Source organism: Lagopus leucura, unplaced genomic scaffold, assembly GCF_019238085.1.
Source record: "Lagopus leucura isolate 7727_CA_CO unplaced genomic scaffold, USGS_WTPT01 Super-Scaffold_702, whole genome shotgun sequence".
In the NCBI taxonomy this organism is placed as follows: domain Eukaryota; kingdom Metazoa; phylum Chordata; class Aves; order Galliformes; family Phasianidae; genus Lagopus; species Lagopus leucura.
This window is the reverse complement of record NW_024962254.1, coordinates 883,663-1,000,331: the sequence shown is the minus strand read 5'-3', so window position 1 is coordinate 1,000,331 and position 116,669 is coordinate 883,663. Positions and strand designations below refer to the sequence as shown.

At 44.1% G+C, this 116,669-nt stretch overlaps 2 protein-coding genes across 2 annotated transcripts; one reads left to right on the top strand and one right to left on the bottom strand.

Annotated features, from left to right (window-relative positions):
* The first annotated feature begins 5,352 nt into the window (after positions 1–5,352).
* LOC122175162 (glycerophosphodiester phosphodiesterase domain-containing protein 5-like) lies at positions 5,353–26,397 on the top strand. Its single transcript, XM_042862600.1, has 15 exons — positions 5,353–5,535; positions 6,847–6,950; positions 7,710–7,803; positions 13,023–13,082; positions 15,267–15,365; positions 16,865–16,958; positions 18,444–18,589; positions 18,954–19,036; positions 19,932–20,082; positions 20,725–20,949; positions 21,589–21,746; positions 23,100–23,247; positions 24,277–24,359; positions 25,635–25,717; positions 26,313–26,397. Exons 1-15 carry the CDS (start codon positions 5,353–5,355, stop codon positions 26,342–26,344), a joined length of 1,743 nt encoding a protein of 580 aa, XP_042718534.1. The 3' UTR covers positions 26,345–26,397.
* A 2,197-nt stretch (positions 26,398–28,594) lies between these two features.
* Positions 28,595–108,585, bottom strand: MYO7A (myosin VIIA). Its single transcript, XM_042862570.1, has 48 exons — positions 108,527–108,585; positions 88,316–88,429; positions 87,095–87,247; positions 80,185–80,369; positions 79,163–79,284; positions 76,471–76,613; positions 76,265–76,378; positions 75,142–75,295; positions 74,300–74,382; positions 73,345–73,458; positions 72,453–72,595; positions 71,798–72,008; positions 71,175–71,310; positions 70,449–70,555; positions 63,391–63,528; positions 60,532–60,690; positions 60,101–60,193; positions 58,740–58,834; positions 57,539–57,623; positions 56,351–56,569; positions 56,111–56,218; positions 55,404–55,613; positions 54,689–54,892; positions 53,406–53,582; positions 51,563–51,652; positions 50,197–50,324; positions 48,851–48,977; positions 45,757–45,876; positions 44,857–45,030; positions 44,239–44,466; positions 43,271–43,441; positions 42,192–42,309; positions 41,790–41,916; positions 41,514–41,683; positions 41,214–41,404; positions 40,543–40,667; positions 39,703–39,860; positions 38,789–38,942; positions 38,498–38,653; positions 38,192–38,297; positions 36,610–36,723; positions 35,493–35,580; positions 35,185–35,291; positions 34,296–34,481; positions 33,428–33,544; positions 32,493–32,576; positions 31,904–32,023; positions 28,595–30,931 (listed from the first exon to the last, which is right to left on the bottom strand). Exons 1-48 carry the CDS (start codon positions 108,542–108,544, stop codon positions 30,842–30,844), a joined length of 6,534 nt encoding a protein of 2,177 aa, XP_042718504.1. The 5' UTR covers positions 108,545–108,585; the 3' UTR covers positions 28,595–30,841.
* Between the last annotated feature and the right edge of the window lie 8,084 nt (positions 108,586–116,669).

Sequence of the window (116,669 nt, the reverse complement as noted above, 5' to 3'; positions counted from 1 at the left end):
TCTTTCCCTTTCTCTTTCCCTTTCTCTTTCCCTTTCTCTTTCCCTTTCTCTTTCCCTTTCTCTTTCCCTTTCTCTTTCCCTTTCTCTTTCCCTTTCTTTCCCTTTCCCTTTCTTTCCCTTTCCTTCCATTACTTTCTTCTTTATTCAACATTATTCCTCTTTCTTCTTCCTCTTCAATTCTTTTTAAGCTACTATTCCCTGGCTTTATCCTCGTTTTGCTCCTAGCAGGCAAGGGAAAATCTACTGTAACACCGTGTGACCCTTTTGCAGACATGATGATTTCCCCTTGCTTGTTTCCACACAAAACTGAAAGCATTTGTACAAAATCCATTGCAAATGCTCTGAGGTTTGGCCAATAATTTCCTGGGCATGCATTTGTTAACACAGCCTGTAAAGTGCTTTGAAGATGAAGCAAAACAGCTGTAATTTCTAATGGTGGTGATTATGATTAAATGAGGTTTCTGCAACTGATTGTGAACAATGAGTCATCCCCAGGGAGTGAATACTGGGGGCACACGTGCTCCAAACACAAGAACGTGTTGAGAGAGGTTCCCTGCAGGAATATGGAGACTGAACAATTTTGGAAGAAGTGCTTTGTGCAAAAACATGATTCAGCTTTGGACTGTTATTTCCTGTGATGGTCCCTCCAGAATAGAGTCCAAAAAATCCTCTGCAACCCCAAGAGATGCAAAGGTTCATCTGTATTTGCAAGTTAATTTGTTTGAAGCAGGCTTGGTTTTTTGTGTCTATTTAATTTGTGGTGATGTATTACGAATTGCAGGGCATTAACCTAGGTGGAAACCTTCACACAGCTTTGAAAACCACAGTGGAAGTGTACAACAACACATTAAATGAATGAAAAAAATGAAAAAGATATTGTTCTGGAGGCCAGAGGAACAATTATTCCTCATTAGCCCCTACTACTTCTGATTCACATGTTACTTCCCCTGGTAAGCCCAATCGTTTCAAAAAGATGAGAGGTAATGGCATTTAAATAGCACCAGGGGAAACTCAGGTTGGATATTAGGGGACATTTCTTCTCAGAAAGAGTGGCGAGGCATTGAATGGGTTGCACAAGGAGGTGGTGAAGTCACTGTCCCTGGAGGTGCTCAAGAAGAGTGGATGTCATATTGAGTGACATGGGTTAGAGGTGTTGTGCTGATGGGTTGAAGGTTGGATTAGGTGATCTTAGTGATCTTTCCAACCTTAATGATTCTATGATTCTATGTTTTCTTTGCACTAAGGACTGTGATCTTCTGCTTTGATCCAGCTGCTATTCAACCCATGAGAAATTCATTTTGAGCTGCACATACTGGGATCCCACACAGAAGGAAGGTATAATTAGGGCTTATGTAGAAACTGTTGAAAGTCTTAGTGATAAATTATAATTATTACCTGCCAGAGAAAGGAAAGGATAGAGAGTATATCCCATATCACAGGGAGATTATGACTAGTCATGTTTTATACAAAATTTCTTCTTTTCCTATGTAAAACCTCCTAAATTATCTGAAAAGAAACTGGAAGAAGATGGCAGTAAAAGCAGAGGTGATCTAGGGCTGTGATCCAGATCCTTAGGGTGGAAATGGAGATTCAGTTACGCTCTTTGCTGAGATCTTCTGGCTGTGTGCAGCTTGTGGTGATGGTGACCGGCCAGCAGCATCCTGCAGGCTGTTTTTTCTCCTTCCATTCTGTTGGTGTGATGTATTTGGAGACTCCCAGGTGGAAGGGCAGGATGTGATGCCCTTGGAGAGAGTGGTGGGGTGGCACTGGGGGGTCTTTGCTGTCATCTGCACCTTCATGCAAAGGACTGTGGGTGTTGGGAAGGCTCAGCTCAGGCTTGGGGCATGTCCCTGCCTTGGCATGAGGTTCATTTTCTCTTCAAATCACTTACAGATGGCAGTAAGATCAAGAAAAGACGAAGAAAGATAAAGAAAGATGGGGAAAGAAAGGAACAGAAAGGAAAAAGGGAAGGAGAGGAGAGGAGAGGAGAGGGGAGGGGAGGAGAGGGGAGGAGAGGGGAGGAGGGGAAAAGATATATATGAAATAAAGACAAAGACCCTCTCCTTGCTCGTACTCTTGACTCCCAAGCAACTCTTCTTGCAGTGCCTTTGCATTTGGGTCATGCAGAATGTTCCATTTTTTTCCTCCATCTCCTCCCTCCACCACTCCTGGATGATTTCTCATACTTTTCCTCACCCTCTGTCAAGCAGTGGGAACGGGGCAGCCCTGATCCACTGCCTGCAGTTGTGGGGACCCTTATCAGTGAGCAAGCAATGTCTGTTTGCTAGAGAAAGACCTGAGGTCTCCTGGGCACGTAGAGCTGTAAAACATGTGTTACAGCTTTCACAGCTCACTTACTAAGCCCTAAACTTTGCTCTCCTACTGATGTATGTTTTCCTGCTTGCTCTTTACTCCTTTGTCTTTCCCAGTGAATGGGTTTAGGGTTTGCAGTCACCCCTTTCCAGTCATGTACCTTTGCCTGGTGGGGATGAGCACAGTTGCAGACAGCCTCTGAGTTTTAGGAGCACTGCTTCAAATCTCTATGCAAGTGCTGTGAAGCCTCTTGTTATGTGCTAGTAATGACTGAGCTGCTCCAGTTTCTATCGAGGACTTCTGGACTCTGCCATATGTTGCAATGTTGTTTGCCCTTTAGCTGGTTGATCGATCCAGAAGAAGGGATATTATCTTTATTAGGATCAGAGGCTTGTGCATTTTGTGTTTGATGTGATCTGAGGCACTGCAGATTCAGACAGAACTTCAAAGAGATGTTCCCATGGCTTCTGAATGCCATACTACAACTGGAAGACTGTAGGCAAGGATGGAGGGTCATGGGAGGATGTCAACCGTATCTCCTAGATGGTCCTTGTTGGAGAGAAAGAATGCTCCTTATAAACAGCTCCAAAGGTTCATATTCCATGGTGTAGACTCATAAGGTTAAGCTTCCTAAGTGTTGTTCCCTGAAGGCTGGCAAGAGATGGGTGCCACCAGGACATTATTTGGGGACGCAGCCCTGTGACAAGATGAACCCTTTGAACACCGAGGGCTCTGAGGTCTGAATGTGGAATCCCCAAGCTGGCATCCTCACATCATCTCATGCTAAAAGGAGGTGTCTGGTCAAGATCACAGAATCACAGAATATCCCAAGTTGGAAGGGACCCATAAGGATGACTGAGTCCAATTCCTAGAGATGATACCAAGATGACAGCTTGGTTGGTTTGTTTGTGGTAAAGACTGGAGCTCTGTGAAAGGCTCCTTGCTGAATGTTTCCCATTACATGGGATTTTGTGCTCACTCTTTCCAAGAACTCCATAGAGACAGCAGTCATCCAGACAGTTGTGAAATACATAACAGAGGAAAAATTTAAACTGCTCTCCGTATCTCACACGAATAGGTCATGAGTTAGTAGGATTAAGCTGTAAGACAGGAGGCTAGACATTGAAAAAACCTTTGAAATGTAAAACTGGTTCAGCTGGGATTAGCATGTCTAGGGAGCTAATGGTACCTTCATCCCGTGGCAACTTTTATGAGAAAGATGGACTACCATGAAAATTTAACATCCAGCCAACCGAATGGAGAGAACAGTGTGTCAAGGTCCCTGCAATTTGTTTTCCTGCCAAATCCTATGCACTCATAGGCAAATATTGATGTGTGAACCTCATGCATGCATCAGGAATGCAATAGCAAACCTCAAGGTCTTCTGACAGAACAATAGATGATTTTGATTGAGTATCTTCATCCCTGTTGCTGAAGAAGGATGAAGGCTTGAATCAAGGGCTGGGAAAGAACAGGTCCTGTGGATGGGGAAAACTGTGGTCTAAGGATCCTCAAAGAAAGATGCTAGTGAACTTTTAGGAGTGGCTTGACCCCATCATATCCAGCAGTATGGGGTTCTCCCTGACTGTCCTGAATGGCCTCTGCCTCAGGAAGACATTCAGAGCATGACACACCTGGGCACACTTCAGTTAGCAGTGGCCCAAACTGTCAACTCTTGTGTCTCATTTCATCACAGGGTCATTAAGGTTGGAAAAGACCTCTAAGATCTCCAAGCTCAACCCATCCCACCATTCTCACTGACCATGTCCCTACATGCCACATCTCCAAGGGTTGCTAAACACCTCCAGGGACACCTCCCAGGGCACCCTGCTCTTTTGGAGAAGCAACTTTTCCAAATATCCAGTATCTATTCCTTCTCATTTGCGCCCAAGCTGATGATAGATGTTTGGAAAATCCAACAGGGATGCAACATTTCAATGTTAAGTTGCATCTTGTCTTTCCATATTATTTATGGCTTCTGCAAACTGATTGTAGGTTTTCTGGGGGCAACAAAACACTCTTTAGTGTAGCAGAAGAGCACCTCAGGGCATTTTCATACTCCAAAGAAGTGATGGATGATGGTGCTTGTTTGTAAGACAACACACAAGTATATTTTTCTAAATCTTTCTTCATGTTCCTGATAGTGTCCTGCTGGTCAAATTGCTCTTTTCTGGCACAAACCCCTTTGTTATTTGCTCTCCTGGTGACTACATCACTCACAATTTACCACCAAAATCTTTGTTTAAAATCCTGACACTGAACAGATCTCCCAGGTGTGCAAATTTACAGCTATTCTTCCTAGCCATGAAACACTCTGCCAGGAAAGCTATTTCAGCCAGGAAATAATTTTTCCATAAGGGATCAGTCTGTACAGAGCTGCAGTTTTTCCAGGATAAGAGAGCTGTGAACTGGGAGGGCTTTAGTCCCTTTCCTGCTTGAGCTAGTTAAACTGGTAGGGGGTTGCAGACAGGTCATGGTGCTTTTGAGCTGGTTCCCATGGCTAAGTTGAGGCTCAGGTTCATCTGACATGATTTGGGAAGCTGCATGGAGAGCTTAAGTTAACAATTTCCTTTCCCAGAGCACCCTGCATAGTCTAAAGGAGGCAGAGGTTCCCTTAGAGGTGATGCAGAGTGCTGGAGTTATAACCAGCAGCATCCACTGCTTGCCACTGACCGCTGCGGGGGCTTGCAACAACCATGCTTTAATTTTAAGCATCTCTATTAAGGATATATCATTAGGTGGGATGTCCATAGCATACTTTCATGGCGGTCTTGGCATCCTCTTGGGAAAAAAACTGATATGGAAAGCTAACCCCATAAGAAAGCCAGGCTGGATGGGGCCTTGTGCAGCCTGATCTGGGGCCTGATGTGGTTGGCAACCCTGCCTGCAGCAGGGGTTGGAACTAGATGATCTTCAAGGTCCCTTCCAATCCAAGCCATTCTATGATTCTACAACTTTAAGGAAAGGAGAGGGCAACCACAGTCGTGCCATAAGTCTTGGGATCTCATTTCAGGAAGAAGATGAGATAAGGCTATTCAGATGGAGGCCAGTTCCACCAGCCTCAAGAAGATCAAATTTGGGAAGCTGAAGGTGGTGCGTCGGCACTTGCTGCAGAGATATGAGCACCAGCCCTTCATCTCCTGCCTGGCCGGGTTCTACAGCTGCCGATGGAAGCGGTACCAGCGCAGAAGGACCGAGCCTGGGAAATGCTGCTGCAAGACGGTAAATTTGCCCAAAATCAGCACAGACATTGACTTCCATACTGGGACAGGTCAGCCCAAGCTGACAAGCGACTGATGTCACATGTCAAAGGTTGCCCAGTCCAAATGAGGTCTATCAGTGCTCTGGATTTTGGCTTTGAGATCTTGATGTGTTGCTCAGTTTGTCTGTGCCACCGTGAAACGAGCAAACATTGCAGCAGGGAATGGCCTGACACCAAATGAGGAGCCAATCAATGGGGGCCATAAGAAAGATAGTGACAGACACTTTAGCTGAGTCTGTTGTGAAAAGACAAGGGGAAATAATTTCAAACTAAAAGAGAGGAGATTTAGATTGGATGTAAGAAAAAAGTGTTTTTATGGTATGGTTTTTATGGGTAGTGAAGCACTGGCACAGGTTGCCCAGAGAAGTGGTGGGTGCCCTATCCATGGAGACACTCAAGGTCAGGCTGTCTGGAGCTCTGAGCACCTGATGGAGCTGTAGATCATAGAATCATAGAAAATGCCAATTTAGAAGGGACCCATAAGGGTAACTGAGTCCAAATCCTGGCTGCACATGGGATCACCCGAAAAACAGGCCATATATCTGAGAATTTTGTCCAGATGCTTCTTGAACATCCCCTTGGTGGTCTGAGCCCTCTGAGCATGGAGAGCATTTGACTTTCAAATCAGACATGCCCTAATGATCTTTACAACTTAGACATTGGCTTAACCCAATATCTAAACCCAGTGTCTGAGAGTGGCTTCCAACATTCCCTGAGCTCTGGCAGCTCGGGGCTATGCCCACTGCCTCTCCTTTGAGGAGATCCTCCTGCTCCCAGGGAGCAAGATAAGAAATCCCCTCCATGTCAGTATTACAGAATCATGGAATGGCTGAGATTGAAGTCACCTCTGGGTCCATTTGGGGTAGGGCTGGCTGCAGTGACAGTGCTCCCACATCATGCCTTTGGAGACCCTCCGTTCAGGTGCTTACACAGATTGACCAGATCCCTCTGAGCCTCGTGTCTTCACAGGCTGAGCAGCCTCAGCAATCTTGGAGAGGGTCCAGAGGAGGCCTTGGATATGCTCAGATGGCTGGAGCATCTCTCCTGTGAAGAAAGGCTGAGGGAGCTGGGCTTGTTCAGCCTGGAAAAAAGAAGGCTCTGTCTGGAGTGATCTCCTTGTGGCCTTCCAGTACTTAAAGGGAGTTTATATGTGAGGGAGGTTCCAGCATTAAGCCACATGTTTAAGGACAGCCTAAAAGTAACTGCTGTTTTCTCTGATTGTTTTGGAGTAAACAGGGCTCTGACTAAATGTCCTTCTTTTGCCTTTCTAGCAGGAATGTGTGTTTTTCCCACTGCTTGTTGGAGCTTTCTGCTTTTCTCTGGTCTTCCTGTACATGTGGGGTGAAGCAAAAAATGACTACAATAACTTTGACTGGTAAGTATTGTGTTTTCCTTCTTTTCCACTTCAGTCACGAGCCAAAGATTTGACTCCTTGAAGTCCCCTTGAAGACTCCTTGAAGTTCAGCATTCAAATTGATAGGGGAAATGGTTTCAAAATAAAAGTGAGGAGATTCAGATTGAGTATGAGGAAAAAAAATTTATGACAATGGTAATGAGTCACTGGCACAGAGAATGTGGTGATGCTTCATCCCTAGAGGCACCCAAGGTCAGGCTGGATGGGTTCTGAGCACAGATGGGGCTGTGGGTGTCCCTGCTCACTGCAGGGGAGTTGACCAGATGGCCTTTAGAGGTCCCTTCCAACTCAACTGATCCTGTGATTCTGTGAAATTGAACAGCACTGCCAGGAGTAAAGAGATGTAGTGGCTAGCAGCAGAAGCATTGTACCAGCTATCTCAGAGCAAACAGAATTGCATGCCCCCATCTTGAAACAGAGGAATAGTCAGCGAGTCTTTATGGAAATCCTTTCTTTCTGAACCGTGTAGGCAACAGTTACATAAACACCTAAAATTAGATGCTGTCCAGATAGCTCTAATATCAGAGGGAGGAAAGGTGTAATTATGTCATTGACTCTTATTGAGCCTTTGGGTAGGAAGTGAAACTTCCCTCTCTCTTCTTGGGAAACGCCTCTGCAGCTCCTCCAGTGTTCTGACACCTTCTCCTCCAACTATTGTTTCCCTGCAGCCCCTGTGCTAATGTAACACAAATGCTGTTATGAGATTTTATTCCTTTTTAGGTATAACTATGGGAACCTAGGCTTCTGGTTCCTCTGGTCTCTGGTTCTCCTGATAGTGGCTGCAATCCTGTTCATGTACATCACGCTGCTTTTGGTGAGTAAAGCTCCTTGCAGGAGTGAGTTACGGGCCTACAAAGTAAATATAAGGTTGGCTTTGATGTGTCAGACCAAAGTTCACCCATCACTGGGAGTGGATACGTGGGGAGGACTGGGAACACAGAGAGCATTTCTGGTACTTTCTCCTCATTTCCGACCATGGAAGAGCATTTTCAGTGAAGAGGTCTTTGAGATAGTTGTAGGTTTGATGCATTCTTTCAATGATTCCCCTTTGGTGAATGCGTTTCATCTCTCCTTAGTGGGAGCTGAAGTTTGTTGCTTTGACAGCAGGGAAGTATTGAGATCCGAGTTACACTGTGATGGTAATGTAAGAACAGGGTTATTCCTCTAACCCTGAACAGAAGCTCTCATTAGAAGAAGAGAAATATCATCACTGGAGTTGCCATGATTCCCTCTGCTTTGCTGGAGAGTTTGTCTCCAGGCAGAGACTACAGACATGGTGAGAAAGCACTCCTGAACTGTGTGCCCAGAGAGGTAATGTCCCTGAGTCCTTCATTTTTCCAAATCTCATTAGATTTTTTCTGGACTTCTGATCTGCTGCTTCCTTTGGTTTCTGGAAACTTAACAAGGGCAAGCATTTCCAGTGCTACCTGCCCAAACTTTTTCCCTGTTGTTTGCCTCAAAGAAAATCCAAAATAAGCATAGATCAATCTCTGTGTTCCAATCTTCTGCATGCAGAGCTCCAGGCAAAGAAATCACTTCAATTCCAAGAACTGGAGTCCATGCTCAATCTCACCTCTGCTTTCATTTTGGGATGTCATGAATCCAGGCTGGGTTGATGGCTTTGACTCACTGCTGTGATCAAAACCACTGACTTTTATCACCATTTCCAGTGGATCTGGCTGGATCAGCTCCAAACTCATGTTTGTACTTTGTCAGCATCCAAACACCAGCGAGTGCCCAGACTGTTTTAGAGGAGTTTCATGTCCTTGGCAGCATGGAGGTGATGACTGCAAGCTATCAGGGAAGGCAATGGATGAAGTAAAGCCAGAAATGTAGTTGTAAACATGAGAGAAATTGGTGTCCTATGGGGTTTGATTCTGTCTTGGTCCCACTGTGTAAATAGATCCTCCCAGAATCTTGGTTCTGTCTGATGAGACTAACAGGGTCTGCCTTCCTCAAGAGGGTGAAGCTTGGAGTTTGGGGGCTATCACCAAACAAGTTCTACAAGAGAAACATTTCAGAGGTGCCTCTGCTCTTGAGACAGCCCCTGCAGTCAGATTCCATTCCCTCTTCCTCACCATGAAGACACTCACCCAAAAGCACTAGGTATTTCTAAAGGCACTTGCCCTGCTTGCTTGTATCATTATGTCAATCATGTAATTTGACATGCAGCACTCAACTATGATGAGCAGTGGGTGTTGGGAGACACAAGGTCCCGTGCCCTCAGGGCTGTGATCTAAATTGGACTAGATTCTGAAAAAAGAGGAGCACAAATAGTGCTCAACACTGCCATCCATGTTGCTGCGATCTCAAAATGTGCAAAATTTTAGCTTAGATATGAGGAAGAAATTCTTCATTCACAGGGTGGTGAGGCACAGACCTGGTAAGGCTCAAGGCCAGGTTAGATGGAGCCCTGGGCAGCCTGACATAAGGGATGTATTTGCAAATATCAGTGGTTGGAACTGAGTGGGCTTTAGGATTGCTTCCAATCCAAACTGTTCTGTCATACTGTGATTCTATGACAAGGAATAGGGATGTGGAGGAGAATGGCAACAGTCTGACTCACCAATGCTTGTTCTAATGGGACTTCTTTCAGAGAATGCCTCAGTCTGGAAACACACCTTCATCACCATATGATCCTCCCTGTCACAGCATTTAGCCTTCCAGTGTAGCCTGTGATGAACCCTCCAGCCCCCAAAACTCATAAATACCATGAAGCCCTTCTACACCTAAATACTATTACTGTTGTGGGTGCTGCTCTCATGTTCTGGCTGTGCAGTTCTGGATAGAGACCATCTCCATACCTGTTGGGCTTGAGGTCTTCACCCAAACAGTGTTTCCTTGTAATCATAGATTCATCTTTTGATTTGGAAGGAATCTTTATAACAATCTAGTCCAACTCCTCTGCAAGGCACAAGGACACAGCTCCATCAGGTGCTCAGAGCCCCATCCAGCCTGACCTACATGAGGCATCCACTGCCTCTCTGGGCAGCCTGTGCCAATTCTTCATTACCCTAACTGTAAAGAACTTTTTTCCTTATATCCTTACATTCCTTATACTGATGCTTCACATCAGATCAAAAAACTGAGCACACTGCTGGCCTTGTTGGAGTTGAGAGAATTTCCAGCAACCAGTAATGGCTTGTTTTTTTTTTTTTAACCTGTGGGCACTGTATCCTTTTCCTTAACAATGGCATCCAACCAGAACCTGCAGGCCTGCTTCCATGTCCTCATTGGGAACCACCGAAGCAAACATTCTTCAGCCCACCAGCTGCTGAACAAAGCACTGCACAATAAAGCAGTGACTGCAAAAACGCTTTCTGCCTGCATACATCAGTGTAATTTTCTCCAGACGATCAGTTTCAATTAATGTAATTGTTACTGCTCCCCCAGACAATTTTCTCATTCCTATTAAAGCTAAAATGTTAAGCTGAGGGGTCTAGCTGCAGGACAATCCAGGTTCAGTGGAGAAGAAAAATCTTTTGTTGTTCAATCTTTTGAACACCAACAGATAATATTTTCCTTTCTGTAGTTCAACCGTGTTCATTCCAAGGGTTTGGGAAAGTCATTTGTGACTGTATTAAGTAAAGTGCTTCAGAAATGCTGTAGCCTCTGCATTTGTAGGCTAAAAAAGAAGACTCAAAACTGTCCATTGGCGCTGAAGTTCAGAGAGGTGGGATGAGGAGACTACTGTCCATCATTTTTCATCATAACTTTGTGGGCAGTTCTCCAGTCAGAAAAAAGGAAGACAGAGATGTGAGCCCCATTGCAGTGAATCCAACTCTCTTGCATTAGGGAAGCATGCCTAAGTTACCAATTGGCTGGTAGATAATAGAATCACAAAATACCTTGAGTTAGAAGGGATGTAGCTGTAACCCTCCTGCCATGGGCAAGGGATGCTGACCTTAGTGGAAAGAGACATTTCCACACTTCTTACTGAAGACAGGAAGATTGGAAGTATTGGATGTAAGACTGAGAGAGCTGACGGGGCTGGCAAGAGGAACCTGGGCTTTAACCTTCATAGTAATAATCAGACATATATCAGTCACCAACACTAGCATGTCCAGGAACTTATATTAGACAATCCCAGGATATGCATGGGAACAGTTTGAAGGTGGGATACCTGCTTGTGTTGGTTGTCCTTTTGCCCAAGGAAGTTCTACTTCTGCAGCAAATGCGTGAAACATTGTTAGAGGCAGCTGGTCCCTTTGGAACAACACATTGGATGGGTCCTGAGATAGCTTTTGGGGATGAAGCTTGAGATGTTAAGCTTCAGGGGTGCATGGAGAGCAAAGAAAGCTCAAGCTGATTGTGCCAGCACACACAGAAGATGGATCTTGTCCACATCACATCTGCTCACCAACCAATTAAGATGTGTTCTCCTACAGTACCCAGTGGTGCAACTACAGGAGTTCCTTCTTCACCCTCTGATTGGTAATTATTCTTCTTGAAAATTGATAACGAACTATTGATTCCATTCATAAAAACGAGCTCTTCCTCCAATGGCATCCCTGGATGTGCTGCATCATTAGTAGGAAGGTTATACTGCAACAACAGGGGAGAGTCTGGTTGAGCACACCCTGTGAAATAAGTGGATGCACATTTGCCTTGGATCAAGTCTTTACAACACTGCTTGCAGAAAAGACAAGAGTTTGAAAGTGTCTTTTTTCTTCATTTTTCTGAAGTGGATTATTTAAATGGGGCTGGCTTAAGATCTTCAACAGTAATTCAATTCCCTCCAAACTGTTCCCACGGTTACCCATCTTGTACTGGGTGTAGGATTAAATTAAAGGAGTCTAACATGTCAAGAAGTACTTAAAAGCTGATCTGTATTCTCTGCTGTGCTTATCTCACTTCAAATCAGCATCATCCTGGAAAAAGAGTGTATTTGTAGGTGGGTGAGGAAGAGATTACATTCTTTTGTAGTTGGGTTTCAGAACAGACCCAGGGAACTACCAACCTTTCAGCCTTGCCTAAGTGCTGGGGAAGATCATAGAGCAGATCTTCCTGGAAGCTGTGCTAAGGCACATGGAAGAGAAGGAGGTGATATGGGATAACCAACATGGCTTCAAGAAGGGCAGGTCCTGCCTGGCCAACCTTTCTTCTTTTTATGTTGGCATAACTGCTTCAGTGGACAAGGGAAGAACCACTGATGTCATCTCTTTGGATTTAGTAAGGTCAGTGACACAGGGATGGTACTGGGAATGGTGCTCTTCAACATCTCCATCACTGACATCAACATCTGGTGATGCTGCTCCCCAAACTGTCCCTTACAATTGCTGGGGAGAGTGCTACAGCCACTCAGCTATCTGAGCACAGAAGAAAGTTTCCAGCAAAGCCATTTGCTGGTTTTTCTCACCCTTTACTCAGTGCACCAGGCCTTGTGTGTTGTCCCCTGTCCTGACTGGGGTTTGCACTGTGCCACAAGTGAACCTTTTTACCAGGAAAAGGAACATGCCAGCCATAGGGCTGCAGCTGATGACTAGAAATTAACCCAATACGAAGTAGAGGTTTTGAATCTCCAGTGGTAGATGTCCATGTTGTGAGATGTGCCTGTTTGCATTTCTTGTAATTGCTATCAATATGTATTCTACTTTGCACTCTGCTCTGTATTTTTATTCATTTGTTTATTTATTTTGATACATTAATTATTCCTTGAGCTGTATCCCCCATGGGTGATGTGTCCCTAAATGACAACACATACATAAAAAGCACGCAAGGTTCATGTCATGGATGCTGGCTCTGGCTATATCCTCTCTGTCAGAGTTTCTATTCACAAAGCGTGTGCACCAAAGAGCTCAGTGAAGATGTTGATCCTACAGGGCAGCTTTGTCATGTGCTTGGTCATTTCAGGAGCATATTTACTGTGGCAATAAACATTTCTCAGCACACAGCTGTCCTGCTAACGTCCTCACCGTTGTGCAACAGGGCATAAAATGACTTTCTAAAGCAAAAATCATTCCAGGACTGCCTCACTAAACACACTTTATCATCCTATGCCAGGATGCCAACTATACCTTCTTGATTTTCCAGGTCCTAGCAATGTGTTTGCTCGCAGAAGGGCAGCAGCTATACTTGCACTGGAGTCACAAGGTGAGTAAAGTCAGGGCTTTCTGGTAACCCTTATCCATGTTTTAAACATCAAACCTGTGGTGTACTCTTCATGCAAAACTACTTAGATTATGGGAGAGACGGAAGGGAGGGAAGAGGTTAATTTCAAGAGGCTTTAGATATCCATGAGAATGATGTTTCCACCTGAGCTGATCACCCCAGGTTCCCTTTGGATGAGGGAAACGAACTGTCTGAAGACGCAAATCATCCAGCTGGTCACAGGTATCTAAATTAAGATGAGATGAATCACACCTAAACCACCTTTTTTTCCTTGCTGACTATAAAAGGAGCCTGCAGTGACTCATTCAGGTGAGGATGTCTATATTTGACGTGCTCACATGTGGTAGCATAAAGACAAAGGAGGAGTTTGCTGAGGATCATGGTATAAGCCTCTGCAGGCAGTAGCTGCTTTCTCTGTAGAGCAGAAATGTGTCTTTTCCCAGGCATCCTTTTTGTCTTTGAGAAGTTCTGGAAATGTCACCTGGAGTTCTGAAGGTACAGAAGTAAACCCTCAGGAATCTGTTGCTACAAAGTTGTACATAACCACAGAATCATAGAATTGTTAAGGTTGGAAAGACCATTAAGATAATCTAGTCCAACCATTAACCCATCACCACCATGTCCACAATGTCATTCAATGTGACATCTGCCTTTTTTTTAAAACCTCCAGGGATGGTTATTCCACCACCTCCCTAATCAGGGATAAAAGTCACCTTTCTTAAGAAATTCTTGAAAGTTAAGCGAGACATTTCAAAAAGGAGCCCCTAGCCATGCAATTTAGGGAAGAATGTTACATGATGACAAATTATGCAGTGGAAATAAATATTTGAATGGGAAGATACTTCACAGAATCACAGAATCACAGAATTGTAGGGGTTGGAAGGGACCTCCAGAGATCATCGAGTCCAACCCCCCGACAAAGCAGGTTCCCTACAGCAGGTCGCACAGGTCGGCATCCAGGCAGGTCTTGAACATCTCCAGAGAAGGAGACTCCACCACCTCCCTGGGCAGCCTGTTCCAGTGCTCCGTCACCTCACTGTAAAGAATTTCTTGCGCACATTTGTGCAGAACTTCCTATGCTGCAGTTACCAGCCGTTTCCCCTTGTCCTGTCTCCACTCACCACTGAAAACAGTCCATCCTCGCCATTAAGCCCCCCACACCTTAGATATTTATAGACCTGGATCAGGTCCCCTCTCAGTCTTCTTTTCTCAAGGCTGAACAGACCCAGTTCACTCAGCCTTTCTCCATAGCAGAGATGCTCCAGGCCCTTCACCATCTTCGTGGCCCTCCGCTGGACTCTTTCCAAGAGATCCCTGTCTTTTTTGTACTGGGGAGCCCAGGATCCTTGATCCTGAGCTTGATCCTGCTTCTTTGTTTTAGTAATGGAAATAAGCATTTTGCTGTTGAAAATGGGCTTTCTGAAGAACTAGAGAGAGCAATCTGTGGAAAATATTGGGATGGTATCCTTGAGTGGAAGAGATTGGGGACGGATCGTTAAGATGTTGACGTGTAGGATCTTCCTGAAGTGTGGTTTGGGTCTTGGTCCAACTATCATGTAGTGCCCAGCAGATAGATGATGTGCGAAGAAGAGCAAACAATCATAACTGCTTTGGTACCAAACTGGGCAAGTAGTCAAAGAACAGAATTCTTAACTGAACTCCTTTCAGTTAAGAAATGAATACTCATCTCTGAAGCATTTGCAGTTGCAGAAGCCCACTGCAAAGCAACTCAGCATAAAAAAAAATGTGACAGTGTGTCAATTCATCACTTGTGAGTTCAGCCAGCTACAGGTAAAGGATTTAATGTTGGATCATATAGCACCCATATACGCCAGCTCACAAAGAGATGTCTGTCATTATAAAGCTAGTGGAAAGAGACCACTTCTGGAAATTCCCCTCTTTCTCTATTCATTTTAGAGGGAATCTTGAGGGCTGACTCAGGTTGGGTACCAAACTCTTAAAATCAATCTTGTCATAGAGAAAATCCAATTTATAGCACAATTAGTTTGGTTTTAGTCCCACCAGATATTTCCCAACTGATGTACTCAAGCTCATACATCCCAAAATTACTGAGTCTGAACTGCTTAAATAGGTCTGACAGGAAAATTAATTGTATGTCCTATGCAGAAATACTCAAGCGTCTCCATGTTCTCTTTGTCTCCCTAGATTGGGACTTTTCTTGTCCTGGGTTTCTCTATCACAGCCATCTTCATATTGTCTGTACTCTGGGGAGATCAGTGGAAAACAGTCCGCCTGTCATTCCAGGTAAGAGGGACATGGAGACTGTTTAAGACAAAACAAAACAAAACAAAACAAAACAAAACAAAACAACTAATTTCAGTAAGTATTTTTTGGTAATCAATAGAAAATTCCATATGGTGAATGTTTTTCACGGGGGTTTTCCTGGCAGCCTATTCAGGTTTGCACAAACCTTTATTATGACTTAATAAGTTGATATATCCTACTGGAAGAAAGGAAGCTAAGACCTGAGGTTTGGTTTTGAGCTATCTGTTTTATATAACATGTTTTGGGAAGTCATAGTGAATCAGAAGAGCTTCATCTGCTGAGGACAAAGCACTGAGGTTCTTAGGGAGTAGGTGGGGAATGCTTGTGCAAGGTGGGACAACCTGTGGGATGCAGGAGGTCAGAGTGCATGGTCACAGCTCTCAGCAAATCTGAAGGTGGAGGCTCCACTGCTGCTTGGTGTTGTAGCATCTGGGTCCCCCCATGTCCCAGGAGGGAGGAAGTTATAGCATTTGACTACAGGGCTGCCTTAAAGATATTACTCGGATGTATCACCACTCTACCACTTTACTTATTGTCTGTGAACATTAGGACAGCAATGCAAAGGGACTGCAAGAGGAAGCAGCTGGTAGCCCCACATTTATTTCAGTTTCTCATAGTCCTTGTGGAACTCTACAATTTGGTAAGCCTATGCTAAGGTGGTAGCAAAGGTGATTAGAAAACGTTAGCTTCTCCTCTGCACAGACTCCAGGGGAGGAGGAGAAGGGGACAGGAGAGCCATGGGGTTCCCCGCAGGTGTTGTTTATTTTAGGTGCTCAGACCCTTTGAGATGCTTCATTTGGCCTCCTGCTGCTGTTCCCAAGGGACACGCATCTCTTCTAGATCCTATGTCATGTCCTTTAGCCCTGTGTTACTATCTCAGATATCCTGGAAGTCTCAGATGACGCCTTTGTTTTCACAACTGAATCCTGCTTCTCATTGAAGGAAGTATCAAGTGTCCAAAGCAGACAGCATCACACACAAAAAATCTCTCAATGACTTCTACTTCCTTCAGCCTTTCATTCTTAGAGAATCAGGCATAGGCAGAGCAATAGGAAAGGCTTAGGAAATTCAGATTTGTTGCCATTATTTCAAAGACTTAGTTGCATTGGAGATGGCTGTTACCTGAGTAGTATTGGGTTGAATTAGACTGGATTAAAATGGCTGCACTCTGGAAGATGTTAATGAATTATGGCATGATGGTGAAGGTGACTGCCTGCCAAGCCTCATGGATGAGGACAGTGCTGTAACTTTCAGCTGAACAGAAAAAAAAAGAGCTGCACAGTAAAGTGAGGAGCACTCTGGGCACCAGCCTGGATGGGGGCATACCTTTCTTCCCTGAATTTTGGGGTGATTTGTGGATTCAACCCAGGTGTGGGAGAGAAGAGGAATCACGTGGGAAGGTACAGTCATGTTGGGGCTTTTTTCCACCTATATCTCTGCTTGGCCCTTTATATAGAATCCTTTTCTCTTCTTGCCAGATCACAGCCCCCTATCTCCACATAGGAGCAATAACCATCATGGTCCTCCTCTCCTGGCCCATGGCTCTGCATGCCATCAGAGCAGATAAGAAAGGTATAGTAACTCTGCTTCCTGCTCCCTGTATGACAGAAGATGCACGTCAGTGAGGGAAAACAAATGTGAAGGAGCCTTTACTCCCATATCCACAATCCAGGTGGAGTTGACTTTTAGTTTTTGAGTATTTCAGGGAAATTTGTAGGGCTTGAACTTGGGTAATGCACTGTCCTGTCTGTCTGTCCAGATACATTACTGAGAAAAGGGTAGATGTGACACTTAGGGACACGGTTTAGTGATCATGGTGGTGATGGGCTGACAATTGGAATTGGTGATCTTAGTGGTCTCTTCCAACCTTCATGATTCTATGATTCCACGATTTACATACTGACTTGCAGAGTTTTGGTCTCTATCTAGGAAGCTACCAGTCTTGAGGATAAAGAGCTAAGCAGAAATCCCCTTGTTCTGAGGCATGCATGGAAATTTGGTCAATCACCTGCAGGAGAAAGCAAGCAATGCCTGACCTTTGCTTGCTGTGCTCAGCTTCATGTCTCAGAAAGTTGATCCAGACTAGAGAATCTTAGGAGAAGCCAGTGAAATAGGGGAAAGAACTTCCTGATTGATTGGTAAGGAAATTTGTTTTCCTTACCTGATGTTTTTCAAAAGAGAGCTCCAGTCCAACTCTGAGAAGTGTGATTAAGGACAGGGCCAGGAGACAGGAACAACTGCAGAAGAGCCTGGCTCTGGCACTGGGCACTCTTATCTGACCCTGTTTCTTCATATATCTAATTTGTAACAAAACCCACTGACCTCAGACAAAATGTGCTGGTGGGAACAGCCATTGGACTGTGCAGAGAGATGGTGGTACCCAACCAGATAAATAATGGTCATAGGTGTTCACTTCCCAGAGGAACAGTTTCTATCTTTGAGAGAAGGGTCACTCTTAAGTAACCTGTCAACAGACACCAGAGAAGACAGTAGGTGATGAGTTAGCAGGTTTCTGAGAACCAATGCCCATGCAACCAGAGTCTGTAGGAGTCTGTGTCACACGGAAGAAGCCACTGACAACAAGGTGAATGAACTCTGAATGCATTCAACTTAAGGGAATGGAGAAAGGTTCCTCCTCATTTTTTTAACTGGCAATTAAACTTTAAAATGTTACTTGTTCTTATCTGAGTAAGAAAAAAATAGCATCCTTCTGTTGAGGACCATTTCTTTCTAGCTGGGGGAAGCAGCATTGCACCACATCTAAAGAAAAAGAGTTTAAGGCTGTTTCTTGCCTGAAGGCATAGTGTGATGTAATTGCAGCACAAAACCTCAGTCCTAACCTAAACAGCCCAAAACCTTCTTTGACCAGTTTGTTCTCCTGGATTTTATTGTTTGGAGAGGCAGTGAAAATGTGGGGAAAGAAGAGATATTAGAAAGTGTTGAGATAAAGCCCAACAATTTTACTTAGCTGGAGGGCTGTATGAAGTCAAGCTGCAAGGTGAACCCATATGTTACCAAATGGATTAACTCTAGCCTTCCTCCTTCGAATTCTTTCAGTTGTTCAGGTGATAATTGTTGGTCCATACCTGGCTATCCTTCTCTTTCTTTTCTTGATACCTCTGGGGATGTACTCTCCTTGCATCAGAGAGGTGGGGACACTTGGACCAAAGCCAGCCCTCATCGGACACCGCGGAGCACCAATGGTAGGTGTGGAGGAGTAGTTATACATCTCTTCATCTTCTGTATTGCTACCTTTGTCATTTTCTGCTTCCTTTTTTTTTTTCTTTTTTTTTTTCTTTTTTTTTTTTTCCCTGAAGAAATCAGTGGAGGGTGGGAGGGGAGGTATTTCAGTTTGGAATTGCATGCCAAAGGGATCACTCTGTAGTTCTGCTAACAGCACTGCTCTTGAGGGACAAAGTTTGGTACCCAAGGAAACAGGAGACTTTATCAAGAAAATGGTGATCCCTTAATAGAATACAGAAGAGTTACAAGGAGACAGAATGTGTTTGAAGAGTTCTGCAGAGTGTATCTAAAACCATTTTGCTTATGGGCCCTTTCTTTCCTCAGCTGGCCCCAGAAAACACTGAGATGTCATTTCAGAAGACAATTGAACATGGTGCAGATGGTCTTGAAACAGATGTCACCATTAGGTAAGCGGACAACATTACAGCCCACAAAGCTCATGCTTCTTCTAAGAGCATTTAGAGCTGTGTAGTTCCAGGCAACGTGGTTTTACTGGTAGGGTCCCTGACATATGATGATAAAAACTGTGGGGCATGGTTACTCTTTGGCAAGTCAGTAAGTTGTAGCTACTGATTAAAAAACAGAATTATAGAATCATTAAGGTTGGAAAAGACCACTAAGATCATCTAGACCAAAAATCAACACATTGCCATCATGGCCGTGGTCAACATATTATCTCATCACTATTACAGGCTGCTCAGAGAGGCTGTGGATGTCCCGTGCATCCCTGTAGCTGCTCAAGGCCAGGTTGAATAGGGCCCTGGGCAGCCTGGCCTAGTATTAAATGTGGATGTTGCTGGCCCTGCCTGCGGCTGGGGGGTTGGAGATTCGTGATGCTTGAGGTCCCTTCCTACCCAATTCATTCTATGATTCCATGATTCCATGATTCTATGATCATCTCCATACTCTACTTTAAACATTTTGCAGCATATAAAGGCAGTTTCTACCCTAGTCTGGCTTACAGACTTCTGTGAGGGTTTTATCTGTCCTAGAAAATACCAGAACACTCTGGCAACTGCAAAATGTGCCTTTCACCTCATATCGTATCCACCTTTTTAGGGGCTGGCAGTCATAAATGCACCATCTCTACTCTGTCCCTGATGAAACCAAGTCCCCAGGGTCAGCCAGCAATATTGGTTGGTGTTTTGAGTGTCATACTTCTTTTCTATCTTACTCTCTGTACTGAGGGAGGTCACACAGCTATGTTTGTGGTGGCCCACGTACTTCTTCTCACCTAGCATGACACTGCTTGTGCCCTAAGTGAACTGCACTCAAGTGACCTGAATTCTTGCTCTCCAACAGCTACGATGGTGTTCCTTTTCTCATGCATGACAGCACCTTGAGCAGGACAACCAACATCAAAGAGGTCTATCCCAATGCCACTGCTCAAAATGCAGCCTTGTTCTCCTGGGATGCCCTGAAGGAGTTGAATGCTGGAGCATGGTTCCTAAAGGTAAGCACTGTAAAGGACAATCATCAATTTGTTGTAGAAGATAAACCAGCTGGCTACTACTTATTAGGATGAATATTAGAAGGAAAATTTCTGGTTGAGCCAGAACAGAGTCAGTACAGATAACTTAAGCTATAGGGTCTTCTTGTTTTGTACAGTTGGCTTTTAGGCTTTGGAGACTTGTTATATTTGGCTAGTGGATTTTTTTTTTTTTTTTTTTTTTTGTGGCTTTTTATCATGGCAGCAGCAGAACTGACATGCTGGAGAAAGAAGATATCAGCTACTTAGAATCATAGAATCATAGACAATTTAGGTTGGAGAAGAACATCAGGTCATCGATTCTAACCATTGACCTAACACAATTGTGCAAGGTGTTGTGTGTGATGTAGCTAACGTGGTGGGGCAGAGAAGCACAGTAGGGCTACATGAGAACTAGACAGTTCAGGTCCCAGGAGCAGTGCCATTACAGCCTAGATTAGTTTTCCTTGTTCCCCAGGTAGAAGGGCTAAATAAAATCGAATATCCTGCTCTGTTGAGGACTGATGACAAACTTTTTCCTCCACAGAGCTATGACCTGTTTGCATGCAGCAGACTCCCAGATGCAACGGGCTGATTGATTTCCTTTTTGTATCTGCTTGTTTCTAGGACAAACCTTTTTCATGCATGGGCTCCCTGTCAAGGGCAGATCAAAACCAGGCAATGAATCAGTCAATTTACAAGCTAAGTAATTTCTTACGCCTCGCAGACAGTCAGAATAAACTTGTGATATTTGATCTCTACCGTCCTCCAGAGAAACATCCTTACAGGAATTCATGGATCAACAGAACCCTGGAAGTCATCCTCAACGAGTCGGGGATCAGACCCCACCTGGTAGGGTGGCCAATCTTCATATCCCATTCCATTGCTCACTGAACTGGGACACTGGGGTCAACACTGAGCTCTTTCATCATTGTGATAATTGACAGTCGACTCTCTGCCACCCATACTTATATTATATATTACATAGAAGCTCCTGGTTTAAGTTAAAGCAGCTGGAAGCATTCATTGCCTTCCTCCTTCCCCAGGCAACACTTTGCTTAGGATACATGCCGAATCCATGTGGACCAGGTTATGTATCCACTGATTTCCAGAGAGTTAAGCTGATCCATGTCTGCTCCCATGCTGGAAAAAAGGGATAAGAGAATACATTCCGTTGCCTTTCCCATTTAACAAAGCTGCTTTTTCATTCATTTCAAACACTGCAACTTTTGTTAGGGCAATGGGAAATGTTCAGTGATTTCCAGTTGATAAGAAGGAACACTGAAGACCGATTTCTTGATGAAAATGACTTTTGTCAAGAAGCAAGTTTAAACCCAGCAAATGAATGTTCTTTGATCATTGCAAGAAATATGTAATTTGACAGGCTGGGTTAAGCCCCTCAAGCCCTTATCTTCACCAGATTTGAGCAAAGAGCATGGCAATTACTAGTTAGTTCACTGTGAATTCACAAGGTCCTCTCGTTGTTTGCAGGTCCTGTGGCTGGAGAATGACATGAGGTCCTTTGTTCAGTCTGTTGCTCCTGGCTTCCAGCAGACCATGGGCAATAAGGCCCCGGTTGAAGACCTGTTGATGGACAATATTGTCAAACTCAACCTGGCCTACACCGAAATGTCCAGTGAAGATATTCGGTAAGTTGAAGTTTCAGCTCCAAGAGCAGTCTGCGTGCTGACTAGAGAACGTTTGCTTCGTGTGTGTCGCAATGTCTCCCTCCAGTGACCAACTCTGGGATCGATAGCATTTTAGAAAGTACTCCCTATTGCATTTTGGAAGTTAAGGGCTTTAATTCACTGCCACTGCCGACCCTGACTGCAGCCAAGAGGTGGCATAACTGAACCCCAGACCCCTCCCTACCTAAGTCCAAGTCCGTATTTAATCAATCAAAGTCATAAAATCATAGGATCATTAAGATTGGAAAAGACCTCTAAGATTATCTAGTCCAGCTGTACCCCATCACCAATATTGCCCACTGAAGCATGTCCCTAAATACTCACCTACATGTTTCTTGAACACCTCCAAGGATCTGGGGAATCTTCTGGGTAGAACAAAGTATCTTCTGATTTGCTGTCCTTTTACACATGCCATCCCCAGCATCTCTAACACTGAACCATGAAGAACAAACAACTATTAAACCTCATATGGCCTCCACAAACACCTGAGTGAATCACAGAATCACAGAATCACCAAGGTTGGAAAAGACCTTCAAGGCATGATGCTGTGGTCAGAAACCATCACCCTTTCACAGATGGTGTTTTGGAGTCTTAATTTCTTGTCACCATAGCTACAGTGCTCTGCTGCTTGTGATACACTAGGAGTGTAATTTGTGCAAAGGAAGGCTGCATATTTATTGCAGAAGTCTCCATTCTCTTCTATTCCATTAAAACCAAGCCTTAAAAGCCCACACTAAATATCTGACTTGTCCAACTCTCCTTTTGTAAATAGGACTTTTTGTCCTACTTATGAAAATACTGACATCTAATTAAAAGTAATTAAAAGAAAAAATTGAACCCTTTCGATATTAATAATATTCATGCTTTCTTTTCACAGAATTTAAAAACCTAGGAAACAGCAGAATTTAAAATCCCCATCCCTGGAAGTGTTCAAGACCAGGTTGGATGGGGCTTTGGTCAACCCAGGCTGTGGGATGTGTCCCTGTCCATGGCAGGGGGTTGGAACTGAATGGGCTTTAAGGTCCCTTCCAACCCAAGTCATTCTATATCAGTTATGACTGATTCATATGCCAGAGGGATAAATAAAGTTCTACTCTTTCAGACATGAGTTACATTTGCTTGCAGCAGACCAGATACTCTGTATTAGTTAATTGTTTTCAAATTGGCTGGTTGGGCTTCCTGTTTATTCCTTATTTAGGTCCTAAAGCAAATATTTCCTATACAGATTTGCCATTTCTCCTTGATTCAGCCCAAAAGAAGTACTAACCTCCTTGCTTTTCTTAATGAAGGCAATTGCCTCTTGGTCTTTTAAAGGAAATACGCTGAGGCAAACATCACCACCAATTTCTATGTGATCAATGAGCCCTGGCTCTTCTCCCTGGCCTGGTGCTCCGGGGCACATTCTGTGACCACGAATGCTGTCCACATGCTGAAGAACCTCAGCCAGCCACTCTTCCTCATGGTAAGCAGTAGTCCTCCCTTGTTCCTGAGGTACAAAATAGGGGTAGGATGCTCATGATTACCTTTAGAGATCAAGGGCCAATTCATTCATGGACATAAGTCCGGTTCCTTTGAGCCACTGCAGCTACCATCATTCTCAACTCCTGTTTTTTCATGGCCCTTAGAAAAGCACTCTGGTTGGTAGGACTTAGTGTCTGTGAAGGAAAGAAAGTCCTAGTGAGACTTACATAAAGACAAAGGAAGAGGGCTTTGAGGGCACATGTGGTTATTGCCTGACAATTTCAATTTCTGAGATTCTAAGGAATCTTACTGCACTCAGGAGTTCCTAATGTCCAGGAACTCCTGCATTCCTTTTCAAACTTGGTCAGATGTCACAAGCCAAAGGGAAAAAAGCATAAAGCCCACCCCTCCTGGCTGGGATGAGCTTTTCATGTTGCTTTTCCATCCTCTACTCTGCCTCTGACGATCTGAAGGGCTGAGGAGTGCCATGTTCTCACCACAGAGTCCCTGCATCATACCACTTGGAATAACTAGTTTCACACTCTTGAAGTGGGTTTTAAAACACTACCATCTCTCATCCAGAAAACTAAATCATTTTCACCCCTTCTGAGGGCAGGTGAGGTTCAGTCTGTCCTCATGAGGGCAAATCCTAGGCTTAAAGAAGGAGCCACCCCCAGCCCCTCAGTGGTATTCACTCAAGGACAGTTTTGTGGGGGAGGAACAGATGCCATCAATTGATATTAATGTTGTAGGGACAAACAAGGAATCCCTGCTGTATTCACTGCAATGCAATCCAGTCCCCTTGGACACCCAGTGGATCAATTTTTACAGAGGATGATGGCTTGGCACCTGCACCCAATGGCAGGTGACCACTTTCAAATGCTTCCAAATGCTTTAAACACCTGAAGGATATCACTTCACATGCACACCAGGGATTGACAAGGCCAAGCACTAATAAGGAGCTTGAGTAGCTTTTTTGCATGCTTCAGTATCCATGGTGTTCAATATATCCTCTGTCGTTCTCTTCCAGACACCACGGCAGTACAACATCATGTGGATCCTGACAGACCTGATCTCAGTGCTTCTCATCTCGCTCATCTTTGCTCTGCACTGGTAACTACTGAGTTCACAGAATCACAGAATATCCCGAGTTGGAAGGGACCCATGAGGATCACTGTGTCCAACTCCTGGCTCCACCGCCTTCTAACCTGATTTGTTACCTTTGGCAGAGGAATGGAGGGATGCTTATGGTGTCCTGAAGGGTTAAAACTGCTCTTCTTCAAGAATTATTAAAAAACAAACAAACAAAAAAGTGCCCTGAAAATCTCCAAAAACCTCTCCTGCTTGCTTTCCTGTTTTTCTTTCCTTTTGGCAACCCAAGCTTCGTCTACCTGAAGGATTCAATATAGACGTGGTGGGCTTAGAGTAGAAACAGAAATAAGTTATCAAAGCTGATGGACTGGAAAAGGAATTGATTCTTCTATTCTTACTATTTAGATTAGGATTTTAGATATTAGGACTTCAGACATGAGGTGGAAAGCTCTCAGTGTTAATATTTGTGCCCCCCAAAGTAGTAGTTCTCTGTCTACATGTGTCAAAGTCAATGAGGAAATCCATCCTCCCAGCTGAGAACACCTGAGTGTGCCCAGCACTGTGTTTTCTTTGCTTTTGTGCTGCCCATGACATTATCTATCATTACTGGGGAAACTTGGATCAGGGTGCTGGATGCATCATGGTTGGATCAGAAACCACTCACCCTGCTCTGCTTTCTGCAGTCCTGACCCAAGTCTTGCTATAGCATCTTTCACTTTGCTTCCAAGGCTGCAGGTTGCAGCAGATGGCTTGAAATGACCACACCCATGCAATACATTATTGCCATCTCTAGATCTTCCCATCCCCATCTCCTCCAGGCTCCCTTCCATGTGCTTCTCCATGTTGTCTTTGTATTTCCCAGGACTTTGCAGATGGTTCTGATCCATCCAAGAAGGCCCTGCTGGGCTGCCATTGCAACAAGGGTTTTCCCAGTGCTTCTGGGAGCACAGGGCCATCAGCTGTGCCTGGGGGACCTGTGTGATCCAGTTTATCAGGTTCATGAGTCCACCGAACTCACAAATTTAAAATTCTTTGTCTGCTTAGGAACCAGTGGCTGCAAAATAAGGACTGTAATCCCTTAAATCTTTCCTAGAAAACAGGACTTAGTCACAAAGTTGACCTCAAAATGCTATTGCTCTTGAAGTGTGGATACTTAAGCATCACAAGGTCACAAGGTTCCCTTCTCACTAAAGGCCTGAGCAAATCCCCAAATAACTGAGCAATTCCAGCCCTAACAAAAGAGAATAAGGTGACCAGGGCTACAGGGAGCTGACCCAGGCACTTTGTCCTTTGCAGGTGGCGAGAGCGGAGCTTCTCCTGCTGTGCCCATGAAGGTGACCCGATGCTGGAGAGTGGCACCTACAACAAATTCAGGACAGGTGAGTGGGTGAGGAGGGGCAAGAGTTGGATTCTGCTTGGGGAGGTTTCCGTGGAGTGTAACCAATGGGTTGGTGATGGTGCTCGGACAGGACGGAGCCCAGTGGGGCCACCAACCTAGTCAGGGACGGAGCTTGAGGTATTTAAGAGATGAATTTATACAACGAGAAAGGAGTTCAAGATGCATCTTATCACTGTCTGCAAACACCTACTATACATTAGATGCTATATTCTATAATATGCATTAATAATATGTTTTGGAGATCATGGAATCCTCAGAGTTGGAAGGGACCTTTAAAGGTCATTTAGTCCAACTTCCCTGCAATGAACAGGGACGTGCACAGCTAGATCAGTTTGCCCAGAGCCCGATCCAGCCTCACCTTGAAAGCCTCCAGGGGCAGGGCATCCACCACATCCCTGAGCACTCTGAGATGCTTCCATGCTCCAGATTTCTGAACCAAAGAAGCAGACAGAATCACAGAATCACAGAATGGCCAGGGTTGGAGGGGACCTGAAGCATCATGAATCTCCAACCCCTAGAAAAACGACCCAAGCATTTAGGACCAAGCTGTCAGTATTGTGTGTCCTCTTTTCCAGAGCTTAGCAACATGCCAACCGTCATAGCCTGATGTGGGCAGGGAGGATGCAGAGCTGCCATCTCGCTAAGATCCAGAGATCAGAGCATCACTTGCTGACTCTTCCTGCAGTGCAAATCCAGCCTGCCAAGAGGGGCCAATGAGCTTCTATGAAGAAGGAGCCATTTGTCATCATGGTCCTGATAGAGATGAGCACTGAGTTCTCTCCCTGCTTTCCTCATCATTTCATGCCTGGCAGGGATCCCAAGGGTGAAGGGGAGCACACATGAGGTTGCAGCTGTGAGCTGTGCACCACAGTGGTTAAACCTCTCTAGCAGTACCCGTGTAGTAGCCACCATTTCCCATTAAGACCTTTGACATGTCAGAGGGTAATCAATCTGAGCACCCTCTGGTCCTCCTTATCTTTGGCTGCCCATGTTTCCCCAGTCCCCATAGCCCCTTTCTCCTCATGAGTCTTCTCCAGCCCAAGATCACACCAGCCCCACCATGATGGTCAAGTGCTGGTGGATGGTTCAGCAGGGTCTGTAACATTCCTTAATACAGGCAGGTTTTTCTTTTCCTTCCTCTAATCCTTCTGTTAGTCCAAATGGGACAGCCTCCTCACCCTGACTTTCAGTGAGGGAGTATTCCCCAAGAATGCAAAAGCAGTTTTGGTGCCTTGGCCAAGTAATTACCAGGACTACGACCAAGATTACAACACTTTTCTTCATTTGTTGCATGTGAACTGGTTCCACCAAATGTCCTGTCTTCTTTTCCCTTGTGGAAGATCTTTATTCCTGCTCTGTATCCTGGGATTTATTTCAGTTTTCATTTCTCCCAGTGGCTTCTGGCGCATGGGGAAGGAAAACTATACTCTGCTCTGCAAAGGAGAGCTGAGCATCTCCCAAGTTTAAGCCATAAATTTGTACTTGAACAGTTAATAAGAACACTTTTTAACAATTATTATTATTTTGTAAATTGCAAGTGCAGCTTTAAATAAATTTTGGCTCTCCTAACCTCTTTTGTTCTTATTCCAGCAGTCAAGGAAAGGGGAAGAACATAGTAATCTTCATCAAAATCAGACCACAGGCATCTTTTCATATATAAGCCTCCTTATTCAGCAGAATGTTTTTGCTAAATAAATCTATATCACAAGTGGAAGTGCGAGGTTTCAAACTTAATACTGCTGAGAAGTGCTGAACCTTTCCAAGTTTGAAATTCTCGAGTATTTTGGAGGCTAGAAATGCAAAAAGACACTAGCTTCCTCTGAAGAGAGCGGAAGGATTGCTATAGAACAGCTCCAGATCTATAGAGCATGCAGAAGATGCTAATGATGGCGTTAAATCCCCTCCTCGTACTCTGCACCCATACTGGTTCACAGCTTTTGTAGGTACCACCCAGGTGCAGATGCACGAGCAGAAAAATGAGAGCTGAAAGTGTTTGGACTGGGTGATGGTGTGCTCCACGGGGTGCTCCAGGTGAAGGATGTGGTGGGGACAGGCTGTGGTCCCTCGACTGTTGTCGTTTCCTCAGCGTGTCCCAGGCTGACCCATAACAGTCATCCTGAGCTGTGTTGTGTCTCAGCTACACAGCTATTTTTGTTGTTTCCCAGCTAGCACGTCCTGGTAACACCATTAAGCATGTGGCTGGTGGTCTGAATTCCACACAGAAACTTTTTATACAGTCATAGAATCATTATGGTTGGAAAAGACCTCTAAGATCACCAAGTCCAACCCCAACCCACGCCCATCATGCCCACTATCTATGTCCCTCAGTTTCACATCTCCGTAGTTTTTAACATCTCCAAGGATGGTGACTCTACCACCACTCTGGGCAGCCTGTGCCAGTGCATTATCGCTCTGATATTTTTCCTTATACCAACTTGAAGTTCTCCTGGTGCAACTTAAGGTCATTACCTCTTGTTCTCTTGACCCAGCACTTCCTATATCCAGAGATTCAGCTCAAAAGTTGCTTTTGTCTTAGAGGATGAACAGTGGAAAATCCCAAGGCTCCAGGGGGTTTTGCCCAAAGAGATTTCACTTATCATAGAATCATACAATCAGAAAGGTTGGAAAAGACCTTCAAGATGATCATGTCCAATTGTCAGCCCATCACTACCATTAAGTGATGTCCTTAAATGCCAAGGCACACTGACGACATGCTCCCCACCACTGGATACTCTCACCAGGAGTCCCACTACACAAAGAGAAGTCCTTTCCCTAATGAAGGAGAGCCCTGATCCCACTCTTCCACCCCTGGAGGTACCACAACCACACAGTGCAGAACAGCCTCCCACAAGCCACTTTATGCCTTTTAATTAGAGTATTTCACTTGGACATATGTTTTTGCATGTTACATTGTTCGATGTAAATACAAAGAGGCCAGCAGATGCTAATACATATGACACACAGGCACACACACACACAGAGTCCCAGCACCCCCAAAATGGTAGGATGTATGGGAGGCCAACGGAGCTGTGAATGAGGGGACAAGGGAGTTCAGAGGGGGAGAGCTCCCCAGGACAGCTCTGAAAAACATTTCTACGATTTGTACTGAGCTTGTGGGGAGAGGCAAAGATGGCAGGAAACTCAAGAAAGTTGTGGTAGTGGTGGTAAGGATGATGAAAGCTTGTCTAGGAGTGAGTGGGATCCCAGGGCCAGACAAATCATGGCAGCTAGGGAGGGAGGAGGAGCATTGGAGATGGTTGTTGGGGAGACAGGGCTCCCAGTGCAGCCTTAGCTGGTGTTACCACGATCCCATCAACAAAGTGCCACAGGCAAGGAGAGGGTGAAGGAAGGCGATCTCATGGCAGCTCTGTCCAGTGGTGAATGTCTCTATGCAGCACTGTGTTTGCTTTGGGGGAGAAACCAAGGTCCAGTGTCGCTGCTGTATCCCAGCCACATGCTTTTGTCCTTGTGGTTTAACAAGCAGTGCCATGGTGTTGAGGAACTGAGCCCAGCTGAGCTCCAACAACACAGGGTACCATACAGTATTGACTCCTATGCGTGCAGCTGAGCTCAGCCCAATGCACAGGACCAAGAGAGTTCTCCCACATTTACTGGTAGCCACTCAGCATTAGTGACAACAGCATCAGATCCTGGTGGACACTTCTCCTATCTCCCAATACCATGTGCCCAGGCACCTGATCCTTTAAAGCCTGGACTTTGGAAAGGCACTCCATGCTCCTTCCCCTCTGTTCTCACACACACAGTGTGGGTTAGCCTCCTCTCTGCTGGCAGGTCCCATCTCTGGTCCAGCTGCTCCACACTGCATGCTGCTGGGTGGAAGATGAGACAAGCACCCAGCAGATGAGTATGGTCAACCAAAGACAGAGAAAAGCCCACTGAGACCAAGGGCCTGCCCTGCCTCTGAGTGGTTCAGGCTCCAGCTGGGGTTGGTAGAGAACCATTTTATACAGTGACACACACAAAAGCACAACAAAATCATTAGCTAATCATTAGCTGTTTCCAATGTTGATGTCCAAGTCCCTGTAAAGGTCAGAATCCTTTCTGCACATGGGCTTGGCCATAGTCTTCCAAGAGTGGGAACTCTAAAACCCCCACATCCATATTGAAGCTTGTGGAAAAGATCCTCACAGGGTTAATTTGTCTGAACATGAGGCAAAAGGAGGTAACTCATCTTCCACGCTTCACTTCCAGCTAGGCTCTTAATTGGGACAGATGTGCCTTAGATGCTGGCAGTCATGTTTCCAGGGGAATCCTTGGTGAGGGATTGTCCTTCAGGTCGCCCTCAGCCCCAAGGCATTGTCCACATATCGGCACAAAATGCAAGATTTCTTTCTTTTTAATATTTTAAAAAATAAATAGAAGAAGAAACAAAACTTTAAAATTTGTTTGTTAAATATTTCCAGCATTGCACAGACAGCACTTCAATGTTCTAACATGTTCAATCAGTGGTTTGTTTATTCTGGTTCCTAGTTAAAATGTGCTCCTCCCAGCCTGCTTTCTCTTTCTGTCCTTGAGAACACAGTGTATACTTTTTTAACACCAAAAAACAAGCCCTGATGTGTTCATTGGACACTTCTCCAGGATGGATTGGGTCTTTGCTACTTGTCTTCAAACCTAAAGTGTCCATAAGCTCACCAAAAGGCATTAGAATCCCAACTGTTGTCTTGTCACTTAAAAAAAAAAAACATAACACAAACCAAACCAAGCCACACACACACACACACACACACACAAATCCTCTTCCCAGAGCCTTTGTGATGCCAGCCATTGGGTTCAGGCAAACATCCTGCCAGAGTCTTTTTGCTCAAGTCATTGTTTGAGAGCAGTGTTGTCCTCTGGAATTCTTTGAGGTCCAGGTGTAGTCGGGGTGGAGAGGAAGGATGGGAGGTCAGAGATAGTCATCTTCGCTGGAAGGGGTGGTGGGATTGGAGCCCTCAAGGTCCGAGTCCAGTGAGCTCCCTGATGGTGTTCGGCTCATCTTCCACATCTGGGAGGCAAAGGTTCTCCCCCAGCTGCATGGGTATCCCACAGCCCTCAGCTGCTGAATTAGCCCCATGGCCACGTGCCAGCGGCTTCTTGCAGTTCACTTGCTACCCTTTGCACTCCTCTGTTTGCTCATGGCTGTTAGCATCTGGCTGATGTATGAGGTCAGAAGATCATCCATCTTGTAGCCCTGGTGAAGAGAGAGAAGTTCTTACATGTCCTTGTAGCAAAACTTAATCTCTGGCTTATTCCTCAACAACACACTTGCTATATGTTATATTTACATGAATCCGGGTGTACTTCCCCCTCTTTTTTTTCCTCTTTTCCACCATTTTCTGACACAAGGATAAAAGGCCAAACTATTTGCAGTGTTAAACTCTCTCAGGATGCTACTGATGTTCAGAGCTTTGGAAAGGGAGTAGATTTTCAAATGGGCAATGATAAACAGGATGTCCAAAATTAATAACAATAAACCTGGCAGAAATTTTTATCCTGCATTAAGATTTGCTAGGCAGTTGTTTTTTTGTTGTTGTTGTTGTGACTGTTAGTAGGGACAAGATTGACAAGAGACCTTTGTGAAAATACACCCCTTGAACCCACATCTGCCTTCATAGAATCATAAAAGTTGGAAAAGACCACTAAGATCATCTTGTCCAACCCCAACCCATCCCCACCATGCTCACTAACCATGTCCCTCAGAGCCACTTCTTCATGGTTCTTGAACACCTCCAGGGATGGTGACTCCACCACCTCCCTGGGCAGCCTCCTACTGTAAGATGTTACGCTTTTCACTCTAATGGCATGGAGAAGAATCCCATGCTCATGCAATGGTAATGCCCGAGCAACTGAGGCTTGCCTGTAGCTTGAACCCAAAGAAAGCCCTGGTAAAACCTTGCATGGATGCACAGGCAGAGGTGAGACCTTACATACCTGACACATCCCAACACTTGATGTCTAACCCATATTTAAAAAAAGGTGTTATGGAGACAGTAACCTTACGGTGTTGAAATTCAGAAGAAACAAACAACTATGGGGGCTCGTTTACGAGACCACCTGCAACTCAGAGAATCTCTGAGACACAGCTTACTGCAAGCATTTAATTTTGGCCTGCCAATGTTGGAATTTGCTCTAAGTCTGTGCCATAATCTTAAATCCTCCTTACCAGGGATGTCTCGCAGAGCAGCTTGCTTCCCCTCACCAGGTTGCCGATCGTTATATGGAAGTACGTGTTGCCACTGCTCCAGTTGGAGATCTTGGTGAAGGGGTGAGTGATGAGAATATCCTGGTGGGAACACAAGGTTGACAGTTAACACACAAGAGTCTCAACTTTTATGAAGTTCATGGGGACCTTCCATGTCCCTGTTCCCTTTCCTTCAAAGCACACTAAGGATGTCTGTTGAAATATGGCTGTACCATGGCCTCATAGGAACACTAGTGAGGTGCAAAACTGTGGAACCTCCAGTGCTTGTGGAGGATGGCTGTTATGGAAAAGCCACATGGCTGGTGGAAGTACCTAGTAGGACATCATGTACTTCAGCTCTAGTCCTAACGTCTGTGAAAAGATTAATGAAGGAGGATATATATTCTCCATTTACAGAGCTCAAAGAGTTGCTGCTCACTGTTCTTCTTCTCCAGGATCTTTTCTGGCTATTCAGCTGTTCAAACTAGGCCAATGAGATCTCCTGTATCTCTAAATAACACAGCCTTTGGGCTGTTGGCTCAAGGGCATTTGGTGAAGACCTCAGTCTTACCTTGGTTTTGGGATCGATGAGGCTGACTCCATGTTTATTGATGGCAATTAGAAGGATTTCTGGATAATTTGGCTCTGTAGTTTGCTGTTGGAAATGAGATGAGCTGATCAAAGGAAGTGTCAAGCAAAATCATTTCTTTTTTCCTCTCTATCTTCTCCTGCCAGCATCTGCTGGCTCATTAACTGCTATCCAGTTAATGATTTAAAGATAAACATAGAAACCTTTAGGGTATTAGTCGTAATTACCAAGGGCTGTCATATTACAGATCTCCTATGTACCTGATAATTGTGTGAGCTACAGAGAGTATGAAGTTCCTTGTTCCTCTTCAACATCTCCAAAAGTCAAGCTATCCCACTATTAGAAAGGAAGAGCTGGGGCAGGATGGCAAAGCCCCAGACTTACTATCTTCTATGCAGTCCCTTTGTCTGGGACTCTGCTCCTGCTCTTGACTGCTGCTGTGGACCCTTTGGCCAATACTAAGCTGTTCTGTCCTTTTCTGATCTTTACTTTCAGTTTAATTAGTGCTGGTAAACACTTCTTCCAGCCCTGTGCCAGCATGGGATGTACTCCTGGATTTGGTCCATGCTGTTTGCAGACACATCATGTGGAAAACTGCATGCTCTCTTTTCCCCTCACAAAACAGAACGGCTCTTGCCTCTTCAGCTGTACAGCTGTGAGGACAGACCCAAAGATGACTGAGATACAGTGGTGCTCTACAGTGTCTCAGTATTGTAAAGAGATAAGGCAGCCACAAATTACTGTATCAACCCTTTACTGATGGAGAATCTCACATTCTTTCCCTGTTTCATCGGAGTAGTCCCAGTCCAGTTCAGCCCAGATACTGGGACAACCCTGCATGCCTGGAACCTCCCCATGATAGGGAACCTCTGAACTTGGCCCAAAGCTGTCAGGGAAACTCCAAGAAGGACAAGTACCTTCACTTCAAAAAATGCTGATCCAAATGTAGGCCACTTGAAGATAATCTTTAGGAAGGCAAGCTTGGCTTCTTCTCTTGTTTTGCCTGCATGCTTGTTGTAGTATGCCACAATGGACTGCAACAGAGAAGACAGTAGAACTGGAGAGTCTGCACTGTCTACTACCATGAAATTCTCCAGGGAAGGAGCATCATGCCACGAACATGGACTATCCTACCAGAAATCATAACTGCTTCACATAGTAATTGGGCTTTCACTGAGATCCATTAACAAACCACAGTGTATGATAAACCTACAAACAGTTCTCTCTGCACTAAATTCTAACCTACAGAGTGTTTTTTGGCGAGTTTTGAGATAGCCACCAAGAAGATAGCTAGAGAAGTGTTGATTCCAGTCTCTGCACCAATTAATGCTTCCACTGGATGGTCACTGGAACAAAACCTGGAACCAAAATTGTTCCTCCTTTCTTTGATGAGCCATGCTGGTAACTCTACTGTAATGACTGTAAGTTTTGATCTCCAATTTATGAAGCAGAGGGGACAGAGGGACTTTCTACTGAAGAAACCAACAAATTGTTGTTTGGGTACATGGTTGAGTTCAAATCCTAGGAAAGAGAAAATACTTATAAGACCGTTTCTTGGCAGAGAGACATTTATATTTTTCTATGTTCTAGACTTGCCCATTCAAACACACATGTACAATTCCTCCTCTTGGTGCTGATGGGGAGCGGTGCTCTGCTAAGGCCCAAGAAGGACCACAGGTCACTCATTCTGGCAACACCACTTCAATGCTGAACATCAGACAAGTGACACAAGATGGTGGGCTTCCCCAAGCCTAGACTGACATATGAATAAAGTTGCTGTTTTACCCGTTTCCAGTCATCTGGAGAGAGCTGCCGAACGAGGTCCTGAGGCACCAGCTCCTTCAGGAGCTTAGGGATGCTGGGGAAATAGGACTTGTCATCCTCAAATTTTACTCGATAGATGAGAGCTGCCAGCTGCAGGACCTCTTCCCGTGTACACTTGTGGTAACCACGTAGATACTTTGGTAACTCCTGTATAGGGGACACAGCAATTCAGGGATGTGACCCCAGACCTTCATTCTCTACTGGTAAATGAAGGTTGTCTAAAGATCTCTGCTCTAAAAAAGCCTCCTGTAATACAGCACAGGGTGGTCCTTTTACTAGGTAACTTATGTGCGTATCTATAGTCTTGTTCACCCTCCATGTCACTGGAAATCCACCATTACCAGAAGATGTTTGAAAAATTGTTATACAATAAGAAACTATTAAAGCATTAGGGGATATGGTCATATTGGGAAAATTGCTTCATCAAGGCAGGAACACAAGGAACATACGTGTGTTTGCATTTGTTTACAAGAGAGCTTTGTGGCATGCAAGCGAATCACAAAAATTCATGGCTTTTGGGGCCATCATTTCTCATCTCCAAGAATGGAAGAGCAGACAATCTTCAGAATGCTTCTGAATTTGGCCTCCCTGCTGAGGCTGCTAGCAAGACATACTCTCTCACTTCTTGCTACTTGCTCGAGAATATCTGGCACATTTCCCAGCTGAAGAGGCTACCTAAAATGAATGAAGGCCACTCCTTGCCATGCAACCCAACTGCTCTTTGTAGCTCTCTGTTTAAGGCAGAATTTTGTTCTGTTTAATGCAAGTCTTCATCTTCACATAGTCAGTCTTTCAAATCCATCTTAAAACCTCCCAGAGTCTGCACTGCTATTTCAGACTCCTAGAGTACCTGATAATAATGGAAGATTGAATCTGCCATTGAATCCTTTCCAGGCGTTGTGTTGGTCCACAGCTTTTTCATGAAGAACACTTGGTAGGTGAGGGAAGGCACTATACCTGCACAAAGGAAGCAGGGAGCAGATATCAGAACAGTGCTGTGAGCACCAGACAGATCATCTCCTCATCTCCCAGGTGATGTCAGCACAGCCACAGCAATGGCCCAATGGATGTGAGGAATGGCAGTCAGCCTCCTTTGAAAGGACTAGAGGGCTCAAGTAAGACTGTGTGTGACCCACAATGGAGAAAAGGCACTGTTACCATCTTTTGCTGGTCTTGCTTTCTTTATCCAGTCCGTCAGGTGTCTCACAAAGTCAAAGAAGAAATCTCCCTCGGGCACGCTTATGACCTGTGGACACAGTACACATTTATGAAGACCAAGTAAGCAGCAAGAGGACAGTGGCTGCACACTGCCCCACCTCCTGTGGTTGTTGCTCACTGCTTTGTCTCAGACTTCTGGACTACAGACTGTTGATGTCAGAAAGACACCACTCTAATTTCCCCCATTACTCCTTATTGTGGCTTCCTGTTTCCCTGGAGCAATTAATTTCCCTCCATGATGACTATCTACAGATTTATTCCAGTTGCCCAAGGCATCTCTACGCCTGCACATTTTTCTTAGTTCTTTATCACAGAATCATAGAGTTGAGTTGGGAAGGACTTTTAAAGTTCAGCTAGTTTGAACCTTCTGCTGTGGGCTGGTTGCCCCCCACCAGCTCAGACTGCCCAGGGCCCCATCCAACCTGACCTTGAGCACCTCAAGAGATGGGGCACCACAGCAACCTGAGCAGCCTGTGCCAGTGCCTCCATTGCCCTCTATGTGAAAAATTTCCTCCTAACACCTAATTTAATCTATTATGAACTCATCTTAACAATAGGCTTGGGTTTTCTACCTCTTTCCTCTGTGAGATCCTGCACATAGAATGGTACTGGTTGGGCCCCTAAATCACCAAGTACACTGTAGTGTTATCATCAGGTATTAAGGCCATCTGTTCTCAACACAGGAGACCTCTCCCTTTTAGGATGATAGTTGTAACCATGGCTATAATACTCCAAATCTCATTTGTAGCAGGTTAGATCTGATTTAGAAATGCTGCACTACTTGCAGAGGAATTAATCTTATTCATGGGGCTACAGAGTTGGAAGGAACCATTAAAGGTCATCTAGATCAATCCTCCTGCAATGAACAGAGACATGCACAAGCTAGATCAGGTTGTTCAGAGCCTGGTCCAGTCTGACTTTGAATGTATCCAAGACTTCCAACACCACATCTCTGGGCAACCTGTTTCATAACTCCAGCTATGTGCACCTACTGAGTCTCTGGAAATGAAGCACTGAGTGCTTTGGCACTACCACAACGTGAGTGTGGGTCGCTCACCTTGTCAGAGATCTTGACAAAGAGGCTGAAGCCTTCAGAGGACTTTAGGAGCAGTCTGTTGGAGATGTTCTGGCAGAAATCCTTTGCTTTTGTGCTGGACTCCACCTCAAATGCCTACAAAGAAAGGAAGAACATTATCATTGCTACTCAAGATTAATTTCTGTTTTGTGCAGTTCAGATGTATGAAGAGATTTAGGTGCACACCACCAATGAAAACAGAGATTTGGTGGACTGTGCCTCTGCACATGGGAAAACACATTTATAGAAGTTCAGCCATACTATTGGTGAAATGTTGTGATTCAGGATACTACGTATACACTCCGTGTTGACCTCTGTAGAGATTCCAAGGTAAAGAGATTTTTTCTGATCCATTTGTAACATCTCAGACCTATTTGTCTACAGGAGAGAGAGACCTCCAGGCTGATCTTCAGTTGTTTCCTCACTGATGATATCTCTCCATTTTCCACTTTATGAGCTACTCTTAGAACTCTCAGTGACTTTGTTTTTTCTGGCCACTTAAGGTGATTCATTTCACAGCAGTTCAAAGAATTAAGACCTTTACCCACCACATGCATGACCTTGTTAGCCTGAACCACCAGGACCCATGTTCTACATCTCATGAGACTGAGAAAGATGCATGTTGTACCGTAGTGACAAGGCTTTGTTAGCCCACTTGGATGACTTCCATTGTCAAAGGGACTACATCCAAGTGCAGAAGTTCTCTCTGCCTCCTTCTCCTGGCTCTCACACAGATCTATGTGTATAAAGCAGTGTCATGCTTCTTACTGGTCATATACAAAAAAAACCCCAAAACTCAGAGTGATGGGAAGTCCCAGTAGATCTCTTAAAATACCTGTAACAGACAAACATGGGCATACACAGCTACGGTTCACATCCTCCCATGGACATGAACTGCTTTTCACATGAACTCCTTTGAAAATGCAAGGATTTAGGTCTACCTAAGGGCATGATGGAAGAGAGCAAGCCTCACTGCAATACCAGTCAGTAAAATGAGACAGCAGTATCTGCAAGAGGATGCCTCTTCCAGCAACAATATCACTACCTGCCTTATTTGTATATAAGATGCTTAATGAGAGGTTTCTGAGTGCAGGTATCATGATTTCTGTGTCACCTCAGTTCAGAAGGAGGAATAATTGCATTTTCTTGCCTGCCAGCTCCCTGCTCTGTCACTGGGAGCCCCAGCAGAGTGCCTGGCTAGGCATAGCTTGGTGGACTGTATATTCTAGTCTAGGTTCTAAATAACTTAAAAAAGTTTGTGAATCACTGAGAAAGAGGATGAAGATGAACACATCGTGTTCCCCTCTTGACAAGACCATATTATAAAATCCTCAGTGAGAGCCAACTCTGCACCCATGTCTTGAAAAGGTAAATTGTAGGAAATCAGACCCCTAAGCTCCAGTCTTCTATCCTGGTAAGAATGGGTTTTCCTGACACTGCACTGTTCAAACACCTGTGGGAAGGCTGAATTTTTCTGCATTAGAATGAATCTCTTCCGAGATTTTAGTAAGAATTTGGACAGCCATCCTGATAAAAATTAAGAATTTCTTTCTATCCCACTTACCTCATCAGTATCATCAGGAAAGTAAACCTTGTGGAAAATTTGGGTGGTTTTGTGTTGAATGGCTTCCACTTCTACAAGATGGGGAGGGTACTTTCTGGACCCATTCCTGCAAAACAGGAGGCAGATGCCAAAGAATAAGCAACATCATCCACCAGACATACTTTTTATTAGTCTTGGTTGAATGAAGAGAGAGGCTGTGAGATTTCACTGTTCCTCCAATCACCAGAATATCTCCTACTTATTGTTTCTCATGCATATTTGGATGCTGTGACATGGTCAGGATTAGGAGGTCTTTTGGTGTTGTACCTTAGGGCTTTCTGGAGTCTCTGGATGCAGTCTGCTGCCAATGGGTGATGTTTCCGGGACTGAAGAAACCTCTGGACATGGGGCAGGAGGATGTTACTTGGAGGGAAAAGGCCTGTGCACAACCACAACAGCTCCCAGCCTTTCTCCTCACTGTACCTAAAATAGGCGAGATACAGAACAGAAAAAGTTACTCATGGCATGAACGCACAAGAAGGGAGGAAAAATGCTCCAGACCTGCTATGCCCAACACAGGCTAGTGTCTCTGGGACAAGCAAAACAGACAGCTCTTACTTGATGTGGTTGTCAGTCAGCTGTTTCAGGGTCTGGCAGTAGATTTCATCCTTCAGAGGCTCGGCTTTCAAGGCACCTTCAAATATTTGGTCTGTCAGCTCATTGACTGAGCGGGTCCTTTTGGATGGGTAGTCACCCATATACTTTAGCACTGGTGAGAGGCAGGAGTTAAGGATTAGCTAACCGGGAGGTTTGGACAACCCCTTCTGTTGATGATATGGTAAAAGACAACCTACACTTGACTACAGAAGTGGCTGTGACAGTAGCAGTAATGGTAGCAGCATTAGTACCAGGCTTATACCAACAGAACTGTTCAAATTATAAAGTCTGGATCCTAGAGAAAAGCCCACCAAAATACAGAGGCCATTTCCACAGTTTGGATCTACGTTTGCACTCTGCCTATCTCCATGCTGTCTTTATTCTGTCAAGTAGAGATATTCAGGTATCAAACCCTGCTCCTGAGGTCATGAGGACTGGTTTGCATCCACACTGCTTATGTCTACTCCCTTTATAGCAGATGCATCTTGGAAAGCTGAAGTAAGCCAAAACAGAACTGTTAACCACTAAGCAGTGTGTATACTAGAAAGACTCAATAGCTTAAAGGTTTAGTGGACATGGTGAGGATGGGCTGATGGTTGGACTAGATGATCTCAGTTGTCTTTTCCAACTTTAATGATTCTATAATTCTATAATCAATTCAATAATTCTTTCTCCCTGTACCTCAGATCTCAAGGATGCTTTAGTAGAGATGTCAGAATCAGATCTGTCTCCAAGTCTATGACACAGCCCCTTTAAGAGGGGACAGAAGGCTTTTTATGGGCTTCACTTGTGACCCTGAAGAGACTGATCATCCCTTTGTCTGTCAGACTTGTTGTCCTCTTGTCCAAGGGCTGCACCAGGCAGTAAAAGGATATCAATGAAGGCCATGCAAGCTTCTTGAGACAACTCCTCACTACCCAGGATCTTCTTCAACAAGGGCTGCTTGATGGGCTCCCGGGTGTAACACCACAGCTTGTCCTTCCCACGGCTCTTGGTGATCATAACTCTGCTCAGGGTGTGCTTAGGCGGAGGCCTGGTGGCAAAGGCAAAGCAAAGTAATAGTAGAGAGGTTACACAGATGAAAGGGACAGTCTGTGGCCTGAGTTTCACCTGGAAGGTTATTCACAACACCTCACTAATCAACTCTTAAACCAAATGGGAATTTACATTTTAGCAAGTATACAGCTCCAGTTCTGCACAAACCATAGCCATTTTGACTTTTCTAGGGCTCAGAAAAGTCTGTTTTGGACCCTACTTAAGCACTGATACCTAAACTCACTTTTCTAACAAAAAAAAAACCCTTCTAATCTCAAGAGGAAAGATGATGACAGTGGTGAGATGGGCAGCAATGATGAAAAAATATTGCCCAGTAGAACAAGCCCACCAGGATGACAATATCCTAGAGGACTTGGTCTGCCTCTTTGGACTGTCAGCCCCTCTGAGCAGAAAGGGAAGTTTTGGGGTCAGTCTGGTAGGCAGCTGTGGAGTACGCTTTGGAGCTGAGATGAAAATGTTTCCACCTAATTCATAAAACCCTGTCTGTGGAACACTTGTAACTCATGCCATGGCCTAAACTGGAAGCTGTTGTTGTACAGTCACACAGGAGGATAAGATAGTTACAGTCTTTTCCAGTGGCCAAAAAATTACTGATTCCCAACCTATGTGGAGACGGATTTCTACTCCTGTATTTTTTGAAGACGGTCGAAAAAAATCACCTAAAATAATCATAGGAAAATTCCTCCAAGGTGTATGGCTTCACTCTCTCTTCGCTGTCTGAAATTGCCATCTGGGAGGTTCTGATAACATCTTGTCGTTGATCAGGGGTCATTGTGACCAGAGCCTGTGGGATGAAAAGTTGTCTGTTAACTCATATGTTTGATGCAATATATAGGAAGCAGATACAAAATGAAGAGACTGGCAATGAGTGAGTAAAAATAACCCACTAATTTCAGTCAATAGACATAAGAACTGTAAAAGTGCCATTTCTCTGTGCCATTCTTTGTCACTAATACAAAGAATAACAAATGTTTCCATAGTGGGGATTGTTTTCTAATGAAGAGAATGTGCTTTGGAACTTACTGCTCTATGAATGCATGTAGTGGTTTCTTCTAACCCTAAATGAAAAAGAATTGTGCCAGCTGGAAAGATGTGAAAGGATTAATGGATATGCCAAGTCCCAATCTCATGGTTTTCAAAGTGATGAGACTAGAAGAGAGCTAAGATACTATTACAGCAAATCACTTGTACCTTAGAAAACATGTCACCTCTCTCAGCCACACTGGTCCACATTATTGTCAGAAAGACTCTCTGAAAACCAAACTGCTCAGAAAGACTTTGACCTCCTCAGGCTCTGCATCAAGTATTGCTGTTCTGTAAGACAGCTTACCACAATCTCCAGGGGAGGCATAGTGACAGTAGGCAAGACATAGACAGAGTCTGTTGGGAAATCCCCTTTCTGCTTGGTTCGTTCATTGAATCCGTTTGCCCACCCTGAATTCATCACATGTTCTCCTGTGTCTTGATCAAGAACTATGAGATCTCCTTTGAGGAAGCTGAGGAACCCAGATTCTTCTCCCACTACAGGAAAAATAACCATTAGTTAGTATGATTTTTTTTTTTTTTTGCAAGTCTTTTTGGAGTAATTAATATGCTTATGCATTTGCTTACCTTCTTTACTTTTACTTACCAGGGTTTGGGTTGTCTTGGAGAGTGACCACATACTTGGATCTTTTTCTTAGTCCCTCAAGGAATGTCACTACCAGGTCCCGGATATCCTCTGCATTGTTGGAGGTGAAAGTGTATTCATCTGCTTTAATGGTGGCCAAGGTGAAACTCTGTCCTTGCAGCTTTCCCCCTCTGGGATATGTTTTTATAGGAGATATAAACAGGAAATATAACGGTATCAAAAGTCAAAGTCAAGAAAAAGACTGTTTTAGGGGCAGAAAACATTAGCTAAGTCTACCTGCTGCTTGACACAGCTGTGATCTCTGGAAAAGAGAGCTCCAAGAGAACCTGCTCCTGTTCATCCACAAAGTACACTCCTGTCCAATTGACAGCCACAATCACATCATTTTTAGGTAGGCTTGGCCCTAGGTTGAAGGCAAGACAATCAGTTCATTAAGGGTACGACATAGGAAGCCTGTGTTTCAAAGAAGGATGCAATAACAAAAATCAGCTATTTTTAATAATAGAAATAATGGCAGACTCATGGCTTGAGCCATTGCTAATGAGGATACACCAAAAAGCAACGTATTCAAAACAGATCACCTGATGGCCCATTAGGTCTTGTCTGTGGAGTCGCTAATTCTTCTACCTTTTGCTTTTGACCATCCCACCCATCCCAGTGTGTGTTCTATTGACTCACCTGAGAATTTGAAGGCTTCGTAAAAACGAGAAAACAGCAAAGGCCACTTGAAACGTGCAAAATCCACCACCTCTTCCTTGACTTTTTTGGGGTCTGTTCTCTTCTGAGTATAAATTCCCTACCGACAAAGCAAACCATAAGCAACATGAAGCACAAACCAAGTTATATCTCAGAAAGAGAGCAAAAAATACAACTCCTTGAAACTCATTCAGTCCATGACATCTGAAGATCTTGGAACCAATATTCAGGTCTTGACGATGCTAAGGCCCAAAGTCCTACAGGAACAACTGAGAAGCTGGAGAAATTCCTAGCAAAATTCTAATTCCCCCTTCAGAAATAATTAGACTCTGAGAAGTCTGGGCAAGCATCTAGAGTGACAAACCTGGGTGTGATCATCTCAACTGGCTTTGGGTTTCCTTAACATAGATACCTGCCTTTTAGCTTGACAGTCCTTTAGCTGGAAGTAGATATTTGATAGCCCTTAAGCACAGGCACCTAGCTTCATTTAGGACATCTTTCAAAACCTGAGATTTTTGTATGTAGCTGAGAGGCTGATGGAGGGCCTAAGATTCTTGGAGCAGGAATACCCCAAGCATCTCTGTTTAGGCAACAGAACTGAGCCCCTGGGTTTTCACTGAGAGTGATGGGAAGTGAGACATAACACAGATGGAGATGCTTGCATTTAGATATCTTAATCTGAGGTGGAATCCTGTCTTTAAACAAATGCCAGTCCTTGTGCCTGGATGACTCAACAAGTCAGGGAGGTTACACAGCATCTGGTACAATAATCTGATATTGATTGGGGTCACAAACTGCCACTGTAATAGAATCAATAATGCCACAATCTCGTGTGTCAGGAATGAAACACCAGAAAAGGCAGAGTGCATCTCTGCAAGTTGTCTTCTTGCATCAAAAGCAGTGGTAGATTTGTTGGACATGACTAGTGCAAAGCATGTCCTTTGCCTTTGTTCTAATTTCAGGTGCAGCCAAGATTTGAGCTGTAGTGTCTGACATATTTAGAAGGCACACGAAGCTACTGAAACATATCTTGGCCATTACCAGATGATCTATCATCTTACCTTTTTATGTGCAGCTATAATGAGCTGAGCCCATTTCTCCACTGTTTTCGATGCAGTGATCTCTCTGTCTGGGATGTAGGATGGAATTAGATTTAGCAGCCTTTCCAGTACCATTTCTGACCCATAGTCCACATAATACTGCTGGGAAGCCAGTTCTGCCAGGTCTTCTTCCTGTGAGATCCACACATGATAAAAGAGCTGATGTTAATGTAATAAAGATGGGAAAAGATGCTTTAGTTCCTATAGTGCCTGGTCTTTACTAGTTCAAAGGAGAGGACTTAGGTGCTAGGAAAGAAGAATATCTTCAGTTTGATGCCTGGATAATTTTACACAGAAGCAAGACAAAATGCACTGGGCGTTTTCAGAGATTTTAATGTCTTTTGAGAAGCTCACTTCAGTGACACTGGAATAATACTAACTGCTCAGGGACGTGATTTAGCAGAGGGTTGTTAGAGTTAGGGTAGAATGGCTAAGTTGCGGTTGGACTTGTTGATCTTTAAGGTCTTTTCCAACCCGAGCAATTTTATAAATTCTGTAAGCTCACAGAGACTCTAGAGACATGGGTTTCTGCTTCCAACATCCCTTCAGCACTGGGTTTGTACTGCATAGCACAGCTGTATGTAATCTGAATTGTCTGTCTCGTACCTAAAGCTTAGCAGGATTCACCAAACAAGAATCTGACCTGGTGGACTGGTTACAGCATTCCTGTAGCCCTTCAAACTGGGGGTGATGGATGAGGGGACATTCACTCTCTGATCCAAAAGTCCATAGGGAACACAGCCCATAGGAGAATCTGATCCTTCTCCAGCCAAAAGGATCTGATTTCTGTAGCTTCTGTTTCCTAAGTGCATACCCTAACAACCTAGCAGGTACCCAGGGAGGAAGATTTCTTATTCCCTTTTGTGAAGCGCATTTCACCATAATAAGGATGTATGTTGATCAGACCAGTAGCTGTTGAGGACACTTGCCTTGTCACACCGGTACTCCCCAAACTTCACCCCTCGGACAATCTGTTGGTAAATGAGATTGGTGGCCACGTTGTCCTCACTTGGGTTGTGCCAAGGAGTGAAGATCTCCTTCCTGAAGAAGAGCCGCCACGGTGCGTTGCGCTCCTGTGCTCCTTGCTCCTTGGCATACTGCTCACACTGGGACACAGCGTCCATCACGTGGTCATTGCCACTCCCCAGTGAAGAAACCTAAGCAACGTGGAGGGAAAAGGTGAAATTCATCTGATATCTCTAGGTAGAGATGTCTATGTGTGAGGAACCTCTGGAGGATTTCTGGACCAGGTTTCTGGTCCAATCCCCTGCTTGGAGCAGGTCCATCTTGGATCAGGTTGCTCCATGCCCTCTGTTTTGAATATGTTCCAGAAGGGAGATTTCATAGTCTCTCTGCAAAAACTACTCCAGTGTATGCCTTCTCATTCTGTAAAAATCATACATGCGTATATGTATTTTTCTTTCTGATCTTCTGACTGGGCATTTGCTTAGAGTACAAGGTCCTTCCTTCCCCCTGGAAAATGCGACAGCAAGGAGAATCTCCCTGTTCTTTTATAGGGTTAGTCAGAAGCATTACTTATAACCTACCTTGTCAAAAAGTGCGATGTAAAGTGAAAAGCCAAATCGGTCCTTCAGGCTGATTTTGTCAGCCAATGAATTACAGAGCTCTTTAGCAGTAGTTGCAGAATCTGTCAGCAGTGTTTTTGTTGTCCCATCCATAAATGTGACAGGCAGCATGATTGGTTTCTTGGACTTGGTTGCCTAATAGATTAAAGTCAGACTTTATGATGGCATTCAACATTCTAGGTTATTTACCTATGTATTCTTCCCCCCAGCAATGGTAGCTATTTTTTTTTAATCCCTAATTCCACTAATTGGCTATATTTCAATGCTACCATAGCATTCTCAACTGGATAATGTATGGTCAGTCACTGGAAACACTGAAAAAACTGTTTCTTGCATATAATACATTCAATCATTGAAGTGTTTAATCTAGTAAATCCAACCAGGCTCAGGAATGCTCCTGGGCACTATCATCTGTGCTAGTAAATCAGCACAGAAGAAGAGCAAATATTGCATTAAGTGGGCTTATTCCAACTACAGCTGCTCCTGAAGAAGCTTGGGCAGCTGTGATGTTCCAAGGAGATTCTCAGTAGGCAGTTTGCCTGCAGCCATTTTTAGCTGGAAGAATTCCTAGCATGCATGGGGGTTTGCTTCGTGGCAGCTGGCGTCGATGTCTAAGAGCATTCTCAAATGCATTTAATTTAAAAGCACTGATGTAGGCAAAGGGTATGATCTTCAGTATGCCTTTGAGCAAGGCCAGGATGCAAGAGGAATGTAACATATTCTAAAAACCTGAAAATTCTTGAGAGAAATAGGCATTCTGTCATGATGTTTTCTGCTCTGCCAGAGTTGTGGTTCCCATGACAGTGAAAAGATCCAACCCTGAGCCCCAGCAGACTTGGGAGGGTATGGAGGGGCTCATACCTGCAGTTCCAGCCAGCTTGGTGGCTGTGTCCTTGTCCCATTGGCAAACGTCCGCCGCAGCCTCTCTTCACAGTAGGGAGCATAACCAGGAGGGCCTCCATTGATAAAGTTCCTTAAGTACTGTTTGCAGCAGGGAACACATTGGTTAGACCATTACACTATTGAATATAGGACAAAGTGATGGGAGTGAATGAAAAAGACCTATAAATAATGATCATGGGAAACTGTAAGCAAGCAAGACTCAGAACATTTAGCTGATAATAGAAAACATATTTCACAATTACATTAAACAGGTGTTTCCTTAGCTGGATTTTAAACTGTATTTTATTGGACCCTAAGCCAAAATTTGAAGTACTTCACCATATGTTAAAAATACTTTGCTTAGAAAATGAAATCCAATGACTTCCGCAGTTTGAGAGATACACCTAAAAGCATTACATAAATGTCTTGGCTAAACTTGTAGCTAAGACTAAGAGTTCTGTAAATCAAAGAGAAGTGCAAAGGACTGGGGTGCTGTGTCTTGAACCATGCTTAGCATAAGAGGTGATGAAGGTTTCTAATAGGATCGAAAGCATGACCTTCATATTTGGGAACAGAAAACATATTTAAGATTGCCTCATTATCCCCTAAATCCATCTCAAAGTGTTCAGTCCTTACTGACATATTCCAGGGTTCTGGAAGAGCCTCCAGGCATAATCCTTTCTTGAAATCCTGCATCTTCTTTTTCCCATAATGTTGCTGTTATTAAAGTTAGACCCCAAATGAAGGTTTCAGGAAAAAATTAACCAGGAATTTGATATCACATTCACTGTGCATTGCACAACAGAGTATAGAGAAGAAGCACTAAGAGATATTTACCCTTATTTGCTTCTTCTGTTTAAATAGTGAATAATTACTGCCAAATGAGTTATGAGGTTATGAGTATGATAGTAACATCTGGTGTTGACATGGCATTTATTTCCCAGTCCAGAACAGGCTGGACTAAGTGGTCTGGGTTAGTGCAGCTTCAAATGAATTCACTGAATTCCATCAAACTTTGACTATCCCTCTGTTTTTCACAAAAACAAAAAAATGAGTCTGCATGGGAAAGGATGCTGCCGGGGGCAGAACTAACATTCACATGGGAGAATGTATTATCTTCAAACATAATGTTTTAAACTGATGTCTCCTACGTCCCTATGGATTACTACAGACGCTTCAGAGGAGCTCCAGGACATGGGCCAAGTTACTGCAAGACTGGAGCTTAGAAATATAACCAGAGTGTGTGCAGCTGCAAGAGGTGTCCACATTCACATCCAAGGAGCCACAGTCACCAGAGCTGCCCATGGGGACAGAAAATGTTTGGGGAAAGATTCAGAGCAGGATTCTCATTCACAGTCTCAGAATCATCCTCTAGAGGAGTCTCTCCCTTTCCATGTTCTATTAGGAGGAGACAAGTATCTGAAATAAGTTGGTATTAACATTCTCTTTTGTCTCTAGCAGTCCAAGGAGCAAAAGGGCTGCCCAAGATGAACAAATGCAGAATGTTTTTGGGAATACTGACACACACTGCAGCACATACCAGGACTTTGGGCAGAGGTAGAATCACAGAGTCAATACAGTTGAAAGAGATCTCTACGATCATCTAGTCCAACCATTAACCACCAGGCACGCTAAACCACGGAGTCATAGAAGAGTCATAGAATCACAAAGTTGGAAAGGACCTACAAGATCTAGTCCAATCGTCCTCTATCACCATTACTACCCACTAACCTACTAAACCATATCTTGAAGCATGTCTCCAAGTGTCACATCTCCATGTTTCTTGGACACCTCCAGGGACAGTAACTCCACCAGCTCCCTGGGCAGTCTGTTCCAAGACTTCAGAGTTATTCATTAATTATTTCTGTGAAGTGCTTCACTCACCTAAAATAATCTTTCATTATTAAAAATTTAAATTCACACAGTCCCCTGTTATATACTTTTTCAGATCACATTACCAGGTGTAATTTAATTTTCTGCCACTTTGCCAGTGATTTATCTGCATTATTATATTTCTTCCTTACAGTGTCTGGAGATGAAAAAGGGTCTTCTATTCTTGGCTTCAGTTCTGATAGAACGTGATCTGATATCTATGGATATTAATGTAACCCCTTTATTTCCATGGATCTGGGAGCAGTTCTAGGTTCTAACATTAAAAAATCTGGGAGGGTCAAAGGAAGCCTTGTCACGTTGTGTCAAAGCAAAGACAAAGTACTGAGCCCTTTGCCCTGAGCCAGTCAAACTCTAAATCATAGGATTAACTTCAGCAGCCCAGAGGGTGCTGGTCAGACTTGAGGTGTATAAGTCATTTGGAAGGAAGGCTGCTCAAATCTAGGAACAAAACATGGAGTATGCTCCTGAAGATACGTTATATAGAATCATAGAATCACCTAGATTAGAAAAGACCCACTAGATCATCAAGTTCAATCATCACCTAACACTTCCAAGTCCACCACTTATCCATGTCTCTTGGGACTACATCCACACATCTGTTCAATACCTCCAGGGATTGGTACTCAACCATTTCTCTGTGCTGTCTGTTTCAGTGATGGATCATCCTTTCCATGAATAGATCAGATTTATAATTTGCTGTGTAATACTGTTCCTTATCAAACTAGAGGACATGCCTTAAGTTACTGTCAAAGACACCAGATGCTTGACTAAATGCATAGATCTTTGGATGTGAGAAATGGGAGATACGTGGGCCTTTTTGGGTGTGCAAATTTCACACATGACCTCTGACAATACAGTTTCTGGGCAGAGGTTACTTAATCACATCTTCATCTGGAGTGTAGGAGGTACCATCTGAATTTGTGATCTACTCTCTCTTTAGAGTCAGTGGAAAGAGAGAGCCAATTTCTCAGGAGTAATTTTTCTGATCCTTGTTAGACACTGAGCTCAGGATCTTGCACATTTTTCTTTCTCATTAGGAACTTTTGCCATTGTCATTTCTGATAGGGATGAAGACCAGGATTCCTTCCACTATCAAACTCAAGAGAAAAGCTGGTCCCACAGATGGGGAAGAAAATGTGTCAGCAGATGGTATATGACATAAATTTCATCTACAATTTACCTTTACAAACTTCTCAGAAGGAGCAAAACACCCCACACAGAGGGACATCAGGATCCAGCCCCTGGCGTGGCTGCTTTTGGATGGGTTCTGAGTCAGCTGCTTGCAGATTTGACAATAAATTTCATCCCTGCAATAGAAGTGAAAATAAAAATTAGAATTAACAAGGTGGCGTTTTTCAGTCTTAACAGAGAAGGAGCCAAACCCTGTCTGCAGGTTCATTTTGGAATTGCAAGGACAGTCATGTAACAGTCCTAATGATGGTCACTCTGGTTGCTTCATGGTCTATCAAATACTTTCCTTCTCCAGTTCTCAACTGGGTTTTCCCTGTGCTTCGGCAGAAATTTTGCATTGCTGACTGATGTTTACAGAAAAGAGAAACAAAAGGGAGTCTCAAGGTTCAGGTCTCTGAATGCTTCTTCTGGAAAATGGAGTCTTAGACAGATGGAGTCTTATAAAGGTTTCCTCCTGATACCAAGTGAGCTTCCTAAACTAACTGGGCCACCTACTGTGAGTCCTTATTTGCTGACTATTATTTTTGGGGCACCTAAACATGAACTATAGAAATGTTGGGAACTATCTGCTCCAGCAGAGATCTAGGTTTGTCATCTCATGTGTAAGTAGATCCATACTCCGATGCATGGATGGATATCTCATCTGGGGAATTAATGTCCAATTTTGCCTTTGACTTTAATTCTCCACATGCAAAATGAGGGATATTGGTATTTCCTTATCTGCATGCAAAGCAGCAAAAACTAGTTAACCAACCTGTCACACCAAAAAACCCCATGGAGAAGCTCATGAATATGCTATTAGATCGAGTAGATGTACAGAAACATAAGGCTAAGGGTTTCCCAGTGAAGTGGGAGGATAAAATGAAACTGATTGCATTACATCACACACACATATAAATGGGCTAAAACACAGATACATAGTCATCTTTAATTTGATTGTTTCTGTTTTTTGAATGCTTTACTTAGTAACAGAAATGAGTTTGAGTTTTTAACTTTTTTGCCATCAAAAATATTCACACAAATGAAAGACGTGTAAATGGTCAAATGGAAAGCAAAGGCTAGTGAACAGCAAGTGTGAGTGCTAATGAAGCAATCCAGCACCCACCAGCTCTTTCAGAAGCCCTTGAATCCCTCTGCATGGTCTTGTGATCAGGCCTGAAATGAACACTAAGGAACATGACCCAACCCAGCCAAATTGTGCAACAGACCGGAAGGATGAGGGCATGATAAAGCTGCACACACTGGCAAAATCATTTGGACAAGAATAGCTCAGAAGAATAGCTTCAGAAGGAATTAAAAGAATGGCATATTTATGCCTTTGTCCTGATTTCTAACCTTAATGCTGGCCTGAGGATGCCATTACCAATAATGAAATGGAGCTTCTCCAGGTTGGAGGTGGGCCGGTCTTCAAGCATGCTATTACCTTGGAGTGTTGACTCCCCGTCATGAAGTCTTTTTGTCACCTGCCAACCAGACACATTGCTCTCTTTCAGTACAGCCATTTACTGTGGCCCCCCACCCCCAACCCACATGTGGTGTGCCCCCCAAGGAGGACTCCTCCACCAGCCAGGAAGGGGCTCAGAAGTTTTTCAGTCTATGCATTGTCAGTGATGGGAGGTTGTGAATTGGTTGGCTTTAATTAGGTATGGATGAAGATGAAAATGGCTCTGCCTGGTCACACTTCCACCTGCTTAGTTTTTTGCTTTCTTTCTACAATGGCACCCTTGCATCCCAACACTAGGCTGGATCCACAGCTGAAAAACAGTCACCAATGATGCTTGGGATAATCCAACTTATTGCCATGGAAGGCTGGTCCTTCCAATTTAGTCATATTAAAAAAAAAAACTTGTTAAAATACTAACAAACGGAGCCTCTCTCCATGTTAACAATGCAGATGAAAGCACACAGCATGGTGCTTTTTGGGTTGGCAATCATCCACCTCTCTGCCCACAGTTCTCTACCTCAGCTGGTCAACTCATTCTCTTTTTAGAGCCACTAGAGAGAGAATGTGTTCAGAATCACATTAGGACACTGAAGCTGGACTGCTTCCTACTTCTTTCCTCTGACACTAAAGGGAAGGAGGGTGACTATATCAGAGAGAGATTTTCATGCTCTCAAGCAGCTGAGTTGGTGCCTGCTCTAGAAGTGGACAAGACTATGAAAAAGACTGAATCCATGCGTTTGCCTTGCTCTCATCCCCTACCCAAAAGCCTTATTACTCCTCACTCTTTCGGGATGGTATTTCCAAAAGCTCTCAGCTTTGGATAGCTATGCATAGGAGAATTAGAGAAGAGAGAGGCAGAGGATGGGTGAGCACTTTTGGATGGCCTTCCCCTGCTACCTACTACACAGAGGAGGGCAGGAAGCTAAAAGCAGGGGTAACATTCAGACCATCAGAAGTGGTGAGAGGTATCAGCAGCTGGACGGAGGGCTGTGAAAGAGGGGAGGGAAGATGCTGAATGGATGGAGAACGGGAGCCGAGGGGAGGCCGGCGCGAGGTGCAGAATGACTCAAGGAGACACGGGAAGCCAACCTTTCCCCTTAAACACTCCTTAAATCTTTCAGGCAGAGAGACAGGTAGCGCCAAACCCAGAGGAGGGCTGGTTCTATGTTGTCTAGGGAAAAGCAGAAGAGAGTCAGAGAGGGCTGCAGACAATCCAACGGCACTTGTGCTGCCAGGCGGCCAAGCATCTCCTCTCACCTCCTCCGTCAGTTTGGATTTCTTCTTGAGTGTTAAGGAGACCAGTTTGTGCCGCACACTGTTCTTCTTGTGCCCGTCAATGTGAGTACTCTGCAAAGCAAGAAACACGCAGTGCAGTGTGGTGAGGGAGAGCCCTGCCAAATGCAAGCTGTCTCTGCTTCTCCAAGGCTTCTGCAAAGGGCAGAGACTGAGACATTTCAGAAGAAGGCAGGAACTAGAATTCTGGATCCATGTTCCTTTTGCCCCATGATAAACCAGGTTGGGCTCTGAATTTTGCAGATGACCACTGTCTAATTTAATCAATGAACCTAAGCCAAATTAAAATTACAAACTGGAGATGGCTGCAAAAAGACCAAGCCATGCTGAGAAAGTGGCTGACTCCTAGTCCAACTATGCCCCATCACTTGTACTGTATCCTGTTCAGGCTTGTTCCTACTTCACAAACGAGGTGAGCAAAATCACCCTCTGAGATGTGCGATTTGCATTGCACACTTGTGAGCTGGAAGTCACCTTGTCAGAGATTCGGGGGCAGCTATTGTTACCTGTTATGGTTTCACCATCGTTACCTAGCTCTGTGCTCTATCAAATTTCCCAGAAAAATAAAATGTCATGTGGCACTGATTACATATCATCAAGCATACGATATGATTTTTCTGTTGACTTTCTGCCAGCTTTCTGCCAGCTTTCTGCCAGCTGTGAGACCGAGATGGCATGAACAATAGCTTTAGTTTTTAACTCAGCTAACCTCCCCAAAACTATACATCTTTGAAATGACTGATTTTACACCAGATCAACACTTTGAGCCCTGCAGCTTTAATAGTTTGTATCCTTTAAAAAGTCAAGCTGGATTCACAAACCATCAGGCTTAGGGTCAGCTCACATATCTTTACACTGCTGTGCACTTCTCAGAGCATGTATAGCAGGAGATGCAAATGATGACTTAAATTTTCTTTATCTTCTCTACTACTTAACAACTCGGTTGGGGGTGTTCAAGGAAAGGCTGGATGTTGTGTTGAGGGACATGGTTTAGTAGGAGCTATTGGGAATAGGTGAACGGTTGGACTGGGTGATCTTTTAGGTCTTTTCCAACCTTAGTGATTCTATGATTCTATGATTCTATACAGTATGCCTTTTTGTAAATAAACAAGCAAAAAAATGACAGCTTTTTGGAAGGAATGGAAGGCAATTCTTAGTGCATATTTTTACAAAATACAAATGCAAATCAGATTGCTCTCCTTCTCAGGTGCTGGAATGAAAGTGCTGAATGAAATCACCATCTATAAACACAGCAAATCCTAATACCAGGTAACAGATTACCATACTGTACAAAACAACTGACAAAATGAGAGTGTATCAGTGCTATGGACAGTGATTTATCCAAAGCAATGTCTTATCTGGGAGGGGTCCTTTGACAAAGTCCTCCAAATACTTCCCAGAATGTTCTGAAGACGCAATAGGGATTTCTGTAGCCTAATCTGCTGTTAATTCTTCACTTCCTGCTCCAAGATTAAGGGCATATTTTTAAATTTTTCTCTGCTGACCCAGTGCAAATCAACACAAAATCCCCCAAAAGAGAGACCAGTGACTCAGGACACTGCCATGTGGGGAAGAAGAGAGAGATAAAAGCCCCATGAGAAATATCAGGGTGCTTCCCTGACAGTACTGCTGGAGGCATTCGGTTATCTTTGTAAAGAAGTGATAGAAACAACACCTGACACACAGACAGTTCTCCCTTTGTAGCACATCTGCAGATAAAATTGACAAATTAATTTCTTCCCAACATATTTTGATACGAAAATACCATCTCTGCAACAAACAGTTACCTCAATTAGAAAGCAATTACCTCTCCTTCTCCCTGCAGAGCCTGCAGTTCTTTCTTATAAGTCTTCTTCCCAAGAGTTTCATAGATTTTCGTCATCACTGGTATCTTCTCACCACCATCACTCATGGCCGTATGATATTTCGGCTCAGGGAGGTCTCCCATGAAACGGAGGATAGTGATCCACACAGCAAGTGCTGCCTGTTGAAATAAAGTTTAATTCCATCAGATTTCAGTAGGGCAACAGAGATGGTAATCAAACCACGTCCTTAGTGGAGCCAGACATTGGACTGGATAATCCTTGTGGATCCCTTCCAGCTTGGGATATCCTATGATTCTGTGAATCCATTGGGACCATGACTATAGTCTCCTTGCCTACCTGTGACACACAACTAATTTGCTTACAGCATGAATCTCATCTGAGTGAGAAAAGTTGGGCATGCTTGTGGCCAGGACCACAAGTCAGGAAAAGTCAGGATCTGTTTTCTTGCCATCATGAATATGTTTGCATATCCTATAAGGGATTTGCATCTTGGCTAGGAGATGTCACATTCAGATGGAATCACAGAATCATTAATGCTGGAAAGGACTTGTAAGATCATCTAGTCCAACTGTCAACCCATCCCCACCATGCCCACTAAACATGTCCATCAGTGCAACATCTACCCTTTCCTTGAGCACCTCCAGGGACAATGACTCCACCACCTCTCTGTTGGTGGTCTGTTCCAATGCTTGACCATTCTTTCTGAGAAGAAATTTTTCCTAATATCCAACCTCCCCCTTGGAGGAACTTCCTACAATCACCACTTGTCCTAAAGACATAAACAGTGACTGAGAACTTCTAACCCTCTGTAGAGGAGAAGGAGAATTATAGAGAAGGCAAAATTCATGGCCTTTGTAATGTTCCTTACAATTCTGCCCTTGTACTGTTGGTTATAGGGCAAGCCTTTCTCCTCTGCTAGCTCTGCACTGGTGCACATGTCGAGGTAAGAAACAACATTTGCATCTGCCAAATATCAGCTTTGCAAATGGTACCAGCACAACAATTTGCATCTTCCATGACCTAAGCCCAGAAGACTTCATTAACTGTCTTAAATATCAAGGTATAGAGATAAACTCACCACTGTGTCCCTCTAATGCTTGCTGTCTTACTCTCAGAGCATCCCCAGCGGATAAGGGTTGTGCTCTCCCCTGAACCATGAACACACACCAGTGTATACCAAAGGCAAACTGGTGACCTTCAGGTGAAAGGCTCCCCAGGCTTGCTCCAACCCACCCTGCTCAAGGGTTTTCCTCCCCTGCCTCACCAACTGGTCTCCTTCATCTTCGTGGTACAAGAGAGGCTGCTTGAGAGGTCGACGAATGTAGGTGTGTGTTGTCGTGCCCTGGAAATACGTGGCGGCAAACTTGGCAAATTTGTACTCTGAGAGATCTTCCTCCTCTTCCTCAGGGAGAGGCAATGCAGCATCAAGGTCCTCTTCCTCCAGCTCCTTCTGGGCTCGCTCAAGATCCTGGTGGGGAAGAGGTTGTCAGGTGGTCAGCACGTTTTTGGATGCTGAACTGTACTTCCCCCTTGGGCCTGACTTCACTGACTATCTGATTTCCATCAAGAAAAGCCAACTGGAGGGAAAACCATGAAATGCAACTCCTGAGCCCAAGCAAATCCTGAGTCCAGAAGGACATGCCTTTGCTCAGTAAAGTCCCCAGAGCACTTGGAGAAGCATTAAGTGTGGCAGTGGCTGTCCAAGTGCCAAATGACTTGAGCAGTGATGAAAAAAATCACAAAGGCCACAGATCCTCACTGATCTTACAGCAATACTGCTTCCTTCCATGTAGCAGCCCCGCAGAAAACTTGCAACAGCATGTCTGTCCCAGACACAGCATAGCAAATCTGTGGGGCCGTGCAGAAGGAAGGAACTCTGGAAGGAAGACCCCCTTTAGTATTGCCCCATCCTACCCTAATAAATTCATGTGTTGCTAAAGCCTTTTATGTCACAGTCAACCTGCTTGCATCTGTAGTACCTCAAAGCCATTGGGTGCCTGTCCCTCCTGGCCAGGCAGGGAGGAGGTTGTCCCTAGGAATCCAAACATTTTGTCCACCATTTCTGAGTCATTCACTGGCTCGTTGCGTGCTCTCTCCATTTTTTCCAAAAGCTCTTTCTTCCGACGTGCTTCCTCCTTTTCCTTTACTTCTCTCTCTGCATCTTCGCGGGCCAGCTGGGCAAGGCGTACCTGGAAGAGAAAACGTACAGTGACTGAACTGCAGACTCCAGAGAGGTGGCACTGAATTCCATGGAGACCAGCTTTAGAAATGTGGGGTTCTCAGTGCTCAGGACACTATCCCAGTCATGTGAGTTGGAGTTAAACAGTAGCATGTTTATATAGAATCTCAGCTCCCTAACTGCAGAAGGACAAAGCAATAATATATTCTCTTCCATATGTGCACACTTGCACATACACACATTATCTACACAATTCCACCTTCAGCCTTCATACAACACCAAAAGGAAGCGAATAACAACCATAATCTCTGACATTCCTTTGCAGCAGATCAGAAATTCTGGAGCAGCCTAAGTCTAGATAGAGCACAGAGGGCTTTAGTGAATTAAATACAAATAACTCAAGCAGGGCAGAAATCCCTCAGATATTTTTGGCATTCCCCCTCAACGGAGCAGAAGCAGACCCTTGAAAATAGTGAGAGAGCACTGGAAAGAGCAATCCTGGCATACTTGATGTTTCTTTTCTGCTTCCTCTTTGGCTTTCTTGGCACTCATCTCCTTTCGGAGCCGTTCCTCTTCCGCCAGCCGAAGTTTCTCTGCTTCCAGGCGCCGATGATACTGAGGAATAAACACAGGAGCCCTTCTCAAGAGACGTTTCCTACTTTTTAGGATTCTTTGGCGCCCTTTAACCTATCTGTCCTCCCTCTCCCCACTTCTATTTCCCACTACCATCCTCTCCACAATACGTACCTCTCCTCGGAGGCGCTTGTACAGCCTCCGTGCTATCATGCCCCGCGCGTAGGCCTGCACGGTGAGGACAGCCCAGAGGCGGTGACGGAAAGCCCTACGGACCAGGTAACCCCTGCAGCGGGCCTGAAACTCGATGATGCGCCGGCGGGCCATGTGGTACTGCTTGTGGAGTTTGCGGGATCGGTAGAGGGCTTGCAGTCTCAGGAAGCCAATACGCATCTGCAAAAGGGAGAACCATGAAACCCATCCACCGCAGATCACCCTAAGCAGATTTGCTTTGCTAATCTCCTTCTTAAATAAGAGTGACTGAAATCAGATCTCGCCAAGACAAACCCTCTGGGAGGGAGGTTCTGTAAGAGGGTGGAGAAATGAAGCCCTCTGGCTGCTGCGTTAATTAAAGCCCAAGGAGGATGAAGGGAGTTTCTTGCCCACTGAGAATTGCAGTTTCTGTCTTTGAGAGGTTTCAAAAGGTCTGGCTCCTGATACCAACCTCGAGCCTGCTCCCATGGAGTTCCAACATCTCTCATGGACTTTAGCATTTCATCTAGCAGTTGGCAACTTTGCTCAAGGCAGGGGGGTTGGAGCTAGATGATCTTTGAGGTCTGTTCCAAAACAAGCTATTCTGTGATTCTATGACTTCCCTGCGAATCGCTGCTCCTCCAGATCTTTTCCCATGAATTGGCTTTGTGGAAGCAGGCAGCACCTTGATCAGTCTGGGAATGGCAATTTCTATCCTATTGCAGCCTCACAGGATGATACTGAACCCTTTAGACCACAGCACACTTCTGAAATGACCCACTTCAGGATCAAAACTAGCTAGGACAAGGAGAGATGAAGGCCATGGATTAGGCTGAGGAGAGCCCAGGAGAAAGCCCTGTTTGCAGATGTGATCACATATGGGGATGGAGTCTGTTTTTCAGAGTTTTCAATCACTTGGATAGTAGGGGAAGGCTTTTAAAAGTCCAAGCGACTATTTGATACAATGGAAATCTAATCTATGAGCAAAAGGGACAGCATGGAGGTGATAAGGAACTGTCTTTAATGAGAAGGCAAAACAGCAAGGACACAATTCCTTTCTCATCCCACCAACCCAAACCTGGTGGGGCAAATTGACCAGAAAATTCTAATTTAGGTCCCAGCTAAAACACATAGGAAGGCAGAAGTGTGAGGAAGCACCCATATACTTACAGCACCATAGTTCTTCCTGCAGTTATGTCCACGCCAGTATCTCTGAATCATCAGGACTGAATTTCTCACTTTCAGGAAATTGGACCTGTAAAGGCATTTCAGACATGTGTGTCTGCAGTTTGGCAATGATTTATTATCTCCTGGGCCTCATTCTTTAGAGACTTGAAATTGAGTATCTGGGTGGAACAAACTCTGCATTTTTTGCCTGAAAATTTCCCCTTCCCCTTTCTTTGCCTTTACAAGAAGGTCTGTATGGTCTCTCTCTGATGGGTCTCCATATGCTGATCCATGGGATTGGGCAGAGCAGATACTGAACGGTCCCTGCCTTCCCCCCTTTGCATTCTCCTCTGAAATCTCACTGACTGCTCTCCCTGCTTCAATTCCAGGCACCTGCAAATTGATTCAATCTGATTCAGACTTCAGCAATACCACCCCACTACCCTCATCTGCTCACTACATGCTCCTGAGTCTGGTCTGAGCATGTGCATAGACACCCTGGGGACAGCAGCATCACAAGAACTCAGAGATCTCTATAGGATTGCTGTAGAAAGCCCCTTTCCAGAGGGCTTAAAGAGGGCTTAAAGCTTGGAAGAGAGCCACTATCAAGGAGTGTAGCAATAGAACAAAATGTAATGCCTTCAGATTAAAAGAAGATAGATTTAGATTAGATATTAGGGAGATATTCTCCACTCTGAAGATGGTGAGACCCTGGTAAAGTCTGCTTAGAAAAGATGCAGTGAATCATCCTTGAAAGTGTTCAGGGTCAGGTTGGACAGGGCTTTGGGCAAACTGATCCATCAAAAAGCTGATCAACCCAAACCAGTCTGTGATTCTGTGATTCTAAGATGGAAACATTAGCTGTAATGGAGGTTTCAATAGCCCCGTTGCAGTCTTGTGGGGCTCTCCTGCAGACTGGGGGCTTAGTGCTGCCTTCAGCAGAGTCTCACTTAACAAATATTTGTTCCCTTGAAGACACCACCAAGCAGGAACAGAAGGTTCTATTCAGTCCATATTTGAGGCAAGGAATAATTTTACTTCTATTTCTTCTACTGTTTTCCCCCAGTATTTGTTGCAACTGCATGACAAGTTCCCTCTTCCCAGCTACAGGCCGCTCAGGTCAGATGGGTGAAAAGGGAGCAATGCATCCCTTGGGAGCTGCTTGTTAGCCCACATCCCAGACAACAGAAAGGCTCACACTTACCTGTCCTTGAACCCACGCACAACCTTCTGGATGAGGATGACTTTGTCTGTGATGGCCTTGTCCCTCTCAATCTCCAGCAGCATGTCGTGGTGATCCTGAGGGGGGAAACAACATAGTACTCATGTCTGAAGATCTACAATCACTTGAAATATGGCAGCAAAGATGATGCAAGGACCTTCACAAGGGAACAAGACCAAAACAAACTCTTTGGACATTTTAATTCCCGAGCATTCCTTACCTTCTCCTGGAGAAATTCTAACATAAATCTTAGTGATTCACTGCCTTAATTCCCAATTGAACCAGAGCAGTAACAGTCTGAATATGCTGAACTTTGTGTGTCTGAAAGCACACAAATTGTATTGTCCTTCCATGCTGAGCTTCCTGCCAGTGCCATTAGCCATGGGAACAAGTTCCAGGAGCACTGGACAGGTTTGGGAGCAAACCTCAGACTGCCTGGGTCACATCACTCCCTCCAGCTAAAGCTACAGTTCTTCCATACCCTAAGGACAAAACAGCTTCATTACGTGGAATTTCCTTGCCCTGAAGCATTCAGATGCACTGATCTAAGCTTTCTTTTCATTCCTCCCACAATGAGCTTCACTTTCTGTCCCAGTTGTGGCATGCTGAACCCTGCCACATTGGGTGCAGTGCAGGCAAGTCTACATGCTTCCTGCTTGACCTCACATCAAATCAGGGCCTCCTGATTTCTCCTTTTCCTGCCCTAACAGCTGTGCGATCTTGATAACAGGCTCTGGAAAGAGTGACTAGTAGAAACAGATTCTAGGGAAAGGATGGAGATGAGGTGTGGGTGTTATTTAAATATAAGCCAGCAGAATCTAGTTATGAGATTTTTGCATGAGAGAAGGCTTTACTTCCGTTCTGCTTCCTGGTCAGCTCAGCCTTGTGTTCCTGGTCAGCTCAGCCTTGTGTTGTGCAAGGACATGCCAAAACCAAACTGAGCTTGTGGTACTAATAGGAATGGGAGGGTGGTTGGACTAGATGATCTTGCAGGTCGTTTCCAACCTTGTGATTCTGTGATTCTACTCTCAATCCCTCTTTCTGCAGGGCTTTGCATGCACACTTCTCTTTTCCCAGGAGGGAAAAGGCTGTGTTTAATGTGACTATTTCTGTGTCTGTACGAGTATGTGCATGCATCAGGGCTGGCAGCGTGTCAGGACTTCCTCCTGCCTGACACTTCCTAAACCAGCTCCAGATATCCTGCCTTGGCTCAGTTTCTGCTTATTGCTGTGCCAGCCCAGAGACCAGATGTCAGGGTCATGTCTTGTGATGGAAAGGGTTGGTAGGAGGCCCCTTTATCAACAAGGATCCTGGATAGCAGATTGATGCAGGGAGCCCAGTACCTTCAGGAATATCTTTGTCTTGCCAATCTGCCAGTCATCATCCTTTCCAAGCACCGCTTCAGCAATGCGCTGGCATGTCCCACGCAGGTCCCCCTAGTGGGAATGGAAATGTTGTTTATCAGGACCAGCTTCACCTTTCCTGATCAGTGCTGATCCTTTCTGGTCTAAATTCCAGTAGTTTTCTGCTAATTTACTTCTCACCACATTTAAGGGGAGGGAGTGGGAATGGCTGAATAAGGCTCCTTGGTGCTCAGCTCTCTGTCCCTATCAGTCCCACAACCACTCTTCTTTCACTTGAAAATCCCAGAGAACTGCTGCCACATCTGGGGATCAAATGCTGCACAATTGCTTTCGGAGAGGATGCACCTCCTATGAACACCTCCAGAGAGACCAATAAAGAACAATTATTGGCAATGGAAGAAGACACTCACCTGCTTGTATGCTGGCTTCACCCCAGGCATAAGCACCCGGTATCGGTCCACAAACTCCACAAATGTATAGCGGATGGGGTAGCCAGCACGGCGGATCCGAATGGTCTCCATCATCCCTGAGTACCTCAGCTGACGGACGCACAGCTCCCGGTCAAACAGCTGGGGAGGTTACAGGACATGGTGGTTTGACTGGATATTAGGAAGAAATTATTCTTAGAAAGAACGGCAATGCATTGGCACGGGCTGCCCATGGGGGTGGTGGAGTCACTGTCCTTGGAGGTGTTCAAGAACCATGGAAACGTGGCACTGAGGGACATGGTCAGCCAGTGGGTATGGTGCTAATAGGTTGGGTTTGGACTAGAGGTCTTTTCCAATCTAAATAATTTTATGATTGCACACCTTGGCATGGCCATAAGATGGAAGCTGTGTAAGGCAATGAGGGCAGGCACCCACTCAAACCCTCCATGTGGTGGACCTGAGGCTATAGGAGTTGGCTATCATGGACCTTTCTTTAACTCCTCTATGCAAAGCAGCACATGCCCTACATTCTATGAAAAGGATGGAGGGAAGACCTGAGAACACAACGTAACAGTGAACAACACCTAGTAATGAACACTTGTGGTCATTAAATGTCAAATAAAGGCAGACATGGTGTGGTGCTGGAACAGCATAGAAAGTTAGGGCAGTAAGCCCTGTTGTGCTCTCCTCTCCTCCTCTCTCCCTGCTCCATGAAGCAGCTGAGGGCTTGTAAAAAAAACAAAAAAAAAGAAAGGTTTTCTTTTTTTTTTCTTCTTTTCATTTTTTTTTTTTTTTCGAAAGCACATTTTAGAAAGGAAACAAAAGCTTTAAAATAACAGAAAGTAACAAACAGCCAGGACTTTCCAATGACCTTTCACTTCCCGGCATGCTGTTTCCTATCACTATCAACACACTTTCCTTCATTGGCTGGGACAGAAAATGAACTCCCAGAAAATGCTCTGTTCTGCAGTGACCCTGCACAGCTCTGTGCTCCATTATCTGGGAGATTTTTCCTTTGGATTACTAAACCATGCCAAAAATAAATAGAGCAAAAACACACTTCTCACATCACTGCAGTCCTTGATGCAGGGTTAACTCATCCACTCATGACTTTAACAGTGAGATTCTATTCTTCCATGCTTTTATATGTTTTTTATGTCCCACCAAAAGTCTTGTAGTTAATGTGCTGAACGCAATATTCTAGCTAGCTCTTATCACAGCTGGTCAAATACAATTTGCTACAAAGGATGCAGAATGCCTGACTGAATCCCAGATACCCAAATGCAAAAAAGCAGCTCAGAGTTGGGGCACCATGAATAATTTGTTAACATCAGTTCAGAACGTGCAGCTATTTCTCAGCACCACCCATGTTCTGAAGCAAGGTTTTGCTTTGGCCTCAGCTCAGTGATCTCAGTTTAGACACACTGTTACATATTAACCCAAAATACTCCTTTAATATGCCATTAACTGCCTTTTAATGTTCACCCAAAGAACAATAAACCACTCAGAGAGCCACCAAACTCTTTGCCCCATGCTGTGTTATGCTCACTGAACTATAAGTTACAAGCAAACACTGCTTGGATGTCCAAAATTTGATGTTCTGTGCTTTTTTTTTTTTTTTTGGTACTTATTTGAGTTTTCTAACTAACTTTAGATAAAACTCCACCTCGATGTAGATAACTTCTCTCTAGATAAGCCACTGAAAGAAAAAAGCTGAAATTACTATTAGATAAAGCTCTTTAACCCCAAGAAGAATCACTATTAAGAGTGGTGAGTGGCTAAGAGGGAAAGATCCAGGACTCAGTTCATCAGGGTGCTGAACCTGAGGCCATTCAACATCACTGGGGAATCTACAGCCACACACTCATTTATTCATTGAAGTTTATCTCAGAGCGTTCACTGCTTTGGAAATAGACACAATAAAAGTGGCAGTTTCAATGGGCTGCCAACTGTTTTTAAGGCTCTGAGTAATTTTTAACCTTTTTTTGTCTTAAGCCTTTTGTGCTGTTTGGTTTAAGAGCGCTCTGAGAGATGGGAGGATTGCCTATTGGTTGTTCATATGGATAAAATACCTAATGTTCTAATAATTCTCTCTGTCACAGTCTATCACCACCAGCCCTGGGAATCACAGCTACATAATTGATCCCTTCCAACTCTAAGAATTCTATGATTCTATGATTCTACTGTTGAATCATAGAATTACAGAATATTCCATGTTGGAAGGGACCCATAAGGATCACCAAGTCCAAATCCTGGCTCCACACAGGACCACGTAGGAATAAAAACAAAACTTTTATTTTTCCTTTGTGCTATTTACCATTTTCTTCCCTCTGTGATTTTTAATTGTACATCTGATACTGTTGCAAACAAGCAAACAAAAAAAAAAAACCCCAAAAACAAAAAACAACAGAAAAAGAGATAACAGCTGGAAAGAATCTAGTGGGGTGAAAAAAGTAAGATCCCTCAAAAATTTTGTAGAAAACATGCACAGAAAGGGGATCACTTGTAGGAAACATCAGACCCAGCAAGAGGACACGATGCAGGACACTATGGCTAGAACAGAGGCTCTGACCCACTATGGAAATAAAAGGCATTTCCTATAGGATGAAGGGCTACAGGGTGAATTCCTCGAGGTCATCCTTGGGAATGAAGGTGGGGGAAACATCTCCCCTTCAAAGAAAGTTTTGGGGTGCTGCTGCATTGAAGGTACAGTGCCCAAATTTGCCTTAGCAAATTCTGTGGACTTGTCTGCTTGCAGAAAGGGCTGTGTTAGCCACTAGCTCCAGTGGATAATCCCATAAAATAAAAAAAAAACAAGCAAGAGAGAAAAGCAGAACTTACCATGGGCTTCTTGTACTCATTGGGCTTGATGCAGCGGACAAAAAAGGGCTGGCAGACACTGAGAGTCCTCATCAACAGCTCCAGGGACCGCTTGAACTGGCTGCTGAGAGTCGGCGAGCGCTTCCTCGTCTCCGCTCCCTGCAAAACCACAGCAGAGCAGGCTCAGGAAATGAAAGGATAACAGTGCCCTTCCCCTCCGGCCACGGTCCCACGAGACTCCTGCTGCAGCTGGAGGTGGGAGTGGAGGCCTCAGGGCTGAGATGGAGGGTGGAAGATGTGGGGGAGAGGGCTTGGACTTGGGGCACCTGAATTTTTCTCTTTTGTATTGGATAGACAACCTGCCATTTGCCCGTGTGCCTCATCCAAAGATGGAATAGTGCTGGAATGCAATTTGTCCTGCTTAAGCCTCCCTGTCTGACTCACATTCCCAAGCATCTTGTGCAAAGCTATAAAGAAGGCTTGTGAGAGCAAACAGCCCCTTTTAGGTCTTCAACAATTTCTCTATTGCAACCTGGGGCAATGCATTACCCAGGAGATGCTTGGCTTTCCCCATCCCGTACATCACGGAATGGCTTAGATTGGAAGGGACCTTGAAGATCATCCATTTCCAACACTCTGCCATGGGCTGGTTGCCAACCACCAGGTCAGCCTGACCAGCACCCCATCCAATCTGGCCTTGAACGCCCTCGAGGATGGGTACAGTAAGTCATGCCAACCTTGCTATCACTGTTATTCTAGTATGATTTTGAGTATTTTGCTAGTTTTAGCTCCACTGGTGAAATTAATAATCTCACCTAGAGCTTTGGGCAAGTATTTGTAAAGAAGAATGGAAAGTTTTCTCTAAATAGCTCTTCCTTTGTTGTGGGAGAACATTTCTCCAAACTAAATGAAGCCACTGGCTTTCTTTTTGCTACTACCATACCATGTCAAGCATCAGACACAGTGGTCTGGTGTCTGTGGAGCATTTGTAGGGCAGCAGGTGCTGCTGATGGTTTGGAGGAGGAAGAGGCAGGCCCCACATTACATCTCCAAAATAGGACACACTGTGACATGGCCTGTGATATGACCTGATGGCCAGGGAATTCCCAAAGAGAGGATTCGAGCAGGATTTTCATGCACTTTTCCTCCAAACATCCTCTTCTTTGCAGGTGGCCAAGCCATGGTGTGGAGCCACAAAGTCTCCATCTCCATCTTGCCCCTCTGTTCTGCAAGGTGGTGAGTTTTATTTTGACTTCTTTTGCTAAAATCCTTATGTGTGCTTCATCTTACAGCAGACAACATCCCCAACCCCCAGAAATGACCCCCAGAGCTCAGGTTGGACACAATAATAAGACAAACCCAATCAGCACAAACACAAAGTCATCATGGAATTCCAACAAGACAACGTGAGCAGAGAAAACCCAGCTCATGCACACACCAGAAAAACCTGCTTGTCTTGGCCAAGAGAGCTTGAGGGGCCACCAGTGACCTCTCCCAGCAAAATTCTCCACTGAAGGACAAGTCATTAACAAACCTAAGGTAATTAATGGATGCAGCTGCTACCTGCAGAGCAGCATAGAGTTCGATGCTCACATTGTATCACAGATTTGATGAGGAATAGGCTGTTCTAGCAAGAATCCTAGTTTGGATAATTTTGGTGGCTGCTTTCTTAGCACTTTGCTAATTCTGTGTAAGGGGTCACCTTCATGCAGTATGAAATGACAGTCACAAGAAGCAGCAACAGATGCAGGAGCGCAGCTGGGAGTTGGAAGCAGCTGCCCATTTGTCAGGTTTGCTGATTTGGGTTTAGCTGGGAGAGGTCATTTGTCAGCTGTGGTGGTAGGAAGGGTGCAAGACTTCATACAAGGGTCCCCTATATATGAAATGAAAGAGCAGTTTGCCTGCAGACAGCAGATTCTGCCTTGCTGGTGCCTTACAGTTCTTCCTTGCATGCATCCAGCTCTGGTGTAAGGCAGTGTTATTTGCATCCCTTTTGATGGGAATGGCAGGAGAGAAGGAACATTGGCCAGAACCTGGACAAAATTTGGCCAGAATTTGAATTCTTATTAAAATCATTAGAGAGCTCCAGGCTCTTCCTGTCAAGAAGGCATCATCCATTCAAGTGGGCATGGGATGTGAATGGATGGATGTCCCCTGCGTCCTTGGCATTTCACACTGACCCTTCCATGGTGGGCACCAGCTCCAATAGGAGCTTACTGGGCTCTCAGCTACACAATGAAACCTCAGGCAAGAGTTTTTCACTAACGTCTTCCTGTATGGACAGGATGACAATGCTGAAGTCATTGTTCCTCCTGCCTCAATTAAACACCAGTGTGGGGACAATCACATCTCCTTGGGCATTTCAACAAAACGGCCAAAAAAGTAAGTGGAGCAGCCTGCCAACAATGTGAGGCACTGAAAATGTAAACTGTGTTGTGGAGGAAGAACTTTTTTAGCTCAAAATAGACACAGTCCCAAAAAACTGAAGGATAAAGGGCTGAATACATTCTACTTTTCTCCTGGCCAGACAGGTCCTAGCTTTTAAACTCCTATAGTAGCATCTTTGGGACAGATGCTGTTTCTTGATCAGTGTCCATAGATAGCCTAGCTCAAGGAGGTTGAGATTAGTATAATGTGGAAGGATAAGCAAGATTCACAGGTGCTGGATATTAGGAAGAAATTCTTCTCATAAAGAAAGAGTGGTGAGGCCTTGGAACAGGCTGCTCAGGGAGGTGGTGGAGTCATCACCCCTGCAGGTATTAAAGAACTGTGGAGATATGGCACTGAGGAACATGGTAAATGGGTATGGTGGGGATGAGCTGGAATTGAATTCAGTCATCTCAGAGGTCTTTTCCAACCTTAATGATACTATGGTTGCAGCCCTGAGCCATGCCAAAATGGCATGTGCTTTAGCCTTTTATTTTTGTCAAGTCTGAGGACACTGATGCTCACTGTTTGCTGTAGCAAATGTCACTGGGGTCACCTCTAGGTGACCACTGAAAGTTGGGGCCACCTCATAGCAGGTTTTGAGGTAGCATATAGTGAAGAGACAGTGTGTGTCCTAAAGGGCGTGCAATCTGGAAAGTGCCTTGAGATGCAGAGCTGACATGGGATAAATAACAGTGCTGAGTATTACTCTTTTGAACTAAGGCTCCATTTTCTACAAGTTACTGTTGTAACTGTTGTTCTTCCCTTGCCTCAGTGCCTACCAAACACGATCAATTCTTTATTAGAAAATTTACAAAACACTAGGCTACGTTACAAGAACTGTAATGACAACAAGACTCTCAGAAATCATCAGTGTTATTTCTCTCATTTCCCTGTATCTCTTGTTGTCTTCAGAGAAGAAGACTGACATGGGCATTTCTGATGGGTTTTGCACAATTCTCTCCTGTGCTTTACTTCACCATATCTTAATTCAGGAATAATTTTTTTCTTTTGGTGTGTGGCACTGCTACAGTCTTAGAACAGGGCTCAACAAGATGCTGCTGCCCAAACACTTTTCAATCATGATATGGAGGGGAAGGAGTCCAGCTTTGGAATTAATGGCTTTGGTTCATTTTGGGTTGGGTCATCCTCATTGGAATTCCAAATACAAACATTCTGAAACAACGTGGAGGTAAGAAGGGTTGAAATTCAGCCCATGCAAGGATCTGAATTTTGAAAGCCAGGTCCATCTCTAACATAATCCCTTGGCTATTAGGGGGCTGTCAAAGAAATGTAGGCAGAGTCACAGAGCTGATGTCACAAAACCATTAGCACACAATACTCTATGGTCAAACATCTAGCACAAAAGGTTTGGGAAGCCATCAGAACCAGTCAGGAGGTGAGGTACAACAGGAAAGACCTAAAACAGGTGCCGAGAGCCTGTTTTGATGAGCATGGATAAGTTCAATATTAACTGCACCTTTGAAGAGTTGAATTTGAACTCTCACAAGGCATGAAATGATCCTAAAAATGACAGCAATTCCAAGCAATCCTGTAATGAAATCCAAGAGTCTCTGTTTGTGCATGAACCATCAGCCTCTTGCCCCCCTGTGTGCAAAACAGAGCCAGATTTCCTGTTGCACTGAGGTGTAATGAACCACTGAAGCCAATGTTGGCAACATGATAAACAACCAAATCCCACAGGTGGTCAATCTGAAGTTCTATAAAATGATTCAAATATCAGGGGAAAAAAAAAAAAAAAAAGGAAAAAAAAACCCAGCAACAAACAAACAAACAAACAAAAATCCAAATCCAAAACTTTGTCTCAGGCTGGTTCTGATTTTATCCAAACCAAACTCCCATTGTGATAAATCTCTTCTGAGTTAAATTTTACAAATAAACGATTCATACTTCTGTAAATAGTCAGCAAGCCCTAAAAATGCTCTTTGTCACATCAACACTTGAAATGGATCCTCTATAGAGAACACAGGGAGAGCAACAGACCAACAAGAGAGAAGCACAATCTTTGCCAAGGAGAGGTGAACATACAGCAGAGAAACTCATGTATTCAGTTTACCTTTGGCGTGGGTGTGGGCGACTGGCCAAAAGTGCTGGATGCATAGCCACAGAGAAACTACATGAAGCACAGGTAAAACAAACAAACAAACAAACAACAAAAAGAACAGAGACAGAGAAGAGCAAACAGTGAAAAGAAGGAATAACCAAACTGGGAGCCCGACATTGTTAGTCTTGGAGGCGTTGAAACATCCCATCAGCAAACTGTGCTAATTCTTAGATTCTTGTAGATCCTGGCTTTCCCCTTTTCTCTTAATGTTCACATCCTTGAACCTGAGGGAACCACTGCTGTCCAGCTCTTGCCTCTTAGAAATAACTCACTTGTTACCATTCAGCTTCAGCCTTCCCCAGTCCTCTGCCTTGGAAATCCCTGCCCCCCTCTGACCAGTTGCAAGATGCCATCAAAAATAAAAAAAAATAATTCACAAGAATCCTAAAGATACTGCTCTCTTCTTCCCCAGATTCTACAGAAATGAACTTTTCACTGAAGGAAAAGCACCCAGATCTGCTCTTTCTTTTTCCTTTCATCAATACTCCATCTTTGATTTCCACCTTTCTTGCTCTATCTGCAAGTGGAGCATGCAGAACCATCAGACCATGGTGGCTATGGGCCATGTCGATTCCTCAGAGGAACCGTGTGTAATTCCCACTGAATCTGTCATTTCACTTGACAGTGAATGTTTCAAGCAATGTTTCAATACAGTCAATGCAAGCAGACAGACCTCCTCCACAATGGTCACCCACAAACAAAGCTCAGCCCTGTGTCATCAGCAATAACTGGTTTCCCCCACACAGGATTTGGTGTGCACAAAGATTAGGTCACTTAGGGATCAGTTACTACAAATTCAAACATATGCTTTAGTTTGCTTTCGAAACTCTTGACCTCCTTCAATATTCTGGCACATAAGGAACACATTTGAAGGCTGGAATGCCACAAACTAGATACGGATTTGCTTTTCACCAAATCCTATGAGCTCACTGAGAAGTTCTTGAGGACAAAAGCCTAATTTAGCTCTCACCAGAGTGGCCACTGGTCTTTTCTTCGGTGGAAATATTCTTAGATTTGATTGACCTGGCCAGACTTCCTCAGGAAGAAAGTCCTCCTGATGCTCAAGAAACAATTGCAGACCTCCAAGCGGAGTCTTCTCCCAACTCATTGCTGCATGCACTCCTACAACCTGTGCTTACCTACTTATGCCTTCTTTTAGGAGATGCCTTTGAAGAAAGGGGCTGCAAAGATGGTTGAATTTTTGTGAGAGACAATGACAAAGTCATCTCATCTCCTTCTTCCATCATCCTTCTTTTCTTTGCAGATTTTGTTTGCATGGTGTTTAGGGGATTCATACTCTCTCAGTTCATGCTAATATGGTGCATGATTAGACAACCTATGACAGAACTTTTACTCCCTTCCCAATTCCATATCAGACTACAAATCCCTCATTCAGAGAAGAAAAGCAGAGGTAATTAAACATCATGGCAGAGGGACCACCATTCAGGACAGATTCTCATAGTGTTTAAAGACAACGTGCTCTGATGGTTTAAAATGTCTCAGTTCTCAAATCTTAGACAATACCCTAGCAGGCATCTCAGTTTGGCTTGCCATACAGCAAGCTCGGTAGGTGTCCCCATGACTAAGTCTGCACAATTGCATAAACCTGAGAGCTCCCTCTTATCAATTCCCCAGAGCAAACGTCATTCTGTTCTGCCCAAACAAGCAAGAAATCATTTTCAAGGTGAGCTGCATATCTTGCCCTGAAAACAAAAAGCATTGAGGAATAAGCAATAAAAAGCAAAGAGGGTAGCATCACTGATGCTAAGGGAGTTAGCATCTAGTTCAGCAGGAGCATCCACTTCTGAGGGCAGTGTCACACCAATTGGTAGCCTGAGTGGGGCTGATAAACCTTATCTCATTCCTAATAAAGTCAAAGTGATATCAATTATTCACTGCAAAAGGAGCAAAGCTGAGTAGCTGTGTTTTGAATAAGCCTTGCAAAAGAACCTGTAGCCTAATTTAAGAAATTTATTTGGAATCTAAACATTAATTTTCCTTTGGAGTCCATCATATTCAGCACTTAAATCTGTTTGGCACTCCTGAAGGTCCCTAAGTCCCTTGTACCATCAGTGGCATTGACTGATGTTTGGAAATAGGACATCAACACCTGAAAAATGTGGTTACCTTGGAAAGTCTTCACCCAGCATCCTTGATATTCAACTCATTCAGAGCAGTTATTTAGTTTCCATCTGTCACTCTATTATATGAAGATTTGGACTATTCAACAGTAAGGGCTGGCTCTTTCTCAGATTTCTACAATCAAAAACCTCATTGTTCTCATCCCTATACAATTAATAGAAGAGCAATTGCAGCATGAAACAGTCTTTTAAGAACTGAACTGTGTGATCTGGGAGTGTGAATGTGGTTGTACCACATTCATACATCGTGGTTTTTGGCTCTTACTAAGAGGTTTGAAACACCCCAAGGAGCACCCAAGCAGTTAGTCCCTTTGCAATTCCTCCACCCTTTCAAAGAAAACTCTCCCTGTAAATAAAGATCTTCTCCCACCTGCTGCATGCCTTACCATCGCCACATCTGCTTGGAAAATCTGTTTGATGAATTTGTTTTTTGATGAATGCACCAGCTGAATGATGTCTCCATGCAGCGTGTCCCTGTTTTTTTCCAAGAAGCCTAGAGGATAATGGGACAACACATAGGTCAATGACATAGGGTGACATGGCCAATAGGTGGCCTGTACACAGTCTCTGGGTTGCTGGGATAGTGGCTTCTCTTTGGAGGTAATGAGAGGTGCACAAAAGCAAGAAACTGTAATGAAAATGTGCCCTTCATTTGTATGGAATTGCTTAAGGGTTAAGGACACGCTGTGCTGTGCAAAGACAGAGAGTTTGCAGAGCTCGTGTGTGAAAAATTCAATGCAGGTACACAACATTATTCCAGAGACCAGGACAACTAAATATCCTGACAGAGACATGGCTTGGGATGGACCTGAGTGGATTTCATTAGGAAAGACTAAGCAAAAATGGTGGAGCAGGCAGAGAGGAGGAAGACAGAGACACATCTTGAGACCAGATCGAGAACAGTAGTGATGAAAAGCACTGCAGTTTTCTCCTAGGGACATAGAGTTCAAAGCTCTGCAGATTACAGGCACTGCTGAAAGACCATGGCCACCAGAAAAGGAGAACACTGACACTAGTACTGACTGCCATCCAACTCTGCTTCATTGCAGCAACATCCCACCTTCCCCTGAGCATTCCCTAACACCTACAGTGCGCCAAGGGCCATCCCATACCTTTTGTTTCGTAGTAAACTATTCCAGCAAAATGATTAATGCCAAACTGGGTTTCATAGTTATTCTTTGGAGGAATGTAGTTGGTATTCAACTTGTGCTGGGAGTTCAGCTTGTGTAACATCGTGGCATCTGTACCCTGTGCACATAGGAAAAGGTCATCCATTTAACCAAGGTTTGTCCCATGACAGTAATTTTCCAATCAATAGTGCTTTTTTTTTTTCCTCAGGGGACAATGTGCATTTGTTTTGACAAGAGATGGATTGGAAGGGGTATCTCAAATGCAGAAAACAACAACAAAAATATGGTGTTCTGTGCTGTATTCAAACTAGTCAGTAGTGAGTATATTTAACAATATTTTTTTTCTTAAACTTTCAGTCAAAAGCTGTCCTAGAGCCTTTACAGGTGTATTATTCCATCCAGAAATGTTAATTTGTCTTAGGCATGGTTGTGATACTCATGGAATAATAAAAGATATGAGTATATAACTGAGTAGTAAATGCGTGTTATATTTTCCCTGGTGTGTGATTTAGGGCTGATTAGACCTCTCATGGGGTGCCGTTGTGAAAATATAAAGACGTGAAACCAGTAGAGTCACTGGAAGGAAGGCTGAGCCCAAAACACACCTTGGGGAACTTGCTCTCCTCATCAATGAGAGAGATGATGTTCATGGGTTTGATGGCAATCATGTCCAAGGCATCCTGGTTATCGGTGAACTCGATGTGCTGCCAGTTGATGTTCTCCAGGTTGTACTCCTCCTGCTCCAGTTTGAAAACGTGTCGCACAAAGAACTGCTGCAAGTTCTCATTTGCAAAGTTGATGCACAGCTGCTCAAAACTGTGGACAGAAATTGAAGGAAAGGTCAGTTGAGATCCACCATGGTCTTTATTTCTCCGTCACTCTCCTATGCTTGAAGCAATACCTTCAGGTCTTGTCAATCACTTACTAAGGTTGCTGTTGGCTAAAAATTACCACATTGGTCCAGTTAAACAGTTTTTCTCCCCCAAAGCAGTGTCACCACTGTTGTATGTATGTAGCCTAAATAAATGAGTTGGAGGTCATCTCCCGTGGATACATTTTGGACAATAATTAAACAAATAATGGAAGTATCTTGTCTTCTGCAACATAAAAAATGATTAATTCTGATAATCTCTCATGCAGAAATTGGCCTGGACCAACAAAGTCTTGCTCATCCCGGGGGAGATGAAAGAACTGCAAGACATTAAGTTTGGGTTGGTGAATGAGGGTTAAGACCTGGATCTCCAACTGCAGACTCCATACCTGTTCACAGTGAAGTTTTCAAAGCCAAAGATGTCAAGGAGGCCGATGGATCTTCTAACACTTTTGAGTTCCTGCGAAGGAGGTCTGTAAATGGCAGCGTTGATCTTCTCCACGATCCACACAAAGAGCCGCCCATAAATTCCCTGCAATATCCCAAATGCAGAGCTTACAGAGGCAAGTTAGAAGTTCACTCTGATAGTCTGTGGCATCACTCCTCCCTTGATGGCACAGACATCCCTACAGCACAACCAGCAACTGGATCGCTCCCAAGGAAGACTATGCTTGATTCTTGACATGTTTTAAAGCTGCAAGAGCCACTGTGTAGATCAAGGACATTGGACTTGAAAGCCTAGACCAAAGAAAATCTAAAGCAAAATCTCAAATTTTGATGCTTTCTTATGTGCTTACTTTAAACCCAGCTCATGCTTCCCCTGGTTTCCTTTTCTGTGGGTCAGCAGAGCCACGCTACATTATTAGGCAAGCCTAGGATATCATGCCTAATGAGGCCAACAAAGATCAGAGCACAATTTGTAGTGAGCTATTTATACATGTTTTGTAACATTAAATGGGACTGCAAACAGTGATGCATACACAACCTATTAACCTCCATCACCTAAGAGCCTCGGGTGATGCTCTCTGATGCTTTGGTGACAGCTGAACAGCTCTGTCCCTGTCAACATGTTTTATTTGCTAGCACAGCTTCACTGATCTAAACATGCCAAAATCCTGGCATTCAGGTGTGGGTGCTGCAGGTGTTGCAGATGTTGCTCTGAGTAGCTGAGGATCTATTCCTGAAGCTCACTGTTCCCATGCAGTGGATGCTCTGGTCTCAAAACTGACAGATTGCTTGATCGTATCATCAGGAACAGGAAGGAGTAACCCCAAGATTTACCTTTACAAAAGCATCCCTCACATCCAGCGCTTGTTCCATGCTGAGAGGAGTTGAGACAGTCTCACCTCTGGTGATTATAGTTCGGCTGGTGAGGCAGTTCATCACATCCTGAGGCTCAACCTGGCAAAGGTACCACCAAACACAGCTGCTGACTTCATAGCTCAAGGGTTCCTTACCATAGCTTGAGTATAAATGGCTGGAAAAGAACTGTGCAGATCCTCATAACTGGAGGTAAGCATCATTTCACAGATCTCAAATGATGTCACAGGCACTTTCAGAAAGACTAATTAATATAATGTTTTACTATGGAAAGTGTTCTTTGTGACATAGTGAGAGATGCTAACAAGGTGTGGGGAATGGAGATGAAAAAGGAAAGCCTGCAAAGCCTGCCAGCATCAATGTAGCTTTGCATCTTGTTGTCAGCTTTTTGTAGTCTTGAGATCATGCAAGAGAAACATCCAGTTCATAAAGTCCATGAAAACTGCCTGAAGATGGCTGTGAGTAACACTCTGGGGCCATAGTAATGAATGGTGTCTCTGGGAGGGAGCCTTGATTTGTGCTGGGGAAGCACAGAGGAGCACTCCATTCCCTCTGTGGGTGGTTGGGTGAGGATTACCTCACCTCACCAGACACACACAGACAGGTATGTGTATCTTTCTTGACTGCCCATGATGGTCTTTCATCAATAAGAGAAACAGACTATTTCAGGGACTGTCTGGGGTGTCTTTCTTAGGACTATGTGCCACTAAAATGTCTGTTCCTCTCCACTCATGTGAAGGGGAGCTCAGATGGAGACATCCTCCGTACTGCCAGTGCAAAGTACGGCTTACACAGCCTCCGAGAGCTGGAGGGGCAAAGACATCCTAGCTCAGATGAAGCCTTCCAAGCCCTCCCACAACACTGGGAACGCAGGAACAAACCAAAAAAGGACAATACCACTCACCACTACAGAGACACTGACCTCCAGCAATGATGCTGCAGTGATCAGTGATGCCGACTGCACAACCTCACAAGCATCCAGGTTGTCATAGGTCCGAGCTGGGGGAAGAGAGGCACAAGGAAAGCAGTCAGCAAGGGATGCAGCTCTGCAGAAGATAATGGGAGAGGGAAAGGGTCTCTCCTCAATGCCTCAATTTGGCGGCCAGGTAAAATCTAACCATTAGTTGGGAGAGAAAAGGCAGCCACTGGAGTCCTGCTGCTGGTAGCAAAGGACTTGTATTCAGTGGCTTATGGGATGACAGAATTTCTAGGATGTAAGTGTGGCTTCTGTTTTCCACATTAACATGCCATTTCTGACATCAGGGCAGCTTGGTACTTTTACAAAGGCATATCGAACCACCTAGGCACTTCTTGACCACACCCTTGGTCTCCCCTTGCCAAACCTGGATTTGCTGAAAGATGTATGGCCATATCCAAATACCCTAATCAAGAAGAGATGAATGTCACAGCCTCAAATAAAGGGCTGCCAGCCCCATGTTGCTGGAACAGACACATCAAGGTGGAGATCATATGTATTGGGGTCCTATCGCAGATGGCTGAACAGGACTGCCTGTCTCCACTGTGTGCACCGAAGTCTGGCAGCCTTGCAGAGTGGGCAGGTGGATTTATTCCTCCTTTCTTGTCCTTACACACCACAATAATATCAAGTGTCCTTACAAATCACAATAAACAGCTGAGTCCTTAAAACAGCATCATGGCAGGTGGTCTAGATATGGTCCATTACCTTGGCTCCATTTCACTGTGCAGAATAAGGAGGAAAAGCATACTGGAACACGCCCTTGCATTTTGTCCTCTTACCTTCATACTTCAGGTTCCCCATGTGCAGGATGGCAGCCAGCAGCTTGGAGATCTCCCAGTTTTCTGTGTCGGTGAACATAAGGACCTTCATGGCAGAGCGGATGTTGGCGTACTCCTTGCTGTCATCTCTGCCATCGCAGGTTGTGCAGTTACCCTGGGGAGGCAAGGATGTTTCATGGGGTAAAAATGAGTGAATGTGGCACAGGTTGGTGCAACTTTAAGCTAACAGGGCTTTGCTGAAAAAGCAAAAAAACCCAGCAAACCATAAGCTCTAGTAAGGCAGATGTTTTGCCTAAGGAATAAATAAGTGAGATGAACCTCTTGGTCTGGTTCTGGCCTTTGGTGTAGGCTATGATTTGGTTCTCAGCCCTGTGAAATGCACTACCCTACTGTCCCTAGCCACCCTGTGTCATAGAATCATTGAATGGTTTGAGTTGGAAGCAACCTCAAAGCCCATCCAGTCCCAACCCATTCCATGGGCAGGTTCACCTTCCATAGACAATAGGTGACAAAAGCTCCAGCCAACCTTGGTTACTGCCATGGATAGGGTACCCACAGCTCCTCCAGGCAGCCTGTGCCTCACTACCCTATGAATGAAAAATTTCCTCCTTATATCTAATGTATGTCTGCACTCTTAATTCATGCTCATTACACCTTGTCCTATCACTACAATCTCTGATAAAGTCTCTCTCCAGCTTTCTTGTAGGCTCCCTTTAAGCACTAAAGAGAATCAATCAGAGAAAAAGCTCCTTGAGGTGAGAATAAATTGCTGTTTGTGTGTGTGGTGGCTGCCAGACACACATTCATCCCCTTCCATCGTTTCTCCAAGAGCATTGGTTTGTATCTAGCACCCTAGCTGTGTCTAAACAGGTGGCCTGGGGAAAAAACACCCCAATCATCCAACAGAAATAATGGATGTAACCTGCCTAATACAAACAGGTTAAGGGTTCGTCCTAAGATTGAAGTGTTGGGACAAATAATTCTCATTATTTGGTGACTAAGACTAAAGAAGGTTATAACCAGCAAAACAGCCTCCTGAAGGAAGAGCTTCCACTTCTCTCTCCCTTGCTAAGAAGTTCACACCATCTCATCCTTCCAAACCTTCACTTTTCTGCACCCTCACCATTGCAAGATAGTTGTAGTCCGTGGCTTTCCCGAGACCCAGCTTCTTCTTCTGCTCCATTGTCATTCCTCTCAGCATGCAGTAGAATACGTGGTAATTCCTCTCATCCTGGGCCTGCAGAAGAAGAGCAGCCATCAGCTCGTCTGATAATGTCACTGCAAATATCAATGGACCCACTCTCGTGCTTTGCAGATATGTCACCTTACCTGTCTGCAGACCCGGGACTTCTCCAGCAGGTACTGCTCAATCTTGGCCCCCTCAATGGCTCCCCTTTTGTTGAAGTGGATGTCAATGTACTTCCCAAATCGGCTGGAGTTGTCATTACGGATCGTCTTTGCATTCCCAAAAGCTGCAGGGAAGAATTGCAATGGGTCAGAGAGGACCTGACATGGGAAGGATTGTGAAACTGGCATCAGAGTTATAGAATCATAGAGCTGTTTTAATTGGAAGGAAACCTTAGAGGTCATTTAGTCTGACTCTCCTACAGTGCACAGAGACACCTACAGCTCCACCAACTGCTCAGAGCCCCATCCAGCCTGACCTTGGGTGTCTCCAGGGACAGAACATCCACCACACCTTGGGGCAACATATTTCAGTGCCTCACCACCCTTACTGTAATAAACTTTTTCCTTATATCCAATCTAAACCTCCCCAGCACATTTCTGGCTAGTGTCCATCTGCCATCCACCAGTACTCCCAAGTCCTTCTCGGCAGGGCTGTGTGCTCCACCCTTTTGTCCCTCAGCCCTCAGTGATGGTTGCCATGACCCAGTAACTGAGCTTGCATTTGGTTTTGTTGAACCTCATGAGATTTTCCTGAGCCCACTGCTTAGCCTGTCTAAGAAAAACAAACAAAAGAGGCTAGAAAGCAGCCCAAAGTTTTTTCTTGAAGTTTGCCTGGTTCAGTTTCAGTGCGGGGGGACAGGATATTCCACACATAATTATTCAGAAAAAGGAGAGGAATATCAATGTCTCTGGGCAGTCTGATCTAATGGTTGGTGACCCTACACATAGAAGGGGGGTTGAAACTCGATGACCATTGTGGTCCTTTTCAACCCAGCCCATTTTATGATTCTATGATTCTATGGTCAAGAAGGAGGAATGGAAACAGAGTGACCTTATGCAGGAAAATGGAAGACAACAACAGGGTCTGGTCAGCAGCTGCTAAAATACAGGAGGGTAGAGCAAGGCACACAGGAGGATACCACAGTATGCAAGGTGATAGTGTGGAAAATGACAGGGATGTTGGTGATTGATTTGGTAATAGATGGAAAGAGACCATCCTTTCAGGAAATACGGAGGAACCAAGCCAACCTCCAGAGGGAGACTCTGCCCTGAAAGCAGACAGGGAAACCACATGCAGACCACGTGCAGAGAAAGGTCCGGGCATGACAAAGTGCAGTTCTATGCTTTGTGCGGGCATAGGAAGCATGCCCTGGTGTTTGTTTGCTCTGGAATTGCTGCCAGGTGCTGGAGATGCATTTGAAATACAAAACGTCTGTTTTCCTGGTGAAATGTATGTTCAAATGCCACATGTGCATGGCATGCATCCCTCAGCAATCTTGTTGCATCCTCATACTAGACTGAAGGATTCTCCAGAGAAGAGCAGAGAAGGAAGGCTCAGCTGGTGACTTGCTTGTTTGCACTGCTCGCATTATTCATGGAAAGCTGTCAGGATATTCACATTTCCATTGATTCCTATGGGGCTACCTACCAAGCAAACACTGCTCACTGGGACTAGCAGGTAGATTAAAATCTCATTATTCTTTAATGAGGAGAGGAAGAAAATACTTCTCTTTGTGCTGAGAAGTTCCATGTAGCACTATGCCTGGAGGTTCAGATCAACTATTTAATGTTCAGACATCCAGTTAAAAATGTGCGGCTGTTTTTCACCCTAACAGATGCTTGCTTATGCATCTCAGATAGCCAACAAGTTGATTATTGTTATCTCATTCTTCACTTCTTTTTCTGTCTTCTGCCTCCATTCTCTGACACTGGAAGAAAATGGAGGGCTTTTCTATTTATCGAATCATAGAATAATGGAATCATAGAATGGCTTGGGTTGGAAGGGACCTTAAGGATCATCGATTCCAATCCCCCTGCCACAGGCAAGGCCACCAACCTCCAAGTCTGGTTGCCCAGGGCTCCATCCAACCTGATCTTGAACACCTCCAGGGATGGGGAATCCGCAGCCTGTCTAGGCAGCCTGTTCCAGCAGGACCATTGAGTCCTGCCAGCCCATGCTTGTAGTCTGTGATGCCCTGAGCAATATAACCTCCCGTTCTGCTGAGCCAGCAAACAATAAGAATGAGATTTGGCAATTACATTTTAATAAAGCAAATAAAAAAATCAACGGAATGGCACCTTTTTGTTGTACCAAAGCTCTGCACGCAGTTATAACTGTAACATTGGAAGAGGTGGTGCACATTTTCTAAAGAATTTTATATACTACATAGAATCATAGAATGGTTTGAGTTGGAAGGGACCTTAAAGACCATCAAGATCCAACCTTCCTGCCAAAGACTGGGAGTTGCCACCCCCAGCTCAGGCTGGCCAGGACCACCCAACCTGGTCTTGAGCACCACCAGGGATGAAGCTACCACAGATTCTCTGGCATCATCAGTTTTACTCATCAGTTTTTGAAATCCCAGACTACACAGATAATCGGGTAGAGGGTAATTTTGTTGAGAAAAATAAATTCAGACAGAAAGGATCTGAATATACAGTTCAACAAACACTTATATTGCTGCTTCCGAGTTTTTGTTTTTTCTTTCAAATTTATTCTCACTTCAAAAACACTTTTTAATTCAACAAATGGTTACATTTGACCACATTTTCTATTTCTCAAGTCTGATTTTTTTAGCCATCAGAAAAATACCTCTACCATTTGAGACCTCACCTTCCAAGATAGGATTTGCCTCCAGGACCTGCTGCTCAATCCAAGAGTGCTGACCACTGATTGCTGCCAGGAACTGAAGAATCAGTTTTGTGCTTTCTGTTTTCCCTGCCCCAGATTCACCACTGCAATGACAACAGAATATGAGATCAGTGAAAGTCCTTCTGCATTCTGCTAACTTCCTTCTTTCTATCTCCAGAGGGACTGATGTCTCTAGTCCTGTTCTGTTAGCACAAGTAGGACGAGTCCACTAAGGATGAGTTTCCAATACCCCAAAGACTGGTTATATCCAAATGTTAGGACACAATATGGGACAGCTTCCAGCCAGGATACAGATTTACATTCCAATTCACATGGCCAAAATTTTGCTTTTAAGTGTGGGTTTCTCCAGTAAATATTGTACAGTTGTAGCCAAGAACACCAGAAAGCACTTTCAGACAGTGCTTCTCCAGGTAGGATCATCACACCTTGAGCCAGTGGCACCGGGGCAGATTTATAACACATCTTGAAGTGCACAAATGCACTAGAAAGCAGAATCTGAAATACTGCCATTTGGTGACAGCCACAGGTCCCATAGAATCATAGAATCATTTATGTTGAAAAAAACCTCTAAAGCTCACCTAGCCCAGCCATCTGCCTACCAACAGCATTGCCCACTAAACCACGTAGCTGAGTACCACATATACATGTTTCTTGGAAACCCCCAGGCACGATGAGTCCACTGCTCCCCTGGGCAGCCTGTCCCAGTGCCCAACCACTCCTTCAGAGAATAAGTTTTTCCTAATATCCAACCTGTGTCTCACTGAAGGAAGAGGAGAAAATAACCAAAGCAAGAAGCAGGATGCTACTTGCAAGATGGCATTTTTGACTTTAGAAACGCACAACGGAAACCAACTCTACACTAACATTATGTGGATAGAGTATCTAATGGCTCTTTCTAACTCCTGATTACGCTTGATTATCTGTTCCTCACCAACCAGCTGCCTTTTCCAGTGTCTGTTCCATTTGGAAATTTACCAACTCACCTTATGATACAACACTGATCCTTGTTGTTGCGCTGCATGTTGAAGTAACAGTTGTCAGCGATCGCAAAGATGTGTGGTGGCATTTCCCCAATCTTTTTGTTGGTGTACAGCCGTATCTGCTCCGGTGAATAGATGGGTAGAAGCTGGTAGGGGTTTACTGCCACCAGTATTGAACCAGTGTATGTCTGGAGGAGAAGCACATGAAGTTTTATGGGACAGTGAGACCCAGCCGAGAGGCTTTGGCAGTTTGGATGGAGTGTGGAGGTCAGAAAAATCATGTTTTTCAAAAGCTGGATGGAAGGTGATGTACAAGCCAAAGATGCTTGAGGAATGGAGCCTGGAGCAAAGCTGGAACAAAAGTCCCATACTATACAATTTAGTTCAGACACAGCCTTGCTCATGCACTAGATGGATTCAAGCTTTAAATCATATTTCGGATGCCCCTCAGTTAAGATTTAGAGTTCCAAGTCAAGCTCATATTTGCAAAAACACCCCCAGAGCCAGTATGCATCCATATACATTTAGTGCTCTGCACAAGTTCTGAGAAACTAAAGATGTGAAGGGACCTGGAGATCATTGCCTCAAACCAAGGCCTGCTGGATCCACACTGTTCCTGACAGATACCTACTTAACTGCTTTTTAAAAATCCACAGCAGAGCTGCTAGCACCTTCCTCTGCAGTCTGCTCCTCACTACATCTTTGTCTAACCAAATTTCTCCATGCTGCGGTTTAAACCCTGTCTGTACACAAGGAAATGGTTCATGAAGTCCAGACATACTTCCTCTAAGCCACAGCCTAGTCATTTTGAAAATGCCTTTTGTGCATCCCATGCTCTCTGTTGCACACAGATAAGCAAAGTTGTCCTGGGCCTTTGGCATCAAAACTCTTTGTGATGTCATATGCTTTCATTTCTGCCTTTCCAGGAGTTATTTTTCTCGAGCTTCTCAACAAAGGACTCAAGGCCTTAGCCTTCTCACTCAGATCAGTTCTGAGGTTAGGAGGTTTGGACATATCCCAGCTCAAGTCTGAGAGTAAAGATGCCGTCCTCCAATTTCAATTGTCTAAAAAGTACTGTCTAGAGCATGAAAGTCAACAGAGATCCATCTTAGGGTAACCAACGGGTTCATCTCTCTTAATGACTACAGTAATGACTACCAGGCTCTGAGCAGTATGACTGAGCTGTAGATGTCCTTGTTCATCGCAGGGAAGTTGCACCAGCTGTTCTTCACTCAGAGGGTGGTGACACACTGCCTAAGGAGGTTGTGGATGCCCCAAACCTGGAGGCATTCAAGGCCAGGCTGGATGTGGCTCTGGGCAGCCTGGTCTGCTGGTTGGTGACCCTGCACGTAGCAGGGGGTTGAACACAGATGATCATTGTGGTCCTTTTCACCCAGTCCATTCTGTGATTCTATGATTCCATGATCTTTAAAAGTTCTTTCCAACTCAAATGAATCTATAATTCTATGAAAAATGAATCCATTTGCATTCTCTAGGCTAACTTTTGACAACTAATGTTATGAAAGCTGAATCTCCCCTTTCATTTCTCAGGAGATCAGTTACAAAAGTGTCCCCACTGCTGCAAATATTTTTCCAGGAAAAAGCAACAACAAAAAACAACAAAAACCCTCATCATTTCAATATAAAAATATATCCTTTCAGCTGCATGACCTAAAACAAACAAACAAAAAAGCCTTTGGAACAAGGAACCAAAGTGTCTCAGGTAAGGATGCTTATATAGCCTGTAGATAACACAGCCCCAGGATGAGTTAACTTCATCAAAACATCAAAACTTGTTATCTCTGAATCATGAAGGAATGGGCTTCAGTGGAGATAGGTGGTAATTTCTTTATTAACTACCCGCTTCCCGCCTGCTCCAGCTTCTTGAAAGGCAGCCGGTAGGTGGCAGTTGTGTTCTGCATTAGGGATGCTGGAAGCCCTTAGGGGCTGGCACATTGCGGGCCCCGTGGGCAACACCAGAGAACAGATTTCTGTTCAGCCCAGGTGAAATTTGAATTTATAGAAGCAACTAATAGAGAAAGTTGTGGTCTTCTCTGTAATAGCAGAGTAAATGTCAGGAAAGGAGAAAAGCTCCCAAAGCCCAAGGACAAAACTGTCACAAATACAAAGGGTGGAAATTGGCTGTGAAATAACAGACTGGGTGTTAGAAGAAGCTACTGAAGTAGGGAAGCACCAAAGTCCCTGAGCAGCCTTCTGCAGTGACAGAGAAGGTAAATCTAGCGTTCAGAGAAGGACTGAGCTCAATTTCTGGGTGTCCTTATGACACCAAGGTTGCCACTGACCCTTGAGTTTCCTTCCAGCACTGGGTGAGAGACTTAGAACACAGTTTTCCTCTTCATAATTCATTACCAGGTTAATTTGAGGAGTATTTCTAGTCTTCCTTAAGCATCTTCTCAAGATTTGACACTTTGCAGAGATTTCTGAAATCTCTGTGTTTCAGCCACATTGGTCTGACCTACCCAAACACAGCCAGCAAGCTTATGAAAGGAGTTAACCATTAGTTGCAGGAATGCACTTCCTGGATGCTCTTGTTGACCCTTCCCTTGTGATTTACAAAAGACTTTGTCAGCACAAACCCCTGTACTATTGCTTGCTTTCCTAGGTCATTCCTAGTTGATGAATGTTCACAGTTTGCCCACTTCCCATGAAAAACTTTGTCTGCTTTGCTGATGACAGGCCAAAGGGCACCTCCAAGGAAGTATTATCTCTTTGGTTTCTATTGCTGGGTGAGAGCAAAGCCATTCTGTATCAGGAAAACCAAGTGTTGCTGATAGGAAGAGGCTCTGCTGTAGCGGGCCACTTACATCAGAAACCAAATTCATTACTGCCTGCATGACCTACATCTTAAATAGCCCCAAACAAAATCCTTTCTGAGCCTGCTTCCCTCACTGCTCAGAGCACTGTGGCTGACTTCATCTGGATTTTTATGTGGTTAAAGCTCTACCAAACTTTTCTGCATTTTGGCAACAAGAAAGCAACAGCAGACATGGCTTTCATCTCTAGATAAAGAGATTTAACCTTACTCAAAGTCCAAACTCCCCACCAAATAACCTTGCTATTCAGCATGGTTTCCCCCACTGTGTACAAACCAAACCTCAGGCAAAAACACCCTTGTAGAAGTTTTTTTCATTTGGTTGCACAAGTTTTGTTGTTTTTTTTTTTTTTCCCTGCAAGCTGAGATAATTACTGAGAAGCGCTTAAAGCTTTAATCATGCAATACTGCATTGACAGACTGGGGACTTTCCAGCTCTGGGAAGGTCACAACGTCACCACGAGGGCCAAGCTCTGCTGCAAATGGGATGATGCTCTCAATGCATTTGTGAGGCAGCAGCAATGGTAGTGTGCAAATGAAATGAAAACGCAACAGAACAGAAACAAGTGATCCAACGGATGGGCATAAGAATGATTACAAATGACATCTCCAAGAGTCATTACTTACCCTCCCGCCGCAGTTTGTCTTATAAATGTGAGGGAGGAGAAAAAGGAAAATTATATTTTATTAGAGCAGAATGATACCTTACATAAAGCTATGGAGATGAAACAAGAGGACTGGATACCTATTGGAAAGTTAGCCTTCACTCAGGGGGCTCAGAAATTCTTTCAAATAGTGAAGGCAAAGTCACCAAACTTTGAGACTATACAAATTATACCTCAGAAATACAAACCAACGACCAAACAACCAACCAAAGCACCACCAAAAAACCCCAACACTTCATAGAACTGGGTATGCCTACACTTCTTGGCTTTGCAAAACTGCCATCAACATTTACCGTGCTCATTACAAATGTACTCCTGCTAGTGTCTCCATTCTTAAAAGATGAGGATCTAAAGTTGAATTCCTGACCCTGTAATAACACTCACAGAGACAGGGTTGGTTTGCATATATCTCTGTCAAGCTACATGCTCTATGTCATTCCCTGTTCATTGCAGGGGAGTTGGAGTAGATGACCTTCAAGGGACCCTTCCAATTCAAATGATTCTATGATTCTCAATGTCATTCTGATGCTGATATTACACTAGCTGCTCTGTGGTGTCCAGGATCGCATGCTGCCACTTCAAAGCCATTAGTGATGTGGAGTAATCAAAGCACAGTAACTTGGGACCTCTCTGATAAATGCAAGTGGTTTACTGCATGGAGCAGGACTAGCCCAAGGAGTGGGTTCTATTGTTCTATACAGATTCCATTATATTCTATGAATACAACATGTCCATTTTATCATACAATCATTTTGTGATTCTATGAAGATCATTCTATTATTCTATGAATAGGTTGTAATAAAGGAACCTAGTAAAGAACCACCTGCTAAAATTATTTGGTGAGAAAAAGAGCTCCTTTAAGCTGCTATTCTCCAAGGATGTACTCATGTGACATACTGCAAAAATAACAACCAAATGTACCTTAGTCTCAGAAAACCAAAGAGCTGTGAAACTCAAGCTCTGGATACAGCCTAAAATCAGATGAACATGCTCCAGGCAGTGTTTGCCTAGTGCTGTGAAGGCAGGTGGAGTGATCAGTTACAATTAGATCAGGGCAAATGGCCACCCCTTATGCAGCAGCAGCCCTGCAGTACACCTAGCTCTGAGACCATCAGACTCAAAGAACTCACGGAGAAACCATAATGTTCATGGATTACTCAACCCAAATCACTGCCCAATCTCTCACCTCTGGGTTAGCAGCTGCCCTTTGCATTAGCACTTGTTAGCATGACTCTGCCAAACATCATTCATTCATGTTCATAATCTCCCTGGATGTCTGTGAATGGCTTAGTGAGGGAGCTCAGAGGCAGAGCTTTTGTGAAGGAGAAGCTTTTATCTGTGGACAGTCTGGTATTATACATGTGAAATCTTATCCAAGGACTTCAATTTGCAAGGCAACAGACATTTGCCTGATGGCTTAGGGACCCCCAGGAGAGATACACAGACATCACTGAAAAAATATCCAGCATGATCCCAAATTTCTCACAGAGACACATGGGATTTCCCTTGGTACCATTACGGAGTGTCCACAAACAGAAGAAAAGGGGTAATGCTGAACAGATATGAAAAGCCTGTTCTCTGAATGAGCCAGTCACCTCCAACTATTGGCTAGCTGTCCATCTTAGGTGGCATCCAGGTTGCCTGAATTCACTTATTCACGTGAGTATGACATCAAACTTAGAAGCTGGACAGGTGCTTAGCTGGAATTTGGACTGTAGATGTCCAACCTTAACTTTCCTTCCAACATGTTTTCAAGGATATCTGAGCCCCAGCCAGCTCTAAAGCAATTCACCTCATCCACCAGATACCTATGTCTAGACAGACAAAAGGCAATCTTGGATCTGCTGGCTGCAATAATACCTTTGGTGACTATCATGGGTGCTCAGTGCTCAGAGATAACACTTCAGCTACAAATTTGGCCCCGTTAACTTTTGCTATTTGATCATTATAAATGGCTGAACTCCCCTAATAAGAGCTCCAGTGAGTAACTCAGCTCATCTAACATCTGAATTATTTTCTCATTGTGCCTTTTTCTCTAAACTGACGACGTAAGGCACCAAACAAGGTGCTTTAGTGAGAGAGGTGCTTGGGAATGTATTGGGAATGTAGGAGTGTCTTTTTAGTAGCTTTGTCCTCTTCCTCTAGAACCGAAATTCACCTATGAAAGAAGGAATTTATTTTATAGAGTTGGGATGAGAAAATAGGTGGTCAACCATTTCAACAGCCTTTGTAACAGGGTGATGTGTTCTCCATCACTGCCCAGCTCTAATCCTAAACCATCCTTTCAAAAGGCACCGGACAACAAGCAGAACAAGCAGACTTGATACAGAAAATCAAGGATATGGTCTGTTAGTTCATGCTGTCTAGCAGATCAGAATTCATTGCAATTCCCTCTGGCCTCAAAAGCTAGTAATCTCTAGAGCCTTTTAATAAGTAGATCTCCAGGTTGCCTTGAAAAGGCCTTCAAAGGCACAGCAGGTACTCACCTGAGTGGCAGAAAGCTGTAGCATGGGACAAATACCCAGCAATAATATCATATTACATAGGTTGTTTTAGTTCATTTACTAGTGGCAAGCATACACTTTCCTCTCCTCCATCACCAGAATGTGCACCAGACTATCCAGTATATAGCATACTGAAAAAAAACAACTCAGAGACTGGAATGCTGACTCTTGTCCTATTTGGTTTTTGAGGTGCTGTCACTGGAAAGTGGCTCAGATCCTGCTGGCTCCCTGTAAAACCCTTGATTTCTGGATGCCTGTTGGGGTTGGAAAAGCTGCAGTGGGCCCACAGGTTGTTACACGACCAAGCTAACCTAAGGAGAGGTACTACTATCCTAAAAGTTCAGCTGTCAGGATCTCAGAGGTTATAAACACAGATGGGGTAGGTACTTTGGAGCTCTTCTCTGAGATGCTCAGTTCACAGTACATGGTTATTCCTATGTGCATCTTCTCATCCTTTCTCCAGCCCTTGAACCTCCAGCCATAGCTCTTTTCACCCACTTGGGCTGGATGACTTAACAGTTCAGTGAGAGAATGCAGAAAGGCCACATCCAGCTAATAGTTACCAAAGTCTTTTTTCTTTATGGTTACTACACCCTGCATGTGGCCTGGGTTAAACTAATTACTCTATGTGCATAAACTTGACATGTGTTCTGAAAACTTCAACAGGGACTGCGTGGAGAGGTGACCAGGACTTTGCTCATCACATGTAGTAGGATCTCCAGCTTCCCCTGGCGCAATTGTAAACTTTGCAATGATTTTTCCACAGAAGAACAACATACCAGCGCAGATACACTCAACTATTTGGGTCCTAGAAATCCGGAAATCAGGGAAAAACTCATGTGGGTTTCAAAGAGCTGAGGAGAGCTGGAAATACAGTGCAAAGAGTAGATGGAGGTGGGGTAGATACTCACGTAGATGAGATGCTCCCGGTAGCGGATCAGCAGGTTCCTAAGGATTCCTGCCTCATTCAGGTCCCCCAGCCGGATCATGTCCTCCACTCCATGGATGGAGGTGGGGTGCATGGGTTTGATGTGGCTGGCATTCTGTGGGGAAATCCAGTGCTCCTGGGAAGAGAATGAGGGCGGGGAAAGATAAGTCAAATGGAAAACCGCTAGGGCAAGGGGCACAAACAGTCCAACCTAGGCAGAAGGACCAAGTAGAAGAGCATGCATGGGAGAGCAATAGCACACAGACCACTTCTATCACTGAGACATGTCAGGGAGTCATTTGAGAGATTCATAGCAGAAGAAGGAAAACATCTTCTGGTTTACTAGAGTGGCAAGAGACATGAGACATTAGCCATCTTGGCCAGAGCATAATCTGGGGCAGCATGGACATCCAGCAAGTCAAAGGTGTTTTTAATGAATAACAATTTGTTCTTCCTTTCAAAGAACTACGTTTCCACATCACTGGTTGGCCCTTTGATGCAAAACATTGTTAAGAATACAAAAGATGATTTAAAAAAGCAGAGAGAGATGCACAAGGTGGTAAATTACACATTTATTGATGTAATTTTATTTAGGCTGATCAATTCTAAAGGACTTCAAAAGTCACTACAAACCAGACACAAGGATCCAACTGAACCAAAGCTTATCAAAAGAGATAAAGGACAAGAAATATCCTCAGGTCACTCTCTGCTTGTAATATGGATGTTCCCTTAAAACAGACTGAGTCATCATTGTACTCAAGAAGCTTCTCTCTGTTTCACTTCTAGTACAGCCACAAAGGTAGAGACACAATATTATCCTTCTTTTACACTTATTTCCAAGGACACATGAGAAGCCTGTGATAAAGTCATCAGGAATCTCCTGTTATAAGCCCTTTTCCTCAAATTTCTGGAAACACTGGGAATGAGCAAAATTAGATCTATTAACTATGTTTGAATCAGAGTGTTGTGCTGTCTCTATTCGGCTGGAGTTTGGTTCACAGTTGGGACTGCTTCTGAAGCCATGGCCCAGTTCTAATATCTACTGATATTAATGGAAAGAATCCCATCACTTTTAATCAGATTCAAGTCAAGTTTGGCTTTCAAATACAACCTAAGTTAATGCATTTAATCCTACCTGTGATTCCTGGGCCTGTGCCCACAACAGTTACAGAGCTGAAGAGCAACCACAACCCTTTATACTTACGTTGCCTTCATCATCCACGACTTGGATCTGTCCAGAGTCGCACAGTTTAACCACCGCTCCAATGGGGACATCGAATTCCCGGCCGGTTTTGAGGTCCATCCACACATAATCCCCCTGCAAACAAAGAGAAGACCGTTACACCTAGTGCTGCAGAAGGCTCAGAATCTCTTGGGAGAAAAGATCCTGAAGTTTTCTACCCAAGACATTGGTACAAGTCAAATGGCTTTCTTTGCAAACCGTGTATCATCCGTTTTTCACAGATGGGTTCTGGGAGTAGGGTTGCAGGCAGGGACACTTCCCCAGGAGGTTTTCCAGCTACAGAAACTTGTAGGTGGGCTCTTTGCATTAATACTTCTCAGTATTTTTGTCTACTGTGTGTCTGGCTGCTTCCTGAAGCTGTGCAAAAACGTTGGCAACCATAATCTCAAAGGAGAAGTTTAGTGACAGATAGCATGACGATCTGTGTCCTTTTGTGTGTTTCAGAAATGTCTTGCTTCGTTTGAGAACTTGTTTTTGTTTTGGAAGACAGAGTACAAAGTTAACCTCTATCCATTCCTACCCACCCATAGTGTCATTAGTCATCCTACAAACCTCTGTCAGTTCTGCTGGGCAGGGACTATCTGCTGACTGGCTTTGTGGGTATTAAATGAACGCAAAAAAAGTTTTCCATCATTTCTTTTTCCCCCCAAATGCAAAAAGCAAAACCAAAAATAATCCAAAACTAAAATCCCAAGCAGGACTCTTTGAAACAAGGCAAAATTATTTTCCATCCCTAACGTCAATGGAATGAGGTGCTACATTTGGGAGCTACTTAGTTAAATTATCCTAGAATCATAAAGCTTGGAAAAGACCTCTAAGCTTCCCAAGCCTAAGCCCATCCCCAACCCATCCCCACCATGCCCACCAACCATGTCCTTTTAGTGCCACATCCCCACAGTTCGTGAACACCTCCAGGGACAGCGACTCCACCACATCCACATCCAGTTGAGGCAGCCTATTCCTCAACTGACATCAGTAATCTTTGCAGCAACCAAGAAAATGTACTTTTTCATGCAACTGGGTTTGACATTGTGAATTTCTAAGGTCAAGATGCCCGTCTATAATGCCACATTCCTGCAGGCCAGCTCCATGGGTACTTATGAAGCATGCTGGAAATACAGTACCTATTTTCTGAAGTCCTGAAAAATCGCTGAGAGAGAGGAATGCAAACAACAGAAAGGATTGCTTTGAATGTGCACTGTTATGACCTCTTTTCTCAACAGCCACTATTGACCATTTCTGTGGACGGAGTGCTTATAGATTTTGTTTGACCCCATGGATAGATGAGCAACCTTCTTCAACTCCGCTTCAGGCAGTGGGAATTGGCGACATGTAGCAACATGAAACACGTTCCAACATATACTTGCTCAGACGGACTTCATCATGGAATGGCCTGGGTTGAAAAGGACCACAATAATCATCTAGTTTCAACTCCCTGCTGTGTGCAGGGTCGCCAACCAGCAGACCAGGCTGTCCAGAGCCACATCCAGCCTGGCCTTGAATGCCTCCAGGGATGGGGCATCCACCACCTCCTTAGGCAATCTGTTCCAGTGTGTCACCAACCTCTGGCTGAAAAACTTCCTCCTAAATCTTAGAATCATAGATTGTCTTGGGTTGGAAGAGACCTCAACAATCATCTAGTTCCATACCACTGCTGCAGATTGGATTGCGTGCCACTACCCAGACTACACACCTGTCACAGTGATGGCAGGTCACACCAGGGATCAACACCTAGAGAAATGATACACACAATGATTCACAGCCATTCTGAGGTGGTTCCCACACTCGGAAGCTGATTGCTAGGCTTCACCTGGATGTAAACAGTCACACTGCTTACACACAGTGAGGATCTGGCCCTTTATGTTTCCTTTTCCTCAGTCCTGCTACAGCATTTCAATAAATATTTTCACGCAACTTGTAACAAATATAATCTGATCTTTTTCTCATTAACTGCCTTATCTCACATCCCATAACTTGGTTAAAAGGGAAAAGAACCCACACATATGAAAGCAGTGTTGTGCACACATACATTATAAATCAGCTTATATTAATATTTATTTCTTAGCTCCTTTGATCCAAGACTCTGAGAGTGTTTCAGAGTGCTCAGCAGTATTATCTCACCTGCAGAGCTGGGCAAATTCATGCACAAGGTAGGTAACTTGATCAAAGTGTCAGCAAGAGCAGAGCTGGGGAGTTCAGACCCTGCTCAGCAGAAAGCCCTTCTGACACCTCATCAGCTGAGTAAAAATTGCTCTAGGTCGAGAAAACAAAAAAATTGTAACATTGCTTTTTTTTCCTTAAAAAAATATGTACATATATATAAATAAATAGCTGTAAAGGCACCCTGCTTCATATATTCTGTTACACAACTGAGATAAAAAGGCAGTCTGCTATCCCCAAGGTAAATTGATCCTGTACTACCACTAGAACAACTCCCGTGCTTTGACTACCTAATGCACAGGCTGCTTGTCCCCTCAAAATACTATTTCTAAACACGTTTTAATGCCATTCTTAATACTGATGGAAAAAAAAATAACAACACAAGCCTTATGGGATGGGCTAAGCTGGTAAGATCAGGAAGGTCCGACTGGGTTAAAAAATAACATCACTTTTAAGACTGCCGACCTATTTCCTTCCTCCACTTTAATGAATTTTATGTAAAACCCATAAGTCAGTTGACATTTCTTCCACTAATGCAATCACTTTTGGATCAGCCCAAATAACAGCAAATATACTGGGGACTTCAGGGCGTATCGGGGTGATTTATGCATTTATCAGCTCCAGTGAATTGGCCTGTAAGTTGCATAACCTCCCTCATGCCTGGAGTAATGTTGTTCATTTTCCAAAACAAGCAACAGAAGAGTGAGAATGCCACCGAGCACTTTACAGTGCTGACATAGAGTCTTAGAATCATAGAGCCATTAAGATTGGAAAAGACCTCAAAGATTATCTCGTCCAAGCATCCATGTATCACCAATATTGCCCACTAAACTGTGTTCCACGTTCCAACTGTTCCTCCCCATGAAGGAGGTGCTAGAGCCTTTCCAAAGGCTCTGTGGTGGTCTCTGCCCTTGGGACCTCACAACCTAAGGGCAATAACAATCAAAGAGTGGGGCAAGAGGAGGGAGCACCGTGACGGGCACACGCAGAGATCAGCTCAATTAACAAAGAGGATGTTTAGGAGGGGCTTCCAAGTGCAAGGACAACAGGGCTGCACCATGGGAGCAACAGCACCTGGGATGGGGGGCCTCAAAGACTCAGGAGGAAAGACTCAGGTGAGAGAAGCTGAAGGATGTAATCAGACAGAGGGATGTGTTGTTCAAAGTAGCTTAAAAGCTCCCAGCCATGCTAGTAGCCTGGGACCCCCTATCTTACCGCTAGAATAGTTGCGGGCTTCAGGGCCTGATTGACGTTGCGGAGCAGTGTCCATTTGCCCTGGTCTCTGTCCTGATCTTCCACCACCTCAGCACATGGCTGCATGAAGACGACTTTCTTTCTCTTCAGCATTTCCAAAGTCTTGCAGCTGTGTTTGCCACCCTCTGCCTTCTACACTTTTTCCACCATGAATGCCAGAGAGACGTGGCCGGTTTGCTTCAGACCTTTGGCATGGTCATGCCTGCTGCATGTAAGGCACCCACTGACCTCATTCACAATCTGGCTTTTGGTAAAGATCTTCTAGTATAAAAACTTCCACCCGCCAGTCATACTCTCCCTGTACAACTCGATGTTGTGGGATCCTCAGAGCAAAGTGAAAAACTTTGCTACTCTTCACTTAAATTCTTCCAGTCTCTCCAGTAAGGAGTGAAGCTTAGTCGGAGACCTGAAGGACACTGCAAACACCAGTCCCAGAGAAATGACTGCAAGATTAACAGAAAAATTCTTCATTTCCCCTTGACTTCTCTTTGGTTCTTTCGTAGTGAAAAAAAAAATGCTGCCAGTTTGAGGATATCCAGCGCAGAACACACTTGGGTGCTGATTAATCCACAAATGCAGTCAGTCTCCATGCAACACATGGCATTTAATTAACCTAATACCTTTACATACCAAATTAGCCAAAGCGCAGCAGGAACTCAAAACCAGAGGCCATCTGCATTTTCTTTAAACTGATCACCTTGAGTAGATCCATAGCAACTGAATTTTAAATAATTGAGTGGATGGTGTTTGGAGCAGCACAACCTCTGAGAGAAACACCTGGGCTGTGAACAAAAATGTGCTAAACATGGGGACCATGGAGATAAGAATATTGCACCTACTCTACAGCTCTCTCTACAGACCCTTTTCTTGAATCCCTCTTTCTGCGTAAAAAGACTGTACTCTAGATGGGGCACAGTAACTTCTACAGAAATTTAGAGCCTAAGTCAGCATGATTTGCACAGATCAGAACAATACATGGCTGGACAGGAAGCTGCTAAAGTTTCTATGCCATTCTCATTTATTAACATTTTAATACAAATTTCTAGTGAAGCCTCGATTCCACAGGGTTTTGGAGCCACTTGCCCATGACACACAATATATATTTTTATACATTTTTTTCCCTCTCTAGAGGAGGGAAAGAAGGCTTTATAAATCTTCTGATAGGACACAGTCACCATGAACGTCTGTAGATGATGAATGTACCAAACTTCTACCATGCTAATTCTGCTCATCTGAGAGCAGCAGTGACATCAATGAAGCAGTCCGAGCCTAAGCAGATGATGAATTAACAACTTCGTAGGTTTAAGTCCTGGAAGATAAGACATTCAAAGTCAGGCTGGACTGGACTATAAGCACCTGATGGAGATGTCCCTGTTCATTGCTGGGGAGTTGGACTAGATGTCCCTTATAGGTCCCTTCCAACTCAAACAATTCCATAAAGTGTTTAAGTCTAGTAGCTATGTAAATATAATGAATAGGTTGAGTTTCAAAGATACAAAGCCAGTTTAGAGATTGAGGATGTCTACAGTCTGCCAAAAGAGCCAACAGAATTTTACATGAGATGGAATAGTAATGTAGGGAGAAGACAGGTCAAATATGACATCCCCATGGGAGATGTGCACCTCCATCATGACCTGAACACACAGTGCTCATTTATACTTACCCAGAAAGTACAAGACAGATGCTCAGTCAAAACCAATAATCAATGGTAAGGTCCATATGAAAGGAAAGATTGAATTAATATGTGTAAAGGAACCATAGGATGAGCTCTTTGGAGTTGAGCTGAGTCCTACAAATATTCCTTACTCGTTAGCTTATCTTTTCTCACTACTATGCTGCTGTGAGAGGAGCAGTGTATGAACTGCAAAACAAAGAAAAAACAGCCTACAAGTTTATCTCACTCACTATTAACTCAGGGACTGTGACCACTGATCAGCTGTGCCCTGTACCACATTTCCGAGGCTGCTTATCAGCATGTGATGCCAAGGACTAAACTAAGGGATTTGCCTGAGGTTATCCTTGGAACAAAGCAGAGAAGGGAGCCCAGAGGGCTGGGACCAGTCTCTGCAGTGCCATGAAATGAGTGTGCTCAGCTTTTCCCTCGGGCTGCTGAAGATTTGAAATTCCACACATTTCTACTGTATATTTTTCACACAATTCCCCTGCTAGCAGGAGGTTTCCAGGGACTTGTTAGAGCCATGTATCTCAGTCAGAGGCATCTGTTGTTAGCACAACATAGCCTGAACAGTCCAAGCATGCTGCCTCCTGGAAATGGGAAATCCCATTCCACAGAAGGGATGGCCCAGCCTGGAAATCAGCCTCCCTGCTGTGTGCACCCAGGGGCAGAGCAATAGCAAAATCCTCCTATCGGCATCTTTATCTAAGAGAACGTGCTACACCTTGCATGGGAAACAAACAAACATGCTTAGGATAAGAAGGGGAGGGACGCAGGGGAGGAAAACAAACCTTGAGCTGGCTGGCAGCTTGTCAGCAATGCCATCCGGTTTAGATTACAGCTCCCCAGGGTAACATTAGCTCCTCACTGCAGAAACAGAAGCATGAGCCTAAAGAGCCATGCTGGACCCTGATCTGATGATGTGCTACGTCTCTGCAGCAGCAGGCCCAGCTGAGAGCACGCACACAGCGAGGGAAAAACTCTTATCCTAAGGAATCAGTGTAACACAGGGAATAGCTTCTTGTTGCTACTGAGACCTGAGCTCTCACTATGCCCTGCTGTGGTGATGGTGTGAGCTTCACTGCTGGAGACAAAAAGGAGAATTCCACCTGCCAGAGCTGCCCTCACAACAGGTGGATTTCATAACAGCTTGGGTTTGATTTGCACCAATGTGGTTTTGAGGTCCAAAGAAAACATATCAGATGCTGTTAGGGCTGAGGAAGTGTCCTTCAGCTGGTTATTTGAAACTGTCACTGAAAAGCTGAGTTATGCAGTGAAAGACATTGGGTGGGACTCCACTAACCTATATGCTCAAAATATCTAGATCTCTGCTATAATCAAGGAAGAGAAAGAAGCATTTCCAAAGTTACTTCTACATGGAATAGATATTTAAACTAAGTCAGCTGACACTGGAGTGGGTGAAGTTTGGAGGCAGAAGCCTGTCTGAAGTTAGGTGTGGCGGCTCCTATCCCTGACACAGACAGTGAAAGATCCCAAGGGCTGCTCTTTGCTTAAACTCATAACAGGCATGGAAAATCACGGGTTGGCTGAAGCTGTCTGCACTCAGGTCAACCATCCTCTCTGCATCTCTTTGAGAAAACGTACTTTTTCTAATATAACAAAGATGATACGCTGTAGAATGGCTGTCAATACACAGTGTGTGCCAAATGTGGTCTGTGAGCAGTGCCTCTGAGACTTGATGGAAAACAATCCCTTTTTCTTTTTTTGGGGAGGAAATGGGCACAGTCATGTACCCAGGTGTTTGGAGAACTGGGTCCAAGCTGAGCATTTTATTTCCTTACTGCTTGTCAGGAAGAAATTCCTTAGTGCACGCAGATGCAAATATATTGCATTCCCCCATCTCCCAATTTCAATGTCATGTGGAAAGCAGACTGATGTCCAAATGTGTTGGTGCATCATAGGACATTATGATAATATGGACTTCCAACAATTACCCGAATCCTTTGAGCAGCACAAAGTCTGCACTCTGCTAAAAACACCTGTCATCACCTCCAGATATCACCTGTCCGATTCAATTCAGCTCTTGATTACTCGGCCATATGCTGCTCACTTTAATGGGTCTACTCCTGGATCTACAGGGAGAACTGGGAGTGCTCATCTCTATTCTTTGCACTCATCTTTATCTGCAAAACTGCCATCAGCATCTCTGGGAAGGGGAGAAAAAAATCTTGAATTTCTACTTAACAAAAAACTATGGTGCAAGAGACACACACACTGATAATCAGCCACCCCAGTAATTTTGCTGCTGCTCTTTCATAAATAAGTAATATTTTCTTCCCATTTTCTCATAGTGCATCTGGCACCAGCTGTCAGCCAAGGTAACACACTGCATCCACAGGCTCTCTGAAACACAGGCAGAGACACAGGAAGGATCGTTAAATAATTCAATAATCAATGCACTGCTCACTCAGCCTGTAATTTCAATACCGATAGCAGGGAAAAAAACAACCTGCAAAACATGGCATCAGTCCCAGCATTCACCTATTTGGTTCAAAGGGGCAAAAAAAATGCATTTGACTGGAGGTGCGAGGTTCCTGCCCTCATTCCTAGGTTTTGGCAAGAAGCACGTTGTTGACTGTTTGGGACTTCTTGGCTCAGGAGTGGGTTTTAAGCAGGCAGACAAACACAGAGATAGAGAATTTAATCCGTGACTCCTATTTGATGGGGAGCAGCATTATTGACGTGGAAGACATGGAGAATCCATCCTCAATCCGTTGACGTTGCAAGAAGATTAGGCTGTGCCAATGCAGAGCTGGTGAGGTCTCGCACAAAAAGCTGATGGCCACGGCCCCGGGATGGGGCTGCAAAATCTGATAAGATGCAGAAGTGGAACAGGAAATGACGACTGAGCTTTTGAGCCTCAAAGCTGGGCAATGTCCTAAATGTAAATAGAAGGCATCCAAAGCAAGACAGCAGAGCAATCGTAGGAATACAAATCTAGCAAGCCAGGAAGGAGGGAAATCAAAACAGGAGGAATAGAAGCATGGAATCTAAGAATGCAGAATATCCTGAATTGGAAGGGACCCACAAGGATCACTGAGTCCAACCCCTGGCCCCACACAGCACCTCCCAAACCCAAACCCCATGTCTGAGAGCGCTGTCCCAGTGCTCCGTCAGCTCAGGGCCGTGCCCACTGCCCACTGCCTTTTCCTCACACCCTGACCCTCCCCTGACAAAGCTCCATGTTGTTCCTTTGAGTCTGGTCTGTCACCAGAGAGCAGAGATCAGCTGCCCCTCTCTGAGGAACAGCACCCGCCTTGAGGAGCTGTGAGCCTCCATGAGGCCTCCCCTCAGCCTCCTCTGCTTTGGACTGAACAAACCAAGGGTGCTCAGCTGTTCCTGCCACTTCTTCCCCTCCAGGCCCTTCCCCGTCCCTGTAGCCCTCCTCTGGATGCTCTCTAATAGCTTTATGTCCCTCCTATATCATGTCATTCTCTGTGGCAAGCTTTAGGAAGGTGGGACTAAGCACAATTATTCCGGAAAGTCCCCATGGAAGGAAAATACAGCCAGGCTGCCTGGTCCTGTCCCTTTCTTTGGTTTTGGTTTGATCCCAAGTGTGCTGGCTCAGGGAATTAACCCAGCAGCATCATTTTTCACAGGTTTTTTGCAAAGCATATTTCTGGGCTAGCCTCTGAATGGCTCATTGGGCAATAAGCCCCAGTGAAGGAGCAGGGAAAGAATAGAAAGCACTGGTGGTGGGGAGAAAACAACATAGAAATCTAAATTTGAAGCAGTGTTAATCATCCTGGCCTAGAAAGGCTGTACAAAGAAGCCAGAAACAATGACACGCGTTCAGTTTTACCTGATTCTATTTACGGGGAAACAAAGCAGGATTTTTCCACCATCTATGATTAAAATCTCTTTTATTTTTCATACACAAACCTGTCAAATTCTCTTTCAGAGTATTCAGCAGGTGGAGGCAGCTGATTAACTTCCATTCTTTAGGAAGATTCTTCATCTTTCGTTTCTTTACTTCAAGCTCTCTCTTCCCTCCTCCTTGCTTTTTCACAACCTCGTTGAGTCTGCAATTAGTCCTTGTGTACTTAACAGACATGGACTTTTCTAATCTGTACATCTATTGCCACATGAACAAAAATATGGATATACAGTAAAGAAATCCTTAAAATATATTTCTCCCATTTGGAATAATCTATGCTTGTGTAAACACAAGATTTTCTAGAAGAAACCTGTCTCTTCTAAGGGCCTATATTAGCCAAAGTGGTATTGATATGTCTAGACAAGCTCTAGCATTTAAAATAGCATGTCTCATCTTTGGAAATACTGAATGAAAAAGGAGCAATGTTGCCTTTCTATCAATGCCATATTGGCTCTGAGCAGCACTGCCCCTTTTACACACTTGCACTGCTTTTTCACTGAGGGTTGTCTTGGTTACTGAGGAAGCTGTGAGGTCTGGAGGAAGGTTAGTTTTCAGCTTAGTCAACAGCATCCTGATGAAGCATTATGGCAAAATAAAAATCATGTTAGCAATGCTTCTGATGGAAACCATCTTGATACTGGTTTTTGTCCCTTTGGTACCAACCTCAATGATGGTTCTTCATTTCATGGAGCCTCCTTTCCAAAATGTTACTTCAAGAATATCTTGAAATTACGAAGAATCTAGACATTTTTGTCACCAGAAAAATGATAACAGAATGAACTCCTCAAGTCTTTATCAAAACCTCACACAAACATATTCTGTGGCCCTCATGGGTTTGGGGACTCCAGAGTTGACTGTGTGCCATGGATGCAGAACAACTCTCCAGATCCCTCTTGAAATGGAAAAGCAGAGCAAATTTGCGGATTCTTCAGGCCCCTCTGCCCATCATGCCTGGAGAGTTCCACAATTGCTAATGGTGAATCCCTCTGAGAGCTGAGGTGGACCAACCACACTCCATGGGCTGCCAGCAACAAAATACCAGCCCCATCTGCTGTAACTATCTGGAACTGCCAAATGCATCGAGAATTTGGTTTCTGATGATTTCTCCATGAGTTTTAATTCAACTTTTGTGCAAATAATAACCTAAGTGAATCAGAATGAGGTACGGCAGATGGTGCCCAAATTTCACATCATCACAGAGGTGTAAAAAGATTCTGGCCAAAGGTAGAAAACCTAGAGCATAGCCAGGTTGATCAGGGTAGGAAGGAATTGATATATAAAGAAAACAGTCAGGAAGTTCAGCTAGGCGAACTCTAACACAGTCTGCAAACAGAGAAAAAGTGGTTTCCAACCTGGCACAAGATAATAGAGATGGGGATGATTACCATTTTTCACTGTTTCAGCTGCAGTTGTCAGAATCAACCAAAATGCTTGCTTTGTTGGACCAGAACATGTACAGGTGTGCACTGTGGATGCCTTCAACCTGAGAGCTTGGGATGTGATTGCAGCTGATGGTTTATAGCTTGCTGAGTACACTTCTAAGAGATTCGTATTTCAGAGAGTGATTAAAAGCCACTCTGAACATCAGTCCTTTTTGCACACACAAACCCAGAAGCCAGCTTCAAAACTCAAATTTCATCAAATAATTGCCAGCCATTAAAAGCTGACTAATTGCCACTGCCTTAAAACAAAGCACAACAAAACAAGTTAGATTTGTTCCTACATGTAATTATCAGTAATAGAATCATAGACTCACAGGATCATTAAGGTTGAAAAAAATGTCTAAGACCATCTAGTCCAACCATCAAACCATCCCCACCATGCCCACCAGTCCATCAGTGCCACATCTCCATGGTTCTTGAACGCCCTCAGGAATGGTGACTCCACCACCTCCCTGGGCAGCCTGTGCCAATGCATTACCATCTTTCTGACAAGAAAACTTTCCTAATATCCAACCTGAACCTCCTCTGGCACAACTTAACGTCGTTTCCTCTCGTTCTATCACTGCTATCTAGAAGGCGGCAACACCCATCTTGCCACACTCTCCTTTCAGGGAGCTGTAATGATTGGTAAGGTCTCTCATGAGCCTTCTCTTCTCCAGTCCCAGTTACCTCAACTGCTCCCTGTAAGACTTATGCTCCACACCCTTCACAGCCTCTTTGCCCTTCTCTGGACATGCTCCAGGGACTTGATGTAACACAGCCCTTGAAGTGCAGCCTCACCAGTGCCAAACACACAGGGCCAATCACCCTAGTCCTACCAGCTATTTCTGATAAGCCAGGATGCCATTGGCATTCTTGGCCACCTGGGCTCACTGGTGGCTCATGTTCAGCCTGCTGTTAACAATTAACCCTAAATTCTTTCCCCATGCACATCTTTCTAGCCACTCTGCCCTAATCCTGTAGGATTGCATGGAGTTGTTCTGATCACAACACTTGCTCTTGTTGAAGTTGGCCTCCACCCATTGATTTAGCCTGTCCAGATCCCTCTGTAGGGCCTTCCTACCCTCAGGCAGATGAACACTTCCTCCCAACTTGGTATCATCTGCAGACTTACTGAGGGTTCACTCAATCCTCTTATCCAGATCATCAATAAAAATATTAAACAGGACTAGCCCAAATACCGACCACTGTGGAACACCACTCGTGATGGGTTGCCTACTGGATTTAACTCCATTCACCACCATCTCTGCACCGGGCCATCCAGACTGTTTTGTACCCAACAAAGAGCATAGCTGTCCTGGCCACAGGCTGGCAGATTCTCCAGGAGAATACTGTGGGAGACAGTGTAAAAGACTGTATTAAATTCTAGGTAGACAACGTCAACAGCCTTTCCCTCGTCCACTAGATGGGACAGACACTGCAAGCATGGTTGTTGGTAAGATCACTGAGGAAGAAACTTAAAAGAAATGAGCTTTGCATGGTTTTGGAACAGCAACTAATTTTCATATTGTAGGGACTACCTATTTTCCTCCTGGGAATTTTATTACAAGGAGAATTCTATCTGCACAGTCTGCACAGGTGTATGTGTCCTCCAAAGGAATGTTGTCTCACATTTTATCCAGTTTAGAATGGAAACATTGCATTGCAGAAGAATTGTGTTAAACGTTACTGCTGGAACCAAAATCTTTGTTTTATTGTTGGTTTGCTTGTTTCCTAGAGTCCTGGAGCAGCAACAAGCAGCTGATTGGTGCTCATGTAAAACCCTACATCATACAAACTTATATTAATTTGTGTGGAAAATATTCATCAATTTTATAGTTGTTTTGAGATACTCTGGAGTTGCCATACAGCCTTAATTTTGAGACTGCCAAAGTATTATTGCACAGAGATAGTCATTATGCCTACGTTTCCATAAGGCACAGACTGACAGAGAATTGTCATGGAAATATGGTTACTGCCTCCGTTGCATTTTGCTGGATGAAAGTCTGTTTAAGTTCAGGCATCTACTTGATGGGAAAGGGCTGTCTGTCTGCCTCGCACTGAATGTAGCAATTTTATGGGGTTAAGGGGCAATAAAATCCCTTTACAAAGTGATTTGCAGATCATGAAAATACAGTGTGTGACCTTAAGAGTCACTGGCCAGCAATGTTGCCGGCAATAAAAGGGCTGGCTGGGGGGTAGGAGATGCATTTAAATTGCTCACATTGCATTCATGTTGACTGTACAAATGGTTTTGGAGATGTGGTGTGGAAATGACTGGCAAGGTTCTATCTCAAATAGGCACTTTTTGCAGTCTTAAAGACAAGCAGCATTTGGCTCTTTCTTCTCCAGCAGACAAAATGAGCCAACACCTTTTTCTCCTGGGTTCTACTAAAGTGATTTTAGGAAAAGTTTAAACAGCGTGGAGGGAGTGATGCTTTCAGGATGTAAATTAATTGGTTCAGGTAGGACATGTGAATGGATGTGTGAGGCAGAGGTACGCCCAACATCCAGCTAGGATAGCACCCTAACTTCACCAGTGGCCTGTGTGGATTCTTACGGTAGAATATAAGTTGTGGGAAAGCCTGTAGAGATACTTCTTTAAAATATTCTTCCTACAAAAGAGTAAGGGAATACCAAATGAAGACATAAGGAACTGAGTGCAGCACAAAGCTATAGAGGTAAATAGGGCAACTGTAGAAGTAATGAGTTTTTATAGGGTTGAGGGGAAGCTGAACAGTTGGAAAGGAGAGGCACTGGGGACTGACTACTAAGCAAATAACTCATATCAGGCTTGGGAAATCTCTGAGATGATATTTCATGGGTGAAGGCTAGGAAATTAGGTGAAGGACAGGAAAATACTAGGAGGAAATTACACCATATGCTTACTTGTCCCTTCATGTTTGCCAGCAGTTGGTTTTGGAGACAGACTACTCCGTATGACAGACCTAGTCTGTAAAGTATGGCCATTTTATGTATGTTCTCAACTCTAGCACACTGTAACTCAGGAAATTTCTGTTCAAAAACAGAAGTTCTCAGAATCTGTAGCTTGTAAAGCTTTCTCTTTTCATGAAATTGCCAGTGGAGGATGAAATCCTGGTAAGCTTTGAAAATTGACTTTTCCCCAGTGCAAGCAAGCAGCAGCATTCCTCTGCTAACACCACTTCCCTTGTGCAGATATCAGCAAGGGTGATTTGGGAAAGAAAGCAGAGGAAGGCTGATTCATGATATGGCCTTCTCATGTCTACAAAATTCAGATACACATAAGTGTGGTCAATAGGGAAAAGGCAATTACACCAGTCAATGCACAACTCCCTTTCTCTGGCTGTGCCTGGGGATGTCAGCAGCCAGTCAGTACTGCTGAGCAGCATCTGTAAATACCAGGAGTTGCAAAAAAAGTAATGTGGAAGTGTAAGCTTGTAAATTTCCAGGTCGTGATAGACATGTAATCATCTCATTTTGCCAGTGCTGAAAGCCCCAGTAGAGGTATTTGATGCATATTCTAGTAAACATCAAGATCCTTTCTCTTTTGGGTTAGAACAACTAAAAGTATATTTACTTCCCCAAAATTCTTACTGAAAAATCTTTTTTTTAGTGAACACAGTTTAGCAAAACCTAATATGCCTTGAGAAACTTGTATCAGCAAAGCTTTTCATGAGTATATTGCACTGACGTGGAAAGCATCACTTTTATGCTCTCACTGAAATTCTGTCTTCCGAGTTAACTTTTAAACTCAATAAAATTATTTTATTGTCTGTACAATGACACTTCAACAGACATTCTCTCTATTTCCAGATCGACTTCTGAGATAGAAATTCAACTTCACAGCTGGTGCCATTGAAAGGTCTCTTATTGCTTTCCTTTCCCTGGACCCTGAGAGCCATGCACAGCTTCTTGAACCTAACTGCACAAAAACCAGGCTTAAGATATTGTCTTTTCTAATAAAGAATGCTTTTCTAATGAAGAAATCTACAGTGTGTGTGAACAAGTGCTGCTGCAGCTAATGGAAGAAAAGGAATTAATTTTACACTGGAAAGGACAAATCTTTCACGAGCTTACATCAGCATCATTCCAAGGATGTGTTTCTGACCACAAACCCATGAAACACTGATAGTTTGTTTCTCAGTGCCTTGTTGCTGTATGCTTTCAAGTGCAAGGGGAATTTGATGAAGAGAGGGGTTGAGAAGGAATAGTCACCCATGGCTGCACAGTCATTTGGAGATGGAGCATGTGAAAGGTAGGATCCCATCAGGGCTGTCATATCACAAATATTTTCTATGGCAGCCTTATTGCCTTAAATTTCTGCCCTTTCCCCAAATCCCTGTTTTCCAGTTCCTATATCCCATCTGAGAACTGACCTTAGTTATAAATAATAGCAAAAAGTAAAAATTAATAAATTACATTAAAAATTTTTAAGACAAATGATTATAGTGAAATAATAAACAGCAGCAGCTCTAACACACAGCTGATGTGAAGGAAAGTGGGCATGCAGGGTTGGGGATGGGAAGAGGACAGGTCCCCTTTGCTCTGTCCACACTGCTGGGATGCAGTTAGTTCTCATTGTGAACAGGAAACAGATCCTTGGTAGTAGGATTGAGGACTAGAGGAGATCAACCCTCACACTGACTTCTACCTCTGGTGCAGAATGGGGAAACGAAGGACTTCCAACATCTCTGTACCACACGATGAACTTGATCAAGCTGTCCTCCTTCTTTGTAAGGGAGTTGGACTAGATGACCTTTAACGGTCCCTTCCAATTCAAATCATTCTAGGGCTTTATGATTTTTCTTTACAGAAAGCTTTTACAAACAGCACGAATCCTCCAGAGTCAGGCTGTTGAAAGGCTTAAAAGAAAAATGTGACTTGAAGGGGCTGGATTTCTCTCTCCTTGCTCCAGACCTCATGTCTCAGCAAGTTAAGTGACATCTTAAAGAGCTCTGACAGACAGAAATTACCATCCAGCACGACAAACTATCTTCTAAGAGTTGTACCCAGCGATGTAGGCCCTCCCTTGAGAGACCCAACGTCCCAAGATTAATTCAGGATAAATTTTATTATTGGGTGCTTCATGATATCCTGTACCTTCAGATGAAGGTCCCATTGGGTTGGGTGTTTTGCTATTGCCTCTTGCAAAATCAAAAGAAAACTCACCCCCAGATGTAACAGCTCTCACTCCACATTTTCCTTCTGTTGAGATCAAATAGAATAAGGTTTCCAGTGATCAAACTTTGGGAAAGATGGATTCTGGGAACTTGTCTAACATATCAACCAGCAGGAACAACTGTTTCAGACAGACTCTCTCAGAGGCAGGATATCTCCATACCAGGACTGAGATTGCTCACAGTACCTTTCTTTGACATCGTGCAATTTATATTCCACAGCCATAGCACTACAAGAACATCTCCCCAGCCTGCAGCTTCATTTTCTGCACACAGCTACCCCAGCACTTTAATTGTCCCATAAATCTGATGGAAAGGATTTGATGCAGAGAGCTGTTAAAATGCCAAATGTCTTGAGCACTGCAACTAATGAATGGCTCCCAAAGATTCGTGTTTCAATCTATATGCAAATGTGCCCTTTGGTTGGCTTGTGCTGGACTTCTCATTGCTGAATTACAGCTACCTAGGGAAGCCTCATACTCATAGATCAGACAGATACAAGGCATAAATGGGAGAAGACTTAAATTATTCAGTGTTTATGAGAAAGAGAATCCAAACAGTGGGCTTACGTTTTGCTTTTTATAATAACATGATTACAGATCAGCCCTGAGAAAACCTACAATAAGGCTTGTTTTCTCCCCTGCCCCTTCTTGCTATCAAAACATATAGCATAATGAATCACTTGGAGATGCAAAGCTGAATGCTTATTATCTGATATCAGCCTGGGCCAGAACAATGTGTGTCAGCTCCAGGTGAAAACAGTGCTCACAGAGCCCAGCTGGGAGATGTTTCTGAATGGACTGAGAGATTTCAAACTCTCCTCTCTTCTATTCTTACTCCCAGGAAGGGAAAACATCTCCTGGAGCGTCGCTGTGGATGCTGTCGATCACAAAATCTATTCTTGCTCGCTAATGAACTGCACAAATCTCTTTCATGTGCAGCACTGTGTGCAATTCTGGTGTTAGGAGAAAGAAATTAAACTGGGGCAGGTGCAGAAAGGGCTGCTACTGTCATAAGAGGAAGGGGAGTTTGTTTTATGAGTTTAAAATAAAGGTTTTAGAGGATTTCAGTCAATATCAAGGCTGGGAGGGAAAGTGACCGCTTGATATATAAACATTGTAGAAATGGCAAAGAGGAGAAAGAGAAGTTTTATCCAAAAGCCTAGGCTGGCCTAGGAAAAGGTGACTGTCAGGAGCCACAAATACCTTCAGAAAACACAAATATGAACGTGTCAAGGACAGCGTTGTTCATGTTGGACTTATTCTGGGAGGTTTAAAGCTGAAATGATGTTGGGTGTGGGTGCAAGGTTTGGATTGCAAACTTGTAGAATCATAGAAGCACAAAATCATTTGAGTTGGAAGGGACCATTAAGGACCATCTAGTCCAGCTTCCCTGCAATCAGGGATGCTTCCTGGGCTGTCACATGGTTCTCTTCTCTGTCACTCTCCCATTGCTGTCACCTCATGCCCCAAGCTGCTCTAGATTCATTGCATCACATTCCAGTCCTAGAAAGGGATCTCCAGTTCTATCTTCTTGAGCCTAGCAAGGTCCTTGTCTTCTCTGCAGGGACTTGCACATACACTGTTAGAAATCATCAAAGGAACATTCGCTGCCCTCCTCACATTCACCAGATTGGAAATAGGAAAGGTTCAAGAACCAGGATACAAAGAAAGCATCTGTCATTTTGCTCAGTTTCTTTCAAGCTGATTTTCAATGCTATCTAAATCATTACCACAAACTAATTCCACAATCAGATGGTGACTCCAAGCTGAACATATTCAAGCACTTAAATATTAATGCAAAGGGATCCTCGCAGAGGCTTTTGTGGTGTTGACATTTCTGTTCTGCATGTTTAATACTCAGTATTGTGTGCTGTAAGAATGCCAGAGATGGTACAGACTTTGCAGGGTGAAATGCTGCAGAGAAAGAGGGAGGTTTTGGCATTGCCCCCCAGAAACAACCTACAAGGAGCACTGCTGAGCCAAACAAGCAGAGTTGAGGCTTTCCAACCAAGCTTTTGCTCCTCCAGGACTCGAGATTAGTTGGAGACACCTTCATCTGCATGCATTTCACCTCCATGCTAAACTAAACAAGAGCTTTACAGCAGGAGGCACTTCGGCAGAGCTTGATCCCTCAGGGCCTTCACTTCTGGGTAAGCTTACTTTATATTTACATGGTTAACTTATGTCTATATACTCAAGAGTTTGTTGGCAGGTTGTTAACATTGGGAGAAACTCATAAGAACAGCCATTCTTCTTGCATGCACTGGATGTGGTCAGGAGACCAGAGTGATCCAGTATGATCTCATGTCAAGTCTAGTTCACAGAACACTGAATTTGGTCCTACGGGAAATACTTCCACGCTTTAATCGTCAGCAGATAAATGCTTTTGATTTGTCGTAGAATCGAAGAATCATTTAAGTCGGAAAAGACCTCTAAGATCCCCAAGCTCAACCCTTATCCATCCCCACCCATCCCCAATGACCACATCCCTCAGTGCCACGTCTCCATGGTTCTTGAACACTTCCAAGAACAGTGACTCCACCACCTCCCTGGGCAACCTGTGCCACTGCATTACCACTCTTTTGGAGAAGAATATCCATCCTGAACCTCCTCTGATGCAACTTAAGGCCGTTTCTCTTGGTCTGCAGGAAACCTAGAGCACTGAGACACCATAGCTATAAAAACATGTTATGTTACTGTTGTCCACACAAGCAAGAAGAGGGAGTTGGCACAAATGGCCATGTTTCAAGCAACAGATCTTTTCTCTTTGCCATCAGAACAGTGATGAGCTTGGCAAACTCCACTCATCGTGAAGTGGGAATGCACCACTCTCCAGGCACTCTCCACCATGCTCTCCTGGTCTCAGATCCAACTGTCAAAACATCACTGCTTTAAATAAAAGGCAGAACATGGAGAAACAAACTACTGCTGTGCTGCCAAGGCAAATGAATTTGACTGGCTGCCAAGGCAGGAATTTGGGAAGCTCTCCTTTTATTCCTTCCCTTACTTTGTGCATGGAAATGAAGTTGTCATCAGTAATTTGCTAGTGACTAAAGCTGATAAGTTTGGCTCCCTGTGGGCCCCTGCTGGGGAACAATATTGTCTTTTCTTCTGAATTACTGAATGGAAAGCACAGAAAACAGTGTAGGAGCCCTAAGTGTTGCCTTCTCCTTGCTCAATGCTGTTCAATGCCCTCCATGCTCAGCTGCACAGAGCCAACCTTGAAGATCTCCAGAAGCCCCTGGACGCGGTGCTGGGTACCCTGCTCTGAGTGTCTCTGCTGGGACACGGTTAGAGCAGACAGACCCAGAGGGAAAGTTATCTGAGAAGTCATAAAATCAGGAATAGGAAGAGCACAGATATATAACTTAAATCTTTGACTCAGAGTGAACCTTAAGATGGGGTAAACCATGTAAAGTTACCTCAAATCAATTGAGCAACCGTCCTGCATTTCAGTATAAAGGTCCTTGATCACCCCAACATGCTACAGACAGATTTGCAAGAAATGTTCTATGTAAACTGATATTTGTCAGCAAGAAGCTGGCAGCACCAAAATATTGAGAATAGAATTATAGAATCACAGAATCATTAAGAGTGGAAAAGACCACTTTGATCATCTAGTCCAAACCCAACCCATCCTCACCATGTCCACTAAACCATATCCCCCAACATCTCTGTGGTTCTGCAACACCTCCAGGAACAGTGACTCCACCACTTCCTTCTGTAAATGGAAGAGCTTTTTGAAAATCTCAGGATGTTTGGAGGTTTAGTGTTTTTCTTGTCTTGTAATTAAATCTCAAAATACTGTTTTAATCTCAGAAAACTGTATCAAGTAGCACTGACAACTTTTAGGAGTTCACTTGTGGATTCCTTATATACTCTCAAAATCCTGTGCAGATGAACTGAGAAGTCTGAGCAGAAAATAAGTATCTGGTCTAAAAAAGCTTATAGGAAGATGAACAGGGAGATGGTGGAGTCACCATCCCTGGAGGTGTTCAAGAACCATGGAGATGTGGCACTGGGGGACATGGTTTAGTGGGTGTGGTGGGGATTGGTTGATGGTTGGACTTGTTCTTAGTAGCCCTTCCACTCTTAAAGATTCTATGATTCCATAATTCAAACTATGCCCAGATACAGGGAAAACTAGTTTGAAGCCCTAAATGATTTCTGAATCGACAGCTTAATGCATCAATTCTTTTTAAATATGATAACCCCTCCTTTTCTTGCAAAGCCAAAGCAGCACTGCTACTTGAAATCAGAAATCAGTTCATGCAGTAAACATTCTTCGTGGCTGGCAAAAAGTTGGTTTACTCTTCTGCATATCCAGGACTCACGTGCAGCTCCTGGGCCATCCCAGATGAGAAAATAGAAGCAGAACACTCCATGAGGTTAATCTGGACTACACACAGAGAGCAATGATTTCCTCTAAGCCAATCAAGGATTAAGGCTAATGAGTATCCCTGCATCTTGTAACAGTCCTTTTAAAGAAATAGAATAGGATAAAAATAGCCTGATTCGACCCTTCCCCCCCAGAGAAGTCTTCTTAGTCCTTGGGGTGAGGGGGTAAATTTAGAAATGCTGAAGAGGGGAATGCTCCACTCACCTGCCGTAGGATGACCATGGTTCCTGAATAAACACATCAGCAATCACCAGCAATGGACCTAAAGAAAAAGAAATTTGTGGTTAATGGACTGACACCCCAATTCATAGACCCCAACTCAAGGACTGTCTCAGCACTGGTGGGTCTGACCCAGCCCCTATGTATGGAAGAGGGCTAGAAGCACTTAAACAGCCAGTGCTTTCATAATATTAATTCCAGACAGTGTGAGACAATCCTCTAATACATTCAGATTAATGCCTGCATGGTGGTGAATGAGACAGGGATAGAGGTTGCTTATGCAAGCAGTATTTTGTAAACTGAGTCCTAGAAAGTTGTCCAAAGATTAACTAGCAAACAGACTAAAGCTGACTTATTACGTATATCACCAAATCCCATGGAACAAGTTAATGCAAGTGAAGAAGGACAGCCCTATGCCTACTGATCACAAGGCTGGGTAGGCTGAACAACTTTCAGCAAAACATTATTCAGGATGGGAAAGAAAAGACCTGGGGTGTGATGTCGCCTTGTGTTGCTTGCAGCATGGAACTGTTTGGCCTCTACGAGCAAAAATTGCCTACAAATAATTAAATTTCTGCAGCTTTTAATCTTTAAGCCATCCTTCTCATATGACAATCAGTCATTGTTAAATTTATGATGTGGAACATTTTCCACTATAGTAAAAACTCTCATTCCTTAGCAAGTAGGCAAAAAGTCACGCTTTCTGAGAGGCTACAGCTCCCCTGACACACCAGGGTTATGAAAGCTGACAGTCTTGAAGGACAAAAGACATTTGTCTTATGGTGACAGAATGGTCCAGACCGGTCACACAAAACTGAGTATTAAGGTTCAATCATAATTTTTATTTTTATGCATTCCCACTGTAAGGATAGCATTTCTTGGGGGGGATTGGAGAGAAAAGCAATATCTTTCTGCCTCTCCTCAATTAGGTGTTGTACTTAGGGACACAGTTTTGTGGGGAAATACTGGTGGTAAGTGGATGGTGTGACTAGATGATCTTGGAGGCCTTTTCCAACCTTGGTGATTCTACAATCTCCTGGTGAGACTTTGGAATGAGACACCATATGGGACAGTGTTCACCTCCTGTGTGAACCTACCAGTACACATTCCTCATTGTAAGAAAAGCCCTTTCTCTACCAACAGCAGTTCCACTCATCTCATTCAGTAATGACCATGCAAAGTGGATTTTCTGTGGCTTCCCACCAGCAGTGGGACATAAATATTCCCATTCAAGCTAGTGAGGTGGGATGGCATAGAATAACTTCTTCAGGGACTGCAGACTAAACTGCAGTCTTATCATTCTCCTTTTCTTTACCATGCTGCTTGCACCACCTCTCCATTTTTACAGTGTAGATATTTGAAGGCATATACCTATCCCACTGGAAAAAGCAGGAGTTTGCCATCTAAGTACCCTCAACATGTTAGTGAAAAGATCCAGTTGTTGAAACCAACTACATGATCCCTTTGCTCTGCCTGTCTCCTTTCCCTGGAGAAGGAATTCATTCATAGAACGGCCTGGGTTGAAAACGACCACAGTGCTCATCCATTTCCAACCCCCTGCTATCTGCAAGGTCGCCAACCAGCAGACCAGGCTGCCCAGAGCCACATCCAGCCTGGCCTTGAATGCCTCCAGGGATGGGGCATTCACAGCCTCCTTGGGCAACTTTTTTTCCAGTGCTTCACCACTCTCTGAGTGAAAAACTTCCTCCTAATATCTAACCTAAATCTCCCTTGTCTCAGTTTAAAACCATTCCCCCTTGTCCTATCACTATCCACCCTTGTAAACAGCCATTGCCCCTCCTGTTTATAAGCTCCCTTCAAGTACTGAAGTCTGCAGTGAGATCTCCCCGGAGCCTTCTCTTCTCCAAGCTAAACAAGCCCAGTTCCCTCAATTGGAAGGAAGAAGAGGAAGAAGAGGGGGAGGGTGGAAGAACAGCCCAGGCATCACTGTTCATCAGAGTTCAAAAAGAGAGGTCTCACCCAATGGAGAGGAGCTCATAAATAATATTAATAAATATTATTAATTATTTGCATGTTAGTCAGAAACATGGGGATGTTAGTCAGCAAAAGGCCTCAATCATCATCCCCCTTTGAATTTCTGTGTTGCAAAAACAATGAATGGGGGAATCTCTTACACAGACTGGGGTAAAACTACAGGATCAAGTCTCAGAACTGCTCCTTCAGTCATTGAACCTGCTGCTGCTGCTGAAGCAAAGCACTGTGCCAGGGGAGCCCCTGGCATTAAAGCTGCACTGGGAATCCTGCCAAACAGATGTGCTAGGTTTGAAAGAGTGCTTATGTACCCAATGGGTCTTCAGTATTCAGAACCTGTTGATTTTTCTTTTTCTTTTCTGAAGGTATAACCTTCATATCAATCCATCAAGTTTGTTCCTGTTCAGAGCTCCCTAAGCTCACTCACGATACTGTTGCACGGGAGGTTGAATACAAAAGGCATCCAGCTTTTCCCAGTAGGGAAAACCCCAAAAGGGAAAGGTAGAGAATGAAGCAGGCTGCCCTCCTTGTTCTTCCCACAGGGATCGGTAAGAAGGATTGGGCTTGTCTGAGCACAGGGGAGATCAGCTGCCTGCTAATTCACAGGAGCCCCAATGGAATGAAGTGGCCATCTGGACCTTGCAGCCCTTGCTAGAACATCATTCCCATGCCTGGCTTCTATATGAAGCTTTACAGCTACTTTTGGCGTAGGAAATAATCTAGGTTAAACAAAACGCACCCACCATCTCTACCACATCAACTGCACATAAAACAAAGGAATGAAGACACCTCTTTGGAAAGTCTATTTTTTATCCAAATGGTTCATTTTGCAGCTTTCTGGGCTAGTTCAACATCATCTGAAGGGATCCTCCAGGGCAGGCAATGAAGTGAGCTTAAAAGACCCTTTAAACTAGTTCTGTATGCATCAAGATGTGTGACATGGAGCCATGTATGTCTCTTCCATGCTAGGTCTCCACCACAATGACCTCCTCTATGACTTTCTTGCTCGTTATGAGGAGATCTCAAATGCAAGAGTGAGGGAAACCCAACAGAGCTTAACTCAGGAGGAGCCTGGGCAGAGCTATTCTGTTACAGTTGCCAAGAAGATTGCTTTTATCATCTGTTTGGTATTTCTTCTCTCGTTGTTGATTGCTCAGGACCATAATCCAACCTCATGACTGGCCATGCTGCTTTGGGGATCACTCCATGGCATTAATCCTGCAGAGTATATGCTTGTTAGACGTTGGTTAAGAGATATTCAGATGTATCATTCTAAAAGTGCAAATTCTGTACCTTTCTTCTGAAGTCCCACATCCCATATAATTTCCCATTTGCAGATGCAGTGAAGAAAATGAATAGTTGGCTCGGAGTAAAGTCTAATTATGGGGAATTTCCTAGGCACTTCACAGTGTGGAAAGCCAAAAGAAGTGGCTCTTGATTCATTGCCTTACTTCTACTCCATTTGACTCACGTTTTGTATCACCCTAACAGAGCATAGAGATTTAATACACCAATGCTATCTGCACACCGCTTCTTTCACCTCCTGTCCTCCAGCAGGGGATCTGAGAACAATTAAAGATTTTGCAATCTATTCTACTCTTCATTTGAGAAACAGTGAATAAAAAGGTTAGACTTATGCCCTTGGTGACAAGTGCCTTAGTCCTCATGAAAATCAGGATTCTGATTGTCAAGAGAATCAATGGCTCTTGAAAGAAATTAAAGTAGCAAAGACATCAGTTGTTGGGAACTCTAAGCATTGTATGACACTGAGCAAAGAGGAAGAAGGTAATGCCACTATATGCCACTCCTGCTCCCTGTCCTACTGAAATTTGGATGCTTGAGAGGCTATGACAATTTGTGTTATGCACTCTTCATTAGAATTAATGCTTTGAGGTCAGAAGACTGTAGATCATGAAACTGAATGTAGCAGCCATCCACCTTCTTCTTGTCTAACAAGTTTCTTCTATGCTATCTTGATCTAAACACCTCAACAAAGACGATCCACCACTTCTCGAGGTAATTACCTCTGAAGATCCTTACTGTTTAAAATAAAATATCTTCTCTTCATCCGTGCCTGGGAAACTTTTCCCAAGAAGTACACATCCTTGCTTTGATGCCATGCCATGCCCTCTCCATTGTATGACTGGTGTCTGTTGATGTGTAAGAGATTCAGCATGTGGTCTCTGCTCCCTGTGAAGGCACTCACAGTGAACTGAACACTTAGCCTCTTATAATAGGAAGCCCAGACTGCCTGCTATGGTTTCTGAGGTAATTTGGGGAAATCTTAGATACCGCTGATCTCCGGCCATCCAGTGCTGCCTGAGACACCCTTGTCTCTCTGGGCTTTCACCTCCAATCTTGCTTTCTTTTCTGCACAAAGGGTCAGTCCTCCAGTGTGCTCGGATGTGCCCCCAAAATCATGAAGGTAATCTGTCCAGGACGCACTGAGATGTGGCAAAATAAGTTCAACCCCCACCTCAGTTAAGAAGGTCCAAAACATTGAGTCTTGTCAGATGCCTACTTTAGTTACTGGGATGATGGTTAAATATGAGAATCTCCTCTGTCTGGGCTATGGATTGATGTGTTCATGGTAATGACCATCCAGTTACAACTTCCTCTCCCATGGCACAAATGACGTCATGTTCAGAGAGACTCACAGGCGCTCCCTGGATGAGCAAACAGAAGGAGGTAAAACCTCTCTCATGATGGGGCTGTAGGACACAGTGATCACTCCCTGGCCAGCAAACCACCTGCCACGTGCTGAGAAAGTTCCCTTGTTTACATCTTAATTGCCGCCTCCGCATGAATGGATCACCTGAGGTCATGTTGGCAGGTGACATGAGGAATGCCAGGAAACTGTCACCTCAGGAAGGGAGGTCACAGCACCAATAAGGTGCAGATGCCAACACCCTTCTCACGTGGGCAGTGCATCCACAACACAGACCGGGAATTAATCAGCACAGTGCGTGTTCTACTGGAAAAATCTTGATCCAAGTTCACTGAAAGGCCATAAAAAAAAACAGATCAAATCCAGACACCTTTCCCACACTCTTCATAGAATCATAGAATCATTTCGGTTGAAAAAGACCCTTAAAGCTCTTCTAGTCCAAGTATCCCACAATGAACAGGGACATCTACAGCTAGAAAGAACAGACTTGAGTGACTACAAGGTTTTAGTGAACATAGTAAAGCTGATATTGGGAGGCAAAGAAATAGCTATATTCAGACTTGTTTTGTTGGAAAGAATTACCTCACTTTCACCTCTCTTTCAGCTCTGCGTGGAAAATGGGGAAAAACAGAGAGGTTCAGGTAGAGCTACAAGATTTGTGAAGGGTTAAGACACCTCATGAAGCCCTGGGACCTTGGAAAGGCTTTGTTGCCTCTCTAGTCATCAGTGTAACATGATGAGACTAAAGAACAGCCTGCAAGAGCTGTTTCAGGGGCATACAGAATTTTCTCTATCTGCACCTACAGCATTCAGCCTTACAGTGATGAGAGCCACAGGATTAGATGCTAACTAGATCTGGGGGTGCTCCCATTGAGCTTGTCTTTCTGGTGAGTGGATGATGTTCCTAGGAAAGACCTTGCTGGTCTTTTTTTTTTTAACAAAAAACGTCATCCCACAGAGGTCTAATCTGGGATCTCCAATCTCAGGAATTGCCAGCTATTCAAAGTATAAATATCCTCTCTACATAGAACAGATTGCTAATCAGTTAGACAAATAACTAAAGGGAGAAAGGACTGCAGACACCAAGGCAGACTATTTCAGTAAAGTAACCTGGGGTGGGTGTAGAATAATGCATTAGATGCACGGTTGATTTGGTTTTCAGCACTCTTTTTTATATTTCTGCAAGTAGCTCAAGGAAGAAAGGGCAAAGCTTATGCATGCTGCAGTCTGTCATTTTGTGAGTGCAACTGAAACCCAGGGAAATGGCTCTGGTAAGTGAAACCACCAGTAAATAGAGGGTAATCTACTCAATGTGAAAGACAGAAAGGTGTCAGTGGCTGGGCAGTAGGTAGAGTTTCCAGCCCAAGACTTTAGCACCCCAAACCAGGACTGGATTTTCAGTCCTTGGGCAGAACTGAAAGCTTCTGAATATATGGCTATGCTCAGAATAGATGAGCTGTTAGACCAACAAAACCTGGACAGGCTGGAAAGTTGGATGGAGAGGAACCTGATGAGGTTCAAAGAGAGAAAGTGCTGAGTCCTACACCTGGGGAGGAATAATCATCAGTACAGGTCAGGGGCTGACTTGAAATGACCTCTGCAGAGAAGGACCTGGGGGTCCTGGTGGACAATTGCTGCCGTGAGCCAGCAGTGTGCCCTTGTGGCCAAGAAGGCCAATGGTATATTAGTGTGCATTTAAAAAAGTGTGGCCAGCAGGCTGAGGGAGGTGATCCTCCTGCTCTGCTCTGCTCTGCCCTGTGAGGTCACATCTGAGAACCTGGTTTAGCAGGGAGTTGGACTGGGGGATCTTCACCAGTGCCTCCCAACTCCTTTGACTGTGATCACAGTTCCGTGATCCTGTGATTCATCTCATGAGCTCTTCTCACTGGTTATAGAACGATAGAGTGTTTTGGGTTGGAAGGGACCTCTAAAGATCTTTTGATGCAACCCCTCTGCCATGACAGGGACATCTTTCCCTTACTACATCAGGTTGCCCAAAGGGTAAAACTGGTCAGGCTGGTAATGGCCCAGCTATAGATGCAGATAAGGTTGTTCCTCCTGACCCATCTGAAAAAACTAACTGACCAGAGCCCAGAAGTGTGAGCTGCTTGATACACAACTGACTTTACTGCAAGTGTGTTATTTCCAGGAGCTGAGAATCAGGGCACCGTGAGATGCCAAAGTGGTGATCTCTGAGTGTGAAGTGATATAACAGGCAGCAAGGGGAAGGAATGTGATCCTCTGTGCCTTCCTCCACCAGAAGCTGCAGGCATTAATCACAGCCTGTGATGACAGCTCCAGGCTGTGCCATGCTGTCCGCCTGTGAGCAAAACAGCCATAGGTATCCAAATCCAGCTGCAGGATTTTAGAGCCTCCTTAGAGGCTCTGCAATCCAGTACTGATCTCCTAAGGGAGTTACCCAAACACTTTTGCATTTCAGATTAGGACAAGAAAAACCATTCCCCTGAAAGTTTTATTCTAAAATGTATGTTCAGCTGTACTGAGTGAGGGGGCAAGAGTGCAACACTGTGTTAACATAACATCTGCATAAGACAGTATTAAAGAGTCATCGGGTCACCAAGGTTGGAAAAGACCTCCAAGATCACCCAGTCCAACCACCCACCTATCACCAATAGTACTCACTAAACCATGTCCCTCAACACAACATCCAAAAGTTCCTTGAACACCTCCAGGGTTGGTGACTACACAGAGACATCGCATCTGAGTGAGTCCCAGCCAAAAAATCAGAGCATCGTAGGATCATTAAGGTTGGAAAAGACCTCTAAGATCATCACAGTCCAAGTATCAACCCATCTCCACCATGCCCACTAAACCACGTACCTCAGTGCCACGTCTCCACGGTTCGTGAACACCTCTGGTGTCAGTGACACCACCACTTCCCTGGGCAGCCTGTGCCAATGCTTTACTACTCGTTTGGAAAATAATTTTTTCCAACCTGAGCTACAAAGGTGCATTAGAGCAAGAAACCACAGAAAACTCCCTCCTCTGAAAAGTCAGAAAATCAATATTTAGCCCCCGTACTTCTGAGAGTAATCAGGAAACAGGCATCAAATTTTTAAGCCTCCAACAGGAAGCTCAATAGATTTACCCTGCATTCAATCCCTCCGAAAAGCCCAGCAAGTAGAGGAGTGGAACAAAAGACCTGACCTTTTCTCCCTCTCGATGCTTTCAAGAAGCCAGAGCAGAACAAAGCATCACTGAGGCATCCGATCCCAGCTTGCTGCAGAATGCTCTGCACAGCCTCCTGAGGAGGGCAATTTTCTTTTGTGCACTAGCCTCTACCAGCCACGGAGTATTTTTCAACAGCCACAATAATTAATCAAATAAAGTATCCTGTGGCAAGGTGTAATTTCAGCATAATCCAGACCTAGCAGAATGAGTCAGTCCCAGCACAACGCTGCACTAGCAGATTGTCCTAAGGATGTTTGCAATTTGTTTTCATCTCTT

Excerpts from the sequence above, each read along its gene's own strand:
- LOC122175162 (XM_042862600.1), top strand. The coding sequence starts at position 5,353 with ATGGAGGCCAGTTCCACCAGCCTCAAGAAGATCAAATTTGGGAAGCTG. Across the intron at positions 23,248-24,276 it reads GCCAGCCACTCTTCCTCATG|ACACCACGGCAGTACAACAT; the intron begins GTAAGCAGTAGT and ends GTTCTCTTCCAG. Across the intron at positions 25,718-26,312 it reads CTACAACAAATTCAGGACAG|AGCTTAGCAACATGCCAACC; the intron begins GTGAGTGGGTGA and ends CCTCTTTTCCAG.
- MYO7A (XM_042862570.1), bottom strand. Across the intron at positions 79,285-80,184 it reads GATCAGTGTTGTATCATAAG|TGGTGAATCTGGGGCAGGGA; the intron begins GTGAGTTGGTAA and ends TTGTCATTGCAG. Across the intron at positions 45,031-45,756 it reads CAAGCTGGCTGGAACTGCAG|GCAACCAAGTCCAAGAAACC; the intron begins GTATGAGCCCCT and ends TTAATCTATTAG.